This window comes from Adiantum capillus-veneris, chromosome 17 (genome assembly GCF_014529385.1).
Source record: "Adiantum capillus-veneris isolate H3 chromosome 17, ASM1452938v2, whole genome shotgun sequence".
NCBI classification, from domain to species: Eukaryota; Viridiplantae; Streptophyta; class Polypodiopsida; order Polypodiales; family Pteridaceae; genus Adiantum; species Adiantum capillus-veneris.
In genome coordinates this window covers 51,180,373-51,324,551 of record NC_140947.1, presented here as the reverse complement: position 1 = coordinate 51,324,551, position 144,179 = coordinate 51,180,373, and the positions used below count along the sequence as shown (strand labels likewise).

The window sequence follows — 144,179 nt, the reverse complement described above, 5'->3', positions numbered from 1 at the left end:
TCCCTCACCTGCATTCATCACTGGGTAATTCAAGTTAGGTCTCCCTGGCTCCCCAGGGGGCCAAGGACAATTATACATCCCATGTCCGGACTCACCGCAATTCCAACATTGCAAGACTCTCCTAGGTCGTGAATCTTGCTCTTCAGACTTCTTTGCTTGTCCCTTTGGACCTACAGCTTGTGCAAGGTGAATTGACAGGCTGCTTAAAGATTCATTTAACTTCTCAATCACTTCCGCCGCTACCTCAGGAAGCTCCCTAGATGTTGATGCTTGTGACTTACCTTTGGGTCTAAGACCTTCTATTGGAACCTCCCCCCTTAAGCACTTGAGTTTCCTATATTTCTCAGCAGCCCTAGTTTCAGCTACATCAAAGGTAGCAGGTGCACCTGCCTCAATTTTTACCTTAAGGTTAGGAAAGAGTTTGGCTATGAACCTCTCCTTCTTAAGGAACTCTGCACTATCACCAGGGTTAGCAACATTTCTCAACCATACAGCCCAAAGACGTAGAAACTCTTGCTTGTACAAGTAGTAGTCATCTAAGTCTTTTTGCTTATGAGAAACAATGTCTTGCCATAGTTTTTGAGTGTTTTGGGGATCAAAGAAGTATTTCTTGAAACGATTCAAAAATTCTGTGTAATTCCCCTTAACTTCCTCAAGCAAAGAGTCAAACCAAGTGCTAGCATCTTTCCTAAGGACCACCTCAAACATTTCTATACGTTCTTGATCAGTTACTATCCTCTTGATACGACAAGACATCTTGAAATTCGCCAAAAATAATTCTGCATCCTCTCCAGGCTCTCCAAAGAAAAGAGGATATCCAGACATTTGGCGTTGGCTCTCCATTGAATTGATTCCAAAGTGACACACGTTTTTGTTTTTTTCAATAATATTTTCTAAATTGCAATCTATTCTACAACAAAATAAAAATATTCACATCAAATGACCTATGATAATCAATAAGAGGTAGGATGACAGGGTTTGGTGACGCGAGAATTTCTCCTACTCTTTGGGCACCAAACATGAACACCATACGCTGTTGAAAATGGATTTTTCTACTAATTGCAATGTTTACTCTAATGTGTGGAGTGAAATGGAAGGGGAAAACCTCTATTCCTGGGCCATTATCCATGGTCTATGCATGCCTTAATTCTTAAAATAAAACAAAAATATAGACGTCCAGACTAAGGTCGTACCTAATGACAGGCAAAATAAAGCGTTTATTTCAGCCAACCTATGAGGGCCCAAAATTCTACGAATTACTCGTTGAAATTGTAACTTAGTACAAACAATTATGTGCACCTTTTGCCTTGCAATGGGAATAAAAGGATCATACAAATTCTCGTGATTCATGCAAGCTACTTGATTATGCTAAAGGTTGAGCCTACACAAAACATACACAAGACCTCCTCAGTGGGGGCACCAAAATTGAGGCGGTCCAGGGTGGGCAACAAGAGAGGCGACCTCTAAACACCCCTCAAGACTCCCGTGCTCCTCGATTGGGGCCGGGGCAACCACAAGCACAACACAACAACAAACCCACAGCCAAACCCAAACAAGATAGGGGCACCACCTAGTTATGGTATGCGAACTAGGACGCAAGAGAGATTTTGTCACAACCAAGAAGATACACCACAAAAAACACACACAAGCAACCTCACACCAAGACACAGGATGGACTAGAGAGAGCTAGAGCAAAGGGAAGAGAGAGAGGAATGGATCTTGCATGATACCTTATTTGTGACTTGCAAATGGAGATGGTTCGTTATGTTGCTATTGTAGAGCTTGTACAAAAACTCACTCAATGCTTAGTGAATGCTAAACATTGCCAACACACACACACACTATCTTAGGGTGTGGGAGACCTCTCACCACAATACCCTCTTACAATGGACACAAAATTGGCAATGAAAACACACTAAAACACTTTCTAAAGCAAGATCAAACGATAGAACTCAAAATACACAAGTCACCTTGAATTCACTAAACCGTATCGCTCAAGTACAAGGACGAAGATTTGAACGTTGAAGCACGCCTTTGATGCACCAAACCTCAATTTATTGATGATGGAGGAACATATACAATAGTGGTTTTGAGATTTTGAACTCACGCTCTCTCACTTGCAATGTGTAGCTTGAAAGCTTCTCTCACACCAAGAGTGAAGCTCACAAAGTGGTTGCTACACCTAAGTCTCTCCTCACGCATAGAGTGTTGGGGTGTTATGTGAGATATTGGAAGTTGTTTTACAAGAAGGAGAGGGGCCTATTTATAGGTTGGAGACCCTTCATTAATATTATTAGAAATCCTAATTTTCAAGCTAACAAATCAAGGTTATGATTTTTTTTTAATATCAAAACTTTGCGGGCCTTCTTTGTCTGCTTCAGTCATGGATGTGGGCTCAAAAGAGAGAATTATTGATGGTAAATAAGGTGAAAGTAGAGTTTTAAGGAAGGGGAGAGAGAGAGAGAGAGAGAGAGAGAGAGAGAGAGAGAGAGAGAGAGTTACTATGCACATGTCTTGAGGTGAGGTGTCTTTTGTTGTTAGGTCAATGGTTATTTTGTGTTAGTATGTTAGTGGTTAGTGTTAGTAATCACTAGAAAGTTAATGATGAATTTACAATGGGTAGAATGAGGTGGATGGTTGAAGTAAGATGGTTGAATGAAGTGAGGAAATCCTTGTGATGGTGAAGCTTGAAGAAGTTTTTGACTTAGTTGTGTAGGTTCTCAAAATGACTATCGATCTTCTTCTTCATCTTCTCTTCTTTACGCCACCGCCGCCAAGGTTGATTATCGCGATGAAAATGGTAATTCCATTGATGAGATCTCTTGATTTTCAGCGGTTAAGCATGGTACACATGCTGAATTTATGTATATATATAAGGGGTAAGATGGAATTGTACTTTGGAGATAATAGAGAGAGGCATAGAGATGGTGTATGTACATGGAGAGCTCATATGAGAGCTATGGGAGTAAGTGGGGAGATTAATGGTGAAGAAGGTGAGGCAAACCATTGAAGGTGCAGGTTTGAGTGAGGGATTGAGAGGAATGTGTGTGTGTGTGTGTGTGTGTAGAAGTGCGGAAAGAGGTGAGAGAAGACTATGGGCTACTTGTGAGAAAAGTGGGCAGACTGGGGTCCACTCAAAAAATCATAGCTCACCGGTGGTTGCTCCAAAAATTACCAAAATTTTTGAGGTGATTATTCAGATTTTTTTCCACATTTTCTCTTTTGACCACCGCTCCAAATTCGGAGTGGAGATGGGTGCCAAAATTCTCACCAAAAAGCCTGTTTTTTATGCCTGCAAAAGTCTTTTAGTGGCCCCGTCCTTTGTTGAATTTGTACAATGCATCCAAGAGTGAGCCCCTCCTTTGTCATATCATAATATAAAGCATCCAATTTTCCCTTTACACATGCATGGAGGAGGATTATTGGTGAATAAAGAAATATATACATGGTGGGACTAGTGTATGGACTATTCATGAATTTTAGATCAATGAGCACATGGTGTTAGAATAATGAGAAAAAAATAAAATTAAAAAATGTGAAGAAATTATGGATATGGAAAGATATGAGAATCATATGATATGGTTCCTCTTTGTATTATTTTGGGTGAAAGAGGAAAAGGCATGTAAGTAAATAATATAATAAATGTGACTAAGAGAGTAGAAATCAATTTTTGTTTTCACGAGAGTGGGGGTGAAAATGTGGGAGTGATTTGTATAAAAGAAAAATATGAGGTTAGAGTATGTACACATTGGCAAAAAATATGTTTATGGTGTAAGAGGATGAAAGAAGGCATACACAGGTTTAATAAAACACACACCTAAGTATAAATATATAAATAAAATAAAATAATAATTATAAAAACCCTTAAATTTAGGCCATATATACAATGCAATATTTACACACAAATGGGCCATAATATATTTTATTTTTTGATTTTATTTATTTATTTTTGGCGCAACTAGCCCAATGACTAGCTAGCTTAGGGTTTTAAGAAGATATGGGAAAAGCCCCCTAACTCACACACGCGTATGTACAATGAAAAGGTAAGAATAGCCATAGTATTTAGGTGATTTTGGTAGGGTGAGGTAGCTCACTATGACAATTTTGAATAGCCGAAAAATGGCTATCACTAGTACTTGGAGACTTATGACCCAAGGAAATCCAGAAGTTGTCAAGTTTGATGCATTATGCACATTGCTTGGAAGAATCACTTTCCAGAAAAAACAGGACTAGATAGCATGCAGTTGAACAGGCTTTTATTGCTTCTCAAAGAAAGGGTGGTAACAACAATGCAGCCACTTCTCATGGTTCTACTGCGAGTGGCAAAACTTATGTTCCCAATGCTTCTACTGGCAACACTTCGTATGGCAATTCTGGTGATAAGGGCAAAAAGAAGATGCGTTTCCATTATTGTAAAGCTAATGATCACTTGATCAAGTAGTGGCCTAAGTTGAAGGCAAAAGAGGCTAAGAAGAAAGAGGGTGGTTCCACTGCAAATGCTGGTTCCACTACAAATGCAGCCATTGTTGAGTCTTCTGTAAAAGGAGACTGTAATGCTGATGTTGATGCAGAATGGGCTTTTAGTGCAGAGTGCACTTACAATCTTGTTGTCCATGATGCATGCTTGTCAGTGTTGTAGATTCACATGTGTGGTATTTCGACAGTGGTGCTACAAAGCACATTACCTCACATCGTGAATTGTTCACCTCTCTCGAGTCTGTCCCTCATGGGAATTCCGTCACTTGTACCAACAATGCCTCTTATCCAGTTTAGGGACTTGGAAAGATTGTGCTTACTGCTGCTAATGGCACTTCTTTCACACTTGTTGATGCACTTTATGTACCTGGGATCAAGAAGAATCTTTTGTCTGTATTTGTACTTGCTAGACTTGGACTTGTAGTCAAATTTGTGGATGACAGTTGTACAGTTCATGATCTCAGTTTTGGTGATGAAATTGTTGCATCTGGGCTTTTGCAAATGCAGTTGCAGATTCAAGGGCTATTTCATATGCAAAACTTTGGCATGCACGTTTTGGTCATTTGAATTTTGCCAATTTGCTGCATTTATAAAAATCTGATATGGTTGCTTCTTTGCCGCCTCTTGAAGCACCTGCCAAACATGTTTGTGAAGGCTGTATTTTGGGTAAGATATAGCATTCGAAGTTTCCAAAGGATGGTTCAGTTAGGGCCACATGCAGGTTGCAGCTTGTGCATAGTGATGTTTGTGGGCCCATGCAAACTCCGTCCTTGGGCAATTACCTGTACTATACTTCGTGACTTTCATTGATGATTACTCCAGGCATGCATGGGTATTTTCGCTTAAAGCAAAGTCCAAAGTTTTTATGTGCTTCAAACAATTTTTGGCTATGGTTGAAAATGTATCAAAATGTACTATGGGCACCCTCCGTTCCGATCGAGGGGGGGAGTATATGTCTCATGAATTTAATGCATTTCTGGCTAGTCGTGGGATAAAACACCAATGTATTTTGGCTTGAGGCCATCATGTGTGCCACTTATGTACAAAACAAATGTCCTATGAAAGCTTTGCAGTCTATTACTCCATATGAAGCATGGCATGATAGAAAGCCTTCTATTGAGCACATGCGTGTTTTTGGTTGTTTGACATATGCTTTCATGCCACAAACACAACGCAAAAAATTGGATGATAAGGTTGTCACATGTATTTTTGTTGGTTATAGTGCTGAAAGAAAAGGTTACAGGTTGTATCATCCACAAACAAAGCGTATACTGGTTTCACGGGATGTAGTGTTTGTGGAAGATTCTGTTTAGTCGTTGTTGTCATGTACTAGAGATAGTAATGTAAGCTCACAGGACATTTATGACACTTTTTTGCCTCTTTTCAGTGGTGGTGGAAATACGAATGTGAATTCCAATGAGGCAACTGTACAGCCTATGGGGGTTTCCAAAAATGTTACAGATCAACCTATTACTGATGCAGATGTACATGATGTACTTGATGAGGAAAGGGCTGAAAATGAGCAGGCTAGAGGTATGCCAAAATGGTTGGTGCACACTCTGCGTGACAGTAAATTGGATGCACCTTTGCCTAGTCGTACTCGTTCAGGCTCTTGCCATGCATCTTATGCATCAGATTGTTATGCTTTGGCTGTGTCTAGCTTACATGATGTTGAGGAGCCTCTGTCTTTTGATGAAGCACAGAATTCCGAAAATTGGATAGTTGCCATGCAATCAGAATATGATGCACTTATAGAAAATGACACATGGAATTTATGTGATTTGCTTCCTGGCAAAAAGGCCATTGGTACGAAGTGGGTTTACAAGTTGAAACGCAAGTGGGATGGTGAGATCGATCGCCATAAGGCTCGACTTGTTGCAAAGGGTTATGCACAGCAAAAAGACATAGATTATGAAGAGACTTTTGCTCCCACTTGTCGTATGACTATTGTGCATTTTCTATGTGCATTGGCAGCTCATTTTGGTTGGGATGTACATCAATCAGACATTGTTACTGCTTTCTTGAATGGTGACATATTTGAGGAAGTTTATGTAACGTAGCCTCGCGGTTTTGTCAAGAAAGGACAAGAGGACAAAGTGTGCAAATGTAACAAGGCTTTGTATGGGTTGAAGCAATCTTCTCGTGCTTGGTATGAGAAAGCTGACACTCATTTGGTCAAACAAGGCTTTCGTAACAGTCCAATAGAAAGCACATTGTATGTAAAGCGTGAGGGTGATGTACTTCTCATTGTGGTTCTTTACGTAGATGATTTGCTGATCATTGGACCAAATGAGAGACATATTGTAGAATTTAAGATTGATTTGAATGCTACTTTCAAGATGAAAGAATTGGGGTTGTTGCATCATTATTTGGGCATACAATTTAAGCACTGTGATGGTGGTATTGCCTTGTGTCAGAGAAGTTACATAGAGATGTTGCTATGTAAGTTTGGACTTGAGGATTGCAAACCTATTGCCACTCCCATGGAAACAGGTTTGAAGTTGAGTCTACATGATGCTGGAAATCCTGCTGATGTCACTCTTTACCAAACTGTTGTTGTCTCCCTCATTTATGTATGCAACACGAGGCCGGATATTCAGTTTGCAGTCTCACAGGTCAACAGATTTATGCATAGCCTAGGGTCTAAGCCTTGGCAGGCTGTCAAGAGGATTTCCGCTACCTTAGTGGCACTTTACATCTTGGCTTGTTTTATCCCAAGGGGGGATCATTGCCACCAAACTTACATGCTTTTTCGGACTCAGATTGGGCTGGTTGCTTTGACACGCGAGTGTCCACAAGTGGTTTTTGTTTCATGCTTGGCAGTTCATGTATATCATGGTTGAGCAAGAAGCAACCTAATGTGGCCACTTTGAGTTGTGAGGCTGAGTACAGGGCAGTCTTCACAGCTACGGTTGATTGTGTATGGCTCAGACGCCTTATGGCTGATTTGGGTGTTGGACAGGACACTGCCAACACTATCTACATTGATAGTCAGAGTGCATTGGCAGTTGCGAGGAACACAATTTTTCATGCTCGCACAAAGCACATTGAGGTGCATTACCACTATGTCAGGGAGAGGCTCTCAGTAGGAGAGATCAGCTTGGCTTATGTGCCAACACAGGACAACCTTGCAGATCTTTTCACAAAGGCATTGTCTCATGAGAATCTTGAAGATTTCCACAAAGCTTTGGGGCTTACTCCCCTTTGTAAACTGATCATGTCCTCAGGGCATGGCACTTCCCTTTACTCATGTGCCAGCTCTCATTCACCGCATCACTCCAGGGGGGATTTGCTACCATATACATGTGGTAGTGATGTGTGTGAACACACTAGGACCACCGGGGCATTTTTTCCCTCTTTAGGAGGTTTTTTCCCCCGAGCATTGTATACACGCCCATCACTCTAGGGCTATCTATCTTTCCATTGCACACTAAGTAACACACTTTTTATTGTGTGCCTTGAGCTTCGTTCGTCTTCTTCAAGCTATGTGCATTTCTCTGCAACCCTAATTCCAACACTTGTGTGGCTATAGTCAGGCAGTCACACGTTTCACAGGTTTTTTGCAAATTTACGGAATGCGTTTTGAGCTAGTTTTCTCTCTACTTGCGTATATGGGTATGCACTTTACGCTCGGTTGAGCAGTTTATCTCAATTTATGCTTGCAGAGTTTGCAGATTGTGGAGTTGGTTTTATGCGTATGTGAGCATCACTTTGATGCGTTTGATCATGCTTTTGATGATTGTGTAGTGGTCGAGTTACCTCCCACTTTGTTGCCAGTTTGACATGGTTTATGGTTGAGATTGTACTTGAGGTTTTTCTCAGTTTACAAGGGAGATTTTTGCCAGATTTCTTGCCATGCTTTGGTTCTTAGACATTCACATATGGTTGTAGATTTGTGTGACAATGTAGAGTCCACTACGATGACTTTTGAGAGACGACAGTCTCGTTCATGCCGATACTTGCGTTGTTGGCATTGCAGTCACAGAGGGCTCATTAGGCGCCGTTGTTTCAGACGTATGAGGTAGCAATCAAGATGTATGCGCAGTGTAGACATGGCTTTGACACAGGTTGACAGTTCCAGTGGGTCTATGCTAGTGACGACGATGTCACGCTTGCCTCCAGTGTACCTCTTGCAGATTTGTCTATGGATAGCACACTTTCTCTACAATGGTTACTAGATAGTGATGTTTCTTTCCACGTCACACCATGTCATGAGTGGTTTAGCACATCTTTTAGTGGGAGATTTGGTTGTGTGCACTCGGCCGATGGTTCGGCATTTGACATAGAGGGTGCATGAGATGTTTGTTTGTCTTTGCTCAGTGGTGCATCATACACGCTACGACATGTGTGCTATGTTCCTCAACTAAGATAGAGCTTGATCTTAGTGAGATAGTTGGCAGCTTTTGGTTGTTAGATACCATTTAGAGAGCAGTCTTTCCAGAAGCATTGTGATTCACAAGTGATTGCCAAAGGAGCCCGTAGCGGTCTGGTATATCCTATGCATGTGTCCGAGGTACGAGATGACGTAGTCTTGTTTTTGTTGTTGGCATGCTTTGAGCGAGAGACGAGATGTGTCTCTTTTTTCAGTGATCTCCATCATGATCAAGAGACAGAGTATTTAGCTATTGATAGCCGTTTTTTGGCTTTCCATAATTGCCATAGTAAGCTATCTCACCCTACCAAACCACTCAAGCACTGTATCTATCCCTACCATTTCACTGTACATAGGCGTGTGTGAGTTAGGGGGCTTTTCCCATATCTTCTTAAAATCCTCAATTAGCTAGTCACTTGGCTAGTTGAGCCAAAAAAATAAAAAAATAAAAGTATATTATGGCCTCTTTGTGTGTAAATATTTCATTGTATATATGGCATAAATATAGGGATTTTTTATAATTATTTTGGTATTTTATTTAAATATTAGGTGTGTGTTTTATTAAACCTATGTACACCTTCTTTCATCCTCTTACACCATAAGTATATTCTTTGCCAATATGTACATACTCTAACCTCATATTTTTCCTTTATACAAATCACTCCCACATTTTCACCCTCACCCTCGTGGAAAAAAATTTGATTTCTACTCATTGGTTACGTTTATTATATTATTTACTTGCATACCTTTTCCTCTTTCACCCAAAATAATTCAAAGAGGGACCATATCATATGATTCCAATATCTTTCCATATCCATAACTCCTCCATATTTTTATTATTATTTTTACTCATTATTCCAACACCATGTGCTCATTGAGCTAAAGTCCATGAACAGTCCATACACTAGTCCCACCATGTATATATTTCTTTATTCACCAATAATCCTCCTCCATGCATGGGTCAAGGGCAACTTGGATGCTTTGTATTATAATATGACAAACGAGGGGCTCACTCTTGGATGCATTGTACGAATTCAACAAAGGAGGGGGCCACTAAAAGACTTTTGCAGGCATAAAAACAGGCTTTTTGGTGAGAATTTTGGCACCTATCTCCACTCCGAATTTGGAGCGGTGGTCAAAAGAGAAAATATAGCCCACGCTCTGAACAATCATCTCAAATTTTTTCATGATTTTTGGAGCTACCAGCGGTGAGCTATGGTTTTTTGAGTGGACCCCAGTCTGCCCACTTTTCTCACAAGTAGCCCATAGTTTTCTCTCACCTCTTTCCACACTTCTACACACACACACACACACACATTCCTCTCAATCCCTCACTCAAACCTGCACCTTCAATGGTTTCCCTCACCTTCTTCACCATTAACCTCCCCTCTTACTCCCATAGCTCTCATATGCGCTCTCCATGTACATACACCATCTCTATGCCTCTCTCTATTATCTCCAAAGTACAATTCCATCTTACTCCTTATATATATACATACATTCAGCATGTGCACCATGCTTAACCTCTGCAAATCAAGAGATCTCATCAACGGAATTGAGAGATCTCATGCTTAACCTCTGCAAATCAAGAGATCTCATCAACGGAATTACCATTTTCATCACGATAATCAACCTTGGCGGCGGTGGCGTAAAGAAGGGAAGACGAAGAAGAAGATCGATAGTCATTTTGAGAACCTACACAAGTAAGTCCAAAACTTCTTCAAGCTTCACCATCACAAGGATTTTCTCACTTCATTCAACCATCTTACTTCAACCATCCACCCCATTCTACCCATTGTAAATATATCATTAACTTTCTAGTGATTACTAACACTAACCACTAACATACTAACACAAAATAGCATTGACCTAACCATAAAAGACACCTCACCTCAAGACATGTACAAAGTAACTCTCTCTCTCTCTCTCTCTCTCTCTCTCTCTCTCCTTACTTAAAACTTTACTTTCACCTTATCTACCATCAATAATGCTCTCTTTTGAGCCCACACCCATAACTTAAGTAGACAAAGAAGGCCCGCAATGTTTTGATATTCAAAAAAATCATAATCCTTATTTGTTAGCTTGTAAATTAGGATTTCCAATAATCTTAAATGGGGGGTCTCCAACCTATAAATAGGCCCCTCTCCTTCTTGTAAAACAACCTCCAACATCTCACATAGCACCCCAACACTCTATGCGTGAGGAGAGACTTAGGTGTAGCAACCACTTGTGAGCTTCACTCTTGGTGTGAGAGAAGTCTTCAAGCTACACATTGCAAGTGAGAGAGCGTGAGTTCCACAAATCTCAAAACCACTATTGTATATGCTCCTTCATCATCAATAAATTGAGGTTCGGTGCATCAAAGGCGTGATTCGACGTTCAAATCTTCGTCCTTCCATTTGTGCAATACGGTTTGGTGAATTCAAGGCGACTTGTGTATTTTGAGTTTTTATCGGTTGATCTTGATTTTAGAAAGTGTTTTAGTGTGTTTTTCATTGCCAGTTTTTTGTCCATTGTAAGAGGGTATTGTGGTGAGAGGTCTCCCACACCCTAAGACAGTGTGTGTGTGTTTTGACAATGTTTAGCAATCACTAAGCATTGAGTGAGTTTTGTACAAGTTCTACGATAGCATCATAACGAACCATCTCCATTTGTAAGTCACAAATAAGGTATTACGCAAGATCCTTTCCTCTCTCTCTTCCCTTTGCTCTAGTTCTCTCTGGTCCATTTCATGTGTGTCTTGGTGTGAGGTTGCTTGTGTGTGTTGTGTGGTGCATCTTCTTGGTTGTGCCAAAATCTCTCTTGCGTCCTAGTTCGCATACCATAACTAGGTGGTGCCCCTATCTTGTTTGGGTTTGGCTGTGGGTTTGCTGTTTTGTTGTGCTTGTGGTTGCCCCAGCCCCAATTGAGCAGCACGGGAGCCTTGAGAGGTGTTTAGAGGTCGCCTCTCTTGTTGCCCCCCCCGGACCTCAATTTTGGTGCCCCCACGGAGGAGCGATTGTGTGCTTATTGTTGTTGTATTGCATGAATGCTTGAATTTCAGCATAATCAAGTAGATTATATGAGTCATGAAAACATGTATGACCGAGTTTAATTTCAAGGAAACAAAAATTGATCTAGAATATGGTTCGGATTATGCATAACATAAGAAAGGAAAAAAACATTTTCACATAAGAATCTAGAATTCATGCTGAAAGACCTTTCAAAATTTTGAGTAGTTAGTTGATGATTGTTTGGAACTAATCTTTGTGCGGTTCTAGCATTGAGAGACTATGACACGCTATACCTTTGATGATATCCCAATCTTCTTTGGAAATCCAGAAGAAGATGTGGATGATTTTCTTGCTGATTTTAGAATGGTTTGTCATATCCTTGGTAAAAGGGATGACATTGAAAAAGGGGATTTTCTATTGCTATGCCTTAGAGGCAACGCTGAGCAATGGTTTTGGAGTATGTCTTCTCAGATTGAAGATGGATATACCCAAATTTCCAAATCTTTGAAGGCCAGATTCTCTAAAGTTCCAACAACGGAGAAAGCATGGGCTTCACTACGGAGACTTCAACAACATGGTGAAGACTACTATGCTTATGAGGATTTTTTTTCTCGTCAATGGGGAGGATGTGGGTTTGGTTCTACATTTCCAGATTATGTAAAAATGGATCATTTTATTTCGGGTTTGTCTCCTTTCCTAAAGACTAAGGTTACTTGTAGTGGACCCTCCACCTTTGAAGAAGTGGTCACTATTGCCCGAAGGAAGTTTCACAAGTATTTCTACATCAAAAATGGTTTCCATCATGCTCGAAGAACCAACCATCATGAAAGTGTTTCTATCAAGGAGTCATCTCCTTTGCCATACTTGTCTCCTTCTACTCCGACAAATGTTGAAGAAGTTACTTACATGCCAACTGATTATTCAAGTGCTAAAGTGTGTGGCCAAGATTCAAATGTGGAATCTCTTTCTTCTACCTTTATCACAAGCATGCAAAAATCGACACAAGATATCTCAAATGGCATTGATGATTCACTAATGGATACATCCAACCTTTTGGTAGAGATCAATTTCTAGTCCGAGTAGACGAAGCTTTTGTGCAACATGACTCTATGGAGAATGAAGGCCTTGAAGGTAACCTTGATCTTATGGAATGTTCTGAGAGTGTATCTTGTCTAAAAGAAGAGAGTGAAGAAGAAGATGAAATCATAGGTGGAGAGATCATAGACCACATTGATCATAAAGAGATGATTGTGTACATGGAATGCCAACTCCAAAACAAAGTAGAAGAGTGTGAGTTGAATCCATGTGAGGATAATCTTGAAGAAGTGTTTGAGGATGTTGAAAAGCATTGGTATGACCCATGTATGTTAAGCATGGAGGAACCTATCATGCAAGAAGCCAAATGTTTCACAAAATCAAACAATATTCCATCAACCTTTGAGGTGGTACAATGTGAGGAGTTACAACCTTGCCAAAGGGGGGGCTTAGAAGGGGATGAAGAACATGGGAGAGTAGTACAAAATAAAATCATAAAAGGAAACTATCAGAAGGGTATCATTCTCTCCAATGGTGTTTTAGTGGGTGGCTCTTCATTCATGGGACAATCTCTTAGCAAGAAAATCCAAGCTTTTGAAGCCCCAATCATCTTCACATTGGGTTTCACCTCTTCAAGGTCAACTTCTCCTCTCTTCACATATACCTTTCATCGGGGACACCATACCTTCTTAAGCGGAAGAGGACATGAATACTTGGTGATAAACGGATGTTTCCAAATCTTCTTCACTTGGTTCTTTGGTGTATGGAGGTCGCACATTGTGATGCTTCTAGTCTTCATCATAGATGAAAAACTTGTTGATTGCTACATGTGGATATTTCATCAATCAGTACCAAAATCTATTCTCTTCCAATGTGTTGGAAGCAATAGAAACCTTCGTCTATTATCTACTTATGTGGTAAACTATTTGCAATATCTTCCAATAGCTGCTGGAAGCATGGATCAAGCTTTCGTAAATCATGAAGGTCATATAATTTTTTACTTGTTGATGAGCCTACCCAGGTTGAATGAATTTTATGAGCTACAGTTCAGGAATTTTCTCATACAAGCTCTTGAAGATCGTAGCAGATACATCAACTTTATACAGGAGGAAGAGCAACCAATCTTTTATATCACATTCATAGTGATAGATGCAATGATGGACAACAGTAAAATCTACAAGTTTCTTCAATCAAAATGAGTAAGTGATTCCATACCATACATCTCGCTTTGGGAAAAATATTTCAAGATCTTTCATCCTGGGGGGTGCTTATGGAAACTTTCTCAATGGAGGAGGTTTACTCAGTCACTTCATTACATCCTTCTATTGGCTCTGAGAACCTTTCATATCACACAAGGTCTTTTAATCATACAACAAAGGTTCTTCAAAGATGAGAGCAGACAAAGACAGACGTTACACAATCTACATGTTGTATGATCGGATAAATGGTACATGAATGTACCATTATCTAAGGGGGGGGCTAATGATAGCCATTTTTTGGCTTTCCATAATTGCCATAGTAAGCTACCTCACCCTACCAAAACCACTCAAACACTGTATCTACCCCTACCATTTCACTGTACATAGACGTGTGTGAGTTAGGGGGCTTTTCCCATATCTTCTTAAAATCCTCAATTAGCTAGTCACTTGGCTAGTTGAGCCAAAAAAATAAAAAAATAAAAAAATAAAAGTATATTATAGCCTCTTTGTGTGTAAATATTTCATTGTATATATGGCCTAAATATAGGGATTTTTTATAATTATTTTGGTATTTTATTTAAATATTAGGTGTGTGTTTTATTAAACCTATGTACACCTTCTTTCATCCTCTTACACCATAAGTATATTCTTTGCCAATATGTACATACTCTAACCTCATATTTTTCCTTTATACAAATCACTCCCACATTTTCACCCTCACCCTCGTGGAAAAAAAAATTGATTTCTACTCATTGGTTACGTTTATTATATTATTTACTTGCATACCTTTTTCTCTTTCATCCAAAATAATTCAAAGAGGGACCATATCATATGATTCCAATATCTTTCCATATCCATAACTCCTCCATATTTTTATTATTATTTTTACTCATTATTCCAACACCATGTGCTCATTGAATAGTCCATACACTAGTGTCACCATGTATATATTTCTTTATTCACCAATAATCCTCCTCCATGCATGGGTCAAGGGCAACTTGGATGCTTTGTATTATAATATGACAAAGGAGGGGCTCACTCTTGGATGCATTGTACAAATTCAACAAAGGAGGGGGCCACTAAAAGACTTTTGCAGACATAAAAACAGGCTTTTTGGTGAGAATTTTGGCACTATCTCCATTCCAAATTTGGAGCAATGGTCAAAAGAGAAAATGTAGCCCACGTTCTGAATAATCACCTCAAATTGTTTCATGATTTTTGGAGCTACCAGCGGTGAGCTATGGTTTTTTGAGTGGACCCCAGTCTGCCCACTTTTCTCACAAGTAGCCCATAGTCTTCTCTCACCTCTTTCCACACTTCTACACACACACACACACACACACATTCCTCTCAATCCCTCACTCAAACCTGCACCTTCAATGGTTTCCCTCACCTTCTTCACCATTAACCTCCCCTCTTACTCCCATAGCTCTCATATGCGCTCTCCATGTACATACACCATTTCTATGCATCTCTCTATTATCTCCAAAGTACAATTCCATCTTACTCCTTATATATATACATACATTCAGCATGTGCACCATGCTTAACCTCTGCAAATCAAGAGATCTCATCAACGGAATTACCATTTTCATCACAATAATCAACCTTGGCGGCGGTGGCGTAAAGAAGGGAAGACGAAGAAGAAGATCGATAGTCATTTTGAGAACCTGCACAAGTAAGTCCAAAACTTCTTCAAGCTTCACCATCACAAGGATTTTCTCACTTCATTCAACCATCTTACTTCAACCATCCAACCCATTCTACCCATTGTAAATATATCATTAACTTTCTAGTGATTACTAACACTAACCACTAACATACTAACACAAAATAGCATTGACCTAACCATAAAAGACACCTCACCTCAAAGCATGCACAAAGTAACTCTCTCTCTCTCTCTCTCTCTCTCTCTCTCTCTCTCTCTCTCTCTCTCTTTACTTAAAACTTTACTTTCACCCTATCTACCATCAATAATGCTCTCTTTTGAGCCCACACCCATGACTCAAGTAGACAAAGAAGGCCCGCAATGTTTTGATATTCAAAAAAATCATAATCCTTATTTGTTAGCTTGTAAATTAGGATTTCCAATAATCTTAATGAGGGGTCTCCAACCTATAAATAGGCCCCTCTCCTTCTTGTAAAACAACCTCCAACATCTCACATAGCACCCCAACACTCTATGCGTGAGGAGAGACTTAGGTGTAGCAACCACTTGTGAGCTTCACTCTTGGTGTGAGAGAAGCCTTCAAGCTACACATTGCAAGTGAGAGAGCGTGAGTTCCACAAATCTCAAAACCACTATTGTATATGCTCCTTCATCATCAATAAATTGAGGTTTGGTGTATCAAAGGCGTGATTCGACGTTCAAATCTTCGTCCTTCCATTTGTGCAATACGGTTTGGTGAATTCAAGGTGACTTGTGTATTTTGAGTTTTTATCGGTTGATCTTGATTTTAGAAAGTGTTTTAGTGTGTTTTTCATTGCCAGTTTTTTGTCCATTGTAAGAGGGTATTGTGGTGAGAGGTCTCCCACACCCTAAGACAGTGTGTGTGTGTTTTGGCAATGTTTAGCAATCACTAAGCATTGAGTGAGTTTTGTACAAGTTCTACGATAGCATCATAACGAACCATCTCCATTTGCAAGTCACAAATAAGGTATTACGCAAGATCCTTTCCTCTCTCTCTTCCCTTTGCTCTAGTTCTCTCTGGTCCATTTCATGTGTGTCTTGGTGTGAGGTTGCTTGTGTGTGTTGTGTGGTGCATCTTCTTGGTTGTGCCAAAATCTCTCTTGCGTCCTAGTTCGCATACCATAACTAGGTGGTGCCCCTATCTTGTTTGGGTTTGGCTGTGGGTTTGCTGTTTTATTGTGCTTGTGGTTGCCCCAGCCCCAATTGAGCAACATGGGAGCCTTGAGTGGTGTTTAGAGGTCGCCTCTCTTGTTGCCCGCCCCGGACCGCCTCACTATGCAGGATGTGCCAATAGACTCTGTTGAGATCAAGATAGAGCAACAGTGCTCTAGTGAGACACAACATGTGTTGTCAGACTTTGTGCATGCAGAGGTAGAGTAGGTTTGCTCCCTAGAGACACAGACAAAGCTGAAAAATATGGAGTTCTTTGATATGCTCATGTTAGAGGCTGCTGAGTTGGTACCAGGACACACTGTTTTTCAGTTTTTCCTATGGGTGACAGGGACATAGGTTTCCCAGTGTCAGCGTTGACACATCCATACGCGATGGGCAGTCTTGATGATGTAGTGACTGCAGATAGCGCAGGGGAGGCGAGTACAGCCAGGTTGGCATAAATTTCATCAACGTTCGGGCATCTAATGTTCGACTTGTTAGTGTCCATGCCGGATCTAGCAGCTATAGTGGGAGCATTTGCAGCAGGGATAGCCAGTCGTATGGTGACTGACACTAGCATGATGCTTCGTGGGGTTTTGCAGACCATACAAAGTAGTCTTTGGGATTTACATGCAGGCTCTAGCGTGGGTACGCACACTTGCCTACCACAAGAGCTGATACGACTTTGTGTAGATCAACAGAGTGAGCCAATGGGCATAGGTTGAGAGACTCTCTCACCTAGTTTCTTCTACAATAGTAGTTTAGCTAGTAGGCCTCACTTATCAGCGCATCACCTTTAATTAGTAGATTGTTGGGGTAAAGACGCTTCACCTTTTTCTCGGGTCAGACCCGGTGTTTGGCCGCCCGCCCACCATGTGTACATGCCCTTATTCATTATACATATATGAATAAGGAGCATCTCACTCACTACTTCTTGAGGCAGCTCCACCCACACCATCTTGTGCTCTTCCCCCTTCCCGCACGCAACACACTCACACAAACCCTCGCAATGGGCTCAAATAGATGGAATTATTTGGCTGTGAAATATCGAAGGAGCTCATTCGAGAAATAGTTGATGCCTTGATATCAAAGTGGGTTAGTAGACATTGGGTACAAATACATCAACATCGATGATTGTTGGTCGTCACATCAAAATGAACAGGGCAATTTGGTCCCTGATGAAGTACCATTCCCCTCAACATTTCAATCGTTGGTTATGTGCATGGAAAGGGATTAAAACTAGGAATATACTCAAATACTCGGATTCTTACATGTGAAACAAGACCTAGTGCTTTATGTCATGAAGTAGCAGAGATGCTGACACATTTGCATCCGAGGGTATTGATTATTTGAAGTATGACAAACTACTTCAATTTAGGCATAAAGCTTGAAGTCAAATATCCTCCCATGTAGGATGCTCTTAACAAAACATGGAGATTAACCTTAAAAAAACTTAATATCGAGATTGTTGATCTAATTGAGGCCTCAACTAGCTAGTGCTTTTTGTGATCGCTGCATTTTTTATGAAAGTCATCAGAGCAAGCCGCAGCCTAAGGCACGAGAACATTTGTGTGCAGAGGAGAGGGCTGTTACATGGGGCAGAGCCTAGGTGTATTGAGTCGGCAAATCAGAGGACAAGTCACAAGGTGATTTGCAGACACACGAAGGGAGATAGTGTTGTTGTCCTTGTGTGTAGAGGAGAGGGCTGTTGCGTGGGGTAGACCCAGGTGGAGGCCCAACAACACCGACATCCAACACCTGCCACACATGAACCAAAAAGATCCAACTGCCTGCACTACACCACGAATGCCATGAACAATTGTGAGTGTGGAGCCCTTTTTTAGATTTTTGTAGGACCTTCTCGCGAACTTGCAACATTCCCTAGCAAAGCAGGCCCTCAGCAACTTGGAAACTTCCTGGGCCAGTGGTCACCCAAGCCTCCCACATGATGACCGCCAACCATCTGCGAATTGCTCCAACCTTGGCACACAACTGTCTCAAAGGGAGAAGATTGCCATGCAACAAACCACATAATGCAAATTTTTTGTTACTAAATGCACTTTCTTATCAAATGTCGATGTTCAAATATGCAATAAATTCTCAAAGTGAATATTCAAGCACTTTTTAGTGTCTTCTGGCAGCCATGTATCCAAAGAACCTGCAATTTCAGATGAGGTGCTGATGAAGTTAAAAATAGGCGCAATTGAAAAGCAAAAAATGGGATTGATTTCATTAGCCATATTGCGCTAAAAGTTTTAATGCATTTTGAAGATTGACACAAAGGTAGAAGCTAGCATCAGCTATTCCCACAAAGTGTACTTAGCAGAGTTCACCATGTTTCTCACCCAGAAGAGTGAGAAGCGGGAAACATTTGCTCCCTAAAAGCAAGATTACAAACAAGGAAAAACCCAAAAGGAAGCATTCACATTCAGCCTTCCCTAGGCTTTTTGTCACTGATAACAATAGAAAACTCAAAGACTTGCAAAAGGAGCTTGCCATTGGTGGTAGACATGATAGAAAATGAGAACGCCATAGTCAGCACAATTGCAAAAGTCATAGAAGAGATGCTGATGTAGATTGCAATACAATGATCTACACAATGATGGATATTGTGGTAGACATGATTGACATAAGAGAAGGTATGAAAGACGAAGAGAGCATGAGAAATATAAAAGGAAATGATGATTGAAACACTCACAAAGAGCACGATGATTTTAGGGATAGATATGATGTATATGTTGGCAGTGATGATGATTGATGAATGCAAAGACGGAAGCAAGAGGGATTCATAGGAATGTAGCTAATGCATGCTTTTCGGCATACAGAAGGGTGACTATGAGTTGAAACGTTAAGAGTACTTTGTCCCTCAATTTGAAGGTCTTAACAGAGCCAATATTGGTTGCTCTGATGTAGGAGTGACGATGGCAAGTTTTGATGTGGTGCTCCCTATGCAGGCGAAGATGCCTAGAGAGAGAGAGAGAGAGAGAGAGAGAGAGAGAGAGAGAGAGAGAGAGAGAGAGAGAGAGAGAGAGAGAGAAGAGTTTTGGAGACAATTCTCACGGTTACAGAGGGCAAAAGATGGGAACTCACAAATAGTGACAAACAAGAAAGGTTTGCTGGAAGCATGGCAATGACGTACATAGAGAAGTGAGAGCGATCGAGATGCAACCACGACTCTGGCTAGACAACATTGCAAGGTTGCTTATCTGCATCCAATTCCCCATGCCTATGCATTTGCTTGGTCCAGCACATAAAGCCTATGGGATAGGGCACGACTTTCGTTTCTTATACTTTTTGGAGAGACCACAGTGCCAACTCTCCACCATACTTTTGTATGGCATTTTTGCATGGCATGCACTGTATAATTAGCATTTTCACTCTGTGATGCTTCATTGCAAGATAAAATATTTAACTATTCACATTGTTTATGTAGCTTGACACAAACATTGTCCTCCGGCTTGGACAATTGGGTGGTCGGTAGTGCAATTTAATTTTTATAGTCTATTAATGCTTTCTATATTTCTTGAGTTTGTCAATGCTTCCTTAAGTTTAGTTTAGCTACAACAAAAGCCGATGCGATAGCATCACAACCAACCAAGCAAGTAACCAACTACACTCCAAAATCTATCAGCACATGTTCGTCAAAGACTAGTGCGTTGGTCTCACTGCTCAAACACTTGTAGAGAAAGCCGTGAAATTGAACCATTTTATAGACAACTATAAAGGTAACCAATTTACATATATGCAATTCTTTTTTAAAAATTCGTCAAAGCACTTTGTATTTCAGTGCTAGATGTTTGATGTCAACCTGTGTATGTCCTGTTATGTTCTATAGCAACAAAACTAGTTCTATTAGCTTCTATTGAGGTACAACCAACCTTAGTTTAGCGATGTTTGGAGACTTCTGGGAGTTTTGGAAAAGTTAAAGAGAAATTTGAGCTTTAGTAATTGGCGTTAAATTTTAGCGCCATTTCTCTTCCCCCCCCCCCCCCCCCCCCCAAAACTCACAATTGTGAGTGAATTATATTACTCAACCCAAAAAATTCAATGTCTTGTCATGCTCGTGTTGAGCCACGACATCATCCAGAGACCATAATTACATCGACAGCGATCCCAACCAACTCGCCTTCTTATCCTTGATACAAAAGGTCCATTATCATGTTCTTCTGAGATCTTTTAATTACCGATAGCCAAGATTTTCCCCCATTCTAGGCATACCCTCTGCTGACATCAAGGCACAAGTAGTCCTAGACCAATCCTTCGAGTGTTGCTTGCCCCCGAGCGTCCAAATTAGCACTTTTCTTTTTTGTATAATTTCTGTGAAGCTTGCCACCTCAGGACCTCCTTCAAACACACGGCGGTTTCTTGTCTGCCATACATTATGCAAGAAGAAGTACTTGACGATTTGAGTGCTGATGAGGATGGCAGGACCACTTGAATTCTTCCTTCCAAGGAATAGATCAATCTTGTAAAAACCAATTTTCCATGTTCTTTGGACCCATTTACATATTTTCCCTATGAGGCCTTTGATAGTTGGGCAATCCATGAAGAGGTGGGCCAGATCTTTACTAGCCAACCTGCACCCCAAGCATCGATCTGACCCAATCCCTCTTTCATGAATCTTCACCCCCGTCGGTAGAGCACCCCAAATTACCTTCCATAAAAATACCTTCATGTGTTGCGGAACCTTTGGCTTCCAAATGTTCTCCATTACTTGCTCCCACCTTTCCTCCGACCATTGTTTGTTCCATATCTTGTTGAGGGGGCTAGACCAATTCTTCTTTTGCATCATTGTATGGTAAATGTCTTTCGTATGGGGTTTCCCTAAGAGATTGCTTCCGGGCCATTTCTAGGCGTTCCAGTCAAACTCCAAATCATAGATAGGCATCACTATATTGTCAAGCTCTTTTGTCACTTTGTGGACCAGCAAGACCTCCAAGCTATTCAGTTGGAACTGGGTAGCCAGGAGATCAATGGTTTTCCAACTCTTGTTGTCACTGTTCCAGAAGTGCCCCAGTCGATTCAGACCCTGATTCAGACCCTTATTATTCAGCTTCCTGGCTGTCTTGATCCAATAGAGAATTTGTGGCGGATCTACAACTTTGGAAAGCCAGGGGGACCAATGCAAAATGGAGTTCTTGAAGTATCTGGTTTTTTCCCCCCACTTTAAGACTCCTGCTGCTCTATTGCATTTTCTTACCAATTCTCCTGAGCTACCCTCCAATCTTAGGGTAGTCCACATCGGGGCTAACAGTTTGTCATGAACATCCACCCCTCTCCACTTTCCACCTTTCGAACCAAGTTGAGCTTCTTCTATCATATCTTTGATCATGATAGCCCAAACTTGATCCTGTATAGCCAAGGAAACAACAAATTTGGAGCAGCAAGCTTCTGTTCTGCATGGGCCACAGGGTTCAGAATTCCCAGGCCTCCTTGATTCCCTGGCCCAGCACAACTGATTCCCAACAGGCCCATTGCCATGGCCTAGAGGATTTCATGTTGTTTTTCCATAAAAACCTTTTCACTAGTTTTAAGAACTCTTTCCAGTGACACTTAGCCATCTTGAGAAGCGGGCTAGTGAAGGCAATATAAGGAAGCATAAAGGCATTTATCACTTTTATCCGACTTGGGAATGGGAGAAGAGCATACTCCCACCTACTCATTTTTGTTTTGATTTTTTCTAGCATCCACTCAAATCTTTGCTTGTGAGTTACGTCTACCCCCAAGGGGGCTCCCAGATGGCTGAAGATATACCCTTTTGTGACAATTCCCCCGACCAGTCAGAAGGGTCAAATGATTCATTTTCCGATAGGGAGATCAGCCTTGACTTCTCTATATTACACTGGGACCCCGAAACTACTGAGATCAGCCTTGACTTCTCTATATTACACTGGGACCCCGAAACTACTGAGAATATTTGTACAATCTCCAAAGTTTTCCTTATCACTTGGGGGCACGCCTTCAAGAAGAGGAGAGAATCATCTGCAAAAAGTTTTGCTAGGAGTTGGTTGTTTCTTGGCAACTCCAGGCCGTGCAACTCCCCTTATTTCGCACTAGCTTCGAGCTTCGTGATTGAAGGATGTGATCCTATGGCGAATAGCAGGGGGGCCAGAGGGCATCCCTGCTTAGACCTTTTGACCTCAAAAGAGCCCACAATTCTATCGTTTAATAGGAGCTCTTACTGGCTCCCAGCTCCCAGTACACTTACCAATCGACGTAAGCGCGGCCCAAAGCCCAAAGCTTCCATGACGGCTTCTATATATGTCCATGTTATTCTGTCATAAGCCTTATCCAGGTCCCCAACTGTAGCAATACACACTCTTGCTTTGTGAGAGTTGCGTACTTGATGCCCACCATTGCTGCCAAGATGTTATCGAGGATGGACCTTCCTTTAATGAACCCATGCCGATGGGAGAGATGATCTTGGTTAGTAAGGGGGACTAGTATGAGGGCTACATCTTTAGCAATAATTTTGTAGGCCACCGACATCATCCTTATAGGGCGCCAGTGTTTCAATTGAGAACAACAGATCTGTTTGGGGATGGGTTTGATAAGCCCTCTCTTTACACTTATCCAACGACCCTTCGACAATGGCTTTATTGGCCAACCTTGTCATTGGGACCTTGAGATCATCCCAAAATTCTCTAAATAATTCCACCGTCATCCCATCCCAACCAGGGGACTTTTCCTTGCCAAGGACTTGCAATGCTAGTGAACATTCGTCCTCGGAAAATGCCCTTTCCAAGAAATTAGCTTCCGAGTGGGGAATCTTCTTCTTGACACTCTGAAGTAAGGACCCTCTGGCTTCTTCCACTTCTTGGGACTGGATCTCTGGCCGTCCAATGATTTGACTAAGATAGCTCAGCATCAGACCAGCCATCTCATCCTGGTTATGAACTGCTGTCCCTTTCTCATCATCATCGAGAGCGGAAATGGCCTCGGCTCCTCTTGATTTTTAAAGCCCTAAAGAAATGCGCTTGATTAGAGGCTTGAGGTTGAAGGGCAATCTCCCTGGAGAGAAGCCTTACCTTTCTAATATCTTCTAACTGCTCATCAGCAAGGTTAGATTTGGCTTCGAGCCATCGTTTGTGCTCATCCTTAGTAGCAAGCCCCTAGGATTTTCTAGAGGTAAGCAACTGTACCTCCACAATAAGCTGCTGTAGGTGTGCCTCCCTAAATTTCTTGATTCGGGGGCTCGAGGTTTTGATTGCTTTCTGAATGCTCCGAGCAAAGAGGTCCCACGCCTTGTGTTTATTGAGGTCGACATCTTTTTTGAGCTTACCTAGTGCTTTCTTGGTTAGATTCCTGAAAAGAGGGTCTTTGAATAGGTGTGCCTCTGTTACTAACAATTTTTTCCCACCTCTTGGGGTCTGCTCCTCCCCTGTATTCTTCTTAAAATGTATGTGCAGAGGTATGTGATCCGAAAGGCTTTTTGTTAGGACTACCTTCATCTCCATCAATGACGGTATCCAATCAGCTTGGTGTGAGCAATAGCATCTGTCCAGTCTGGAGGCTGTGCGGGCATACTGGAGGCTTGTGTAGGTGAACCCAAGCGTGCTGTTCCATGGGCCGATTTCTCATAAGTCGATCATCGCCCATTTTTCACACAGACTTTGCCATTTAGACCTTTTCGAGCCAGCCAGCATACTGGAGGATCCTGTTCTATCCATGCTCTTTTCTACCATATTGAAGTCGCCAACCAACAACCACTCACCTTCAATAGGAGTATCTCTAAGATGCATCCATAGTTTAGCTCTGTCTTTTGCATTGCAAGGGCTGTACAAATTCACAATGGTGAAGGGATGCCCTTCCCATCTGATTCTAATCCCCTGGATTCTGTCAGATGGGTGGTTTAGAACCAGCTTCGGCTCCAATTCTCTGTCCACAATGTTGAGGACGCCACTGAAACCATTACTTCCTTCTCCATAGAATATTAGTTTCTTTCCTAGCGCTTGCTTTCTCTATGGGCATTTAAGTGGTGTTCTTGGATGGCCCAACAGTTGACTGCCTTCTCCTTTCTTATTTTCTCAAGAACAGGGTACTCTTCTTACGGGTTTTCAACCCCTTTACGTTCTAGGATTGGATAGTGAGAGATTCCATCATTAATGAGTGGTTCATTCAGAAAGAGGAACGAATTCTTCAGCATCCCAATCATTCTCCCTCCCCCTCTCCTTGGTATCCGGAGAATCCGAGGGTTCGAATTCTGGGGATTTCTTTGCCTGAAGTGCTGCAAAAGGATTGTGCAGTGGGAGAGTGAAACCCCCTCCTTTTATGATGGATGTAAAAATGCAAGACTCTAGTGCTCCAAAAAGATTGTGTAGTGGGAGAGTGAACCCCCCTCCTTTCATGATGGATGTCTCTGGAGGAATCGATTCCCATACAACAAATTTAGCGCCATTTCTCTTAAGTAAGGCCCTCCACAACCTTCGGTTATTCCCCGGTAAGATTTATACCAACTGTACGATTCCGTCGAAAGCAGACTTTTACACAAATAAAGGTAATCTTTTAAGAGCGAGGTATTGGTGAAAGAGAGAGAAAGCTGCAATGCCAGTTCCTAGTCATCCCATCCTGCGTGCGGCTATGGCTTTGCCAACGTTCTTGCTTGGGACCTTGAGGAGCTTCAGCCAGTAATTTCTGCACTCATCACATTCGGGGTGTGTGTGTGAGAGAGAGAGAGAGAGAGAGAGAGAGAGAGAGAGAGAGCGAGCTTTAACATCTAGCTTTATCAAATTACCTGAGTGCTGAGCGCTCAGGAGGGCAGCCCATTTAGTAAGGACCACATCTGATGTGGTGGTTCATGAGCATTTCAATGAACGAGTGCACCCAGCTCCTCTACAAGTAAGGAGAAATTGGTTGGTAATGGCGCCATCAGCTTATTTTGACTCTGTGTGTGGAAGCTTGCATCTGCACTTTGCTAGTGGTACCAGGGAACTATTTGGAATCTTGATCCCTGATAGTGTTTCCATTGTGGTGCTTCCCATCAACATTTCCTTTCTCCCTTTCTAGCAAGTTTTTGGGCATAGGTCATAAACCACTCAGTGAATTTATGGAGCTGACTAATAAACATGTCTATGAGTTTTTGGGGCTAACTCATGAACCGTATCCTTGGAATTGCGGCTAAGCATTTAGTTTACAAACTCGGTGTCGATGGACCATAGATTGGAATCATTCTTGCCATCTGAATTTGCAATTTGAGATGCTTTTCTCCAAAAGCCACCACAAGGAAGTAGTTGTGTATGGCAATTGTTTTGAGATGTTGAAGGGAGGGCCTCCTTGGCCTCTGTTTGGGAGAGTCTTGGAAGAGATTGTCTTCTTTTGGCCCCCATTAAGAGGTCCCTTTGGGTTGGTTTTATTGAAGCCTCAACATCAACAATGGCGCGTTACCAACTCTCAGCTTTGGATAGTGTATTGAATGACACTCAGTTAGCGGCCTCGGCATTCTTAAAGTCCTCAAGGAAGTTGCACCTCCATTGGCTTAAGGATTTGAAAGCCAAAGGGAAATTGAAGTACATAGAAAAGGACAAAGGCAAAGGCGCCCATCGACAAAGGTGGCCGGACATTAACTAATGGCTATGGAAGTGGATTGGCTAGTACTTAATTAGCTGTCTCAGCACAGTTGGAGTCCTCAAGGGAGATGAAGATGCTTTGTTTGGCTCGGAAATGTGAGGCAAATGCAAGAGCTCACAAGAGGACAAAGGCAAAGGCAAGCTTGACAGAGATAGCAATGACAGTGATTTTGTGAAGGACTCGACAAAGTCTGTTGGTGTGGTAGAGACTACATTGGCAAGGGCTCAAGCCTTCTAGTCAGGTGGCCATTGCTGCAACTTGCATCAGCTAGCAAGACTCTGAACATAGTTGCCCGGATGGGAAATCGGAACGGGGAACGTGGAGCGGCAACATGCATGAAATGCCATTCCCTGTTTCAGATACTCACGTCTGAAACACGGAATGGGGATCCGGAACGGGAAATTAGGATGGGAACAGGGAACGGGGACGTGAAAATGGCCATTCTCTGTAACTAAGAGTGAGAGGCTTGTGAGCTGCAAAGAGGGGCAACTAGTGCTCCCTACAAATGATTTGGACCCATGTGTTGGAGTTTAGGTTACTACTGTTTGAACCCATGGGTCGGAGTTCAAGGCACATGCGTCTGGCAAGGAACCAAAGCAACGTATACAAAACACTACGGATGTGCCTCACATTGTTGCTGGCCAGATTATGGACATGATGTGTTTCAAAAGCTCATTGTCTAGGAAACTTTGGATGTGATGTGTTCATTGTTCACGAATGGGATTCTTGGGCGTAGTGCGGTCTGCAATTCAATATTTAGAGAGGCAATCGGTGCTCAAGATGGCATTCTTCTAAGGAATAGGTTGGTAGTTGCAAATTCGAGGTGTATCCGATAGAAGACGTACTACTTGGGTGACCATGGTAGCTTCTTCATCGACTTGGTCTTCCTACATATGTCCACTATGAGTTGCAAAGATGGTGTTCGAGTTATGACACCTCAAGTGAATGGTCCAATGTGATCCCAATATTTATTTTGGCTTTTTTAAGGTATTTATTTTACTTATTTGTCAAAGTTTTACTGAGGGGGGTACTTAAGGCCCCCAGGCTAGTATATGAGCACCACCTAGCCCCCATTGTATTATCAACTAATTCATTGCCCATTTGGTTGGTTCAACAGAGTCTTCTCTCTCTCTCTCTCTCTCTCTCTCTCTCTTTTTCTCGTATTCTCTCCCTCATTGTACGCTTTGGCATCGTTGACTTTGACAACACCTCTCAGATTATGGGTACATACCAAGACTAGGGATCTGAGGCCGCTAAGAGTGAAGAAGGAATCTGCAAGTCCAATCCACCAGTGCATCAAGCACACCTCTCTACATACAATTGCAAGGCTCAGGATGGACAATCATCTCCACCAATGGCAACCACGTGTGCATAGCTGCATCCGTGTCTGCCAGGCTTTGGAAGCTTGTGTTAGCCTGTATAGCTAGAGCTCCACTGGTTGTACACCATGTCATGTTGGCATGTCATCAATAGCAGGCTATAGGAAAAGAATGGGAAGGAGCCCGATTGAACCTCCATTTGGACTGGGTTGAGCAAACATACGCTAAAACAATGCTCAAAATGCCAGAAGCGAGTATACATGTGTTGCGGGTGTGAGTACCACGACGTGTCACAAAGATGAACAATGTTAACCTTGTTTGCCACACCATCGTCCAAAGATTGGATAGGTCCTCTTAAGCTCTGCCGAGAGAGTAGGAGGAGGAGAACCAAGTTTGTAAATGCATGAACAAGTGCAATAGCCGCCTCACCAGACTTCGAATCCGAATTTGACTTCTTCAGGAAATTCTGCAGAATATGTATGTGTTCTGTACACTTACGACATCTCCTCCTTTTTGGATCTCTCACTAGTACTAGAAGACTAGAAGTATCATTCTTTTGTGAGTAGAAAACCCGCTTCTGTATCCAATTATGTTGTTTGTGCAAAAGATGGCAACCCGCTTAGGTTATAAAGAACAGGCCATGAGGTAGTCGCAATACCTCCCAAGTCCGAACCAGTACCATTAGTTCGGCTGTTCTATTTAAGCATGGGTAACACAATGTCTCTTCCTTTCTGATCAAGAGTCCAGGATCACCATCTAGGGGATATGTAGAAAACCTGGACTAGATGACAAGCTGTTGTCGAGTCTATAACACTTTACTACTCCTGGCCAAGAGATCCACCATGTGACACCAAGAGATCATGTAAGGCTTGATAGACAGAACTAATCACCTTCCAAAGAAAAAGGTACATCAACACATCCACTCGAGAATATCATGCAGATACAATGCAAGTTGTAGCCACCATGTCCTCATCGGTGTACGGAAACATAGACTCTACTGTCCATTTCCGACAAACAAGTTGATGTCAGGTTTAACAAGAGAATATCCACCGTAGATAGATGCAAACCAGGCTTCAAGGCTACAAGCAACCTCTTGTTGAAAGGGATCTTCAAGCTCCTCAGCAAGGGTAGGTACAATTGCACTTGAATCACCTTTTGGCCTTCAAAATGTAGCCCATATCTCGTCCAACTCCATGCTGAAAACCAGAAACACTCGGTCGTCTATTGGCTGAAAAACGTACACACCAGAATTCTTCGCAACAAATTTGTAGCACACACATACCAATCCCCTCTTGAAGTGAAAGCGTAGTCTCCGTGACAAAAACGCAGCCACAAGTCGCCCTGGTGTTGGCTGAAAATGAAACCTCAATCAACTAATCCTGTGCTCTGGATCCACCAGATAAACTAATGCCCTGCTATGGACCTATTGCTTGGACTGAATGTCCTATAGTGCTTCGGCTGCCCCAGAGGTGTAGATTGTGCTAGTTGACTTGGTCTTGTGCTTTTTGCCTGGTTGCTCTAACTGGCTACTACTGGGCTTCTTGAAGGATTTGCTTGAAGGGTCCTTGTCTCAGCAGTGCTCCCAAGGTAATCTGCTCTAGATTGAGGCCTTAGCAGTTTATTTATAGGGCATGGGCTTTACAAAAGCAGTGTACATGAAAAGCTTCAAGTCTAAAAGCATCTGGGTCCGGAAAGCTGGCCCTGGTTGCTCTAACTGGCTACTACTGGGCTTCTTGAAGGATTTGCTTGAAGGGTCCTTGTCTCAGCAGTGCTCCCAAGGTAATCTGCTCTAGACTGAGGCCTTAGCAGTTTATTTATAGGGCATGGGCTTTACAAAAGCAGTGTACATGAAAAGCTTCAAGTCTAAAAGCATCTGGGTCCGGAAAGCTGGCCAGCGCAAATCATGGAATTTTGAAATCAGTACGGCAGCCACTTTAGTAGCGCAAATCGTGGAGGTCCGTCCAATTGCCACATCATCAGTCTTTTACGCCAGTCTTTATAGCCTTATGGGCCCCATCATCGGACAGTACCCCATAAGTTGGTACAACTTATGAAATTGGGTGTCCTTTCCTCTCGGATTGGTTCTGCAAGTTGTCACAATTTCTTTTGCAACTTTTAGCGGGGCTTTGACCGCTTTCTGTCCGGAGTCTGTCCTTTAGGTCATGCCACGTCATCACTTTGTGACAGACCTCCGCTTGAAAGAAATTGCCTCGATTGTGCCTGCAAAACCAACATAAACCACCAATAGTTTAGTAGACACTGACTCTTAAGTACCTGGCACTCGACAACACATATCCAGTACTTGCATGAAGACACCAATCACTGAACATTCACATGACATTCACATCACTATCCCCGTCAAGATCTTTGATGAGAATCATGATCATCGTATTATATTTAGCAATCACATCCTGATCACACTGATCTCTAGTGGATGTCAGGATTGACTAAATCTTGTTACTATCATATCCACATCACCCCTTGGGTGAATCAAGACCAAAATGCTGTAGTCATTTTGTCTTTCAATCATGCACGCAAACATCACAGACTCAAAATCATTTAAGGAATTCCTATCACAAAGTACTTCATTTCTTAAAGTCATACAACATAATACTGTCAGCTTATCAATACCCCTGAAATTTGTAAAGAAATCAGTGACTTTAATCCATTTGGGTAATCTGTGACAAAGGAGCAGAGTAACTCCCCTCTTGTGCAGTCCGCACCACACCAAATTCAACCGGCTGATCATCGATAACTCTTGGAATAGTCGAAGCTAGACCAAAAGCCTCAAGGTAAATTTCCAAAATATGAGGAGTATCTGCTAGGTCCTCCTCCTTCCATTTCGCATCCAATGCCGGATAGCTCTTAAACTTGACTATACACTGGCGTATCACTTTACCTTTCACTTTCCTTTCCTTGTGAGCAAGTATCTGTTCTGGACGAGAATCTCCTCGGTTTCTTCCACTTCAGGTTGCTCCTCACGCTCCGTGTCCATTGGCACCTCACCTTTGAAAGTTTTCAACAGACTCACATAAAATGCATTATGAATCTTCCAAGTATCAGGTAACTTCACTCTGAAGAATACACCTTTTATCTTTTCTTGAATGTGGAAAGGGCCATAATATCTTATACTCAACTTTGGGAGAAGTCGCTCCTTACCCTTTCGTTTCGGTAGGCATGCCTTCTCGAACTGTAGAAGCACCTAATCATCTTCCTTCAATTGCAAGTCACGTCGATGCTTATCCGCTGTCTTCTTATGCCTTGCTTAAGACTTCTCAAGAGCCTTACACACCTTTGTAAAAGCAGTCTGCAGATCTCGAACATACTGATCTTCTTCAAGGTGCTTAGAATAGGTGGAACCTTCTTAGGAGGAGTATTAAGTGGTGGCTCTAGTATCTCCCAGGAGCAGTTCAGGGAGTGAGGGCTGTTTTGTGGCTGTGCCCCTTGAACCTAAGGTAAATGTACTTTCTCAACAGTGCATTCCACGGTGTTGGCCGCCTGGTAGGCTGGCATGAGGCGGGACCCCTGTTCCTTGGGCTCTTGGGGTCAGAATCTCGAGTGTTTTACATTTTCCCTATAAAATGTGGATATGTCACTTTTGTGACTTTATACATTTTGTTAGGTTTTTGTCCCAATTTTTTGAGTCGTGGGGTTTTTTGTAGGGAGGTAGGGCATTTTTATTATGTCCCTGTATATGCAGCCCCACCGAGCGCCAGAGAGCACTTGGTTTTTGGACGGCCCGTCTACCAACAACGAGAGATGATAGAGATTAGAGATTAGAGATTAGAGACTAGTTCCTTGGAGAGACTATAGCCTGGCTCTGCTCATATGAGATCTAGGCATATTCTTTCAAGATCTGCTAAACCAAATGCATGCCCCCTTCCCCCCCCCCCAAAAAAAAAAGAAAAAAAAAAGAAAAAAGAATAAAATAAAATAAAATAAAATTGATGTATACCATACTACACTATACAAGATGGAGCTAGCTAGATTGTAAATCATGCTTGTACACCCCATCTATATGTAGTCTTGCATTACAAGCCCCTAGCAGTAGAGCTTCACCCTCCATCCATCATCATATTCATCACCCGCAATACCACCCCCTAGTCATTGTATACTCAAGATTGAGTCGTAGCATTAGCTTATTAGTTAGTTATAGTGTAAGGTGCAGCGGAAGTGAATGTTGAACTTTGCTCAAGATGAGTGCTCCGAACTGTGCTCAAGGGTTCCTTTTACTTACGGAAGGGAGAGCCTTCCCGTTCCTTTAGTGAGAGAGTGCAAATGATCACAAACAAAGTGAATGACACTGTGAATGAAGGTGCTGAGACTGAGAGATAGAGGGAGAAGAATACGACACCAGAATGTTGTCAAACCCTCCTCCAAAGGCCCCACTCTCTATGGCGAGAGCGGTCTACTATTGATTGCACAAATCTCTACAATGCAATGGACTTGCCGATGATGTCGACGACGACGAGACGGGCTGAACTGAAAACACTAGGGGCTGAAATGTGCAAATCTTGTATCTGCTGAATTCTGACTTTATGTCGCTGACGACGACGATGATGACGATGCGACGACGATGCGCTGAAAACGCAGATGTTGAAATCTTCGAATAACGGGCTGAATCTGCAAACTCTTGCTGATCTAACCGTGCTGTGAGGATCTGCTACGGAAAGGTGAGATCTGCGAGGTTTAGGGGCTACGGGACGGATGCTAACTGCTGAAAATGCAAAATGCTGATGCACATGGATGTTTTTTCGCGGGGAATCTACAAAACGCTAGGTGATTTGCAAGTTGCAAAAATGCTAGGGTTGTTGCTGCAAAACCGCTAGGCTGATCTGCAAGTTGCAAAACGCTGGGGCTGATCTGCAAATGCTGAAAACATCAGGTTGTTCTTGATGGCTGAAAACGCTAGGTTGTTCCGTCGGGGGCCTTGCTGAGAAGGTGCACTGCCAGACACTTGGTACCTGCTGTCTCTTCTGCCAGAAAGTGCTAGCGCTAGCGTTTCTTATATACTGACGTGGCCAAATTGCTCTACCCAGTTTCCCAACAAAGTCACTTATTAATAATATGTGAAAAATGGCTAAAATAGGAAAAATAGGTTTTGTGCACTGTAAAATGCTCCTGGTGGAATCTGATGGTAATGTTGATGATCATGCTGTGTGCAACCAGAGGATATGCATCTACTCTAAGTGCGTTGACATGCTCAGTTTGCGAACAGACTCACAAAGGTGCCATAACACTTCCTAAGCTAACTGAACCCTTGTCATGAAGTAGCTTGTCTACATGCACATAGGGTTAGATGTGCACGTGACATCCCCTCCTTTTTAAAGTGAGGTACTGGTACCGATCTGCATGGCTTTCTTGTAGGCTGCCAACAATTCGGGATAATCTTTGAAAAACTCTTCATCAACCCACTCTGCCTCGTGGGTTCCTCGATCCTTGAACTTCAAAAAGTACTGTCTCACTTGCTTCTTTGAACCATGGCGAAACCGATGCAACAACACTTGCTCCGGCTCCATGACTTCAGCTTCATTGATAATCTCCGGTTCTTCTTCTTCTGAAATGTCCTTTGGAGGCGTTCCCTGAAAGTTGAAACACTTTTAACCAAGAAACATGGAAAACATTGTGCATTGACCACGAGTTAGGCAATTGCAATTTCATCGAAACCTCATTTATCTTTTTGATGACAAGAAATGGACCATACATTCTGAAAGACAACTTTGGACACTTCTTTCCAACTTGCTTAAGATGTTGCTTCATGATTCTTAAATACACCCAATCCCCTTCCTTGATCAGAACATCCTGACGATGCTTGTTGGCCTGTCGTGAGTAAGACTTTTGAGCCTTGCTCAACCGAAGTCTTTCACTCTTAGAAATCTCATCCAACGACTGACTTTCAACATTGGCATCAGGCATTTGACTGACAGAGCGAGTCAACAGTAACTGGAATGGACGGCCAAAAGCTACCTCATACGGAGTTCGACCAATGGTAGAGGAAAAAGAGTCATTCAAAATAGCCTGAACCAATGGGAGATAGAGCTCCCAATGAGACCGCTGATCATGCACATATGACTTTAAAACATCAAAAGCCAATTGATTGTAAATCTTTGTTTGACCATCTGACTGTGGATAAAAAGCCGATGAAAAATTTAGCTTAGTGCCAAAATTTTCAAAGAGTGCGCGCCAAAAATTGGACGTGAACTTAACATCCCTATCTAAAACAATTGTTTTTGGCAAACCACAGAGGGGGTACCAAGGCTTGATGAACAACTATGCTACATCTTGTGCGGTGATTGTGGCCTTACAAGGAATCAACATGCAAAACTTGCTGAAACGATCAACAATTGTCAAACATTGAGTATTCCTTGAATGCAAACTAGGTGGAAGTTTAGTCACAAAATCTATGGAAATATCTTGAAAAGGTCCATCGGGAATAGGCAACGGCAGCAAGAGGCCTTGCTGCTTACCTCGAGGAGCTTTTACCTTTTGATAAATAGTGCATTGTGTGACATAACGAAACACATCTTTTCGCATTTTAGGCCAATAAAAGAATCTTTCTATTTTTTCCTTAGTGGTGTTCATTCCCCTGTGTCACCCGTGAGAGAGTCATGTGCATCATGCAATATGGTTGTCTTGAGAGAGGGCAACACACATAGACATTGACGAAAATACAACAAATCATCATGAATGAGATAGTTGCTTGGCCCTTGGGAAGCAAGAGCCTGCAACCATTGCTTACGAAACTCGGAATCCGCATATTGGTTCTTCATGCTGTCGAAAGACAAATGCTGAAGAGAAACTGTGGATCTTGACTCAAGAGCCAGGATCTGTCCTTTGCGACTTAACGCATCTGCAACAGGGTTAGCTTTTCCAGGCACATACTCAATCAAACCTCCAAGTTGCTCAAAAAATTGTGACCACCGTGCTTGGCGATCACTCCAATGTGCACTAGGCATAGACTAGAGCCACTTGAGGGCTTGGTGATCGGTGCGAACTATGAACTCTCTATCATACAAAAAATGCTTCCAATGCTTAAGAGAGTGAATGACAGACAAAAGTTCTTTATCATAAACTGAATAGTTCTTTTCTGTACTATTGAGCTTTTGACTAAGGAAAGCTATTGGACGACCATGCTGCTGAAGCACAGTGCCTATGGCAACATTGCTCATATCGGTCCATACCTCAAAGAGGTGATTCCAAGAGGCAAGGATAAGACACGGCGCTTCTGTCAACCTTGAGAGCTGTGAAAGCCTCAATGGCTGCCTCGGGCAAATCCACGCGCTGACGGCGATTCTTTACCCCTTTCAAAACCTCTGTCATAGGTGTGGCAATGCGTGCAAAATTCTCTATGTGTGAACTATATGCTTGAGATAAACCAAGAAAAGAATGCACATCATATGCAGTTTTGGGAAAATCCCAATTACGTACCTGTTTCACCTTCGTGGGGTCTAGTTTGATGCCTTCTGCAGAAATGATATAACCTAGATAAGTAATTCAGTGAGAAAAAACTCAGATTTCTTAGCTGCAATGTACAGCTGACACTCATCCAAACGGGTTAATACCCTTTCTACATCCTTTTCATGTTGTTCCCACGATGCAGAAAAAATGAGAATATCATCAAGAAAGATGAATACACATATACCAACCATATCGCCACAACGGCCTACCATGAGACGGTTAAATGTACCTAGAGCACCTGTCAATCCAAAAGGCATAACAACATACTGCCATTGCTCTCGCTCCGTGCGAAAGGCGGTCTTGTAGATGTTGCCTTTGAATACCCTTACTTGATGGTATCCACTTTTAAGATCGACCTTACTGAAAACCTTTGCCCCAATGAGCCTATCAAGGATATACTCAATGCGAGGCATCAGAAACTTGTTCTTGACAGTCATCTTGTTCAATGCCCTGTAATCAACACACAAATGAAACGAACCATATTTCTTGCGGACAAATAAAATAGGAGCAACAAAAGGACTTACACTAGGACGTATGAATCCTCTAGCCACCAACTTCGTGAGTTGTCGCTCTTAACTCTTGTTCCCGTGTCTTGTTCAAACGATAGGGAGCCTTATTGACAGGCTGTGCTCCCTCCGTAAGCTCGATGTGATGGTCCTCCGGCCGCTCAGGTGGGAGACGGGGTGGAAGATCATCCTGCAAAAAGAGATGCTTAAACCTGGTAAACAAAGCTGAATATCTGTCTGGAGTCCGAATGCTCTGGGTAATTGGAGAGGCATAGATGAATGCCGCTTGTGCTTCTCGTCGTATATCACGCTTTGCTTGTACATGAGAGATGATAGGCAAAGAATGCAGACCCTCCTCACCACGAATGATAATGGGAGAGTCACTTTTGGTATTTAAAGTGAGAATATTTTCCTCTCAATCAATGAGAGGGTTATGCTCACGAAACCATCTAATGTCCAAAAGCATATCATCTTGAGAGAGGAAACACGACAAGTTTCCTACGGAAGGCAGCTTGTTGAACTGTAAACATCACATCATGGCACTTGTGTGATGAGAGAGTCCATACCAGGAGCGAAGCCCGACACCTCGAGAGGAGACATCGGACTAACCTGTAGGTGGGCTGTTGCTACAAGAAAGGCACTAATCACATCATGCATACTGCCTGCATCAAAAATAATATGACAAAACGCTGACCCTTCACATGACCATAACACTTAAAGAGAGACTCCTCAATGTGTGTGTCAGAGACATTTGAAGATTCAGATTTAGAGTGCTTGTGGTAGCTGCGGGTGCCTTAAGTTCTTTAGGTGGGGCTGTTTTAGGACAAGCTGCTTAAATGTGACCCTTGACGTGACATTGATAATAACGACCTTCCTTAGCATAAATGATTTGTTCTATTGCTGTTATGTATCCTCCTATAATTCCTTTTGCGGCTTTTTAATCAGGGGTTAGCTTAGGTTTAGCATGTGTTTTAGCTTTACCCTTAGATTCATTGTTAGAGTTCTTTTCCGAAGGATTAGAGGAAGATTGGCTAGAAAAGTTATTGTTCTTACCATTCTTACCGTTCTTACCATTCTGAGGGTTCTGAGAAGTTTGAGTGGTACTTGGAGAAGTCTTGTTTTCCTTAGGCTTTCCCTTATTGTGCTTCATCTCTTGTGCGAGAGCAATCGCTACCGCCTTGTTGAGATCGATTGGATCGAGTACCTTGACATCAAATTTGATATACTCGTCCAATCCATAAAAGAATGCCTCCTTGCGCTCACCATCCGATTTGTGTAATTGGGTGCCGAGTTGCAAAACACGATTAGAGAAAGACATAACGGGCATACCATTTTGCTTGAGACCGCACCAATCGTCCTTCAATCGTGCTAGGTACTTGGGTGGCATAAACTGCGCCTTGAGCTTGTCTTGGAAGTCGGCCCAATTGAAGGAAAGGGGCGCGTCTTCGTCGGCTGCCTCTAGGTGCGCGGCCAACTGTGCCTCTTGCCATACATGGTACCAATTAATGGCATCACCGGCAAGGTACATGGCTGCCGTTAAAACCTTACTATTTCTTGTCTTCTTAGTTGTCGCAAAGTAAGCATTAAATTGATGCAACCAAGAATGAATAATAGTAGCATCCATCTTACCGTCATACTTACTGAACGTTAACTTCTCGGTGACGGGGTTGTTGGAGTCCGAATCTCGGTTTGCGCCACTTGATGAACCACCAACATCTTTGGCCGGCTCGGGTTTCGAGGTGAGTACCTGTAGAACCAACTCTTGCATACGGTGGTCTCTCTGCGCTTCACACTCTAACTCCAAGGCCGCTCGTCTGTCTTCGGCCGCTACGCATTGGGCTTCGCGTGCTTGCTCACGCTCAAGCTCAATAGTTGCCTTTCTGTCTTTGGCCGCCAAGTGCGCTTGCTCACGCTCACGCTCCAAGGCAACCCTTTTCTCTTCGGCCGCCAAGCGCGCTTGCTTACGCTCACGCTCAAAGGCAACCCTTTTCTCTTTGGCCGCCAAGCGCGCTTGCTCGCGCTCCCGCTCCAAGTCGGCCTTTCTTTCTTTGTGCTTGCAATCGAATCTGCTTTTCTTCCTTCGCGCTCGCGATCCAAGATTGCCTTTCTTTCCTCGGCCGCGAAGCGGGCGTGTTCACGCTCGCGATCCAAGGATGCTTGTCTTTCTTCGCATTCACGATCCAAGGATGCCTTTCTTTCTTCACACTCGCGCTCCAAGGTAGCGCGTTGCGCTTCTTGTTGTAACATCATGTCCATCATCGTCTTGACCAAAGCCTCTATAGGATTTGGTGCAATCCTTGGCGTAGATGGGGAAGGGGGAGGGTCGGAGAAACCTCCCGGTGGTGAAAATTCTTCTTCGCCACTTCCATGCTCATCACCTCCATGCGAAGTATCCATTCCGCTTCGGGTGGTGACCATACACTGAAGTCTTGGGTTCTTAAGTTTACGAGGAACTTGGGTTCTTGTGGTTCTTGGGTTCTTGAGGGTCTTGAGTCCTTGGCGGCCTTGCGCTCACACCAAGGTTGCTTTTTTCCACCTCACGTCGATTGGCCGGCCGCTAAGTGCACGGTCCGCTCTCAATGAGTGAAAAGAGAAACAAGGGGAGGCTGGACAAGCGCTTCTTTCTTGGATTTCCTGTCACTCTTAAAAAACACGATTAGTAATGGACACGCCCAAGTGGACTTGGGTTATGTGCGACCGCGACAAGCAAAAAAATAAAATAAATTCTTGTGGTTCTTTCCTTGAGTGATACAGAACACTGCCAAGGCTCTGATACCAATGTAAGGTGCTGCGGAAGTGAATGTTGAACTTTGCCCAAGATGAGTGCTCCGAACTGTGCTCAAGGGTTCCTTTTACTTACGGAAGGGAGAGCCTTCCGTTCCTTTAGTGAGAGAGTGCAAATGATCACAAACAAAGTGAATGACACTGTGAATGAAGGTGGCGAGACTGAGAGATAGAGAGAGAAGAATACGACACTAGAATGTTGTCAAACCCTCCTCCAAAGGCCCCACTTTCTATGGCGAGAGCGGTCTACTATTGATTGCACAAATCTCTACAATGCAATGGACTTGCCGACGATGTCGACGACGATGAGGACGGCGACGAGACGGGGGCTGAAAACTGAAAACGCTAGGGACTGAAATCTGCAAATCTTGTATGTGCTGAAGTCTGACTCTACGTCGGTGACGACGGCAATGATGACGACGCGACGACAATGCGTTGAAAACGCAGATGCTGAAATCTGCGTATAGCGGGCTGAATCTGCAAACGCTTGCTGATCTGACCGTGGGCGAGGATCTGCTACGGAAAGGTGAGATCTTTGGGGGCTGCGGTACGGATGCTAACCGCTGAAAATGCAAAACGTTGATGCACATGGATGTTCTGTCGCGGGGAATCTGCAAAATTCTAGGTGATCTACAAGTTGCAAAAACACTAGGGCTGTTGCTGCAAAACACTAGACAATCTGTTGTGAATCTGCAAAATGCTAGGTGATCTGCAAGTTGCAAAAACACTAGGGTTGTTGCTGCAAAAACGCTAGACAATCTGGTGTGAATCTGCAAAACGCTAGGCTAATCTGCAAGTTGCAAAACGCTGGGGATCTGCAAATGCTGAAAACGCCAGGTTGTTCTTGATGGCTGAAAACGCTAGGTTGTTCCGCCGGGGGTCTTGCTGAGAAGGTGCACTGTCAGACACTTGGTACCTGTAGCCTTATTAATAATAAGTGAAAAATGGCTAAAATAGGGAAAATAGGTTCTGTGCACTGTAAGATGCTCCTGATGGAATCTAATGGTAATGCTGATGATCATGCTGTGTGCAACCAGAGGATATGCATCTACTCTAAGTGCCTGAACATGCACGGCCTGCAAACAGACTCACAAAGGTGCCAGAACACTTCCTAAGCTATATGAACCCTTGTCATGAAGTAGCTTGTCCACATGTACATAGGGTTAGATGTGGATGTGACATATAGTCTTTCATTTTTATATTTTTAGTCAAGCTTTCCCTTTTTTGGAATAACAGGGTATATAGTCTTTCATTTTTACATTTTTAGTCAAGCTTTTCCTTTTTTAGAATAACAGGGTATATACGACAAATCTACAGTAATTTGTTTCATAGGCCGACCTCGGACATTAATAAAACCTCTCTCTCTCTCTCTCTCTCTCTCTCTCTCTTTGGAACTCCAAAGACATTAGACAATGATCTTGCGAGAGAGGATATCTCATCAGCCAGACACATATAGGCAAAGGTTGATCATGGATTTTTTTTGTCTACACGACAGAGTACAGGGTTCAAAGTGTTTGCTGATACTACAAGAGCTTCATCGGCAGTAGGAGATATATACCATTAGATGCCTTCATCATCAAGACATGTCACTTTGGAGCAGTGGCCCTCAGCCTAATGAGACGTCCATGACGTTAGAAGGAGACCTAGCCATTCTCATTTCTACCGGATTAGGACTATTCTTGAGCATAGTATCTCAGCCACACAAAGGTATGTCTCCTGATGAGGGCTACATCGCATTGATAGAGTGTACTACAGCTTCATGTTTGAATATTTGGACTAGGGATGTATTTCCTAGATAGATAGTTATTAGGTCCATGATTTAATTTTGTTTCTTTCATTTCTCTAAGAGTAGAGGCAAAATCATCATTGTACCTAATGTTTTGGTCTCAGAGGCCATATTGTCAAAGTTGACAATGCGGAAGCGTAGAGACCAAGGAGAGAGAGAGAGAGAGAGAGAGAGAGAGAGAGAGAGAGAGAGAGAGAGTCTCCTGAACCAATCAACCTTGGCAATGAATAACTGAATGTGTATACAATGGAGGCAAGGGGTTGCTTATATAGCAACCTCAGTAAATTGCCCTACCCAAGACTTTGACAAATAAGTAAAATAAATACCTAAAAGCCAAACTAAATAATGGGATCACATTGGGCAGTTCACTTGAGATGCCAAAACTCTAACGCCCTCTCTACAGCTCATAGTGGATATCAATAGTTAGACCAAGTCGATGAAGAAGCTACCATGGACACCCCAACACCGGACGGGATACTAGATACACCTCGGTGTTGCTCTCCTCAACTTTGAACCTGAAAGTATTGCCATCTTGAGCATCGGTTGCCGTTGTAGAAACTTTGAACTGTAGACCGCACTATGTCTAATAATCCCCATTCGTGAATCGTGAACACATCACGTTCAAACTATAAAACTCCAACTGTTGGAACACATCCTGTTCATAATCTGACCAACAACAATGGATTGGTGCACTCATTCATAGTGTTTTAGACGTCTGATTGGTTCCTTGCCAGATGCACATGCATTGAACTCCGACCTACGGGTCCAAACACCAATAACTTGAACTCCAACACAAGGGTCCAAATGAATTATAGGGAGCATTGCTTGCCCCTCTCTGCCACTCACAAGCCTGTCTCTGGCTGAAGCTAGTGGTGACACCTGTCATTTGACTAGAAATCTGATGTCAAGGCCACTGTGGCCACTGCCACGAGTGCCATGTCTATCTCCTCTGTCAAATCTTTATCATCGTAATCTCTGTCCAGCTTGCCTTTGTCGTTGTCTATTTGTGAGTTCTTGCTTTTGCCTTTGGCTTCAAACTCTCGAGCCAAACAAAGCGCCGAGTCACATTCATAATAATTGTGGTTGTACCTCGTGGATACCAAGGCAGCTAACTGAGTACTAGTACTGCCATCCTTGTCCAACTGACCTTTGCCGTTGTCCTCTAGCGAACTCCTCCGTTTGCTTCCGACTTCGCAATCTTGAGCCAAACAATCTGTTGGGTTCCTTGAGAACTGTGCCGATGTATAGGCCGCTAACTGGATGGTTGATGATCCGTTATCCATAGCTTTTGGTTGGGTTTGGTCGATGTTGTCGGGCCTCGAGCAAGGGAGGGACATAGTGAAGTTGCAAGATCTGGTAATCGGGTATCGTAATTCACGCTTTACTTGCACATGAGAATTGAGAGGCAAAGAATGCAGACCCTCCTCAACACGAATGAGGATGGGGGAGTCAGTCTTGGCATTTAATGTGAGTGTTGGCCTCCCAATCAATGAGAGGGTTATGCTCACGAAACCATCTAATGCCCAAAAGCATATCACATCCTGAAAGAGGAGTCACGAGAAATTTCCTACGGAAAGCAGCTTGTTGAATTGTAAACAACACATCAAGGCACTCTTTCGTGATGAGAGAGTCCATACCGGGAGCGAAGCCAGAGACCTCGAGAGGAGATTTCTGACTAACCTTTTGGCGGGCTCTCTCAACAAGAGAGGCACTAATCACATCATGCATACTGCCTGGATCAAACAATATGATAAAACACTGACCCTTTACATGACCATAACACTTCATGCGAGACTCATCAATGTGTGTGTCAGAGACATGAGAAGATTCAGCTTGGTTCATTAAAGTGCTCGTGGTTGCTGTGGGTGCCTTAGGTTCTTTAGGTGGGGCTGTATTAGGACAAGCCTTCTTAATGTGACCCTTGACGTGAAATTGATAACATCTACCTTCCTTAGCATAAATCACTTGTTCTTTAGCCGTTATGTATCTTCCTATAATTCCTCGTGCGGCTTTTTCATCCGGGGTTAGCTTAGGTTTTGCAGGTGCTTTAGCTTTACCCTTAGATTCATTTTGAAAGTTGAATTAGAGGAAGATGGGCTAGAAGAGTTACCATTCTTACCATTCTGCGAGTTCTGAGAAGTCTGAGAGGTTCCTTGAGAAGTCTTGTTCTCCTTAGGCTTTTCCTTATTGTGCTTCATCTCCTGTGCGAGAGCAATCGTTACCGCCTTGTTGAGATCGATCGGATCAAGTACCTCCACATCAAACTTGATATACTCGTCCAATCCATAAAGAAATGCCTCTTTGCGCTCCGCATCCGATTTGCGTAATTGAGTGCCGAGCTGCAAAGCACGATTAGAGAAAGATATAACCGGCATACCATTTTGCTTGAGAGCGCGCCAATTGTCCTTCAATCGTGCGAGGTATTGGGGTGGTATAAACCGCGCCTTGAGCTTGTCTTGGAAGTCGGCCCAATTGAAAGAAAGGGGCACGTCTTTGTCGGCTTCCTCTAGGTGTGCGGCTAACTGTGCCTGCCAATTAATGGCATCACTGGCAAGGTACATGGCTGCTGTCAAAACCTTGCTATTGCTTGTCTTCTTAGTTCTCGCAAAATAAGCATTAAATTGATGCAACCAAGAATGAATAACAGTAGAATCCGTCTTACCATCATACTTACTGAAAGTCAACTTCTCTGTGACTGGGTTGTTGGAGTCCGTATCTCGTTTTGTGCCACTTAATGAACCACCAAGATCTTTGGTTAGCTCGGTGAGAGATAGAGAGAGAAGAATATGACACCAGGAAGTTGCCAAACCCTCCTCCGAAGGCCCTTCTCTCGGTGGCGAGAGAAGTCTATGCTATTGATTGCAGAATTCTGGTACAAGATGCTGCTACAATTTGTGGGCTATGATACAATGGGGATCTAGGCTTGGTGATGACGACGATGATCTGCTATCTGCTGGTTGTGCTTGACTGTTGTAACATTTAATGGCCTAGTAACTTGTGTATAGCGGAAAATAGCATGAACATAGTGAGCATTTCATTAGAATAGATTCCTAATGAGATTAACAAGAGTGCTTGGGTGAGAGAGCAACAAAAAGCATAACACCTAGTTAGATAGCATGAACAATACTTCAAAAGAGAGAGAAATTAAGCAATTGACAACAGTTGAGGACCGGATTTGCATGGAGCCGGTCCCCCCTCCAAAAGGCTTTGTATTATGGTTTCTCCCATCAAGAGAGACATTTTACAATACAATTCTTTGTGTTCCTTCAATATAGCTAGTGCAATGAAGATGGAAACTTCATGCACTAAGCAAAACTTCCCTCACGGTCTCAGACCCAAGACCTCCCACACCTTCGAAGATGGTGAGAGCTAGCGGGGTATGAGAGTAGATTGAGAGAAAGAAGGAGTATTCTTACGAGAAAGATGTACATCTCCTCACATAATCACTCATATTAGCATAGCTTCGCTTAGTAATTAGCATGGTAGAGGAGATGAGCATGCATTGAAGCTTGGCTCTTGGTTGGATTTGCATCACAAAGCCAAGAGTTGTTGGTGTAGGCATCCCTTCTCACAAGCTTGGAGTAGGTGGTAAGCTTTCCATTAAAGGTTGAGAAGGAGAGAGAGTCTTCTTTACTTCACATGAGCGAGTGTGAGTGTGTAGGTGATAATGCCTTTGAAAAATCAGCCCCCTCTCTCTCTTGGTCGACTCCTCTTGCTAGCATCCTATTGGACCTCCCCAGGCTTAGCCAATGGTAATTAAGCAGCATAAGTGATAGCCTTCTGACATGTGTCCCCCTTTCCCCTTTTGTGAGAGCTTTAGGTAATTATTTAATTCAACTAAACTCTCATTGGACCCCTTTGCCTCCTGGCCAATAGGAATCAGGCAAGCCATAGGGCTGTTGAATGCTCATTGGTCCCCTTGGGATACTGTCCAATAGTCTTCTAGAGAGCTTAATTCTTATTGGTTCTTTTATCAAGTGTTTTTAAATTAATTAAACTAGATTTACTCTAGCCTAATTCTCATTGGTCCACCTCCAAGGCCATCCAATAGGAATTGGGTACACCTTGTGGGCATCTGGGCTAGGGAGCTGACATGTATCCCTCATTCCCTTTGTGTAAAGGGAGCTTGTGTGTGTGTGTGTGTGTGTGTGTGTGTGTGAGTTTCTCTCTCATCCCCTACTTGCAAGGCTCGCCCCCTCCTATGTAGGGATTGCTAAAGACTTTTGGGACACACACAAAGCATCCAATTCCCCCAATGTTTGACCTTTGAATTTTGGAACCTTAGCATTTTGGAAGTCTTAATGGGCTAAACCTTAGGGTCTTTTAAGCCCATTGTTGCACATGGCTCTTTTACAAATGGCCCCCCCTTTAGATCCCTATTTTCCCTCCTGTGGATCCCTACTGTGGCCGGTCTACTAGCTTAACCAATATTCTAGCTTTTTCTCTCCTGACACTTCCCCATATTAAATGATCAATTTAACATGAGAAAATCATTTAGGAGAATTAGATATTGATTATTATGACAATTGCTGAAAACGCTGTTTCCTTGCTGTCAGAAACACTGGATTGGTTGTCCCAAAAACGTTGAATTGGCTGTCTTTACTGCTGAAGAAACGGCTGGTTTGCTATTGCTTTTACTGCTGAGGAAAACGCTGGGTTACATCATTTCATCTCTCTCTCTCTCTCTCTCTCTCTCTCTCTCTCTCTCTCTCTCTCTCTCTCTCTCTCTTTGTGGCTCGGGAGTGCACATGGATAGACATGGGGACTGCACATGAGCTAGTATGCGAGATATTTGACAGGCATGGGGATTGCACATGGACTGGCCATCCTGATGGTCTACAGAGATTTTGAGCAGTGAATGGGTTCACTTGTTTTCCTCACAGACATGGGGCTAGCACGGTGGACTATGTTATGGCTCAGCCCAGTTCTATACCATATGTTCAGGATTTTACAGTCGGCCCCAAGCCTGTTGGGGTAGTAGTAGATATCACCCTCCTCACATGTATAGTTTCGTTCCAGTTTAGTACCAGCGCGGTTGGCCCAGGCTTCTACACATGCTCGATACACTTTACATTGGAGACTGACTCTATCTATATTTACAAAGGCATGGCCATAGAGGAGCTGGGATGTCCATTAGAGGAGCTTACCCAAATATTGATAGAGACTTTACATGATACAGCAGCCGAAGCATACCCACACACCCAACCCGGGCACAAACGACGGTCCGGGCCGGGATGCCCATTAGAGGAGGTTACCCAGATATTGATAGAGACTTTACATGATGCAACAATAGAGGCATACCTACACACCCAACCGCGGGCACAAACGGCGGTGTGGGAGTATGCCCCATGACAATTGGTATGATGAGGAGTGTAGAGAGACGAGAGCCACACTTCAGAGAGAGGTGCTTCTAGGAGCCATTACTCATACACAGTCAGAGATAGCCTTCCGGCGCCTAGTGCAACGGCAGAAGAGGACTTATCTTGCTCGGTTAGAGGAGGAGTTGTACAAGCTATTCCTGAGCCATGACTTAGACGAGGCATAGATTTTTTTATGAGCATCACCCCCTCCCCCCCGCGGCTATCACATCAACCGAGATTTGGGGCGCATATGCAGCATCTCTTTACATAGTTCTAGGGTAGCAGTCTCTACCCGACCCTTCGGAGCCATGCCCATAGACATGCACTTTCTTTACCGCTGAGATGGTAAAGAAAGCCATTGATAGGATGAGGACCAAGAGAGCATATGATCATGATGGATTGATGGCAGAGCACTTTATACCTGTTAGCGATATTCTTGTAGAGCTTCTTGCAGTAATGTTCAACCAAGCCATGTGTGAGGGTTTTTCGGATACTTGGGAGCATGTCTACTATTGTGTCTATCCTCAAGGCAAGAGATCCCGTGATATTGGGGAATTATCGTACTATTATGATTGGGCTCGCTATTGAGGTTGTATGCACCCATTCTTGAGTAGCAATTGAATAGATGGGCAGAGAGAGTAGGCATTTGGGCATCAGGCCAGGCAGATTTCAGGAGGGGTTTTTCTACTGTTGATCATATATTGACACTCAGAGCTGTTATTGAGGAAAGCATATCACATGGTAGGAGGTTTACAACACCTTTGTGGATGTTCGCAAAGTGTTTGATACGGTTCCCAGAGCTCGATTGATGCAAACACTACAGGAGACGGGAGTATCCACAAAGTTGATCTGGCAAGTCATGGCTTTATATAGGACAATTGTGGGGTAGGGTCGTATTCCCTTGGTGAACCTTGGCAAGAACAAAGTCATGGTGCTCAACACCACAACACAATGGGTTAAGCAATTTGCCCGACCTTCTCATATGGTCATCAGACAGGTGAGTATATAGACGCATACACTTACCTGGGATTGGTCTTCAATGGTCCAAAGTTCTCCTTGAGGAGAGTAGTAGAGACCAGATTGGCGAGAGCATATGCAGCTTTGGGAAGGATGGAGAGGATGTTTTCGCAGATTCAATTTCAGGAACCTCAAACAAAGCTCTGGCTATTTGACACATTGGTTACTTCAGCTATGCTTTATGGGGTGCAGACATGGGGACCATCAGTATACCATCATAGCCGAGCTAGCAATACTGATGGATGGAGATGTATGGAGAGGCCTCTGGTCTCTATGATTTCTTGGATCATTAGGGCCAAGGCCTCTATACTGCAGGAGATTATTTGTGTAGAGCTTGCTGCTCCCCCGTTGGTCATAGAGGCACTTACTAGATCTGTCCCTTTAATACACAATATCTGGGATCTCCCCAAAGATAGATATGCTCACCTAGCTTTGGAGTGTTCTCGACAACTTGTCTCACAGGGAGACACATCTTGTCGATATGCACAGATGACATCATGGTTTCAGCTACATGGATTTAGTATGGACTGACCGTCCCCTTTCCAGTTCTTGTTGGATGCACCCTCCTTGTCCCTCACATGAACGAGATTACCCGCCTCATTAGACAGGATTTGATTTAGTTGGACACTAGGAAGACATGGATAGAGCCGACACGAGAGCTTGGCACAAAGGTGGCTTTCTACAGAGCATCTTTGCGATCTCACAGAGGATGGATATGTGATCAGACCTACCTTTATGAACACTCATTTATCCCATGGGATACGATGTGCTATTGGTCAGATGTGCACATCATCGCATTAGCTAGACATTGAAACGAGCAAATTTAGGAGAGTACCAACAGAGGCCAGGATTTGCGAGTTGTGTCATATAGAGCGAGAGATAGAGTTACATCACATATGTCATATGAGATACGAGATTGCTTTCATTGTCTATTCAGAGAGGGCTTTGGACCATTGACTAGTCGTGAGATATCAGGATCGGAGATGGCTCGAGTTATTTTTGCTAGAGCTGTGCAAACATAGGGTGAGTCTCAGACAATGGGAGACATTTTACAGAGGGAGATCACCGACTTCTTTAGAGCAGAGACTCGGCAGTTAGATGAGCAAGATTCACAGTAGACTGTGGAGTCCACCTTTACCAGAGGTATCTTGCCATTGTGTAAGGTGTAGCGGAAGTGAATGTTGCTTTTGCTCAAGATGAGTGCTCCGAACTGTGCTCAAGGGTTCCTTTTACTTACGGAAGGGAGAGCCTTCCGTTCCTTTAGTGAGAGAGTGCAATGATCACAAACAAAGTGAATGCTACTATAAAAGAAGGTGCTGAGAGAGAGAGAGAGAGAGAGAGAGAGAGAGAGAGAGAGAGAGAGAGAGAGAGAGAGAGAGAGAGAGAGAGAGAGAGAGAGAGAGAGAGAGAGAGAGAGAATACGACACCAAACGGTTCTCAAACCCTCCTGCAAGGACCCCCCTCCCTATGGCGAGAGAGGTCTATGCTATTGATTGCACAAATCTGGTACATTGGTCTAGATGCAATGGACTTGCTGACAATGTTGAGGACAATGATGATGGCGAGGAGGACGGGCTGAAAACTGAAATAGTGATGAATTGGGGCTGATATGATGCCGGAAACTGCAAAACGCTAGGCTAGGTCTGCAACTGAAAAACGCAAGGTGGGATCTGCTGTTGATGAAAAACGCTATGCTCTATGTGCTGCTGAAAATGCTAGTGAGAAGAAATCCCAAAAACGCTGTCAGTTTCTGTTGGCTAGAAACACTAGGCCCCCTGCCGGTCTTGCTGAGAAGGTGCACTGCAAGTTGTTGGAACTTCTTCTGCCTCTTCTGCCAGAATGTGCTAGCGCTAGGTTTCTTTTATAGCAGCTTAGCAAATTGCGTTACTCAGTTTTCCAACAAAAAATCACTTATTAAATAATAAGTGAAAAAAGGATAAATTGGAAAAATGGGTTCTATGCACTGCAAAATGCTCATGATGGGTACTGAATGTCTTGATGATAATCATGTTGTGTCCAACCAGAGGATATGCAACTACTCTAAGTGCCTGGACATGCACGGCCTGCGCACAGGCTCACAACGGTGCCAGAACAATTCCTAAGCTAACCTGAACCCTAGACCTGAAGTAGCTTGTCCACATGCACATAGGGTTAGATGTGCACGTTACATCCCCTCCTTTTCAAAGTGAGGTACTGGTACCGAGTTGCATGGCTTCCTTGTAGTCTGCTAACAACTCTAGGTATTCTCTAAAAAACTCTTCGCCCGCCCACTCGGATGCGTGGGTCGTGCGATACTTGAATTTCATGAAGGACTGCAATGCTTGCTTCTTTGGGCCGTGCCGAAAGCGACACAGAGTGATCTGTTGTGGCTTCAATGCTCCAACTTTGGCTATGGACGTAGGTCCACCTTCAAGAATCTTCGAGGAGGAAAATTCCTGAAACCATTTTCAACATAAAATCATAAACATACCCATTCCATGTAGAGTACTTGGAAAAAGACTATGCTTCCTAAAAGACTGTGCATGCAATGCAGATGAACAAAGTGATGGAGTGCCAAACCGTTCACCAAACACACGCAAAGAGTGAGATCGAATCTTGACCTTTCGACCTAAACCTATCAACTGTGGCAAATCACAACGGAAATGCCGATGCTTGATGGTCAATCTTTCTTGTGCTCTTTCTAAGACTGTGCCATGCCAAGGAAGAGACATGTAAAAGCGATTGACAAAATGGACAATCGATAAACAATCTGAATTCCTTGAATGAAAACTTTTTTCCTTTTTTCGAGTGATCCGCATACATCCGTGCTCATCCATGAGTGAATCATGTACATCGTACAATACGGCATGTCTATGAAAAGGGAACACATAAAGCCGGTGACAAAAATACAAGAAACCGTCATGAATGAAAAACTCGAACAATGTGTACTGACTAATCATGCGAACACAAAATACTTCCTGAGTGATTTCTTTGGACCTCGACTTGAGAGCCAAGATCGGTTCTGCGTGATTGATCGTATCTGCAATGAGGTTAGCTTCACTAGAAAAATCATCATCTAAACCATCATCCTTGTGAACAATCACATCTCTATCATGCAAAAAATGCGTGTCATGCTTCGGAAAAGGAATGATTGAGAGAGTCTCCTTTTCTTGTTCTTTTTGGTGTCCTGTTTCATGTGTCTTTTCATGTTCTTTGTGATGCCACAAATCATGCTTCTCTAGAATGAGACTATCCTCGTCCAAAACATGAGAGTGAGAGACTAATGACATAGATAGATTCTTAGTGTCACATTGAAGAATCACGAGAGGTGCTCCTTCAACTGCGATACTGAGAGTGTTTTCTTTCCAACAAACTTGTGGATTATGATCTTTAAACCACTTAATGCCAAAAATCAAATCGTATCCTAAGAGAGGAGAAATCACAAACTTTCGACGAAAACGGACATTTTGAACGGACACGGTCACATCAAGACATTCACGCGTAAATGAAGAGTGTATGCCAGGAGCAAAACCAGAGGCCGCAATGGGATCAATGGGTCGAGCTTCTAGACGTGCGCTCTTCAGGAGAGAGTCGCTAATCACATCATGCATACTACCAAAATCAAAGAAGACCACAATGCGTTGACCCTGCACATAACGATAACAATGCATGAGAGATGCATCGGCACGATCGTGAGAAACTTGGGACACATTAGTGTGCTCTTTGATTGCATTAATAGAAGATCTAAATTCTGTGGGTTTCTTTTTGGGTTCTTTAGGTGCATTCTTAGGACAATCTCGTCTTATGTGACCCTTAGTGTGACATTGATAACATCAACCTTCCTTAGAATAAATGACTTGTTCTTTTGCCATTACGTATCCTCCTATAATTCCTTGTGCAGCTTTTTCATTTGGGGTGAGCTTAGGTTTAGCAGGTGTGTTAGCTTTACCCTTAGATTCATTTTGAGAGTTCTTATTCGAAGGATTAGAGGAAGATTGGCTAGAAGAGTTACCATTCTTACAATTCTTACCGTTCTGTGGGTTCTGAGGAGTCTAAGAGGTACTGTGAGAAGACTTGTTCTCCTAAGGTTTTGCTTTTTTGTGCTTCATCTCCTGTGCGAGAGCAATGGCTACCGCCTTGTTGAGATCTACGGGGTCGAAGACTTCGACATCGAACTTGATATACTCGTTCAACCCGAAAATAAAAGTCTCTTTGCGCTTCGCATCCGATTTGCGTAATTGGGTGCCAAGCTGCAAAACACGGTTAGGAAAGGACATGACTGGGGTACCATTTTGCTTGAGATTGCGCCAATCTTCCTTTAACCGTGCTAGGTACTGAGGTGGCAAGAACCACGCCTTGAGCTTGTCTTGGAAGTCACAAGACGGGCACCACGTGCCAATAGAAAAAAATAGACTGAACAGACTTTTAGCACTTCAATAACAACTAAATTGAGAGAGAGACGACACGCGACACGGAGTGGTGGAATTCCATCCCAGAGAGTATTGGCCCCAAACCTTGGGCGCCCCTTTCGGTATTTCTTTATATTGCATCAACACAGTACATGCCGGTACTCCAGACTTTTCTCCTTCTCCATGAAGCATGCCAGAAAACGAGCCCATGGCCTCATATTTAAAGGCCCTAGGCCCCAAAAGCAGTTTACATGAAAAGCCTTCAAATTCAAAAGCTTATGGTCCAAAAGCAATGCCAAAAAGCTGTTAGCGTAAATCATGGAATTCCGTACAACTTCCACGTCAGTAGTCAGCGCAAAACTCGGAAATCCGTACAGTCTGCCATGTCATCATGTCAACGCAATTTCCGGGTTCTTTCCGTACAGCTGCTATGCAAGTCTTTCAGTGTGTGTTGGTCCTACTTTATTTTCACCCTTTATGTCACTTGGGCCTCATCGGACGGGGTCCCATAAGTTGGTAGGACTTCTTCTTTTGTTGCTTGTTCTTCTTAGGGTTAGGCCCCTCGGCCGTGATTAGAAGGTTGGCTCTGCTCTTTACTGACTTGACACGTCAGCAGTTTGTGACATCCCCGCTTCTTGAAAGAGAGTAATTGTCCGCGATTACAACATATCTGCAAAACAACTCAAGTTAACTTAAAATTTTTTTCCAAGGGTCATTCCGAGGGACAATCTGTTTGCTATTTTTTTTTGTTAAGAAGTTGACTTCTCCTCTCGGCGCTTTTGATCAAGGAGTTGGCTTCTCCTTTCGTCCAATTCGGAACTCTTGATATGCTGGCTTAATAAAATTAGCCATCACACCGAGACCGCACTGATCTTTCACGGGTGTCTTGATGCACTAAAATTACATACCCAAGCAATCTCATCCAGTTAGGAATATTCAGTAGTTGGCACATCACAATGCAACACAAATGCTTACATATGCATTGTTACAAGACACAACAAACAGCGCCGCTGAGCACTCCCTCGATTCAAAAACGGTTTGCGGTATGAAGCTACTCAACGACTACCTCGTCACTCTCCCCGCAAATAACCTAAAAAGGTTCGGTCCATGAGCTCAGAGCATTGTACAACCAAACGCTCCCCAGATCGTAGTCTGTGTCGCTTGGAGGTTCAAGCATACAACCAAACGCTCCCCAAGCATCGGCCTGCGTCGTTCGGAGGTTTTCTAGCATACAACGGAACGCTCCCCAGAGATCGGCCTGCGTCGTTCCGAGGTTTTAAACATACAACGAAACGCTCCCCAGGCATCGGCCTGCGTCGTTCCGAGGTTCAAACAATACCAAAACAGTATTTCTCACTTCTCCACCTAGGAGTAAAATCACCAACCATTGACCAATATTTAAAACCAGAGTTAAACAATTCAAAAATCGGTACCAAGACAGGTTTAAACAGATAGCATCCATTTCAAACAAATCTTAACCAATACTTTCTCAAACAATGTTCAAAAGTATGTAACTAGAAAACAACTAGAGAGGTCATTCAGGGCTTTGTTCGGACAACCGAACTTTGAGGACAACTGGCTTGCCCTTCTGCATCACGGTGATGGTTCAGTTCCGAACCTGGAGAGTTGCATCATTCTTGTCGTGCCAAGGCATGCCCAATAGAACGTCGCAATTGCCCAACTTCATAATGTGGAAATCGGCTTTTCCATGATAATCTTGTATAGTCACTGGAAGAGCACCAATGAGTTGTTCCACTTTTTGAGTTTGCCCCGTGGCTAGCTCAGCTTCAATTTCTCCACCCTCTGCATCATAATCAAAGTGCATCTGCTTCAAGAATTCTGGATGGATGAAGTTCTCCATAGCTCTGGGGTCAAAGAAAATAAGGGCTTTCAAGCCGTTGACTTTTCCATAAGCTCTGCATAATTCATTAAAACTCTCGAGGTGTATACCATAAATATCGGTACTAGTCCAATAGCAGGTCTAGCCCTCTTGGCCGGAGGTAGCCCTGGGTTTCTGTTGACCGTCGGCGGGGGCGTCGGCTCCGCTGGTCTGTCAGTGCGTTGGGGACAACCAAAATAGTTATGTCTTGTTTGAAAGCATCCAAAACATTGGCCTTCTTGTAGTAAGGTATCTCGTTGTTGAGGTGTCAAACGAGGCCTTTGCGGTTGGCTTTCACGAGACTCTCGAGAATTTGTTCTTTGTTGGCGAGAGTTGTGGTTAGTGGCCGGAGGTTCTTCTGTGGTAAACTCTAGCTTTCCCTTCATCAGAGTTTGTAGCCAACCGCGGCTGCATGGTAGAGACTTGCTTGAAAAGACATTATATCTGCAACGGTGATGGTAGTTCAATGGTGTAGCGCTCGTACTGGTCCTCCAAGGAAATGAACTTAAAGAAGGATACCGGAAGGTACACGTCAAGAAACCTTTGGTTATAGTCGTCCATGGTTTCGGTGGCAAGCATTTTCAAGTTGCCCCACTCTGCCAAAATCCGGACTTCAAACCTAGAAGTCATGTAATTGCGTGCAAAAACTGTCTTGAAAGCTTGCCAAGTCCTTGGAGCATGCGGTTGTGTCACGATTGAACTCCTCCATTGCATATGTAAGGTGTAGCGGAATGAACGTTTGAACTTTGCTCAAGATGAGTGCTCCGAACTGTGCTCAAGGTTCCTTTTGTTCTTATGGAAGGGAGAGCCTTCCGTTCTTAATGAGAGAGTGCAATGATCACAAACAAAGTGAATGGACACTGTGCGTGCAAGTGTATGAGACTGAGAGATAGAGAGAGAAGAGAATACGACACCAGAGACGTTGTAAAACCCTTCTCCGAATGCCTCACTCTCGTCGGCGAGAGTGGTCTACTATTGACTGCACAAACTGGTACAAAATGAATGCATGTGATTGATGCAAGTCTAGGCTAGATCGATGACGACGACGGGGATGACGAGACCGATCTAAGGGCTGAAATGTGCTACTCTTTATCTGTTGTCCAAACGCTCAAGGCTGAAATCTGTTGCAAATCAAAATGCTGAATTGGGGCTGATTTCTGTTGATCCTTGTCGCTGAAAATCTGCTGCTATGAGGGCTGAAAACTGTGGGTCTTTAGGGCTGAAAACTGATGGTTTAGGGCTGAAAACTGCAGGTCTTCATCTGTTGAAAATCGCCATGCACAAAGGCTGCAAATTTGGAAACGCTAGGCTCTTGAAAAATGCAAGGGCTGAGGACTTCTTGGCGATGAGTGCTTGCTTCAAAAAGGCTAGTTCTGGGATCTTTTGGCGATGTTGGTTTGGATAAAAAACGCTAGAAGCTGGGGTTGATGGAAAACGCTAGGCCAGGGGAAGTCTTGCTTGGAGGGATTCGCCACCAAGGTTCTTGCTGAGAAGTTGCCTGTTGAGCTTGTGCTCCTGCTGCCTCTTCTGCCAAATAGTGCTAGTCTAGGTTTGCTTATATACAAACTTACTCAATTTGCCCTACCTACTTTCCAACAAAAGTCACTTAAAATAATAAGTGGAAAATGTCAAAAATAGGAAAAATAGGTCAAATACACTGGAAAATTCCCCTCTTGAGATTCTTGAGGGTTCTTGAGGTTCTTCTTTTGCTTGCAATGTGTGTTAGAGAAGGATCTTCTCTTCGCCCGAGTTCTGCTCTTTTTCGCGGGTGCACCCCTTGGCGGCCTTGCGCTCACACCAAGGTTGCTTTTTTTCACCTCACGTCGATTGGTTGGCCGCTAAGTGCACGGTCCGCTCTCAATGAGTGAAAAGAGGCACAAGGGGAGGTTGGACAAGTCCTTCTTTCTTGGGTTTCCTGTCACTCTTCAAAAACACGATTAGGAATCGACACGCCCAAGCTAACTTGGGTTTGTGCGACCTCAACAAGCAAAAAAAAAATAAAATTCTTGTGACTCTTGTGGTTCTTTCCTTGAGTGATACAGAACAGTGCCAAAGCTCTGATACCAATGTAAGGTGCAGCGGAATGAATGTTTGAACTTTGCTCAAGATGAGTGCTCCGAATTGTGCTCAAGGTTCCTTTTGTTCTTATGGAAGGGAGAGCCTTCCGTTCTTAATGAGAGAGTGCAATGGTCACAAACAAAGTGAATGGACACTGTGCGTGCAAGTGTATGAGACTGAGAGATAGAGAGAGAAGAGAATACGACACCAGAGACGTTGTAAAACCCTCCTCCAAAGGCCTCACTCTCGTCGGCAAGAGTGGTCTACTGTTGATTGCACAAACTGGTACAAATTGAATGCATGTGACTGATGCAAATCTAGGCTAGATCGACGACGACGACGACGACGACGACGGGGATCACGAGACCGATCTAAGGGCTGAAATCTGCTACTCTTTATCTGCTGTCCAAAAACGCTCAAGGCTGAAATCTGCTGCAAATCAAAACGCTGAATTGGGGCTGATTTCTGCCGATCCTTGTCGCTGAAAATCTGCTGCTATGAGGGCTGAAAACTGTGGGTCGTTAGGGCTGAAAACTGATGGCTTAGGGCTGAAAATTGCAGGTCTTCATCTGTTGAAAATCGCCATGCACAAAGGCTGCAAATCTGGAAACGCTAGGCTCTTGAAAAACGCTAGGGCTGAGGACTTCTTGGCGATGAGTGCTTGCTTCAAAACGCTAGTTCTGGGATCTTCTGGCGATGCTGGTTTGGATCAAAAACGCTAGAAGCTGTGGTTGATGGAAAACGCTAGGCTAGGGGAAGTCTTGCTTGGAGGGATTCGCCACCAAGGTTCTTACTGAGAAGTTGCCTGTTGAGCTTGTGCTCCTGCTGCCTCTTCTGCCAAATAGTGCTAGTCTAGGTTTGCTTATATACAAACTTACTCAATTTGCCCTACCTACTTTCCAACAAAAGTCACTTAAAATAATAAGTGAAAAATGTCAAAAATAGGAAAAATAGGTCAAATACACTGGAAAATTCCCCTCTTGAGATTCTTGAGGGTTCTTGAGGTTCTTCTTTTGCTTGCAATGTGTGTTAGAGAAGGATCTTCTCTTCGCCCGAGTTCTGCTCTTTTTCGCGGGTGCACCCCTTGGCGGCCTTGCGCTCACACCAAGGTTGCTTTTTTTCACCTCACGTCGATTGGTTGGCCGCTAAGTGCACGGTCCGCTCTCAATGAGTGAAAAGAGGCACAAGGGGAGGTTGGACAAGTCCTTCTTTCTTGGGTTTCCTGTCACTCTTCAAAAACACGATTAGGAATCGACACGCCCAAGCTAACTTGGGTTTGTGCAACCTCAACAAGCAAAAAAAAAATAAAATTCTTGTGACTCTTGTGGTTCTTTCCTTGAGTGATACAGAACAGTGCCAAAGCTCTGATACCAATGTAAGGTGCAGCGGAATGAATGTTTGAACTTTGCTCAAGATGAGTGCTCCGAATTGTGCTCAAGGTTCCTTTTGTTCTTATGGAAGGGAGAGCCTTCCGTTCTTAATGAGAGAGTGCAATGGTCACAAACAAAGTGAATGGACACTGTGCGTGCAAGTGTATGAGACTGAGAGATAGAGAGAGAAGAGAATACGACACCAGAGACGTTGTAAAACCCTCCTCCAAAGGCCTCACTCTCGTCGGCAAGAGTGGTCTACTGTTGATTGCACAAACTGGTACAAATTGAATGCATGTGACTGATGCAAATCTAGGCTAGATCGACGACGACGACGACGACGACGACGGGGATCACGAGACCGATCTAAGGGCTGAAATCTGCTACTCTTTATCTGCTGTCCAAAAACGCTCAAGGCTGAAATCTGCTGCAAATCAAAACGCTGAATTGGGGCTGATTTCTGCCGATCCTTGTCGCTGAAAATCTGCTGCTATGAGGGCTGAAAACTGTGGGTCGTTAGGGCTGAAAACTGATGGCTTAGGGCTGAAAATTGCAGGTCTTCATCTGTTGAAAATCGCCATGCACAAAGGCTGCAAATCTGGAAACGCTAGGCTCTTGAAAAACGCTAGGGCTGAGGACTTCTTGGCGATGAGTGCTTGCTTCAAAACGCTAGTTCTGGGATCTTCTGGCGATGCTGGTTTGGATCAAAAACGCTAGAAGCTGTGGTTGATGGAAAACGCTAGGCTAGGGGAAGTCTTGCTTGGAGGGATTCGCCACCAAGGTTCTTACTGAGAAGTTGCCTGTTGAGCTTGTGCTCCTGCTGCCTCTTCTGCCAAATAGTGCTAGTCTAGGTTTGCTTATATACAAACTTACTCAATTTGCCCTACCTACTTTCCAACAAAAGTCACTTAAAATAATAAGTGAAAAATGTCAAAAATAGGAAAAATAGGTCAAATACACTGGAAAATTCTTGAAGGATTCTGATGGGAATGCTTATGATCATGCTGTGTGCAAGCAACGAGATGATATGCATCTACAGTAAGTGTCTGGGCATGCACGGTCTGCGAACAGACTCACAAAAGTGCCAGATCACTTCCTATTCTAGATTGACTTGACGGAATTGAACCCTGGTCATGTTGTAGCTTGTCCACGGACACATAGGGTTGGATGTGTCACGTAACAACATACTTTAAGCAATCCTGCTGCTCGAGAAGTCTTTGATTTTTTTGTTTAGTTCCCCAAAGCATAGATATTGTCGAATTGCTGTGGGAATTGCAATGCTTTCTTTCGATCTTTCACCCCGGAAAAAGTGAAAAATTTGACTGTCGTGCTGCCATCCTTGAAATCTTTGGGTTGATTAGGCGCATATCCCGGGTATGGATAATAAGGGTATCCATATGGGCTCCAACCGTTGTAGCCTGGTGGTGGTGGTGGTGGAGGTGGGGGCAATGGCGGTGGCTAAGGCGGTTGCACTGGATAAGGTCAAATGGTTGCACCATATCTCCCGATCGGAACAGACTGCTTGGAAGGTTGCCGGTTGGAAGCTCTCGTACTTTTTGGTGCCGAAGGAGAGGGTAACATGTAATTCAAAAATTGTTGAAAACTTTGCAGCATCAAAAGATTCTGCGGAGGATGCCGAGAAAGAATATCGTGAAGCTCGTTGACAAGAAACTACAAATATTCTGCTGAATCCATGAACGCTATGTCTTGGGTTCTTTATGGCTTATGCCTTGTAAGACATGAGCGGTGAAGACGAGAGCGCGTCCGATGCGCGATGAAGTAAGGGTGGGAGTGGCTAGTAACTCCGGGGTCGGAGCACGGGGCTAAAAATTCTAATGAACATTGGAAGTGCGATCTTGCTCTGTCTCCTCTTTGGTAGGACGGGTATGCTTTCAGAAAAGCACACACCTGATGCTCTGATACCACTGTCACAAGACAGGCACCACATGCCAATAGAAAAGAACAGACTGAACAGACTTTTAGCACTTCAATAACAACTGAACTGAGAGAGAGAGAGAGACGACATGTGACACGAAGTGGCGGAATTCCACCCTAGAGAGTATTGGTCCCAAAACTTGGCGCCCCTTTTGGTATTTCTTTATATTGCATCAAGACAGTACAAGCCGGTACTCCAGACTCTGCACCTTCTCCATGAAGCATGCCAGAGAATGAGCCCATGGCCTCATATTTGAAGGCCCTAGGCCCCAAAAGGAGTTTACATGAAAAGCCTTCAAACCCAAAAGCTTCTGGTCCAAAAGCAATGCCAAAAAGCTACCAGCATAAATCATGGAATTCCGTACAACTTCCACGTGAACAGTCAACGCAAAACGCGGAAATCCGTACAGTCTGCCATGTCATCATGTCAGCGTAATTTTCGGGTTTTTTCCGTACAGCTGCTACGCAAGTCTTTCAGTGTGTGTGTGGGTCCTGCTTTATTTTTATCCTTTATGTCACTTGGGCCCCATCAGATGGGGTCCCATAAGTTGGTAGGACTTCTTCTTCTGTTGCTTGTTCTTCTTAGGGTTAGGCCCCTCGGCCGTGATCTAAAGGTTGGCTCTGCTCTTTACTGACTTGACATGTTAGTAGTTTGTGACATGGGTACTGAATGTCATGCTGATGATCATGCTGTGTGCAACTAGAGGATATGCAACTACTTTAAGTGCCTGGACATGCACGGCCTTCGCACAGGCTCACAACGGTGCGAGAACACTTCCTAAGCTGACCTGAACCCTAGACCTGAAGTAGCTTGTCCACATGCACATAGGGTTAGATGTGCATGTGACACATTGAGCTTGGGAGCGGCTGACACCCATGTCTACGATGGCCACCACGACATCAACGGAGGCTCCATCAGAGGATCAGGACTGTTCTAGCAGGACATGGGAGAGGCGTCCAGCACGACTATTTATAGAGGCGGACATCGACGATGCTCTTCAGCGACCGATGCAGTACATCCTCGGACAGCGTCCGATGCTGGTCATCCTCGGACACTGATGTTCATTTTAGCGCGCGTGCGTGTGCACACACACACACACACACACACACACACACACATTTTGTAATTGCTGAAATATGTGCTTTTGTATCTCTCTTGGAAAAGCATTGGTAGATAGCTCTCCAGTTCATGATGCAGGATGGATCGTTTAATACCTGAGCTTAACTTGGTTTTTCAGATCAGAAAAAGGTTGAAATGGAACTGTGAAAAGAGGCTTCTATGCCAGAGAATTTAAAACTGTTTTGCTCCTGTGTGAGGTGAGCCAAGGCCCTTCCTTTGTGAACTTATATGGTCTAGTTTGTTTCTTTATCAGCTCTACGTTGTATACTCAAGTTGAAGTTCAGCTCTATTGCTCTGGTAGATGGGGTTACATAAGTCCTGGTGAATTGAGCACCAAAGACTTCAGAACTTGACCGCAAGCTCTGAGCATACTCTACAATGAAAGCTCTGGGCAAAAAGACTACAAAGAAAGTGGCTTCTCCACAGCCACAGCGAAGGAGAAAAGGTAGTCTTGTCACTTTTTAACATAGCTGTTTACAGATTCTGCTTGTGCTTTGCAGTGAGGTTGCACCGAGTATCTAAAAAAAAGGAAGCCTCCTCTAGCTGACATATACAGGAAAATGATTTGTTGAATTTGTGTTGTTCTAGTGTCAGCACATTGGCATCCTCCAATCATCTACTATCCGAGGCAAACCCGCTTTTGCCAGACCAAGGAAGAGTTCCATGAAGAGTATGGCCTCAGTCTGGAGGGTGCAGACCCAAGGTACCTGGGTGATATTCATGAAGACCAGTGGCTTTCAGTGTTTACTCAAAAGCATCTAAACAACGAGAAGATCCATCTAAAGTTGGTCCGGCCAGAATTTCGTGAGGATTGTGCTTTGTTGTATCACAAAGTTTACCAGACAATCCCGCCAAACTATGAAATTACAATCAAATTTGCTCGTGGCTTTGCATTTGAGAGGTGCACGCTGGCTCGAAGTCCAACTAAGATGGCGAAATACAAGGTTGCATGGGCTGTATTTGCTGAATCTGTCATCAGCAACGTGACCATGCGAAAAAAATTATCCACAAAGATGGCCTTGTGGAAAGCAAAGAATGGTGTTAGCACGATCTTGCCACCATCTCTGCCAAGGCAAGACAGCTTTGAGGCATCTCCAGGAGGCCGGCCTTCATCATCAGAACATCCTTCTAGCCAGCATGACGTGGATCATCTGATGCAAACTGCTTGTTCTGAGCATGTTGAAATAGCATCAGATGTTTTAACTGTGGCAAAAGGAAAGTTAAGACAAAAGCAAAAGCTGGTTTTTGACTGCGTAGCTGCTTTGGATGAGGCAAAGACAAGAAGGGATAAAGCAAAAGGTGTTTGTAGTGCTGCAGATGCATTGAAAGAAAAGATCAATAGGGCAAAGGAAGAGTTGCAGGGTGTGGAAGGTGAAAGCAATGAGGCTTTGGTATGGAGACTCAAAGCTGAGATTATGGGGTGTAAAGTAGCATTAGATTTATTAGGTCCAGATGTAAGCATATCCACCTTGGACAAAGATGTGCGGGAATTGGAGGTTCATAACATACCCAGACACTGAACTGTTCAATCAGCCTCATCATGCTTTAATACTAAAGCTATGCTATATTGGTATTTGCTTTTTACTTACTGTGCATTTCAATTGGATTGCAGGAGCTTCATAAATGCTTATTGAAGGAATTGGAGGATGCCAATGCACAAGCTTGCTTTGTGAAGGAGCTGATGAAAGTAGTGGAGAAAAGACAAGTTCCATCTCTGGCTATTGCACCCCCTGCAGCTTGTGTTGGTGATAAGGGGACTCTGGTGATTGGAAACGTGTGTGTGGCTTGTGGGCTCTCATTTGAAAAAAATGAAGTAGTGGGTGTCTATATGCTTCCGTGCAGACATCCCTACCATCCCATTTGTTTTGCAGTGATGTGTTGCATGAGGAAAGACTGCATGCAAAGTGGGTGCAACCAAAACATCCCTAGTGTTGCAAAAAAAATGGTCCTGAAGCCAGCTCCGATGCTTTTAGAGCAAAACTTACTGGAAGGTATGTGTGTTTATTGATTGGGCCTTTTTTCTTGGAGTGAATTACTCAAGAGGTTGGACTTAGTTGTTTGGCTTCTTGGATTAGTTTTTATGGTGAATGAAGTTCTTTTGAGAAGCTCAGTCCACTATTACTGTTATGTAGAGTTCTGTTCGAGTTCATAAAGAAGTTCTGTACGTTCGAGGTTTTTTGAGAGGGCTAGTTACAAAAAGTTCACACACAACAGAACTGCAAAGTGTCATTTTGTACTAAGGCAGTGAAACTACACCAAACTCTACCAAACTTCATGAGCAGGTTCCACAATTCAGACCGTTAGTCACATGGAACCAGGGGACGGGATGCTTTTTGGCGGGGACGGAACGGGGGACATGAGACGCAACAAGGGGACGGGACGACAGAGGGGTCCCTCACATGGGATGCGCCCTGGGACACGGGTCCCCGGTGACACAAGCGGGGGGGACCCGGGCAGGGGACGCGCAGGTTTAAATTTTGCCAGAGGATAGTGTCTCATATAAGCCGATGTTGCCCACTAGACTCTACTTATCCACTTTACTTGTACATCATTACTTTTTGCCCTTTGAGTATGATGATCGATCACAATTCCACCACGTCAACGTGCACGGTGCGCGTGCGCCGCGTCCTTACCACATGTCATATTTTGATATTATGACTACAAAACCCACTTTTCTACTCATAGTGTTGTCTAATATACGCTTTTTTAACACGTCTCCTGGCCTGTCCCCCGTCCCATGTTTTGCCACATTCCCGTCCCCCGGACCCGTCACGTCCCTCGTACCCGTCCCTGTCCCTATGTGACTATGGGTTCCATAGACCTTGGGGATAACAATATAGGCAGTTGCTGAACGTGATACTCAAATGAAAGTGTTTTAGTTCGGTGATACTAATTAGCACTATGACTTATTTGCGGCTATCGAGACCAAATAAATTCTATATGTCCTCACCTCGAAGTCGAAAATTAGTGGGCTAATTCTTAGCAGAGGGATGTACCATGTGGGTGTGTAGAGTGATGCTGCCACTAATTTTAGTGCTGCTGGCCATCAGCTACCATTCTAGGGTGGCAAATTACATTTATAAGGTAGTTCAAAGGTGGCCTTCGGTACACATGCTTAAGAGGTTTTTCCATGGTATGTACGGGTTTATTCTGCCCTGTAATGTATGAGAACGAAGAATTGGGGGGCTTTTAAGCAAAGCAAGATGTTGCAAGCATCTCAAAGGAATTTTTGTGTCATTATATACAATCTAGCTTATAGATTGCTACCAAATGGTTATGAGCTGCAAAATTAGCACGTGTTATGTAGCTCACTCACTAGCGGTTTCTGGCCATTGTACATAGTTCTTATTATGTTGTATTTTCCGCTTATGTTTTGTCGACCTTATGTGGTAACACTACAAGACTAGTTTTGCAGGTGAAGAAGTCTCTGAAGTCAGGCCCACTCAATCTACGTGGCTGCCACATGAGAGGTAAATACACGAAGAATGAAGTTGTCGGTGCTGTAACTTGAATTTTGAAGATGAAGATGAGTTGCCAAAGGCATTTTTGTGGTATTAAACGTCACCCGGACACTATAGAAGAGCTGAGGGGTTTCTGCACTGCAGATGCCAACCAGAAAGAGATCATGTTTGATATTGAGAGACTAGACACCTTTCCACACCTGGCCCATGGTAATTTCGTATCTGCAATTGATACAGAGTCGAATTCCTCAAATGAGGTTTTAGACACATCCCAAAGTAAACTGAAAAAAAGAAAGGCTACCCATCATTTAATGATGGGTTTAGAAAGGTGCTAATATGCAAGTTGCTTTGTTTCTTGATGTAATAGCCACTGCCCTACTACATCTTCCTTCAAAAACCATCAACTACACATATTTGTCTCTTTGCAAGAAGGCAGCAATTGAGACTGCTACATAGAAGAAAATAACAACTTCATTACTTCTATCGGTGAAAATAGGGTTAATTAAGAAAACAAAGGAGGATTGTATTGGATATGTGCCTATTATCTAAGGAATTTAGATTTTCAAGCATCTACTCTATAACAGCATTCCTTGACTAACCATTTTACTTATCAATACTGTTGACTCTAATTGCATTCCATGCAACATAGTTCCAGCAATTTGAATTTTGTATCTTCCATTTTTTTGATTGTTTTCCTCAGTTGTATACTGATAATCTACCTTGATTGTGATTGAAAATGGTAATCCTTCTTCCAAAATAAGATTGATGTGACTATGAATAATGGGGTGTGTCCGTCTCATCAACAAATAATCGGACGTAATGAGATAAATTGTCCGTTTCTAAGAGATTTAGTTAAAGCCCAATATTGACAAAGTTTTTTGCTTACTCTAAAATGTTGATCAGCTTTTGACGAGAGCTGCTTCTCGACTGAAGAAAATAGACTTTGTACTCTTTTCATATCATACAATAATTAGACGCTCATAAAGAAACTGTTTCATTCCTTTCTTTGTTATGATGATTTAAACTTAATTTCATTCACTCAATAGTAAGGAGTGTTTCATTCAATTTATTTTCTCACTCAATTCACACGTTATTTACTTGCTTATTTTTTTCCAAAGGATAACAGGTTTTAGTTTGCAAGTTTGAAAGCACGGTACTTGAGTTCGTAAATAGAGATTACGCCGTACGGTTGCCACATAAGCTTGTCATCAATGAGGTTTAAGTCTCTTGAATTTGCACATGATTGCTCCTTAAAAGAAGTAATGGTGCAAGAATCTTGAGCTTGGTGGAAATCAATCCTTTCTATTTTGATTTTGATTTATCCAATCCTTTCTCCATCAAACCAATAAGGTGTTTCCATCAATAAGGTGTACATATGATCTACAAGATGGCAGATCTTCATATACTTTCAATAGTCCATAGAAAACCATAGAGATGCTTGAAGCTAGAAAATTCTTTCTACTGATTCACTTATCATATCCATCGCTAATGAGCTTTGACTCTGGATTGCTAGTGGTTCATTTGGCCAATTTTAAACCTATTTATAGGTGTCATACACATAGGACACATCCATTCTCAACCTTTTCATCAATATCCCTAGCTTGCAGTATGTGCCAACAGAATGTGCAATCTCCTTTGGGTAAGAAAAGTCTATGCCAAAGATGAAATTTTTTATTCAGGTGCTTACTATGCGTAGATTTTAGTCAATCACCACATACAGGAATTTTTTTTTAGCCTTTGATTGAATTGCATGCAAGAATAAAAAAAACATTTTAAAATGAGTGTGAAAACTTTTGACGATGAGAAGTGTAAGCTCAGACATGTAGATTACATCTCTGTACTTGCACAAAATCCATACTCGTATGGTCCAAGCCAGAATTCCACGAACAATAAAGCTCCTCTCACTTGGAGCTTTTGACATATCAAGCATATCTATACCTTTTCATAAGTCTTCGACATTGTCGGTATGTGGAGAGCCAATCACATATTGATGTCCTTAACTTTGCATTTTCTTAGAATTATGAGAGTCAAAATTAGTTGCTCCCAATTAGAAAAAAAATGGTGGCAAATTATAATTTATTGAAATGACTGACCAAGTAAACCATTTGCTTGATTGCATGGAGAATGGGTTTATACTATTCAAGCCAACATCCATCTTAATGTTTTGTGGCTCTTCCTCAAACTCTAGCCATTTCAAATTGATATGCTTGAGTGTAGGATAATTGATGAAATTTGCATCATCATATCAGTACTCATGTTCTTTGCAACCAAGTCCACAAGTTTTGCTAAGTTTAAAAGCAAGCGAAAATTGTTGTAACATTTAGGGACGGATCTTTCCATTCTTAGTTTTAAAGCAAGAGCAGTTGCATTTTATACACGTTTTCTCGCGCTCATATGAGCCCCTGCACAAGATAGGATCATCAGTACACGTGTGTATTGTATTTTAGTTGAGTCCAAGCTTGGCCATCATCTTTTTTACTTTAACTCTTGATGTGGGAAGCACATTGCTCAAGCATATAATTTTTTTGGAGAGTAACCTTCAATCAATCAAGCACACACCACTCTTATTTCTCAATTTTAAATATAATCCTATGTTATTTCTAAAAAATACCACACATGATCCTTTGTACTTATAATCATCACGTTCGAAAACAAACTTCGTACAATTGTGAAAAAAAGTGCCCACGCAAAATAGCAGTGGAGGTTTCTCTAAAAATGAGTCACTTGGAAAATAATGAACAAGTTGCATGTAATAATCCATAGACACATTTTTAAAAATTTCATGTAAAATAACATTCTTTTCTAGAAATGTGCCTTTCATGTAGCTTCACATTTTTTTATGCTACACATGTAATTCTACCAACCTAGTACTTAAAGTAACAAGATGTCATATTTATGCAAGCTACTTCCCTAAATTGTGTTAAAATCCTCAAAACTTTGTATATTGAAGTCTCTTTTTCATTTCATGAGAGATTATCCTTACTATTGATTCTAACTTTGTATATTGAAGTCTCTTTTTCATTTCATGAGAGATTATCCTTACTATTGATTCTAACTTTGTATATTGAAGTCTCTTTTTCATTTCATGAGAGATTATCCTTACTATTGATTCTAACTTTGGAATTTTGAACTCAGATTAGTTGTATGTAGATAGATAATGCACATAGAATTGCAAAATATGAATCACATTTTCATGGGTAATTTTGAAGAATGATGGTTTCGAAAAACATTATACCACTAATTTTGAAGAATGATGGTTTCGAAAAAAAATATAACACTAATTTTTTTAAATTGTTACCATATACATGTGGTACTGATGTGTGTGAACACACCTAGGATTGTCAGACATTTTTTCCCTCACTAGGAGTTTTTTCCCCTATACATTGCTATCTTAACTTTCCATTGCACACTAAGTAATACACTCTCTGTTGTGTGCCTTGAGCTTCCTTTGTCTTCTCCAAGTTGTGTGTGTTTCCCTGCAACACTAATTCCAACAATTGGTATCAATTTAGGTTGCGTTCTCTCGGGCTTAGTCTCATCGCTAGCAACTCCAGCATACGTCTGCTCACTTTCTCCGTTTTTTTTGAGCTTTAGTGAGCGTCAAAGGGCAAAAATTACTTTCGAATTTCTTCTAGAGCTTAGTCTACTTAGATTTTCGATTCAGGCTCATTTTGGCCTGTGTTTTCATTATAGGCAGTGCTGCACAGGCAATTTTGTCATTTTGTACAAATTTTTTGTCAGTGTTTTTTTTTGCATAATAGTCCCTTACAATCTTCTACACGTTTTTCTATATAGCACGTATTGGTCCCACTTTGTTTTTCCTCTTTTCGGGTAGTTTTCACATCAGGTGTAGGCATTCGCCATGGCTGACAACAACACAAATGTGTTCAAGATGTTTGCTGCTGAGGATAGATTGGATGGAGACAATTATCCTATGGAATTACATGATGCAACATGTCCTTGTGTCAAAGGGCATTTGGAATATTGTGCAGGGCATTGATGTACGTCCTAGTTCTGAGGATGTAGGCGATGTTTAGGATGTGGCAGGTTTTGGTGGCAGGGTTGCTACTGCCAGAGCTGTTTGGCCTACGACTGAGCAAGCTCGTTGTTGGGATGTAAGAGATGCACAGGATCATGCATTGATTGTGTTGCTTGTGAAGCGCACTATTAATCCTCACATTCGTTCAAAAAAATCTGCAAAACAGGCTTGGGATAGTCTTATGCAAGTTGCAATGAGGCTAAAATTGCATTGCTGCGTAAAGAGATGGAGTGGAAGATTATGCATGAGGAAGATGAGATGGACACTTTTCTTGCTGCTGTCAAGGATATTAATGAGCAACTTATTTCTGCAGGCGAAGTCATTTCTAAGAGTGCCCTTGTGCAGACTGTTCTCGATGCTTTGCTAGATTCTTATCAAACTTTTGCTAGTACTTGGAGACTTATGACCCAAGGAAATCCAGAAGTTGTCTAGTTTGATGCATTATGCACATTGCTATTGCAAGAATTACTTTCCAAAAAAAAAGGGCTAAACAACATGCAATTGAACATGCCTTTATTGCTGCTCAACAAAAGGTAGTAACAGCAATGTAGCCACTTCTCATGGTTCTTTTGTGAGTGGTAAATCACCTGATCCTAATCTTCTGTTGGAAGAAATTCGTATGGGAATTTTGGTGAAAAGGACAAAAAGAAGATGCATTGACATTATTGTAAAGCTGATGATCACTTGACTAACTAGTGTCCTAAGTTGAAGGCAAAAGAGACCGATTCCACTACAAATGCACCTATTGTTGAGTCTTCTGTGAAAGGAGATTGTGATGTTGATGTTGATGCAAAATGGACTTTTAGTGCAAAGTACACTTATGATCCTTCTGTCCATGATGCATGGTTGCTACAGATTCTCATGTGTGGTTGACAATGGTGTTACAAAGCACATTAACTTTCATCATGACTTCTTTACCTCTCTCAAGGATGTCCCTCATGGGACTTCAGTCACTTGTGCCAACAATGCCTCTTATTGGGTCAAGGGAGTTGAAAAGATGTGTTGACTGCTGCGAATGGCATTTCTTTCACAGTTGTTGATGCACTTTATGTACTTGGGATCAAGAAAAAACTTTTGTCTATGTCTGCACTTGCTAGACTTTGGTCTTGTTGTGAGATTTGTGGATGACAGATGTACATTTCACGATCTCAATTTTTGTGATGAGATTGTTACATTAGGCATTTTATGTTGTGGGGCTGTATAAGCTCACGTTGTATGACAAGTAGGCAGAAATTTTCAAATGCAATTGTGGATTCTAAGGCCATTTTAGATGCAAAACTTTGGGCATCTAAATTTTGCCAATTTGCTGCTTTTTCAGAAATCTGATATGGTTGCTTCTTTGCTGCCCGTTGAAGCACCTATTATTAAGCATGTGTGTGAAGGTTGTATAAGATGCAACGTTCAAATTTTCCAAAGGATGGTTGAATTAGGGCTACATGCAGGTTGCAGCTTGTGCATAGTGACGTTTGTGGATCCATGCAAACTCCGTACTTGGACAATTACCTTTACTTCATGACTTGCATTGATGATTACTCCAAGCATGCATGGGTGTATCCCCTTAAGGAGAAGTCTGAAGTGTTTATGTGCTTCAAGCAATTTCTGGCTATGGGGCTAAATATTTCTCTAAATGTACTATGGGCACCCTCCGTTCCGATCAAGGGGGGGAGTATATGTCTTATGAATTTAATGCATTGCTGCTAGTTGTGGGATAAAACACCAATGTACAGTGCCATATACATCTCAGTAAAATGTTTTTACTGAAAGAAACACGTCACTTACAGAGATGGCAAGATGTATGGTCAAGCTTTGTCACATTCATTTTGGCTTGAGGGCATCATGTGTGCCACTTATGTACTCTACAAATGTCCTACAAAAGCTTTGCAGTCTATGACTCCATATGAAGCATGGCATGATAGAAAGCCATCTATTGATCACATGCGCATTTTTGGGTGTTTGGGTTATGCTTTAGTGCCACAAACGCAACGCACAAAATTGGATGATAAGGTTGTCAAGTGCATTTTGTAAGTTATAGTGCTGAAAGAAAAGGTTACAAGTTGTACCATCTGCAAACAAAGAGTATCTTGGTTTCACGGGATGTTGTGTTTGTGGAAGATTCTATTCAGCCCTTGCTGTCATGTAGTACTAGACACAATAATGTAAGCTCACATGACATTTATGATAGTTTATTGCTTGTTTTTAATGGTGGAAGTTCGAGTGTAAATTCTAATCAGGGAAATGTACAACCTATGAGGGTTTCTGAAAAAGCTACATATCAGTGATGCCGATGTACATGATGCACTTGATGAGGAAAGGGTTGAAAATGAGCAGGCTAGAGGTATGCCAAAATGGATGATGCATACTTTGCGTGATAGTAAATTGGTGCACCTTTGTCTAGTTGTATAGGTTAATACATTATCCATCAGATGTATGCATACTTGATTATGAGAAGAGGGCATACATACCGTTTACAAAACCCAGAGTTATTTAGCCATTACCCATCAAATGAGCACTTATAGACCAGTACCTTATGGTTTTAGCATACATTTTTTTTTCAAAACTCAGATTTCTTTAGCCATTAACCATCAGATGAGCAGGTACAGATTAGTACATTATGGTTTAGTCAAGCAAAGAATCGAACAGGTTGTCATGTATTTTATACCATATTGGATAAGAGGCAAAATTACCTTGTCAAAGCACAAGAGATCTTCATTTCCAATTCTTAGTTGAGACAGTATAGATTATGTTTTGGAATATATGTCATTAGTTCCTCATTGCTACTTATCAAGCATTTGCGTTACAAAAACTATCTATCAGGTCAAAGTTCGTCAGATTAGGTGACTGATTTCCGTTCGGACCATACCAGACATATATGACAACAGCCCCAAAATTCTATTCTTATTTATTGATTCTTGTGTAATTTACAGATTTGCAAAGGTTTCCTTAACACCGTACACTATGCTCCTTTCCTATGCAGATTAGAATGCTACAAATGCATCAAAATGTATTCATTGTGTATGCGTATCCAATATGAAAATTCTTTTATGCTTTCTCAATCAATATCTGCTACCCAAATACACAAAAACCTAGTTTTCACTTCAATAATCAATTAGTATCAAGATAGTGTTCATCTTTCCTCATGTGTGTGTTTAACCGAGTGCCATACTCAGTAGATCAGAGCGTAGATCTACCTACGAGGTCGTCATCGTCCTGTGTTGTTGTGGGAGCTTAATGCGTCAAGGAATCCCCTCCGCGCGTATGCGTGCCTTCTTTGGTTGGGCCTAGACCCCAAAGCTTCCTTGTGCTCTACTGAATGTGTGTGCGCGATTGCCAGGGTGCAAGATTGATGCAAGTTCTGTGTATCCCTGTGTGTTTTTATACGCGCCATCGAACGTGATTTTCTTTCCCTCACGCTCACTGAGGTTAAATTATAGTGAGTCCATGTGCCCTCCTTAATTTTGGTCCAGCTCGGAGACTTTCCCCCTATTCTTAGAAACATTCAAGTCTATTTTTATAGAGATTCTACTTTAGGCATTATTCTTCTCAGCTCCAGCATATGAGCTCATTGACTGCTATCATGCGTCCAGAGTGTATCACATTTAGAACCCATTGTCACCAAGACATTGATTATACTTATGGTACAAGGATAAAAATGTTCATTATTGTCAAAACCTCTCCTGGATACATCCATATGCAGCACCATCTTCGCAAGTATGGCATAAAACTTTTCTCAAAAACTAAAAAACTTGCTAGTGGTGTTCTTTCTTATTTATCCACTGCTGCCTTTGCCTGACGGGGTATGTACTTGTTCGATCGATTTCTGCATAAGTAAAAAGCAATAAGCCCATTAATTGGTTCCAGTGTCCTCCTGTAATGTGTGTGTGTGTGTGTGTGTGTGAGAGAGAGAGAGAGAGAGAGAGAGAGAGAGAGAGAGAGAGAGAGAGAGAGAGAGAGAGAGAGAGAGAGAGAGAGAAAGAGAGAGAGAGAGAGCCAATCCCATGTGTATGTCTATTTCTGTTTGAAAGAGAGAGAGTATGCCATTGATTGGCCTTGGCACTTGATAGACAATGCTCTCCCCCTCCCCTCCTTAAACTCGATCATGAATACAACCCACCACTTACTTCATGTATAACTTCTTAAATGTTGCCACCACAACATGCCTCATGTAGTCTCCTCTATCAATACCCCTGGTTGCCAATAGCTGATCCACCACGAGCCCCACACCCTTATACAACCTCAATCCTCTGCTCGCCAGGATGCCAAGACTTTGGATCCAATACATGTCTCACTCGCCACAAGCGCTTGTTGAGCCACCTACTTTTCTATTGCTACTTGTCCACCACCCTTGATCCCGACGAACTCCGTTTTTGCCTAGTTGCGGCCCTCCACACACACACACACACACACACACACACACACACACACACACACACACACACACACACACACACACACACACACACACACACACACACACACACACACACACACACACACACACACACACACACACACACACACACACACAGAGAGAGAGAGAGAGAGAGAGAGAGAGAGAGAGAGAGAGAGAGAGAGAGAGAGGGAGTCCCACATCCGTCTCCACACTTTCTTCATCTTTTTCTGGCCAGTCAATGTATGCTACAATGTTGAGAGCTCCAATGTGATCATCCAGGCTTTTTAGCTTTCACAAGTTTTACATCTCAAACTCCTGACATAGGTAAGAAAAAAGGGGTTCTGCAAAGGGGACAGGTGGCATTGCCTGCTGCAACAGTGCTCATTGCAATGGTCGTGCACAAGGCGGGTCTTCCATTCAGTGTTTGGGAAAAATGTGTCTTAGCTTAATATCATGCTGTTTTCAATTTCAAAAATGCCGATTGAGGGCAAGGGGAAAAGGAGAAACTCTGCCCCAAAATAGAGAAAGTTAGTGTAAAAACCTGCAAAATAAACCTAATTTTCTAAATTTTCTCTTGGAAAATTAAAAGAAAGCAATTTTGTACGTTTGAAAAAATGATTTTTCAAAACACTAATGTGATTTCATTGGAGGATATTCATTGTCAGTCGAGGGTATTGGCCATGGTCTTGAAGTTAGCAATCCTTTGCTCATTTGGATGCTCCTTGGTGTTGCATACCTGATGTGGGCCTTTTACCTCCCGCTAGAAATGATGACACTTGTCTCTTATTGTAGGGCTGCCTCCATGCATGCGCCTCCATTGTAGGACTGCCTCCATGTCATTTTACTTACATTTAGAGCATGGTCATTTTGGAATGGCTAAATAGCCTTCCACCTTTGTTTTCAAGTCAAGAAAATTGATGGCTTTTCGAAGATAAATGCTTGATTTGATTGAGTGATGAGACAGATCTTGAGCAAGTTCCTGCTAACCGAAAGGGCCTCAAAAGTCAACCATGTGAAAGGCTATGCCCGTTTCGAGGCTCTTAACTACCACGATTAGATAGGTAGGGAGAGAAGAGCCGGCTCCTGACCGAGCAGAAAGTAGGCTTGCTGGTACACGTGACGAGGCTCTTCGCCTCTCACATGCTTCATTTTAATACTACAAACTAGACATGCACCTTGATATATATATATATATATATATATATATATATATATATATATATATATATATATATATATATATATATATATATATATATATATATATATATATATATATATAGAGAGAGAGAGAGAGAGAGAGAGAGAGAGAGAGAGAGAGAGAGAGGGGGGGGGGGGGGGGGGGGGGGGGGGGAGAGGGGAGAGAGGTTTTTCTTCCTACTGACGTGGTTTGAGACCCGGTAATCTTGAGATCGACTAATCTTGACTCTTAGCTATTAAGTTTAGGCAAAGCTTATCCAATCCAAACATTGTTGGCAACAAGTCGTCGTTGCATAGCAAGCTAGAAGAGAGAGAGAGAGAGAGAGAGAGAGAGAGAGAGAGAGAGAGAGAGAGAGAGGAGAAGAAGAAGATCATCACAAGAGACCTAAAAATATTATCCTATGAGCGTTGATTCTTGAACTCAAGGGCTTGCATGCTCACATACTTATACAAGGAGAGGGGGAGACAGTGACCTCAAAGGTTAACAAGAGAGCACACAGAGAGAGAGAGAGAGAGAGAGAGAGAGAGAGAGAGAGAGAGAGAGAGAGAGAGAGAGAGAGAGATCATCCTTAAAGGTCAGATTGACCTATGGGACTGAGTACAAGATGTAACATGCTTGAAGACTATGGATATAAGGGTGGCCACTGACAAGTTGAATCCACGAGGTGGCTAGGAGAGAAAGGTATGTAGCCCATGGTATGGGCTAAAATGTGGGTAAAGAAAGTTTGATGTGATCGAAAGTTGAGCACTCATGTAGGGTATGATGATCGCACTCTCAAATTGTTAAGGGATATAATTTGCGTACAAAAAGAGACTCTCCTCCATGTAGTGCCTCAATGCTCTATCTCACATTTAAGGGCGTGGGAGCTAAGCCAAATGGCTGCTATGGTATGAAATATGGGTAAGGGAAAGCATGTGAATGGTTGAATACAGCCTGATCTCTCAAAGAATAACATGCATGTGTGTATGTGTGCGCGCGCTCGCGTATGTGTGTGTATTTTGCAACACGCTCTTTCTTTTAGCATGATGCCCAAAACTCTTGCAAAGAGAAATGATTGAGTGAACTTTTCTACTTTCATTGCCCTGAAATTTTAAGGTGCCAATGGTTCCCAAATGTAGACAAAAAAATAATATGCGCCTTATATTACTAACATGCTTATGGACAATTGCAAGAGACCTCAACATCCATGCGATGGGTCTTGGTAGATGCAAGTGTACATGCTAGCTAGATTCAGTGCAATCCAACCTGTAAATCTTGAAATTTATTCGCATATAGATACAAAGTTGCTATAGCCATGCAATCAAACCTAGGTCACACACCCATCATGAATATTGCCTTTGAGAAGCAAACTTCACACTACTCCCCAAATCAGTTGTGCATACCAATGGCAAAGTTTCTTTTACTACTATGTGGTGTAATGTTGGCATGTTGGGTCATGGCTGGTACATGCATCCTAAGTGCCAACAAATAGCAGTTGATGACTTAGTTGACTGTGATGCCCCAAATTCAAGACCAAAACTACTTGAGAGAAGCATGAGAGAGTTGTTATCATGACGAATGCCTTGATTGGTAAGGATGGTGAGAGGGGATGCTAATGCATCTAAATAATTCATCGTTCAATGCAAATACTATATCCAAAGAAGGATACCAGCTCTCTATTAGTCTATTTAGAGGGCCACTACCACTCACCAGGGTCCCATATCAATTGTGTGAGGGGGACATCTCTAGCCTAATCGCAAATTCGATGTGTCCTTAGAGAGAAACATAGGATATTAAGATAAGACATCATGCGAAGGGATCCCATTACATAATTCATTCCCAAGAGACCTCAAATTGACCTGATAATTCTTGAACTCAGCGCGCGCGCGTGCACACACACACATGGATAGAGAGAAAGGGGGGGGGGGGGGGGGGGTGCGGGTGGAAGGGAGGGACAAACTTGCCATGATTAGGAGGAGTATGTTGGAGCTTGGCATGACCAACTAGAAGGAGATTTATCCTTGGTCAATCCACAAGAATGTGGAGAGTAACTACACTTTATTAGCTATTAGCTGTTGGATCTTACACTCGAAAAGGTAGACATAGTGTATATCCAAAATATAAATTTGTGCTTGGTTGATGTGAATGTGGAGGGCGCTTAGACTTTGTGTGTTGTCATAAATTGTTATCTAAAAAGTAGTTATAGTGGTGGTTGATGCATGTGTATTAAAGAATCATAGGCATTTGCCCACCCTGTGAAGGGAAGGAGAACAGTGGTTGCTACAATTGATGCACATGTAGCCTTGGCAACGCGCGGGTCACTCACTAGTTTAATTTATGGTGAAAAGTGTGTGTGTGTGTGTGTGTGTTTTGCCCCCCCCCTCCCATCCCAAAGAAAAAAAAAACACCCACCTGCCCACCCAAAACAAAAAAATAAGGTGAAGAGGTACGAAGGCTTGCTAAGTTAAGGGGAGATGAGGGAGAGTAAGTTTAAATATGTATTTACTGTCACATGCAATTTTTATTGAGTTTTAATATAAAATTGTATTATCTATTATACATATATAATCACAAACAATTTGTATATTACGAAGGCTCCACTTAAATAATGTGAAAGGTGAACATTGCACATCAACATTTTAAAACAAAATAAAATGAGAAATAAATAAAATAAAATCAATAAAATCAAAAATTAAAACAAAAATATTTATCGTTTTTTATAAGAAAACATAAATTTAATAAACATAAAAATAATAAAATAAATTAATGAAATATTTATGAAGTTCTTAAATCAAAAGACCTTTCATCAAGACTTTACATAATGGGATCAAACTCCTATGAATACACTTTTTAATCCAAAAAGTTGAATGCAAGTTTAGAAAATATCATTTAAAAGACCATGATTCTTTTCATTCACAAGACTTTTAAGCCTCCTTGGGGACACTCATTAAGCAATGAAATTGAACGACCTTCACCCATAGTGCACTAAGGCCTTTAGCAGGCCAAAAAGGGAGATGCAATGCATAAGGGAAAAAACCTTATGTTGAGGGAGAAAAGTGCTTCAAAAATCATAGTTTTTTTCACACACATTGTCACAAATACCATGGTCACAAACCCGCCCTTTGGAAGTGATGCAATGAATGAGCGGAAAAATAAACTCAAGGAAATGCAAAGCTCTATGTACTGTGACAAATCCACAAAGAGAATTAAGCAAAAATCTTGGTATAAAGATTGACCACCCAATCATAGAAGGCAAGAGAGTGAACCATGCACCACACTTGTGCATATGAGATGACGTTTAAACACCTCAAATCTTGCTTATATAGTGGTGGCCTACCTATCTAGACTAGCTCAAAGATCCACAAGCAGTACAATGATGCATGGCAAGTTTCCAACTTGTTTCCATACATATATCAATAGATTTACAATAAATCCATGCAATAATGCTTGTCGAAAGGGCATGGGCTATAGTGTTGTGTACTATTTTTGCTACTAAGTAAAATTCCTAAATTTTCATACTATCTCCAAAAATTCTCATGTTGGTAGAGTAATGAACTTGTTGGACTACATAAGTAGTCCTTAGTAAAGGGTAGATTTTTGGGTGCAAATCTGGACCATTCAAAAAAGCTTGCCAATTAATGCTACATGGCAAGTTAATGATAATAAAATTTATTTTAAATTACTTTTTTAAAGCACTTGTGAGAGGGTGTTGACATTTGTGTACCTCTGTTTAAAGAGGGGCATTATTTCTATGTTTTTGTAATATATTGTAAATTAAATAGCTAATTGTTGTCACACTCTTTTTTCAAAAAATGTAATCTTTTATTGTGATACTACATGTTTTCAAATACTAGTGTCACTTTCTATTCTTTCCTCTCACAAAGACGCCTTCATTATGAAACTCTTCTCAATAGCCTTATGTAGGCCATAGCGAATTTTCACCTTATTCTTGATATGATCGTGCACAATCATATCATATACATAGAATATTAGACTATGAATCCTGGAACATTTTTGGCTTGCCCAAAGGGCATTGTAACTAAAATGGGGATTTCATTTTTGGCCCTTGTTTTTGGCCTGGTAAAGGCCTTAGTACCTAAGAGGTGAAGGTCGTTCAAATTTCATTGTGAGACAAGTTTCCCTAATGGCCTTAAAAGTCCTATGAAAGAAATAAATGAAAGCATTTTAAAATGTTATTTTCCAAAGGTACATGCACTTTTTTGGCATGCTTGAAAAAAGCTTTAAAGAATAAAGAATAAATCAATATATCCATAGGAGCTTGATTCTATGATGAGAGTCTTTTTGCCAATTGGTGAGTGAGTCTTTTCGAGCAATGAAAAAACCAAGCAAGTCTAAGCTTCATTTAATAGTATGGAAATTCACTTTCCCTCCTACCTTATTTCAAAGAAATTATTAGTTTTTATCAAAGTGGTTGGTGGTGAGAGAGTTGTCCTTTTATATATTTGCTGTTTGCTTTATTTTGATTGGGTAAAAATACATGGGGTGTGTCCCCCCCCCCTCAACCCCCTCCCTCCAAACATAAGACAATATAAGTGCTCCCGTGTTCAATATGCTAATAATCTCCAAGTGTTGAAAATTGGGTTGAAGAAAATACACTTAATGCATTAAAAGAGATAATGTGGCCTTTTTGTTTAACTAAGAATATTACATTTAAAAATTTTATTATTTCTTATATCGTTAGACCTATGTTTTTATGAAAACAATAAAAATATTTATTTATTTTTGGTTTACATAAGGCCTCAGTAAATGGTTGCATTTTGGGAGCAACTATGAACCATTGGATAAAGTTTCTAACTAGTGTCACATGGCAATAGGATTTCTCTTTTACTGTTCTTGTAGACCCTTTTTAGAGGGCGTTATTTTTCTCAATTTGTTACCATGCTTCCAAGTATTTTTTTAGTAATTATTTTTTATGCTTTTGAAATATGTTGTAATCTAAATAGTTTATTGTTATGCTTGTTTTAAAACCTATAATATTATTAAAAAATGTTTTAAAATCTCTGTGTGTGTGTGTGTGTGTGTGTGTGTGTTGGAGGTCTATAAGCCCTGCCTTGTGTGTGCCATACTCGATTGCACATCTCTCCGATGCTGGCTTCGATGTGCAAGCAATCCTTGTTTGAGAATGGCCTATGCATGCTCACACACTCAAATGTTTATAGGTGAAAGGGTGAGGGGAAGGTGGGTAAGTTCTGGGGTTTTTTGCTTCAAGGGCCTACATTTACTAACTAAAATGTTGAGCACATTCAATGCGTTTGAATTGTTTGTATGCCTTGGAAAATCCAAAAAGAAGCTTCAAATATTCCATTGTTGTTGGAGAGTTTGATGTGATGATATAAGTGAGTCGAAGCCAAAGAGTTTGTTTCTACCACAACTTTTTCATTGCTACATGCATGAACTTTTAGTTTGCATGTTGTAGACAACCACGATTGTTTTGATGCATCCCTTATGGGATCATCTTGTCTACCATTGGGAAGCTACATGTGAGCTTGTATTGGCACTTTGAAACTCAAAGGCGTGGTTAATTTATATTGGATGACATATCCTTAATACACTTGCTCATACAGTGTGTGGTGTGCTTTGCTTCCTTGCAAGGCTTTGTCATCTTCAAGCAAAAAACGAGTTTTGGCAATTGCTTCTATGGACTCGACTCTGTGCATCTTTTTTTCACAATACAATTTAGCTTCAAAGTCCCCTCTCTCTATGAGTATAATGCGATTTTAAGCCAATCTTTTGCACTATTACTTTGGGCCTTTTTTAATGCTAATCATACATGCAATAGGGATAGTGTTGGCAATATTAGTAGTTGTAAATGTGCTTTCCACAACTATTCTTGATTTGGAAAATTGGGGAAATTATCTAGGGAATCCTCCACCCATTTTATGTTGTTGTTTGTTTTTGGTACATTAGGATTGGGTATTTTTTCCCAATGGACTATTCTATTGATGTTGCTTGATGACATGGCATTCTTTCCCCCAAAATTCAAGATCTTATTCTCTGTCAATTTCTATCCCTCTTTAGGATCTGGTTACTCATTGTCATAAATGAGTATCTCACCAACAATAAAGTAAAACTCTCGATCGGATGAGTGAAAAAAGCAATTTTCCTTCTTACCTTCAATTAAAAGCCAATGTGTATGATAAAAAGATTCACCCAAACATTTGAGAGTGTATGAATGCACCTAGGGAGCAAGCATAAAGGACCTGTATTGGTTTGAGAGATGTTCAAATACCCTATTGCTTCTCAAGCATTATCAATCACACACTCATCTCCCTCTTTAATTCATGTTGAGCTTCAACATCTTCACATGCATACGGTCTGTTATCAATATTTCCATAAAGTCCCGTACAAACTTACTTTGCTTTGATCATGATTTCTTTTCTTGGCTTCTCTTTGTCTCTCCAAGCTGATGATATAAACATAGTGATAACAGAACTAAGTAGCAACATCTCTTGAAATCCACTTCAAAAAAGGTTGATGCAAGTGACATAGCTTTTCAACTAATTGTTCTCAACATGCAACAAGTCACCATCATATCATTGGTTAGCTTCATGGTCTTACTTAGGATGGGAGAACCACAAAAATCCTCTTTGATTTAGGTTCCTCTGCCACCATTAGCCCAACCACTTTGCAACAATTGGGACACATCTCATCTATGGCATGGTTTTAGCTCTCTTCTTGATGTGTCCTTGTCCAAAAAGCTAAGGCTTTGTGGTTAGACTTCTTGATCATTAGCTTCGGTCTCATTTTGGTCTTCTTTTTAACGTTCCTTGTCTAAGAAGTGAAGGTCTTGTGGATAAAAAGTATGATCACCTATTGCTTTTGCATTTGCACTTGCACTCTTGTATTCCAATGAATACTTGAAGACAATGCCATTTTGGCATTCATTAACACATGTATATGCCTAGATACACTATGTGCATGAAGTGTTTATTATGAAATTTAGCAATGGGCATTAGTTTGCCAAAGACATATATTAGGTTGGGTGGAATGTGTGAAGATTCTATCTAATGCAAATAAAAGTGAGCCAAATAGGCCCAGTAAGAAAGAAATGCAAAAATGGATGTTCTATGCATAGATAGTTCTCTCCATTAGACCAGTCATGAGTCACACTTGTAGGACAACCCTTCATGAGAACCACTATAACTTTCACACCAATGCTCAAAATTGTGCAAGTAAGGACTAAACAAAGATGTAGTTTTATGATCTAAGATTTATGTCTAGTTGATAATGTCTATAATTCTTTCCAAAGCATCTTTTATTGATATTCGTTCTTACCACGACCTTAGAAGGCAATAAGGAAGCTATTCTTATTGCATGACTCACCATGTAAGTTTATGTCATTCTATGAGAAGCATGAGCATCTTTGTAGCTGTTTTTATGTAATTGGGGATGCTTCTCGAAATGAAGAAGCAACCATGAATTATAACTTGAAACATAGCTCTTCATTGGTGATAGGACTCTTCATGAGTCTATAGTATTGATTAAAAAAAGTCCATCTTAATAGTATTTTTAGAGCAAGCCACTATGTTGGCATGATAGAAGGGACACCATAGTGGCAAGATGATTACAATAACTATATTTAACATGCAAGATACACATAAAATTAAATCTGGGCTTGTGGGGGGGATGGTCTTTTTAATAATTCTTTTCAAACAAGAAAAATTACTTTCCAAAAAGGGAAAGTGCTATTAAAAAGGCACATATGCCTCATAATATTCTCTCCACGAGAATGATTTCAACAAATCAAAGATGAAAAATAGTAAAAAAGAACTTATTGAAAAGGGTGTTCTATCAATATATAACCGTGCCCATTAGAGATGATGCCAATTTCACCTACATGATAGCTCTTAACAAAACCGACCATAGTCTTTAGCAATTGTCAAAATTGTGCAACTAAGGACACAAAAAAAGCTCTCATGCAAATCTATGATATTATTTGTATGCTTATATGTAATTCTCTATGTATGGATTATGATGCTTCTACATGATGAAGAGTAAACCATAAAGAACATGGAAACATGGCTCTTCTTCTATGAGAATACTTTTCATGAGTCTATGATTCTTTCAAAGAAGTCTATTGTGCTGTTGACAATTTTAAGTCCAATGTTCATTTCATGGGTGGATTAAGTGTTGTTCAAGTTTGTTGTATCATTGAAACTAATAACTATCCATTGGCCATAAATTTTGTGTGCAATTTGGAGCCTTATTTTTAAATTTCAAATATGCAAAACATTACTATTGACATTGACAAAAATGCCACCTTCTTGTCAAGGTGAGATACGGTGATAACCATTAGTTTTAGTAAGCTACACATAATACAAAAGCCCTATAGGGAGGGAGCATTGGCCACCATGTGAGTCTATTTATAAATTCTAAGACTGTTACAACAACATAGAAAGAGTTTATAAATAGAGATAATAGTAAAGATTTATTTGTGAGCATCTAATAACCACCGTTAGATTCTAAGTCGATCCAACGATCTTATTTTCTTCTTGTCCACCATACGATAAATATATCTTAATGTATCATAAGTAAACACGATTACGTACCTCTCCAATAAGAAAGCAATTGCCCTTAGTTGCAATGTTATTAACCTACAAGTCATCACATCTCAAAAGTAGTGGTCAAACTTAATGTATCATAAATAAACACCATTACACGTGCCTTTAATTGTAATGTTATTAATCTTCAAGTCATAACATGTCAAAGTAGTAGTTAAACTTACGCATGAGAAACATAATATATCAAAATAGAATCTCAAACATAAACAATATAATTTTCTTATGCCTTTGTCACCTACATACTGCATATTTTTGTGTTTTATACTACTAGAAGAAGCAGTATGTGTCATAAATGTCATGATCATAAGCCATATCCAAATCCATATCAATATAATCCAAATCCATTCCATCATATATCTAAGTTAACAAAATTACACCAATAGCAGTGGTGGCCATCAATTGTAGTATGATTTTGTAATTGGTGTTGCTTGACTTGGAGAATCGACACCAAAAGGGCTTGTTGCCTAAATTGGCATTTTTGCACTGAGGTTGTGCTGTCTAAACTGACAAATATGTATTAATGCTACCTAAACCAACAAATTTGCACATGGGTTGTGGTGCCTAAATCGGCAAATTTGCATCTAAGGTATGTTGTTTAAATCGGTAAATTTGCATCTAAGGTATGTTGTTTAAATTGGTAAATTGGCGCAAGTGCTGCAAGAACCAACAAAATTTGCACAAAAAAGGAGCAAGTAATTTTTAAACAATACACAAGGCCCTCCCTTGTCGAGCCCCTGCCTTGGTGCAATCCGAACCATCCCTTAGAGAGCCAGTTTGTTTTGTCTAATTTTTGTTGAGACCATTGCAATGTGTGAACGAGGCGTTAGGGGACAATCACAATCCAAACCAAAAAGAACAGGCAGAGTAGATAGCTAACGTGGAGGAAGCCTGGCCCCGTCCTCTGGGTTTAAACAGCTAGGCCACTTGTCACAATTTGCTGCGCAGGATGATGAGTTTGGAGCTGCACCAGCTCCATGGCTCCCATACGCCACTTCCCTTCTCCTTCTCTCGGCGTCACCTTCACCCTCAACTTCGTCTTCGCTCATCGGCTTTCTTCTCAGCAGGTACGCACGCACCCGAGCCGCTCCTTTGCACTTGAACACACACACACACACACACACACACACACACACACACACACAAATGCATGCACACTGATTGCTCTGGTGCATACGTGCGCGTGCGCGCACACACACACACACACACACACACACACACACACACACACACACAAAGAGGCTTGATTTTCACTTCTTTGCTTGCTTCCACGCATGTAGTTGCATCCATGCACACGTACATGCTTGAATACGGCTCAGAGCTGCTGGTTTTTGATCATGGATGTACTTTGAGATTCTGCTACGGTCATAGCTCATCACGCTGATCATTATGGTTTTTTTCTGTGTTTTCCTAAACAACATAACATCCTTCTTCAGTCAATCTATGGGTGGCCTATATGTGTATACACAAGTTGCCGGAAATGTGAACGAATGTTTGTGGCCATCAAAGCATATGGTGTGCTGCAGAATTGGAGCAGAAAGATAGAAAGAAAGAGTATATTAGCGTCTCTAAAACGTGGCCTTTGAGACCATACCAATACATACAATGAAAAAAAATCTCTCATTTAACTGAAACAGAAAAGTAAGCCTAAAACTAAAGGCTGAAATGAGCTAGCTATCTGAAAATTACATCCAGAGTCCAAACATACAAGGTATCACTGAAATATCCTCTCTCTGAAGTTTCTCTCTCATGGACAATAATTGTCAATAAAAAACCAGAGAAATTTTCCTATTGAAAACATTTTGAGGGCACATTCCCCAAGATAAATCAAACTACATCAGAAGGGGTAATCCAAGTATGCCTATATGCAACCTATTGAAAACAAGGCCAATTCATGTTGTCCGGCCTCTCATATTTCCTAACATTTACAATTTTAATGAGATACAAGAGGTGGAAGACCCTCCTCGTTTTAACCCTTTGCGCTATATAAAATCGACCATAGGTTCATATATAACAGATATGGAAAAGACCCTAAAAGATATACAATGAGGTCATGGGGAAAAATCCCAAAACAAACCACAGGATACATCTAGGGATAAAGGTACTCTAATTAGAAAGTGAAAAGTAGCTATCTAGCTTGTAATAAGCCTACACAAATCTGCCCAAAGCACTGCCCACCTCAGGCGATATACCGAAAACCACAATGTCCAGTATGTATTTGAGTGATATAAAGCATTTTTTGTAAAAACCTCTTGTAGGAGCTCACAAAAGTGAAAGGACCGTGAAATTGTCACAAACGGGAGCGCATCAGAACATCAAATATACTTTGATAAATAGAATTTATCGCTTAATACTTAAGCCAATTGATATCGGGAGAAAGAACATAGTACTAGGGACCAGAAGATGGGCTGGTCCCCCCCCCCCGTAAAGAGTATCTTTATTAATGGGGAGAAGTCTTTATACAAGCACTTGAACTGAGCGTACTACCACATCCGTTCTAGATCAGACTCAATGGTACTTGGAAGCTTCGGCTTCCTATTCTTAGGGTAAAACCCTATTTCTAGGAACCTCCATTCCTTACTCAAAATCCTTGAGAACCAAGGTTCTCACCTCTGGAACTCACCTTCCAGACTCGGGGGATGGCATCCCTACAACTCTTTTCTGACGCTATTTCAAGAGTTCCCTTCTGTAGAAACCTTAGCATCAACTTTGCTATCCTGGACGCAAAGTCCTTCCTTGGGAATCTCAACTCTTTGGTCCCAACTTGAGAGTCTACCACCTCCAGATCTATGGCATAGTTACCTGGAACGCGGAACGGGAACGGCAACGGGATCCCCGCGGAACGGGGGAACGGCTAGGGGTCCGGAACGGGAACGTTGCGGAACGGGAGGTATAAAAAACACCCAAATAGTGCAATTTTTAGCTCCTTGTGTTTAAATACAAGGAGTATTAGAGTGCTTTGACTCTAATACTCACAAAAAACTCGTTTTGAAGACCATTCAACCTTGCTATGACTAGATGATGAGAGAGAGAGAGAGAGAGAGAGAGAGAGAGAGAGAGAGAGAGAGAGAGAGATGGAGAGGGAGAGATTTGAGAGAGTGGGAGGGAGAGGAAGAGAGCTTGAAGGCTTGAAGCCTTGAGCCTTGAGAGAGTGAGTCTTGAGAGGGAGAGATCTTGAGAGTGAGAGGGAGAGAGCTTGAGCCCTGAGGATTAGCTTGTGAAGAGAAAGGGGGAGGGGGGTGCATTTTATGAGTCCTTGAGGCCTTGCACACTTTCAAAAGAAGCCCAAACATTTACTTCAATTTTTTCAATTTTTGCCAAATTTGTTTGTAGCTGTTGGCCATTCCAGGGGCATTCCGGAACGGTCCGGGGGCGTTTTGGAACGTTCCGGAACGGCCGTTCCGGTTTGCATTGGCCACCCGGAACGTCAGACATTCCGGGACGTTCCGGAACGTTCGGGAAGGGAACTGCCCCCCGGAACGCCGGAACGGGGGCGTTCCCCGGTAACTATGAGATTCTATGGATCTAATCCCAAACTCGGGGTGCAAAACCCTTGGACTGATCTGGCTCTGTTTCCACAGAGCACTTTTCTCTTGCAGAGGCTCATGCCTTCCTCTACTCCTATTTCCTCGTGAAGAGGAAGTGCACCTGCAAACAAACACTCATAGATCGAAACATGAAAAGCATCACCTGCGAAGACTTGAAAATGGAGTGCAACTCGATTCTCGGAAAACAACTCCCTAGAAGAGATCTTTATGTAGAGAACCCTTTTTGCCAATCTTTATGTAGAGAACCCTTTCTGCCAATCCTACACACAGAAGAGGTGTGTTCTTGGGTTCCTTCTTGTAAATCAGCCCTGTCTACTACGCTTCTGGGCTGTAAACAGAGAAAACAGCAGCTTGTCACGCTGGAAACAATATCCGAAGGTACTTCTTCACGATGAAACTCGTCTACTTGGTCCTGGCGACATCCAGAGCACTTGGGACAGCCGTAGAGGTTGTTGGCGTCATCATCTGAGCGGCTGAAATCTGCAGCAGCATGCAGATGTCTTGGGTGCCAGGTTTCCCCCTGCAAATCTGCAACTGCAGGGCTGAGGGCTGGGGCCTAGCTCTTCTTGCTCCAACTGATCCCAGAGTGGGAGAGAGGGGTGCCTTTTTATTGCTACTGGCAGCCGGCAACAATAGTGGAGCTTTTTCCGGCTTTGTAGGAATAGTGGAAGGTGAGGGGCGCCTAGAGAGAGAGGGGGAGGGATTCTGCTTTCTTTCTCACGCCAGCAAAAGGGAGAGGTCGCCTACTGCTAGAAAAAGCAAGGAAGAGGGGGGACCCCACTATTCTTGATATCTTTATTAGAGGCTGCCCACTTATTATGTGGGTGGCTAGATACTTTTGAAATGGTTTGAACCTGCCAAATTGTACACAAAAACTTAAAAGCTGAAAGCCATGCTTACAGACTCACAACCCAAGCGTCCCTAGATGCAATCTCATGCACAGGTGCAATGTTAACATAGACTCTTTTACGGGAAAGCATGTGCTTTCTCGAAAAGCAACTCGCTTTTTCAGAAAGAAACTGCATTTCCTCAAAGCTTACTCTGAATATCTCTAGACTAGGGATTATTCCCTTTTTGATGCTCTCGTTATCAAGGATACCCATCACCTAGTCCTTTCTCACCGAACCTAAGGAACAACTTTATTGCGATGCTCAATGTCACCCATCCCATGACGCATCAGAGATGTCCATTTTTACAGGCTTGGGCACTTCAAGCGAGAAATCAATAGCAACACACGAACAAAATCTGCAAATAACTGAACTTGGAGAGAGAGAGAGAGAGAGAGAGAGAGAGAGAGAGAGAGAGAGAGAGAGAGAGAGAGAGAGAGAGAGAGAGAGAGATATGAAATGAAATGAAATGTTATATTAACGTCTTCAAAAGGCCAGAATGACCTATGAGACCAAACTGATACAAAAGTGGTGAATCTGTTACAATGTCTGGGTACCTTGGGAGCCCGCGTTTTGCGGCAGAATTTGCGGAAGCTAAAAGCTGCGGCAGTTTTTGCTTTTCCGCTACACATATTGGAGAGAGAGAGAGAGAGAGAGAGAGAGAGAGAGAGAGAGAGAGAGAGAGAGAGAGAGAGCTCTTCTGCTTTATTGTTAAAAGCTATTTATTTTCAGCTTTTGGAGCTTCCTTTACTTTACAAGCAAGAGAGAGAAAGAGCCTTTGCTTTATGTTTAGGCTTTTGATTTTCAGCTTTTGGGGCTCTGCTTTTGGCATCCCTTGTACTCTTTAAATAAGCAGGCAGGGCCTCATAACTCAGAGCATCTGGACACAGAGTCAGAGTGTGAGCGCCTGCCCGCACTCTTGTACTTTGAACATAGATTAATATAAAAAGAAATACAGAAAGGGGCGCCAGTCTTTGGGGCCAATATCTTTAGGCACGGAACTCCGCCAGGCCAGTGTCGAATCAATTATGAACTGTGAACTGTTTTGAAGTGTTTATTTGTGTTGTCGTGGTAGATTCTCGACTTGGAGTGTCCAAGTCTGTTAGATCATGCCAAGGAAGAGACATGGAATGTGAATTCCTTGAATGCAAACATTTCATCTCTTCATGAGTAATCTGCATACATCCGTGCTCATTCATGTGTAAATCATGTTCAACGTACAATATGGCATGCCTGTGGAAAGGGAATACATAAAGACGGTGATTAAAATACAGGAAACCGTCACGAATGAAACACTCGAACAATGCGTGCTGACTAATCATGTGCACACATAATACTTCCTGTGGGGGTTCTTGGGACCTCGACTCGAGAGCCAAGATCGGTTCTTCGTGATTGATTGAATCTACAATGAGGTTAGCTTCACTAGACAAAGTAGCCACTAAACCATCATCTTTGTGAACAATCACATCTTTATCCTGCAAATCATCATGCATGTCAATAATCAGAGCTTTATCCTACAAATCATCATGCTTGTGAATAATCACATCATTATCATGCAAATCATGTGTGTCGTGCTTTGGAGAAGAAAAGAGTCTCCTTCTCCCGATTCTTTTCAATCTGCGCCTTCACATTAAAAAAAAGTAGAACCAACTGTTGCATACGTTGGTCTCTCTGCACTTCACGCTCTAACCGCTCGCGATCCAATTCTGCTTTTCTTTCTTCAGCCGCTAAGCGTGCTTGCTCGTGCTCACGCTCTATGGCTGCCATTCTTTCTTTGTGGTCACGATCAAATTTTGTCTTTCTTTCTGCTATTCTTGCTTCGCACTCACGCTCCAAGGCAACACGTCGCGCTTCTTGTTGTAACTTCATATCTATTATCATCTTGACCAAAGCCTCCATAGGATTTGGTGCAATCCTTGGCGTAGATGGGGAAGGGGGAGGGTCGGGAAAACCTCCTGGTGGGGAAAATTCTTCTTCGCCACTTCCATGCTCATCACCTCCATGCGAAGTATCCATTCCGCTTTGGGTGATGACCATACACTGAAGTCTTGGGTTCTTAAGTTCACAAGGAACTTGGGTTCTTGGATTCTTTGTTCGCTTGCAATCTATGTTAGAGAAGGATCTTCTCTTACCCGAGCTCTTCTCTTTCCCGCGGGTGCACCCCTTGGCGGCCTTATGCTCACACCAAACTTGCTTTTTTCCACCTCACGTCGATTGGCCGGCCGCTAAGTGCACGGTCTGCTCTCAATGAGTAAAAAGAGAAACAAGGGGAGGCTCAACAAGCCCTTCTTTCTTGGGTTTCCTGTCACTCTTCAAAACACGATTAGGAATCGACACGCCCAAGTGGACTTGGGTTACGTGCGACCGCAACAAGCAAAAAAAATTATGTGGTTCTTTCCTTGAGTGATACAGAACACTGCCAAAGCTCTAATACCAATGTAAGGTGCAGCGGAAGTGAATGTTGAACTTTGCTCAAGATGAGTGCTCCGAATTGAGCTCAAGGTTTCCTTTTACTGACGGAAGGGAGAGCCTTCCGTTCCTTTAGTGAGAGAGTGCAATGAACACAAACAAAGTGGTTAACACTGTGAATGAAGGTGCTGAGACTGAGAGATAGAGAGAGAGAAGAATACGACACCAGAAAAGTTGTCAAACCCTCCTCCAAAGGCCCCACTCTCTATGGCGAGAGTGGTCTACTCTTGATTGCACAAATCTCTACAATGCAATAGACTTGCTGACAATGTCGACGACGATGAGGATGACAATCAGATGGGCTAAAATCTGAAAACGCTAAGAGTTGAAATCTGCAAATCTTATATCTGTTGAATTGACTCTATGTCGGTGACGACGGCGATGATGACGACGCGACGACGATGCACTGAAAATGCAGATGCTCAAATCTGCGAATAGCGGGCTGAATCTGCAAACGTAGGCTAATCTGACCGTGCGGCGAGGATATGCTCTGCGGGAAGGTGAGACCTGCAAGGTTTAGGGGCTGCGGTGCGGAGTCGTAATGCTGAGATCTGAAAACGCTGATGCAAAGGCTGAATCTGTCGCTGAATCTGTCGCCAAGAAACTGCAAAACGCTAGGTGATCTGCAATTGCAAAAACGGTAGGCCTGTTGCTATGGTTCTGCTAACGGCAAGGCTGATTTGTGATCTACTGCAAAAACGCTTGGGGTTCTGCTGTCGCCAGGCTGATCTGCAAGTGGCAAAACACTGGGGCTGATCTGCACTTGGTGAAAATGCCAGGCTGATTCTGATGGCTGAAAACGCTAGGTGTTCCGCCGGGAAGTCTTGCTAAGAAGGTGCTCTCTTGGACACTTGGTCCCTGCTAGGCTGCTGCCTCTTCTACCAAAAAGTGCTAGCGCTAGGTTTCTTATATATTATCTTGCGAGAATTGCCCTACCCAGTTTCCCAACAAAGTCACTTATTAATAATAAGTGAAAAATGGCTTAAATAGGAAAAATAGGTCTGTGCATTGTAAAAATGCTCCTGATGGAATCTGATGGTATTGTTGATGATCATGCTATGTGCAACTAGAGGATATGCATCTACTCTAAGTGTTTGGACATGCACGGTCTGCAAACAGACTCACAAAAGTGCCAGAACACTTCCTAAGCTAGGCTAATTGAACCCCTGTCATGAAGTAGCTTGTCCACGTACACATAGGGTTGAATCTGCACGTGACACGTATGCAGGGCATCGTGGGATTGATGCGACAGTGAAAGCGGTAGAGACATTCTTTTATTGGCCTACTTTGAGGAGAGATGTGGATGCCTTTGTGCCAGCATGAGTGATTTGCCAAAAGGTCAAATTTGACAGGCAAAAGGCACCAGGGTTATTACAACCACTGCTGATTCCGGATAAGCCATGGGAAAGCATTGCTATGGATTTTATCTTTGATCTTTCAAGAATGCCGACAGGGAATGATGGTATATGGACAATAATCTGCAGGTTCAGTAAAGAGGCCCACTTCATTCCTATCGGGAAGAAGATAAAGTCTGATCAGATAGCACGGTTGTTCATGTACAATGTGTTTAAGTACCATGGTATGCCACAATCAATTGTTAGTGATTGTGATCCTCTCATGACAAGTTTGTTTTGGAGAGGATTGTTTGAGAACATGGGCACTTCGCCAAGTTCTCGTCTTCATTTCATCCACAAATTCATGGACAATCAGAAGAGACTATGCTACTTCCCTCCAAGTACATCAGTCTACTCCTCACCTAAAGGACAGTCCCCTTTCTCCATATTGAATAATGACATATGGAAGTTCTCTAGGGATGGGGGCATCGTTCTCTTAGGAGACTTTAATGCCAGAACGGCCAACTCTCAAGCAATATTCTATGATACTTCTAAGGAAATGCTCAAAGAAGTGGATTTATCACAGAGGGGGCTTACTAGAAACTCACAGGATAAAGAACACACTGAATATGGGAGACATCTCATGGAGATGGCAACTATACATGGTTTGGCCATACTTAATGGTCTAGAGAATTTCCCTTTATCTGGGGGATTCACATGCTTCCCGCACAGGCATGGGGCCAGTACAGTGGATTATGTCATGACTTCACCAAGCTTTATTTCTAGCATCAAGGACTTTAACGTGGGACCCAGACCGGTTGGGATTGCAGTGGATCATGCTCTCTTGACCTTATCAATCTCCTTCCAATACAATGTCTCTCAAGTACAAAGAAAGAAGACACACACAAGATATACTTTCACGCCAGAAACTGATTCAGTCTATGTGGAAAAGATCTATAATAGGATGTGGGCAGCCGAGCCAGTATATACTGTAGAGGAGATTACTTCTCAGTTAACAGAGATACTACATGGAGCAGCACAAGAGGCATACCCACATACTCCACCTGATCAGAAGAGAGGATCTGGGAACATGCCTCAAAACAGTTGGTATGACGAGGAATGCAGAGAGACGAGAACCCAGGTCCAGAAAGAGCTTACACTTGGGATCATCACATATAAGCAGTCTCGGATTGCTCTTCGGCGTATAGTACGTTGCAAGAAAAGGGCATTTTTAGCCAAACTGGAGAAGGATTTATATCAGCTCTTCTTGAGTCAGGACTCACATGAGGCTTGGAGCTTATTTCACGAGCACTCACCGCCTCCGACGATTACTTCTCCTGAGATCTGGGGTCAATATGTAACATCATTATATATGGTATCTGGACAGCCTCCATTACCAGAACCGCTAGAGCCATGCCCTGCTACTAGTACTTTCTTTACTTCGGAAATGGTGAAAAAAGCCATTGATAAGATGAAGACAAGAAGAGCATATGATCATGATGGTTTAGTAGCAGAACATCTGATCCATGCCAGGGATCTACTTTCAAAAGTCCTTGCTCGTTTGTTTAATCGGGTCATGTGTGAAGGATTACCTGAATCTTGGAAATTATCTACTATCGTACCTATTTTCAAGTCAAGAGATCCTATGATACCCAGGAACTACCGTACCATTATGGTAGGTCACACATTGACCCGACTGTACGCATCCATTCTTGAACAAAAATTGAGTAGATAGGCAGAGAATGAGGGCATAAGGGCTACAGGACAAGCTGGATTCAGGAGGGGTTATTCCACTTTAGATCATATCCTTACGCTCAAAGCCATTATTGAGGAAGGAAGAGCAAGCGGGAGAAGGATGTATTGTTGCTTTGTGGATTTTCGGAAAGCTTTTGATACAGTACCAAGGGCCAGATTGATGAGCAGGATGCAAGAGTTAGGGGTCCCCAAAGAGAATATTTGGGGGATCATGGCCTTATACGGGTCAGTAACTGGTTGTGTACGTACTCCAGAAGGGGATTCCGACATTGTTCATTCCACCGTTGGAGTAAAGGAGGGATGCCCACTATCCCCTACTTTATTTGGTATGTACATAGATGAGGTATCAGATTACATTGATAGAGAGGATGACAGAGGTGCTCAACTTGCAGGGTCATGGATCCCTTTGTTGTATGCAGATGATATTGTATTGATAGCAGAATCACCAGATGGAATGCAGAGGCAACTAGATGCATTACATAAAGTCGCGGAGGACAGTGGACTGTCGGTAAACTTGGGTAAAACCAAAGTTATGGTGTTTAACACCACACCGCAGTGGGTTAGGAGATCGGCACCTACATTTGCATATGGCCAGGATACAGTAGAGTACACAGATGCATACACATACCTTGGTGTGGTATTTGCAGGACCGAAGTTTATTCTTAAGAAAGCAGCGGATGCTAGATTATCCAGAGCCTCTGCGGCCTTTGGAGGGTTGGAGAGGATGTGTTCACAAGTGCAGTTTCAGGAACCACGAACAAAACTTTGGCTCTTTGATACTGTGGTGGCTTCGGCTATGCTTTATGGGGTCCAGATTTGGGGACCATCTGTGGATCAGGATAATTGGAAGTCAATGGAGAGACCTTTGGTATCTATGATTTCCCGAATGATTAGAGCCAAGGCCTCCGTACCACACGCGATTACCCGAGCGGAACTAGCGGCCCCTCCGATAGAAATTGAATCTCTTACCAGATCAGTGTCCTTTATACATGGTTTGTGGGATACAAATAGTTGCCGATATACTAGACTGGCCCTCGAATCCTCTCGACAATTAGCAATGAAAGGGGATACATCATGCTGGTATGCGCAACTGTCCTCGTGGTTTCAGAGACACGGGTTCAGTATGGAAAGATTACCCCCCTTCCCTATACTCTCTTGAGGCTCCATCACTGGCAATTACACGAACGGAGATTAATAAAATCATCCGTCAGTATCTTATATAGTTGGACACTAAGAGGACATGGGTAGACCCTACACAAGAATTGGGCACGAAGATGGCCGACTACAAAGAAAACTTGTTCTTCTCTTGTAGAGCTTGGGAGCAGGGTCTTTTGACCTTGATCTTGCCATATTAGCTGCAATCTGAGTATTGATGTGTGTACTTTTCTGGTGGATGTTTGTTCCCGATTCGCTTTGAGGGTGGGGTGATACTCTCTCGGGACGTGATCCAGACAGGAAGATCAACAGCAAGTTTCACTCTCAGTTCTCGGAGTCTTATCTCTTGCTCTGGGCGTGATGCAAGGGCACTTTCAACTCTGTTTTGAGAGGTTTCTCCCCCTTGTCTTTGTGTCCTAGTTTTCTATCATCGTGAGGCCCAAATTAGAGATTTAAACGGATATTTCTTTGCCCGCAAACTACTATGAGGATCTTGTTTTGCCCAAGAAGGCTACCATCCACTAAGTCATGTGATTGAAGCTCTTTACAGAAGTTTCCGGTGGTGGTTCTCTTCAGTTACTTTGGCATGATTTATAGATGAATTTGCATCTTCTATGATGGATAAAGCTTCCAGATTCTTCTGCTGCTATTGCCATTTTGTTCATATTTTTTTCATTATAGGTGTGTTTGGAAGGTTACGAGTGCATGATCATCACCACTACTGTCTTCTACTTTGGTTAAGGCTTTTATTTTCTCCTGTTGCAGATTTAATCCAGAGAAGAGCACTTTTTAGTAGAATTTTAATTGCTAGCATGGTGGAATCTGCTTCCTTATCTGCTCTAGATGCACCTGTCAAAGGTATCTTTAGATTCTTATAGTGTAGCATTTGTGTGATTTGTAAATTGTTTCCACGATAACTATTTTTATCAGCTTTTGAAATGGTAGAGCTTTGGTATGCTCATGCAAGATGCTTATGATTGTGATAAGGGATGGAAAAACTTCCTTACAAGCCAGAAGGTTACAATTACTGGGACTGGAGAAATCATAAAGTGCATTACGTGGTGCAGGGAGAAGGGCCTCCTATTGTACTAGTCCATGGTTTTGGAGCATCTGCATTTCATTGGAGGTAATTATCTTCTGCCTCTAGTTATTCAGCGATTTGGGTAGTTTCCGATTGCAACCATGAATTGGGTGGGCCCTAGATACCTTGGCCTTGGTTTTCCAAGAGAGTATCACACACACAAAGAAGAAAGAATATTCATTGAAATATGATTATCTCTTTAGTTTGCACAGTAAGGTAGGTATTATTCAGATTGCAGATTCTAGTGGAGGCTTCAACGGTGGCTGTGAGTTGTTTTCTTTGTTTTTCTTGTCAGTAGTTTCATAAAATGCTCTCAGATTCTTAGCTGCGAAGGTAGAGGTATCATAACAATGCTAACAATGCATTTTAAGCATTTTCTTATGAGCTATAACCACATTTAATTCAACTTGTCGTTCTGCCAAAGTATTGGGCAGGCAGCCAATTCACCAACAAAAGGATTGTTCTGTGAGTATTACTAGTTCTAGGTCAGACCTCTGGAAATTTTTGTATATAAACTATTTGTAGTGTCTTCAGTGTACTGACAAAGAATATGAAAATATCTAAGAATATTGGTTCCATCAAGACGATGGTCTGAAACATTTGATTAAGAGAAACTATTGAAAATATCCATTGATCATTAAGTCAACTTGGTATTCAGTACTTGATTTGAATGAGTTGTGGTGTAATATGAAACAGGTACAACATTCCTGAACTTGCCAAAAAATTCAGCGTCTATGCTGTCGATCTCTTAGGTTTTGGATGGAGCGAGAAGGCATTGATTGATTACGATGCCAATCTTTGGAAAGATCAGGTGGCAGATTTTATCAAAGATATTGTCCGTAGCAAGGCCGTGTTAGTAGGCAACAGGTGATTTTCAACACTTAAGGCCAGTCCTTCCTGAGCCACTTCTTTGTGTCTATTTTTATCTTATCAGAACTGATGGTGTCTAAGCATATCCTCCGATAATCTGGGAGATTGTGAGATGTCACAGGAATATGAGGCGTTCTTTTCATCTTTGAAGCAAAATTTTCTCTCTCTCTCTCTCTCTCTCTCTCTCTTTAAAAGTGGGGCTTGTGACCCTTTGCATCACATAAAAATTGACCATAACTCCATATACAAGAAATATGGGAAAAACCTTGAAAGGCATACATTGAGATCATGGACCTCTCTCTCTCTCTCTCTCTCAACTCCTCGTCGGCTAGATCTTTAAGGTCTCTTGGGATAGTTTCCTACGACATTAAACTCTCTTCTTATTCTTCTTCTTCTCTTTGCACAACCCTTCCGGCCTGCGCGCTTGCGCTCCCCCTCCTGCATCCAATCTACTATTCTCCCGCCGGCTGCTTTCCAGGCCACAGCAGTAGGGCGGCTGTTCTAAGGGGGTAGAGGGAACCCACTTAGGGGGACACTTCATGACAGCCTCCCCTTACTCCAGATAGCAGCAGAAGGAGAAGATGGAGAAGAAGAAGACTTTCACCACAGCCTTAACACAGTCTATACCATCAGCCAAGCCATCGGCATGGGAGTCATATCTCCTGCAAGAGTTGAAGAAACTTCAAGCAGAAATGGCAGCCATGAAGAAGGAAATTATCAAGAAGGATGAACAGATAAGTGAGTTGCAAACACAAATGCTGACCATGAAGACACAAATATAATAAGCAAGAGAGGCCCCCATGAAAGAGACATTACAAAAAGAAATGACAAATCATGTGTTAAAGGCAAATTTATCAAACTCAGCACATTTTGCTAAAGAGGTCATGTGAGTAATCAATGAAATGGAAAGGGTCGAGGGCATACAGAATCAAGTTAGAATAGGTGGGCTTCCCTTAGGTTGGGATAGGGAAAACATTGCCCCAGATGTTGAAGATGATTATGTATTAGAAACAGATGTTCTTTAAGCACAGCTGAGCAAAGTCTTACCTTTCGGGGCCTGAGGGGAACCCACTTTCATCATAGTCAAAGACACACAATAGGCAAAGGTCTCATATTGGGGCAAATCTGAGAAAATAGCAGTCATGAAGCAAACAAGGTCCCTCCAAGGGACAAATGTATGGATAGCTGATGAACTAAGCCCACTGCAGCTTAAGAATAGGCTAGCAGAGTTGGCCAAAGTCAAAGAAGCAAAGAAAAATGGCAAATGGGCAGTATATAGAGCTGGGAAAGCAGTCATCGGAAAATTCCACACCCCACTCCTGAAATGGGTGAATCCACATCCTACTTAGATTTATAACTATTTCATCCCCATATAATGAATCCCATCGTAAACTCTCAGAGTCTCGAAGAACATACTATCACCCCCTTATTTTTTATTTTGATTTGCCTTTTATCGACACCCGAAGTGGAATGCAATGAAATATCTTTGTCCCAAAGGTCAATTTCGGCCTTCCGTGGACGTTAATAGATCTTTTTCTTTCTTTCTTTCTTTCTCTCTCTGTCTCTCTCTCTATGGAGCATTGGCTAGGGTCATGGATTACTGTGACCAAAGATGTCTGGGTTGTATCTTTTAGAGAGACGCAAATTCAGAGACACTCTCCTCAAAGGTGGACACCCCACTAAGTGATGTTCTACACAGAGAAAGATCATGGATTTCTTTACAGCCCCCGCTTAGCAATAGCACGATAGAGAGGAGACACTACCTGCTAGAAAAGGGACATCACTTGATAGAGCTGTCCAGCTAGCACAAGCCAAATGCCCCAAGCTAGGAGGATCCTCACACCACTGGAGATGCATACATAGGATGATCAGGATCATCATCGATCGACATCGAGCATGGCCTATTAGGCTTCTCAACATGGAGGGTATTGACACCCTACGACAGAGACCAATGCTTGATCTCTTAAGATGAGCTGTTGTACACCTCGAGCCTCTAGCCCTATTCGCCCACTTCTTCCGTGTATTGATGTACTGATGTATATGATAGTCTCTAGCACTCATCTCCCCTACCTTGTTGACCATGTTTATTGTGTTACCCCTCCCACCTACCCATCGATGTATGGTAGACCTAGATGTTAGATTTTGTGTTCATTTTCTATTTTCATAATTTCCTAGACAGAGTATCAGATTCCATTGGGATGTAACTTTTGGTCTCATAGGTCATTTTGCTGTTTTGAAGACGCTTAATATAACAGTTCATTTTATTTCATCTCTCTCTCTCTCTCTCTCTCTCTCTCTCTCTCACTTTTTTTTTTGTAAATCAATTTGATTTAGCTATCTGTGGGAAATCTCAAAGAGAGGAAAACCCACCAAAAAGATGTACAAGGAAAGGAACACAATAGTGTTCGGAGGTATAGAATAGCTAAAAACATTCATAAGAAAGCTGATGTATCTCTGCTGTGATATCACCAACTTCCAAGGCAAACCTCAAAGATTGCCGAAGGGAAATCTTGAAGAAAGGTAGTGGATCCGTATGAATGCGATGGAACATATAGCCATTACGATGCTGCCACAGGCTCCAGTATGCCCAAAACCTGACCCACATGAAGAAGGCTACAAAGCACTGCAACGCCGGCGAGAAGATACCGAAAATCCAAAACCGCTTATGGAAGACCGTCATGGGAAAACGTAGCCGCATACACGCAGAAACCCGACGAAGGAATTCTCGAGTGACACAGCAATCCCACAAGAGGTGACAAACATCCACATTGGCAGATAAGCAACGGACACATGATGAAGAACGGATACGGCGCATCCTAAGAAAGGTACCCACTGGGAGCACACCAAGTAAACACCGCCAAAGAAACAAACGCTCTTTCAACGGCGAACGACTTTCCCATAGTGCAGATATAATCCTGCGCCACCAAATATCTGATTTATGCATGTGCCAAATAGCGTTGCAATGATCAGCAATCCAAGGACGAGGCAGCAGAAGAGCATATGCCCGGCCAACAGAAATATCTCGAAATGGCATTTCCCCAAGCTTCCAGTCAGATATGCGATCACCATCAGCCAAAGGTGAAACCGGCAAGAAACCTGACAACATTTGCTGTAATTCTCTCCAAATCTGGCGATAGTGCATGCCCAATCCAAAGCGGTGAGCGGCAAATGGAAACTCGAAAGTGAAACCATCTGCATCCACCACATCCTCAACCACTCGAATGCCACGGCAGGAGAGGAAATACGTCTGGCGAGGCGAGCGGTCAACCAAAGTAAGAGAAAAAGCCCGACTCCAATGAAGACTCTCTGCACGAAGCGAGTTTCCTTCCCTCCGAGCATTCCAGGAAAGATAAATCGTAACCTGTTTCCATGCAGAAAGCAAGGTGGAAGAAAGAGGGCATCCAGGAATACGAGCATCCATCTTACCAAATACTGCCTCCCACATGGATGATTGCCAGTGACCAAATGAAGATGTAACCACATGCTGAGTCAAGTGTGCAAACATAAGAGTCCAAGACTGAGATTGTTGCACAAGTGTAGGCAAAAGCATAGCCTTCCTAGCAATGACATGCCTACGCAGGTCCAATATATTCAAACCACCAAAGCGCTTTGGTGTACATAGTTTTGCCATCGATATCAAGCGCAACCCTTTTTTGTGAGCACGCGTTCGCCACAAATGAGACAAAATGGCCGACATGAGAGAGTCAAGACAATGACGGGGCCAATGCAACAATGGAAAAAAGAACTGAACATATGTCACAAGGATACTCTGAACAATTCGTAGGCGAACATGTAGCGGCTAGGTATAAAGATTCCAGTAATGCAGTTTAACATTCAGGCGATTCATAACCCAATCCACTTTCTTCGTGTGAGTAACATTCCATCCAATTGGATAACCCAAATGCCTAGTGATTACATTTGGAAGAACAATCTCTCCTGGCCACAACAGAGCATGCCAAACACAAGAACGAAGCAGCAGAAGCTTTGATTTACGGAAATTGACTTTTAGACCAGCCGCAAGCGCAAACAATTCCAAAGCGTTCATAATCTCTTGAACATCATTTTGTTGATTGCGGGGCATAAATAGCGAGTCATCTGCATAGGCCTGCCCAATAAAAGTATGACCCGAAGGTAGCTGCAAACCATGAAGACGCTGCGCAGAGGTCAAGTGATCAAGATACATCAACAAAGGATGAGAAGCAATTGCATACAGCAAAGCACTAATAGGGCAACCTTGCCTAACCGAACAACCAAGCGGCCACGATTCTGTCAATTCCCCGTCCAGGATGCCCGAAGACGTACTACAATCATACAAGAAATAAACCACATTTGCCAACTTAGGACCAAATCCTAGACATCTCATTGTGGCAGCAATGAAGTCCCAATGCACAGTGTCAAAGGCCTTTTCAATATCAACTTGCATGACGAGCACATCTTGCTGCGTATACTTAGCATATTCCATGCCAATCATAAGATTGGCCAAATTGTCCATGATTTGACGATGAGGAATGAAACCATACTGAGCCTGATGAAGCCCTGTAAACAAATGGTCCTTGATGCGATGGATCAACATTTTAGCCAAAATCTTGTATATCACCAGCATCAAAGTTATGGGCCGCCAATGAGAGAACTGCTCGCAAAGCACTTGCTTGGGCAACAACTTAAGTAAGCCCTCTTTCCATGAAATTGGCAGATCCTGTTTTTCCCGTGCCACATTTATCATGAAGATCAGGGGTTGTTTAAGGTCATCCCAAAACGAGAGGAAAAATTCCACAGTAAGTCTGTCCCAACCAGGAGATCTCCACTGGCCCAATGCAAGCAAGGCACCATGCAATTCGGCGACAGAGAAAGGATCTTCAAGGCATTGTGCCTCCTGCGAAGACAGGATCGGACGAACATAAGAAAGCAACAATTCACGCACTCGACAAGCTGCCGAAGAAGGCTGAGATGGGGCAGCAAACACCGTACGGTAATGTGAAACCATAACCTCAGCCAATTTTCGCTTCGAAGAAGTCCAAGCACCCGAGGGAAGCATAACACATTTAATCGATTGCGAGACTCTCGAATGATGCAACTGCTTAAAAAATTTCTTCGAAGCACAACCTTTATCCATAAAGGCCTGTTGTCGGGCACGCGTTTGCCACTTAGCAAGCTTCCTCTTATCATTTTGCTGAATACACACTTGAGCTTCACATAACTCCGTCATCTCAGAGCCAGACAATGGGCGAAAATCAGCCAGCTGATGTAATCGTTGACTAACCTGTTTCGCATCACCGACAGTCTCCTGAATACGCTGCATATGCTGCCTACCATAGTCAGAAATCACAGTTTGTACTCTCATGACAAAACGATACCAAGCAGCATCCAAATCAATATGCATTTGAGCCAACAGCGGGGGAATAATATCGGCAACCATGTGACGAAAAGCTTCATGAGTAAGATAGGCATTATTAACATGCAACAAACGTTTTCCTGTGAAGAGGCCGATCACAAAAAGACTGTCCAAAAGACAACGATAGCAAAAGAGGATAATGATCCGATAACTGCGTGCATCGCTTTATTCCATGCATCAATCAGCGTGCGATTGTCATTGCATGGAAGTTGCTTAAACGATGCATTCTTGTTAGCATTAATAGAAGGAACGTAATTACGAGCAGAAAGTGGCGTGCGAATCTTCAATGCTTTTTTCTGCACCACCCATGTATTGACATCAGCAGGGCCAACTTTTTTGCCTTTAACAGCAGTCCCAGTCCCAAGATCAGTAACTTGTTGTACCTTGCCCTTCCCTTTATCCACAGTCGAAGCCACTTTAGCAGTAGAAACTCCACTTTGCTTGGCATCACTTGTGGGTTTGCCAGTAGGGAGAGAGGTGGACAAAGGAACAGCAGAGGGAGGGGGTTGCAAGACCGGCTCTGGACATTCGGATTGCATATGACCAAATTTGCCGCATCGAAAACAAGAATTCGCAAATTTTCCCCATTTAAGTTTAAAAGGGCGCTTGCCCACCCATGGATCACCTGAGTCAACCATAATACCATCAGGGGTAATCTTATCCGTGTCCCAAAGAATACAAAACCTGTTGGTATTCGCATCCAATTTTGGAGGACAGATAACCTTCCCGAGCTGCGCAGCCAACAACGGCAGGAGATGTCTCCACGTGCGAGGGAAATCAACAATTTCCACCCACACCGGGCATTTGTGACGAATAAGGCTCTGGTAGTCTTTAGTGAGTGCCCATGGGAGAACATGTGTCATCTGTGTATTAAAAAAGAGGGGAGACATCTCAAGCAAAAGATTTCGAGCTTCTATATCTGCGAGCAAAGCTTCATAAAATCCACGCGCCCCAAAGTAGACACCACGGACAGCTTGACGCTTAAGGAGAAAATCGACCCATTGGCCGACATCTTGCGCAGTAGGCATTTTCCCCGGGAAAAACAGAATAACTGCATCATAGCGTACTGCGCAACTGGGTCCATAAGATCCTAAACCGGAATGCGCACCTCAAGAGCAGGGGCCTGACCATTCCATGTCTGTCGAGCCTCCTCAAAGTCCTCATACAAGCATGCCTTTATCTTAGAAGCTGCCTCCGACGTGGAATCCATCGTTTTCCGACGCTTAAAGACGCACAGTGAGTCAAACATAAATTAAAAGAAAACCCCTTTTGCAAACAAAACCTATTGGCGAGAAACTTTTGGAGTCTACTGTTGAGAAAACCTTGCAAATAAGATACTAACCACAGCTATGTACATGCTTCACCGAAAGCAACAACCAAAACCCACAACAATGTACATTTCCTGAATTCTGCCAAAAGAAATGGAGCTTGACTGAGACACTACCCTGTATACAAACTGCTTTGTCAGTCTTGCATAACAATACCCCAGTTGGCGGGTCAAGTCCAAGAAGGACAATAAGAAGAGTCTCTCTCGATTGGGACTGCTCGCTGCTGCTGCACGCTCCCCCCTCCTTGTGCCATCGTTGCCCCTCACCCCCCCTCTCTCTCTCGCCCTCGCGCTGCCCCCAGCCCCCCCCACGCTACTCCCCCTCGCCCTCGCGCTGCCTCCCCCTGCCCCCTCTCGCCCTCGCGCTGTTTCCCTCACCCAGCCCAGCCCGCCACCACTGCCCCCTGCTGCCCGCGGCCCTCACCCCTAGCTGCCCCCTAGCCCGCCCGCCCCCCCCCCCCCCCCCCCCCCCCCCCCCATTCCTTGGCTGTTTTCTTCCTCCTGCGCCCCCCCCCCGGCCGCACCCCCCCCGCCCGCAGCCTTTGTACCCTCGCTCGCCTCTTTATCCTTCCCTCCATCCCCCCCCCCCCGTTCCTCATTGTCCCTGAAGGTTTTCTGCACCCTGCTTTGCAACATTTTTTCTTCGGACAAGTGTTCGAAGTACTCGGTTGCAGTTTTTCTTCACCGTCTGCTTCTTCGACTCAGTAGTAGACACAGATGGAGGCTCCAGCTCCGCCACAGAGGGACTCGCCTGAAGCCCCCTCGCCCGACCCCGCTGAGCCCACCATTCGACTTGCTCTTTCGCCGACAGAGCAAGCGAGCCTTGCCGCAGAGGTAGGGCGCTTCCAGGCGACTTCTGTCATCTGCAAGGTTCTCGGCACCCGTCCTAGCAGAGGAGAGCTGCGAGACCTTCTCCAGGCCCGCCTTCTCGCTGAGGTGGGCAAGATTTTGGATGTCCAGATCCTCGGACGGGGGTACTACCAGATCGAGTTCGAGACTTTCGAGATGGCCTCCAAGGTCATAGCTATGAGTCCGCTGGCCATCCGAGCATCACGCGCCCACTTTTGACAGTGGCGACATGGTTTCGACCCGACTTCGGATGTGCTAGTAGAGGAGGCAGACATCCCCATCTCAGTCTGCTTTCCTGGTTTACGGAGGGAGTACCTTCCACTTCTCTCCAGGATTGGCTCCGCCATCGGGATTGTCCTGGAGACACCTCGTACGGCAGCTTCAGTAGCTGCCAAGGCGGCTGGCATCCCTTCAGTTCGAGTTTTGGTCAGAGACACCCACACGCTCCCGAAGGTCATCCTTCTGCCTCGGGTGAGTGGGGGTTGGTTTAGACAGAGTGTGGAGTACTCGGGTCTCCTGAACCAATGCTTCATTTGCAGACAGATGGGCCACCTAGTGAAGGCCTGTCCACGGAGGAGGCCTCGACCTGCACCTCAGCCTCAGCCCCAGCCTGCCAAGGCTGGGCCGTAGCCACAGCCAACGGCACAGCGTAGAGATTCTGAGCCACCCTCCGAGCCTGGGGCTCCAGCGGAGGAGGGGTGGCAGCAGGTCCGTGGCCGTCGACACCAGGGGCCACAGCGACAGCCTGGCACTCAAAGTGGCCCTCAGGTGCCTACTCAGCAGCAGTGGGTTCCCACGGGGAACCGCTTTGGTCCTCTTGAGCAGGAGGAGCCCCCTATGCCAGCCTCCACTTCCGCTTCACCCTCGCCAGCCACCCCACCTCCAGATTTCCCCTCTTCCTCCTCATCCCCTCCCCTGCCCTCTGCTCCTGCCCACTCCCCACCTCGCCCCCCTGTCTCTATCGCCCCACCCCGCTTCTCTTCTCCTCCGCCCCCCTCTGCTCCTTCTCCCCCTCCTCCTGCTTCAGTACCACTGTCGACTCAGGAGACTGGTCCCTCGCCGGCGGCTAGGAGATCTCTTGGCAGCGCCTTTGCCACGAGTCGCCTAGCGAGAGAGGGTCAGCCATTCTTGCGGCCCCCTCTGTAGATTCAGACATCTTCCCTTGCAGCTATCCCTTGTGGTCTGACGAGCATTGACCTCCGACGTCGCTGGGATTTCTTCGACTACGGATTCACTCGCTTTCTCGGCGATTCCGCAGCAGACCACGAGGCAGCTTGCTTCAGGGTCCACGCTCTGTTCCTCGCCGCTAGGGGGACGGAGGCCTTGGACTCAGCAGTTGGTTTCTCCTTTCCCCTCTGTGGTAGGACCGAGACAGAGTGGTCCCTCGACTCAGTGGTGGGATGGTTGCATACACAGATTCTCGAGTTCTCTCACCACATGGGAGAACTTAAGAGTTACAGATTTGCTGCAGACTTTGTGGCCAGAGGCCAAGTTTGCGGTGACATCCCCAGACTCAGCAGGATGTAGGCACATTGTGGTGTACTTTTTTGCTGATACGCAGTGTTTGCCTTGCTATGTATACATTCATGAGGACTCCTGGTCAGAGGAGGTTGCTTTACGCACGGCTCGCTCTGCTTGGGCTTGGGCCAGGCACTCACTACAGGCTCGCCTATCTAGAGGACGCTCGGATGCGGATTACTCCCCATCCAAGCTTGCCTCGAAGATAGCCTGTCTTGCTGCTGCGGCAACATCTATTCTCTCTCGCTCCCCATGAGGATCGTCTCGTGGAACGTGCAGGGATTAGGTGGGCCCTAGTTTCAGCGACAGCGGGGCCGATTGCGTCAGGAGCTTCAGCGTTGCCTTGTGGGAGGAGAGATTGATCTCCTTATGCTTCAGGAGCACCATTTGTCTGAGAGCCGCATTCGGCGATGTGGTCAGATTTTGCGTGGATGTTATGATACGTTTTGGTCAGCTGCTTTTGGACCTGGAGGCATCCAGGGTAGGGTATGTATGACTATTGCGGACTCATTGCAGCAGGCCATTGTGGGCAGAGGGATTATTGTGCCAGGCAGGGCTCAATGGAATACTTTGCAGGTTCAGGGTGGCGTTGTGGGCTTCCTAAACATCTATGCGCCCAATGTGGCGAGTGCTCGTGTAGAGTTTTGGTCACAGATTGTTGAGTCTTTGCCACAGATTGACCATTGGTGTGTAGGAGGGGACTTCAACATGTTGGAGGACCCTTCTGACAGGATCGGAGGCAGCCATGCTATTGTGCATGGAGTCGAGTTAGCAGCTTGGGAGAGGTTGTGTATGACTCTGAGGGTCTCGGATACATGGCAGCATTCTGGCTTTGTGAGGCCTCCAGAGAGTCTTGCCTTCTCTAGATCGGACCGCAGAGTGGGAGGAGTGAATCTATCGCTGATAGATCGCTTCTACACTAGTGACCACTTCAGTGACTTGGGGGGATCAGTGGGCATCTTGGCAAGGACATCCTTCTCGGAGCATGCACCAGTGATCCTCACAGTGGCAGATAGGCAGAGGAGTGGGAGCACGATGCTTCGCATCCCAGAGCGGGTCTTGTTGGACTCAGCACTCAGAGAGAGGGTAGAGGCTCTCTGGACAGAGGGCATGGACAGCCAGGCTCTACCTGCAGACAAAGTGGCCTTAGGCCTAGCTCAGCTTAGCCACTTTTTTCTCCAGGAGTCTCTGGCTCGACGGGCTGCAGCGAGAGAGGAGCAGCAGCGTCTCAGACGAGGCATTGCTTCACTACAGAGGATGCAGGAGCAGCATCCAGACAGTCCCTGGTTGGAGGAGCAGTTACAGCAGGCTCGACAGGAGCTTGCTTGCACAGAGGAGAGGCGCCATGTGTTTGCCTTTCATCGACAGGCATCTCAGTGGACTCAGGTGGGTGACAGAGTGATAGGTGCCTTTTTTGAGGCAGTGGGACCTTGGCACTCGCATGCCAAGGTCAATCAGCTGAGGAGACCCGATGGGTTAGTTGTTTGTGAGCCTGAGGATATGCGTGCAGTGGCTACTGACTTTTACCGTGAGCTATTGTCGGCTGAGTCCCAGTCAGAGCGACAGGATGCATGCAGGGAGCAGGTTTGGGCGCAGATGCCTTGTCTTGTGACTGAGGAGATGCGCCAGAGGCTAGAGATACCTCTTCAGCTTGAGGAGCTGCACACGGCTCTTAGGGCCCTCCCGCGTGGTAGCTGTCCAGGTGAGGATGGGCTGACTCCTAGCTTTTTCTTGGAGTACTCGGACTTGCTTGGCCCAGATCTGTGTAGTGCCTTTCAGTACATTCTACACACAGGAGTGATGCCGGATAGCATGAGTGAGGGCCTGATTTACCTCATCCCAAAGGAGGGTGGCTCCTTGGATGAGATTCGACAGTGGTGCCCCATCACCATCCTCAACTCAGCCTACAAAATTCTTGCCAAGGCTCTGAGTTTGAGGATTCAGCCACTTTTGGGGAGCCTTATACATGGGACTCTGGCAGGTTTTGTCAAGGAACGCAGTATCCTTGACAACATCTTCACTTTCTGGGAGGCTTCTGCCTTGGCACATCTCTGTGGGGAGGACCTTGTGATTCTTCTTCTCGATTTTGAGAAGGCATACGACAGAGTTGACTGGGACTTTCTAGAGGGCACGCTTCGCAGGATGCGCTTCTCAGATGCTTGGATCAGAGGGGTGTCAGCTTTGTACAGACAGGCTCACAGTCAGGTGCTTTTGGCAGGAGGTGGAGGTGAGCGCTTATTGCTCAGACGATCGGTCAGACAGGGTTGTCCTCTTGCCCCCTTTCTCTTTCTGTTCTATGCGGAGGCGATGAGCAGATTTTTGGTGTCAGAGCAGGTTGGTTTGAGGGGCTTAGCACTCCCTATACGGGGAGATGAGCTTCTGGACGCTGAGTTTGCGGACGACTCAACCTTGTACTTAGAGGGCCACGTGGCCAATTTACATAGATGTGGGTAGGCTTTGGAGACCTTCTGCTGTGCATTGGGCGCATTGATGAACTGGAGAAAGACCGTGGCTTTCTCGGTTGGCAGAGCTCCTGTGTCAGATTGGATGCCAGGAGAGGGTTTCAGGTGGATTCCTCCAAGGATTGCAGTTCGGTACTTGGGTTGTCAGGTTGGTTTGGATTTGTCCCCCGAGCAGCAGATTGCTCCTCTTCTCCTGTCCATCAGGAGAAAGCTGTTACATTGGAGCTCAGCACGACTTTCGCTGGCTGGTAGAGTAGTAGTTGCCAACCAGGTGTTGTTGGCGACTATGTGGTACATCACTTCTTGCTGGATGTTCTCGAGTTCTTGTATCAGCCAGGTAGAGAGGCTGATCAGGAACTTCCTTTGGTCAGGTCGCGACACTCAGATTGCCCGAGCCAAGGTGGGTTGGTCGGTCATCACACTTCCTTGTTCTCGGGGAGGGCTTGGGATCATTGATCCAGCACAGCAGAGCAGAGCCCTTCTTGGGAAGTTCGTCGTCAGAGGACTTCTTCCAGGCGAGGAGCCCTGGAAGGAGTTCTTGCTGCAGAGGCTTCGTGCCAAGGTGCCTCAGTCAGGAGGCCCTTGGCAACCTTCGACCCGATGGATCTTTACAGAGTTGCGCCGAGTTGGTTTGAGCAGGAGACTGGAGGACCGATTCGCTGTGAGTTTGCTTCGTTCTTGGGAGCTCTTACGGCGTGGCCTAGAGCAGAGACAGCCGATGTGCACGGAGGAGCGCCTACGGCAGCCCCTCGTGATCCCCATGGTTAGCACTCAGAGAGGCCACTTGGTTGGGAGTAGGCCTCATGTTTCTTGGGGTCTCATGGCAGCAGGTCCAGCGCGCTCTCTAGGTGACTGACTAGAGTACACAGTTTTGTCAGAGGAGGTGCATGCTGTCCAGCTACAGGGCATGAGAGGGCTTCAGAGCATGTGTCAGGACATCTCAGAGTCAGTTCCAGCTGAGTGGCTCACGCCTCTCGAGCCAGTAGCACCCCGGTGGATGGGAGCCTTCACACGACTGGAGGTTCTCATTTCAGTCAGGGCTTGCTCGGAGACTGTCCCAGCCCTGTTCTTCGAGCCTCAAGGTGGGGGACGATTACAGCGAGTTGCAGTAGAGGCTCCGCAGGTAGCAGAGTGCTGTTTCCAAAGGATCCGAGTTGTGGGCATCTGTGGGAGGACTTGCGTCATAGACCCTGACCCAGCAGCTCGAGACAGGACACTGGAGGCTATGGGCTTGGGAGTGCTGTCCATTGGCACAAGTACAGTGGGATCCTGGTGAGTGGCTATGGAGGGACCCCTTCTCTTCTGCAGACCGCCCAGGAGTCCCTTTCTTTCAGTACACTGTTCGGCTTGGACGTCATATACTTGCAGCACAGAGAGAGGCCCGTCCCGCTGCAGCACGTCATTGGCAGGAGGAGGGCCTCACAGGCGAGGTCTTGGCAGCTTTTTGGCAGAGGCTGTGGGACTCCAGACAGCCGAGGCGCGTCACTTTGTTCCAGTGGTTGGTTGCACACAGAGCCACAGCAGTAGGGAGCTGGCTTGTGCATAGTGGTCTCCCGGCCGCATGTACAGCCTGTGACCAGTTGGTGGAGAGTCAGCGTCACTGTCTTTGGGACTGTCCCTCGGCCCAGCAGGTGTGGCTACGAGTTCTTCGGCTGATGCCTGCTCTCTCCACGGCTCGACAGGTCACAGTACACTTGGGGGGCAGCGGCTTGGTCCACCCTCACGGGCCCGGCACTTCTGTTTGAGCTATCTTCCACCAGCAAGATGATAGTGATACAGGGGGGGCGACCTACACTCCAGCCTGCTATAGATCTTACTCCACAGGAGTGGTGCAGTGAGAGAGAGGAGTGTTGGGAGCTCATCAGCGGCCTAGCTCTCTGGTTCATCTGGCGGGCCCGCTGTTTCCGCATCTTTGAGGCTCGCCCTGTGCCACCAGCAGAGACTATTCGTGACTTTTGGCTAGAGCTGATCCATACTCTCAGAGGACAGCTTGAGGGACTACAGGGCAGCTCCGACGGCATGCGGGAGCGCCGCGAGGCTTTCCTTCGACTCTGGCGCCCTAGGCCTTTCTACACCATGGTCCAGGGGGTGCTCAGATGGCACTACTATCTACCTGTGTGGCTCTTCCCTCCTCCCATCTCTTGATTTAGCCCCATTGTTTATATGCTGTTTTTTCATTGGGAGAGTCTCCCCACCATGCTTGTTGTAGCCCTCTCCTGCAGAGGTGGATGTAGCCCTATGGGCAGTTTTCATGAACTAATAGAAGGATCTTTTTCTCGGAAAAAAAAAATACCCGAGTTGGCGTGCAAAGCCTTCTGCAACTGTCACCAACAATCTTGCTGTGCAACACTACACCTGTCAACAGCGACGAACAGGAGGCCGCGCTGCGTCCTGCTGCTGCTGTGCGCAGGGAATTTATGCAGCAGGAGCTTCACGCGCTGTCTCACAGCAGTCCGCCTTTAGAGTCTGCCCACACACACAGCCTCGCGCGCAGACAGTGACCCACCCTTGCTGGCAGGCACAGCAGCGTGCAGGAAATACTCGCAGACTCTCTCTCTCTCTCTCTCTCTCTCTCTCTCTCTCTCACACACACACACACACACACACACACACTTTTTTTTTGTTGTAAATCTGCTTTGATTAATTTACAACTGGGAAACCTCAAAGCACGGAAAACCCACGAAAAAGATCAAGTACAAAGGGAGGAACACAGAAGTGTTCTGTGATATGAAAGTGCTAAAAGCAAACATAGAAGAGTTGCAAGATTTACATGGATAAGTCCTCATTGTCAAAGGCAAAATGTAACGATTGCCTTAGCGAAATCTTGAATGAGGGAAAAGGATCCGCCTCATACCGATGAAACATGTGCAAATTGCGTTGGCGCCACAAAGACCATAGCAACTAGAATCTGACCCATGTGAAGAAGATCGCAAATCGTTGAAGGGAAGGCGAAAGAATGCCAAAAACCCAGAATCGTTTGTGGAAAACTGCTGAGGGAACGAAGGTGCATACAAGCAGAGACGCGGTCCAAGAAAGCCCTGGTGAAGCGACAATCCCAAAGCAAGTGCTTGACAGTCTCATCAGCAGCCGAGCAACTGACGCAACGAGAAGAGCTGATGTGACGCGCCGCAAGGAGGGTGCCGGTGCCAACCAGAAGAACTCCCAGCAAACAACACCAAAGAAAGAGACGCTCCTTAAGAGGCAAGTGGGACTTCCAAATTGCAGTAAGAGCCTTTCTCCACCATTGATCAGATTTGTGTAAAGACCAAAGTGTATTACAGTGAGGCCAACCAAGAGTCATGCATAAGGGAAGTATAGATAATGCAGGCGGAAATCGCATCAAAAGGAACATCCCATAAATTCCAATCCTGCATACGACATCCACTGGCCAACAGTGGAATGGGGAGGAAAAGCCTGTCTCAGAGGAAGCAAAGCATGAAAGTGTTGGAGAGGTCCCATGAACCACTGCATCTCTATAAGAGTGCACCACCTTATTCCATGCATCTGCAAGAGTGCGGTTATCATTACAAGGAAGAGGTTTTTGCCCTGCAGATTTCACTTCAGGAGGCACTAATTGCGAGAAGAAAGTTGCGAGCGTATTTTAACAATCTTCTTGGGGGTGGCCCAAGGAGATCCGTCCCCCGAATCCACATTTTTTCCCTTATTCTTGGTGTCATGGGCAGATACAGACTTTCCTTTACTAGGAAGATTTGAGGAGGCAGCAAGTTTGACCTTGCCTTTATCCAAAGGTGGAGCATCAGGCAACGTAGAAGCCGCAATAGTGGTGGATCTAGGATTAGGGGCTTCTTTCTCATTAGAAACCACAAGCTGAGGGACAACTGAAGGAGGAGGTTGCAAAATAGGCTCAGGACATTCAAATTGCATATGTCCAAATTTTCCACAGCGAAAACATCAATTTGCAAATTTCTTCCATTTGAGCTTAAAAAAGCGTTTTCTAATGAGCGGGTCTCCCGAGTTGACAGTGATACCTTCAGGGGTGGGAACATCTGTATCCCAAAGCACACAAAAGCGATTTGTATTGGCATCAAGCTTGGGAGGACAAATCACTTTTCCCAAGTGAGAGGCGAGCATAGGAAGAAAGTGTCGCTAGGTGCGTGGGAAGTCAAGGATTTCCACCCATACAGGGCACTTATGACGGATGAGGCTTTGATAGTCCTTGGTAAGAGCCCATGGCAATACATGTGTCATCTGAGTACCAAAAAACAAAGGAGATAACTCAAACAACATATTACGGGCATCAATGTCTGCCAACAAAACTTCATAGAATCCCCTGGCACCAAAGTAAATGCCTCGGACTGCCTGGCGCTTAAGAAGGAAGTCTACCCACTGACCCACATCCTGCGCAGTGAGCATCTTGCCCGGAAAGAAAAAAATAATTGCATTTAAAGCGTATTGCGCCATTGGGTCCATGAGAGCTTGAACAAGAATGAGCACTTCGGTACTGGGTTCGTGCCCCTCCCAAGAATTCCGTGCGCCTACAAAGTCCTCTAATAAACAGGCTCAAATTTCACCCATTTCCGAAGACTCAGGTGCCATCTGTTTCCTACGTTGGTAGGAACTGATAAAAGGCGTATTTGAATCTGACATGCAATGAGAACCTCGCGATTATATACTCGCACTAACTCTCTCTCTCTCTCTCTCACACACACACACACACACACACACTTTTTTTTTTGTTGTAAATCTGCTTTGATTAATTTACAAGTGGGAAACCTCAAAGCGAGGAAAACCCACGAAAAGAAAGGGATACAAAAGACGGAGCACTATGAGGCTCCGAAGGCTAGAAACAGTCAAAGTAAATCCTGTAGGCATCAAGAGTGATGTCTCCAGCGTCATAGGCAAAATGCAGCGCTTGACCAAGAGATAATTTGAAATAGGGAAAGGGGTCAACAAAAGTGCCTTGGAACCTTAAGGAGTTCCTATGATGCCAGATGGCCCACATAGTCAAAAATCTAACCCAGGTGAAGAAGACCGCAAAGTGAGATTGTGGTGATTGAAGCACCCCAAAAAGCCAAAATCGTCTGTGAAAAGAGCCGGTAGGAAAACGTACTCGAAGAGCAGTCCACACTTGCCGAATGAAGGCTCTGGAGTGACGACAACACCATAGTAAGTGTGGCACGGTCTCCTCAGCTTCAAGGCATCTGGGGCAGCGGGAAGGCGCAATATGCCGAGTATGCAACACACTGCCAACAGGTAGAGCTCCCACCAAGCACTGTCACAAGAAAACACGTTCCTTCAAAGGAAAATGACTTTGCCAAATGCGAGACAATGTGTGTTGCCACCACAAGGATGACTCGGAAAGCGACCACAGCTGATTACCCCGATGCGCAATCCATACATCAGACTGAAGGATGGCATAGACACTGGCAGCTGAGATGCAGTCCAATTTGGTAGTAGCCAGATTCCAATCAGAGAAGCGAGAGTCCACATCCAGAGCAGGAATAGGTGAATGAGCAGCAAGCATCCTTTGAATCTCCCGCGAGAGAGGAGAATAGTGAAGGCCCAACCGAAAGCAGGAGACGGCATCAGCGAAAGAAAGAACATAACCCAAGTCATCAACCACCTGATGCACCGGCCGTTGAACCAAAGTCGAAGCAAAAACCGTGCTCCAATGCAGACTCTCCAGGCGAAGAGAGTTACCCCCAGAGGATTGTCGACCATCCCAAGCCAAATGCGAAGTGACAACCTTCCAATCAACAATTATAGAAGAAGTGAATGGACATCCAGGAATGTGTCCTTCAAGCCTCCCAAAAACAACATCCCGATAAGTCGCTTTCCAACGACCAAAAGAAGGGGTGACAAGGTGCGCAACACAAATGTGTGACCATGAGAGCCCAGGGTTGCTGCTGCTCCACCAAAACTGGCAACAACATAGCTTTCCGAGCCAGAAGATGACGTCTCAAGTCCAAAATATTCAACCCTCCTAGCCGCTTGGGAGAACACAGCTTGTCCATAGATAGAAGCCGAAGGCCCCTCTTGCTAGACGAGGTTCACCAAAAATGCTCTAAAATATTGGACATGAGGGATTGCAAGTGCAACCGAGGCCAGGATAACAAAGGCAAGTAAAACTGCACATAAGCCACAAGGATGCATTGGACAATCCTGAGACGCACTTGAAGTGGCCACGTGGACAATTTCCAATAATTCAACTTGGAATGCAGATGTTAGATCACCCAAACCAGTTTTTACATAGCCGATACATTCCAACCCAGTGGATAACCCAAATGGCGAACCAAAACATGTGGAGGAATAATCTCCCCAGGCCACAATATCTTATGCCAATCACACTCTTTCAGAGGCAATAGCTTAGATTTGCAAAAGTTAACTTTGAGACCTGCTGCCAATCCAAACAAGTGAAGAGTATGCATAATCTGTTGTACATCATCATAGTTATTACGAGGCATGAACAAAGAGTCATCTGCATAAGCCTGACCAACAAACTGTCGACCACAAGGTAAAGTCAGGCCATGTAGCCTACTAGTGGAGGTCAAGGAATCCAAATACATAAACAAGGGATGAGTAGCGATCGCATAAAGCAAAGCACTCAGAGGGCAGCCCTGCCTTACCGACCGTCCCAAAGTCCAAGATTCTGTGAGAAAACCATTCAGCAAGCCTGCAGAAGTACTGTATGCATACAAGAAAAGCACGACACGGGATAGCTTAGGCCCAAAGCCCAAACGTCTCATGGTATCCGCAATGTAATCCCAAAGAATAGTATCAAAGGCCTTTTCAATGTCAACCTGCATGATTAAAACATCCTGTCGAGTATATTTTGCATACTCCATACCAATGATGAAATTCACGAGATTATCAGTAATTTGACGTCGCGGAATGAAGCCGTATTGAGATTGATGCAAGCCTTCATGCAGAAAGCACTTGAGAGTGGCTAGCAAACATTTTTGCCATTAACTTATATACCACAGGCATAAGCGTAATAGGCCGCCAATGTGAGAATTCTTCACACAATGCATGCTTTAGTATCAGCTTGAGCAAACCTTCTTTCCAAGAGGAGGGCAATTCCTGTTGTTCCCAGGCTGTATTCATCATGAACAATAGAGGCACCTTCAAATAATCCCAGAAAGACAAGAAAAATTCCATAGAGAGACCATCCCAACTAGGAGCTCTCCATCGACCCAAATCAAGCAAGCTGGCATACAATTCCGACTCAGTGAAAACTGCTTCCAAATCTTGAGCCTGCCGCATCGAAAGAATGGAAGTAACATGCGATAGAAACATGTGACGTGCTTGGCGAGCTTCTCTCGTGGGAGAAGAAGGGGCCTCAAAAATCTTGCCATAATGAGAGTGTAGGGCTAGTGCTAGCTCTTGGAAAGTGGAGGTCCACTCCCCTGACGGTAATTTAACTCTCCGTATAGCTTGAGACTGCCTCGAGTGATGCAAATGCTGAAAGAATTGTTTAAAAGCACATCCTTTATCTGCAAAAGCCTGTTGACGGGCTCAAGTCTACCATTTGGCCAATTTCCTCTCATCATTGTGCCTTAATATAGCGTGGGCAGAAAACAACTCAGTCATTTGAGCGTCAATAAGAGAAGTATGATTAGCCAAGTGCATTAATCGGCTACAAGCATCCTTTGCCTGGTTAACCTGTTCCCTTAATTGTGACAAATAATCCCTACCATAATCCTGTATAACTGATTGAACACGCATAACAAAACGGAACCAAGCTATGTCCATGTCAGCATATATTTGGGAGAGCAAAGGCGGGATGATATTCACAATCATAATGCGAAAAGGCTCATGCTTGAGATAAGGATTATTGATATGCAAAAGTCTCTTCTTGGGTAGGCGATTATTTACATCAAAAGAGCCAAAACGAAGTTTCAAGCATATGGGAAAATGATCCGAGAGACACACAGCATATTCAATCCTCACCTCGCATACAAAGTCATCACACTGTTGCATGTGAAAAAGATACCAGCGATCCAGCCGAGCGCGATACATAGATTGAGCATTGTGCTGAAAAGTGAATCCTGGATCAGTTGGATGCAAAAAGGGCCACAAATCAAGCCCATTACAGGTCGACATAAATTGGTCCCATGATTGTCGTTCCATATGAAGCATGTGAGAATGGCCAATAGTATTATCCGCAAGGTTTGGTGCATTATTAAAATCCCCGCAGAGAAAGGCATTGGAACGCCAACAATAAGAAGAGATAGCACTCCACAACCGTGCCCTATCTGCAGAAGCTGTGTATGCATATAATCCTCCAAATTCGAAAACTTCCCCATTAACAATACATTGGATGACCATCCATCTCCTAGCCGGGTCATTAAAAACCAAGGTCGGGAAGAGTTCACGTCGAACAAGCATAAGCACTCCAGAATGGCCAGCTGATCTTGCATAAGCTATCCAGTAGCCCGCAAAGTAAGAAGTCTGTCTTGCAAATTGATGCTGGTTATGCTCTTGAAGAACCACAATGTCTGCTTTACATGTATGTACATAGTGCCAGGTAAGCCGCCACTTGTCGTGATTACATAACCCACGTACATTATAGGAGATGCAATTCAAAGAACTATGCATTCTATATGGTATATGCAGTGGACGAAGAAACAAGAAAAGAAAGGGTGGAGAAAACTCAAGTACTAGTGCCCATCGACACATCCTCCCCAACTGTAGGTGCCTAAGAAGGTGGGTCAAGACGTGGACCTGGATAGTTGAAAGTAAATGCACCTTGCGATGGAGAAGCTTCTCGAGTAACAACTTCCTTGTAAGAGCGAACCACCTTGTCCTAGGCTTCAATCAAAGAAGTGTTGTCATTACAAGGAAGTTTTTTCTGAGCAACATTCTTCAAAGGAGACACATAATTACGAGAAGATGCCGGAACACGAGCTGCAACAGCTTTGGCGGGTTTCTTGGGCACTAGCCAAGTTTGAGAGTTCGAAACGTGTTCTTTTCCTTTGTCTTTAATATTCAGAGAAGCAGAAAGTGCAGATAACTGTACTTGTTTCCCCTTGCCTTTAATCGCCCCAGCTGTGGGGGAGGAGGGTGAAACTCCTTTAGTTTGAACCTCAGTAGAAGATTTCGGAGGCGAGTGAGATTGAGGAGCAGGGACGGTTGAAGGAGGTGGTTGCAGATTTGGTTCCGGACATTCGGACTGCATATGACCAAATTTACCACATCAGAAGCAGGAATTTGCAAACTTGCCCCATTTAAGCTTAAATGGGCGCTTTCCAACCACTGTATCCCCGGAATCGATCGAAATACCTGTTGAAGTGGGGATATCCGTGTCCCACAGAATACAAAAACGGTTTGTGTTTGCGTCCGGCTTAGGAGGGCAAATGACTTTACCCAGTTGAGCAGCCAACAAAGGAAGAAAATGACGCCAAGTGCGAGAAAAGTCGACCACCTCAACCCAGACGGGACACTTGTGATGAATGAGACTCTGATAGTCCTTGGTAAGAGCCCAGGGCAGCACATGAGTCATCTGTGTATTGAAGAAAAGAGGAGACATTTCCAGTAGAGCATCCCGAGCATCCATGTCAGCCAGCAAGACTTCGTAGAACCCTGGCACGCCAAAGTAAACCCCTCAGACTGCTTGCCGTTTGAGTAGAAAATCAACCCATTGGCCTACATCCTGAGCCGTAGGCATTCTAACCGGGAAAAAAAGAATCACCGCGTTAAGTGCATATTGAGCAACAGGATCCATAAGCTCCTGTATAGGGATGCGCAGTTCCATGACAGGAGCGGATCCTTCCCAGGCTTGACGTGCATCCTCGAAGTCCTCATGCAAACATTCTTTAATAAGACTCAAAGCATCCATCTCCGAAGTTTCCATGGCTTTCCGACGCTTATATATACACTGATCAGTTGAATCCATGTGAAGCTCTCTCTCACACACACACACACAAACACACTCTTTTTTTGGGAGGTTTTGATATATGATTGTTGTAGACACAGATAGACACACACTCCGGCTAGCTGTATAGAAACACTCACACCTCTCTCTCTCACACAAGACGACGGAAGGATCGCGTGCAGGCGAAATCAAACTTCAACCCCCGGCGCGCTGTGAAGGGCCTGCACAGGGTAGATGTTGTGCAGAACAGAATCGTGCGACAGACGAGTGGCCGAAGGATTCACCACACACCCAAATCCTCCACGAGCGCACACACACGCACACGACATAGACACCCACACACGCAGGCTGGCTGAATAGCTGTTGGTCTCTCTCACACTCGCTACGCACACCCCCCACACACACACACTCACACCCACACACACAGAAAGGGGATCAAAAGCTGTACAAGAATTGTTGAGGGCTCACAACGCTGGGGGCATTTGCAGCATTTCTTCCTCTGCTACACAAGTTGACAGAAGTTAGCCTGCGCAGGAGGAGGTTGCCGAGCTGAGTGCTAACTGACACACACACACACACACACACACACACACACACACACACACACACACACACACACACAAAGTGGGGCTTGTGACCCTTTGCATTACATACAAATCGACCATAGATCCATATACAAGAAACATGGGAAAAACCTTGAAATATGTACAATGAGATCATGGGGGAAAATCCCACACAAACCATAGGACTCTGATCAGGAAGTGGTTATGAAGCTTTGTGGCTGTAAGAGACCTACACAAATCTGCCAAAAGCTCCACCAAAGCACCATATTTGCATCAAATATCTCGAAACTAATGCCAAAGAGAAGGCTCCATCTAAACTCACATGAGGCTCTTCAAGAAAATAGGACAAGTGAACGCTTGCTGCTTCTACTTCACTCGCCATCGCAAGCATCCCCCCCTCGTACCCTACTCTCTCACCATTCCCACCCTCGCATACGCTGCCCCCCTACCATTCTATTGCCCTGCTCCCCGCAGTCCCCCCGCCCCCTCATCTCGCGCCCTCTTGCCCCGCATCTTCTTTGCTGTCTGGTGGTTCTGTTTAGCTGTCTTGGAGTTCGTCCACGCCACTGGGAGAACGCCTTCCCCGACTTCTTCGTAGTAGCAGACACAGATGGAGGCTCTCCACCCCAGAGGGACTCTCAAGAAGCCCCCTCGCCCGACCTTGCAGAGCCCACCATTTGTGTCTAATCAGGAAGTAGGACTCTAATCAGGAAGTGGTTATGAAGCTCTTTGGCTCAAAGAGACCTACACATATCTGCCAAAAGCTCCACCAAAGCACCACATTTGCATCAAATATCTCGAAACTGATGCCAAAGACAAGGCTCCATCTAAACTCACATGAAGCTCTTCAAGAAAGTAGGACAAGTGAACGCTCGCTGCTTTTGCTTCACCTGCCATTGCCAGCATCCCCCCCTTGTGCCCTACTCTCTCGCCCCAGCTCGCCCCTCCCCCCTCATGACCTGCTCGCCATTCCCACCCTCGCGCACGCTGCCCCCCTACCATTCTGTTGTCCTGCTCCCGCAGCCCCCCGCCCCCTCATCTCGTGCCCTCTTGCCTCGCATTCTCTTTGCTGTTTGGTGGTTCTGTTTAGCTGTCTTGGAGTCCGTCCACGCCATCGGGAGAACGCCTTCCCCGACTTCTTCACAGTAGCAGACACAGATGGAGGCTCATGTTCCATCTGGTGGTTCTGTTTAGCTGTCTTGGAGTCCGTCCACGCCACCGGGAGAATGCCTTCCCCGACTTCTTCGTAGTAGCAGACACAGATGAAGGCTCATGCTCCACCCCATAGGGACTCTCAAGAAGCCCCCTCGCCCGACCTTGCAGAGCCCACCATCCGACTTGCTCTCTTGCCGTACAGAGCAAGCGAGCCTCGCAACAGAGATGGAGTGCTTCTAGGCAACCTCCGTCATCTGCAAGATCATCGGCACCCGACCTAGCAGAGAGGAGGTGCGAGATCTCCTCTAGGCCCGCCTTCTCGCAAAGGTGGGCACGATCCTCGACGTTTAGCTCCTCGGACGTGGCTATTATCAGATAGAGTTTGAGACCTCTGAGATGGCGTCCAAGGTCATTGCGATGAGCCCCTTGGCTAGGAGAGTACCTCCCGCTCCTGTCCAGGATTAGCTCAGAGATTGAAACTGTCATGGAGACATCTCGCATGGTAGCTTTTATAGCTGCCAAGGCAGCTGGCATACCTATAGTACGCGTTCTGGTCAGAGACACCCACACTCTTCCAAAGGTCACCCTATTGCCTCGATGAGTGGTGGTTGGCTCTGCCAGAGTGTGGAGTATTCGGGCCTCCCGAATCAGTGCTTCATTTGTCGGCAGATGGGCCATTTCGCGAAGGCCTGTCCCGGCCTTCACCACAGACCCAAACCTAGTCTCCTAAGGCTGGCCAACCTCAGCAGACAGAGTCAGAGGGTGCTCAGACAGGTTCTTCCTCCGAGCCTGGAGCCCAGACAGAGGAGGGCTGGCAGCAGGTCCGTGGTCGACGTCCCATGGACCAGTTCCACCTTCCACCTCAGCCTCACCACTGACAACCCCTCCTCCCCCCGAGCCTTCCACCGCCCCTTCCCCCCAGCCTCCATTCTCTTCTCCATTGCCCCCCATTAACCCTCGTGGATCCCCCCTCCCCTCCCTCTCCACCCACTAGCCCCCCTGCTTCCCCGTCCCCTCCCGCTCCTGCCCCACAGCAAGCCCATGAGGCAGAACTTCCCTCAGTTGCTAGAAGATCTCTTGGCAGTGCCTTTGCCAAGAGTCGCCTGGCGAGAGAGGGGCAGCTTTCCTTGCGGACCCCCATTCTGGTGCGGACGTCTCCCTTTGCAGCAGTCCCTGGTGGATTGACGAACTTCGACATCCGTTGTAGCATCGGTTCTTTCTTGCACCCCATGAGGATTGTCTCATGGAATGTGCAAGGATTAGGTGGACCCCAGTTTCAACCATTTGGGTCGATTGCTGAAGGAGCTTCAACAATGCCTTGTGGGCAGTGAGATTGATCTTCTTATGGTGCAAGAGCATCATCTTTGTGAGAGCCGCATTAGACGATGTGGTGAGCTTTTGCATGGTCAATATGAGACATTTTGGTAAGCTGCATCTGGACATGGTGGTATCCAGGGTGGGGTATGTATGACTATTGCGGACTCTTGGCAGCAATCCATTGTGGGCAGAGGTATTATTGTGCATGGCAGGGCTCAATGGATTACTATGTAGGTTCAAGGTTCCCTCATGGGCTTCTTGAACATCTATGCACCCAATGTGGCAAGTGCACGTGCAGAGTTTTGGTCTCACATTGTAGAGTCTTTGCCGCACGCAGAGCAATGGTGTATTGGAGGTGACTTCAACATGCTGGAGGACCCCTATGATAGGATTGGAGGTAGCCATGCTACTGTGCACGGTGTTGAGTTGGCAGCTTGGGAGAGTCTATGTATGACCTTGAGGGTTTCGGATGTTTGGCAATAGTCAAACTTTGTGAGACCCCCAAATTGCTTGGCCTTTTCTCGCTCGGACCTTAGAGTAGGAGTGAATCTATCTCGGATAGATCGCTTCTACGTCAGTGACCACTTCTGTGACATGGGTGGATGTGGTGGCATTCTGCCAGGGACATCTTTTTCCGACCATGCACCAGTGATTCTCACTGTGACAAAGAGACAGAGGAGGGGGAGCACGATGCTTCGCATCCCTAAGAGGGTCTTGTTGGACTCTGAGCTTAGAGAGCGAGTGGTGGTGCTTTGAACAAAGGGTTTGGACACGCAGGACTCCCCTTACGACAGAGTGGCCTTTGGACTTGCTCAGCTTAGTCGCTTCTTCCTCCAGGAGTCTATGGTTCGCTTAGCTGCAGCAAGGGAGGAGGAGAAGCGTCTCCGACAGGGCGTGGTATCCTTGCAGAGGATACAGGAGCATCACCTAGACAATCCTTGGTTGGAGGAGTAGTTGCAGCAGGCTCGCCAGAAGATGGCTAGCATAGAGAGAGACGCCATGAGTTTGTTTTCCATCGAGAGGCATCTCAGTGGACCCAGCTGGGTGACAGAGTGACTGGGGCCTTCTTTGAGTGGGTCCTCACCATGCGCACACCAGTGTCAGCCAGTTGAGCAGACCCGACGGGTCAATTGCTTCAGAGCCTGAGGACATGCGTGCAGTTGCTAGTGACTGCTACCGTGACTTGTTGTCAGTCGCAGAGAGCAGGTTTGGGCACAGGTGCCCAGTCTTGTGACTGAGAAGATGTGTTAGAGACTGGAGATGCCCGTACATCTAGAGGAGCACCATGAGGCCCTCAGAGTACACTTCTGAGACCGGCCCGTGGGGCGGTAGGATTTGGCTTTCACCCGAAATGCTTTACTTTACTTTAGACACACACACAGAGAGAGAGAGAGAGAGAGAGAGAGAGAGAGAGAGAGAGAGAGAGAGAGAGAGAGAGAGAGAGAGAGAGAGAGAGAGAGAGAGAGAGTACTTTGCAAGAGGAACCTGCGACGGGAATTAACACTTAAGTACACATACGGCTCAGAAGCTACAATGCTCCGAGCAGACGCCGACAACCAGTAGGCCCCAAAATTGGCGCGCCTTTCGGTACTTCTTTGTTCTTTGAGAGGTAAGTTACAAAGATGAGTCCTGGGAATTCTTTACCTGTATCTAGCTAGATACCACCTGTTTTGGCCAAATTTCGGTAGCATAACAGCCCCAAAACTTGCACGAAACCTATTTCCCTGCTGGAACTCACTTCCATTGGCAAAAACCCTCTGACTTCTGCCCAAAAACAGTAAATTCAGCTCGCTGTATTTACTGGTTTTTGCCCTGTTTTCAGCCCTAAACAGCCCCCTAACAGTCCTCTATTAGTGGGGCACTGTTCCCAATGGTTCTGGCATCCGTATGGCTGAAAAACAGTCAAAATACAGCGCATAACCAGCACTGAAATTGCACCTGTACGGTGATGTTATCACCCTCACCGGTGCCTGCTTTTGGAGTAGCAGTTAGCTACTCCTGTTCCTGCTCAAGGAGGCTCTTGCCTCAGCACAAAAGCATGAAACCACACAGCTGTACATGAGTCAAATGAAGAGCCCTCTTGTGGGGCATCACATAACTGCACGTAGGGGGGAGAGAGAGCAGTGTGTAGTGTGCAGGTCATCACTCCTAGCACCACACTGTACATAGAGAGCAAAGCAAGCACTCCATAGCTCTTAACTTGTGAATAGGAAGCTACCAAAAGAGCCTCCCAGCCATAAATTCAGCGCTACCTCTTCTTGCATGAGGAAAGTGCATTAAAATGCGCCACTTGGCACGATTACAAGCATTTTCCCGTTTCGGGGTTGCCGCCTAAAAATCTCCCGATTGGTTGCCCAGTTGACTTTGCGGCAGAGTTCTAAAATGTCCCCTTGTCATTCCGAAGGTAATGACGCGAACACATTTCATGGCCCAAAATAGCAGTTCCCTAAATTTTAGGAGATGCTTCCGTTGGGTTCCCACTGGTCTTCTGACCATCTATCCTCATTGGGACCGCATCCAAAAATGCAATGTGGCCCAATTGTCGGATACTTTCCTTTGGTGATCCCACCTTGGCTTTGTGCCTTAATTGAGTTCACTTCCTAGTATCTTGCTAAGTGCGACGGGGGGACCTACGTGATCTTGAATTGAGCCTAGACATCCTCTTACTATACAAATTCCAGTGCCGACCAACTTCCCGTCTGCGGGTGAAACTACTGTTCACATTGGCCATACAATGTCCGACCATTTGCAACTTCAAAAAGAGGATCTAAAAAATAAAACAAAAATCATTGAAAAGAAACCAACAACTAAGGTTAGCAGTTGCCACGTCCTCGTGACATAGTTAACAGTTGCCACGTCCTCGTGACAACTTCCCTGAGGTAGTTGTCCAGGGGAGGATGGTTTGATGCTTGTTTCTTGGAGTACTGGGACTTACTTGGCTCAGATCTCTACAGCGCTTTTCAGTACATGTTGCACATAGGAGAGATGCGTGACAACATGAGTGAGGGCTTGATTTACCTCATTCCCAAGGAGGGGGGTTCATTGGATGAGATTCGATCGTTGCGACCCATCACCATCTTCAACTCAGCCTACAAAATTCTAGCCAAGGCTCTGAGCACTGCTAGAGAGCATTATACATGGGACCCACAGGTTTTGTCAAGGAGCGCAGTATCCTTGACAACATTTTCACTTTTTGGGAGGCTTCTACCCTTGCGCGCCTGCAAGGCGAGGATTTGGTGATTCGTCTTTTCAATTTTGAAAAGGCTTATGACAGAGTTGACTACTCTATGCAGGATGTGGCTTCTCAAATGCTTGGATCAAAGGTGTGTCAGCTCTCTACAGACGTGCACACAGTCATATGCTTTTGGCAAGAGGTAGAGGGGACCGGTTCATGCTCACACGCTCGGCCAGACAGGGTTGCCCTCTAGCCCCCTTCCTCTTTCTATTCTATGCTAAGGCGAGAAGAAGATTCTTGGCTTCAGAGCAGGTTGGTTTGCGTGGTTTAAAGCTCCCTATTCGGGGAGACGAGCTGTTGGATGCTGGGTTTGCCAACGACTCAGCTCTGTACTTGGAGGGCGAGGAGGCCATCCTACATAGGCGTGAGCAAGCTCTAGAGGTGTTCTGTGGTGTTTTGTTGTGCATCAGGCGCACTGATCAACTGGAGGCAGAGAGTGGCTTTCTGGATTGGCAGTGCTCCTACGCTTGATTGGTCGCCAGGTTAGGGCTTTAGATGGATTCCCCTAGGGACTGCAGTTTGTTGCTTGGGTTGTCAGGTTGGTCTAGATTTGTCTTCTGAGAAGCAGAAGGCTCCCCTCCTCGTGTCCATTAGGAGGAAGTTGCTGCAATGGAGTTCGGCACGGCTTTCCTTGGCAGGCAAAGTTGTAGTGCCCAACCAGGTGCTGCTGGCCACTATGTGGTACATCACATCTTGCTGGATCTTTTCGAGCTCCTGTATCAGCCAACTGGAGAGGCTGATCAGGAACTTTCTTTGGTCAGTGCGCGACACTCAGTTCGCGCGGGCCAAAGTAGCCTGGCATGTCATCACCTTACCATGTTCTCAGGGAGGGTTGGGGATCATTGACTCAATATGGCAGAGCAGAGCCCTTCTTGGGAAGTTTGTGGTCAGAGGACTGCTTCCAGGGGGGGAGCCTTAGAAGGAGGTGTTGCTTCACCGACTTTGCGCTCGTGTGCCTCATACAGGAGGCCCTTGGAGCCCTTCCATCAGGTGGATCTTCACGAGATGCATAGAGCTAGTTTGAGCAGGAGGTTAGAGGACCATTTTTCTTCGAGCCTGCTTAGGTCATGGGAGCAGTTGAGGAGTGGCCTAGAGCAGCATCAACCCACTTGCACAGAGGAGCGCTTGCGACAGCCCCTTGTTTGGAACCCCTTGGTTAGCATGCAGAGAGGCCACTTGGTTGGCAGTAGGCCTCATGTTTCCTGGGGTCCCATGGCAGAGGGTCTAGCCCGCACTCTTGGTGACTGGCTTCAGTTTTTAGGTCTGTCTGAGGAGGCTCAGAGCATCCAGCTACGAGGCATGCGCGGGGTGCAGAGCATGTGTCAGGACATTACAGAGGCTATATCCGAGGAGTAGCTCACACCTTTAGAGTCAGCAGCTCCGAGATGGATGGGGGCCTTCACGCGACTGGAGGTCCTCATTGCAGTTCGGGCTTGCTGGGAGTCTGTACCACACTTGTTTTTTGAGGTTCATGGAGAGGGTCGCCTTCACAGAGTCCCTTCAAAGGCTTCACAGGTTGCAGAGTGTTGCTCTAAGAGGATACGAGTTGTGGGCATCAGGGGAGGAGCTGTCTTAGTTCTTGACCCTGCAGCTCTTGAGACAGGCCACTAGCGGCTTTGGGCTTGGGAGAGTCGCCCTCTGGCACGAGTGCAGTGGGACCCTAGAGAGTGGTTCTGGAGAGACCCTTTCTCTTCAGTTGAGCACCCTGGGACCTCATTCTTTCAGTACACAATCTGACTGGGGCACCACATACTGGCAACACGGAGGGAGGTTTGTCTTGCGTGCGGTTTGGATGTGATGGCTAATTTTACTACGCCGGAATATCAAGAGTTCCGACCTGGACGAAAGGAGAAGCCAACTCCTTGATCAAAAGAGCCAAAAGGAAAAGACAACTCCTTAACAAAAGAGCAAATGATTGCCCCTCTGATTGTCCCTCAGAAGTTTTTGAGCTAACTTGAGTTGTTTTGTAGATATGCTGTAATCGCGGACGATTACTCTCTTTGAAGAAGGGGGGATGTCACAAACTGCGTATCGACCCACTGAAGAATGGAGCAACTGTACAGATCTCCACAATCTGCGCTGGTCTGATGACGTGGCAATTGTACGAAAAAACCGGATTTTGCATTAACATGATGACGTGGAAAACTATACGGATTTTCGTGTTTACGCTGACTCTTGATGTGGGAGTTGTACGGATTTTCGTGATTTACGTTGGCAGCTTTTGGGCATCGCTTTTGGAGTCTAGACAAGATGCTTTTGAGTTTGAAGGCTTTTCATGTAAATTGCTTTTGGACCTAGGGCCTTTAAAAATGAAGCCATGGCTCAATCTTTGGCATGCTTCTGGACGAAAATGCAGAGGATGGAGTACTGGTTTGTACTTTGATGATGCAATATAAAGAAATACCAAAAGGGGCGCCAAGGTTTGGGGGCCAATACTCTCTTGGGTGGAATTCCGCCACTCCGTGTCGCGTGTCGTCTCTCTTTCTTTCAGTTCAGTTGTTATTGAAGTGCCAAAACTTTGTTCAATCTGTTCTTTTCTATTGGCATGTGGTACCGTCTTGTGACAAAAGCTTCCTGAGATTGGCCCGTCATGCCATTATAGTCTCCTAAAAGAATGACATCTCCATCCCTAGAGAACTCCCATATGTCCTCATCCAATATCATGTAGGGTGACTTCCCCTTGGACGATGCATAATGAGATGTGCTAGGGACAAAATAGCATATTGCAATGTAGAGTGGCCTCCTTGTCTCTGCTCTCACTCTGACCCACATATATTTGGCTTGCTCATCTCTCCGAACAATAAGAATGAGGGGCTGAAGCTCCTCCCTGAATAGGATTGCCACACCTTTTGACCCACGTCCTCTATGCGTTGATCTCACATCCTGTCTACAAGTAGTCTCCCAATGGTATCCCGTCACTCTAGGTAATGTGCCACTAGGAGTCTGATGCGTCTCCGAGCAAAAAATAATGTCTCTTCTCTCGAAGCTATCCTCAAATGCGTCTACATCTCACTTAATTGATCCATCACAATTCCATGCTTCCATTTTAAGGTTAGTCCCATGGGTCTCGCACCGTCATGTGGTGCGTCTTTCCAAAACCACTACTCTCCCTCCCGTGTAGAGAGCAATTTTTCCTTTCTCCCTTGCTGCCTTGATCTCTGGCATCAACTCTTGCATGTGTGCTACTTGTGTTAGAGTGAGGTGATCACCCAAAAATATCCGAGTTTGCTTGAGTGTTGGTCTCTCCTTCAGGAATTTCTTCCTAGCTTCCAACATAGGGAAGCGTATAATGAGTGCTCTTTCCTTGGAACTTCCTTTCTCATCACTTCCCTTCTTTCCCACTCTCCAAGCACGTATGTGCGTGGGTTCAGAAATGCCCATGTGCTTCAAGAGTTCTTTCACTTCTTCTACTTTTCCAGTGTCTTTGAGACCTGTAACACGCACATGAAGGGCTGTAGTCTTCCTCTTTTGCTCCTCCTCAATTGTTATATTGATGATGGCGGATGTCGGTGTGGATTCATGCTTCTCATCTTTTCCTTCTTTGCGTCCTCGATCCACTTTTCAGCTTTATAAACCTTCTCTTGTGTTTTGAATAGGTGCTCCGCCCATGAAGAGGTTGTTCGTGCCTTCTGCTCTTCCTCTTCACGTAGAGTTTTTACCTGCTCCATGCTTTCGAGATCCTTTATCATTGAGGGTTGATTTTCTCCCTCCTTTGCGGGGGTATTTTTACAAGCTGCGAGTTCTCCTTTAAGTGTTTTGAACAATACATCCTTTTCATTCATGCGTTCTTCCATTTTTTATTTCTAGGATTCAAAAGTAGCAAGTGCATCCTCTAATCATTTTTGCAGGTCTTGCTGGAGCTCCACGTGGTGATGAGCTGGCTGGTTGAGCAAGGGGCTGAACTGCTGTCCCATGCCAGAGCTGGTGCGAAGTGTGAGAGAGAGCTGCTGGAGTTCCACGCGATGGGCTGGTTGGAGCACCTCACGCAATGGGCTGGAGAGAGAGAGAGAGAGAGAGAGAGAGAGAGAGAGAGAGAGAGAGAGAGAGAGAGAGAGAGAGAGAGAGAGAGAGAGAGAGAGAGAGAGAGAGAGAGAGAGAAATGAAATGAAATGTTATATTAACGTCTTCAAAAGGCCAGAATGACCTATGAGACCAGACTAATACAAAAGTGGTGAATCTGTTACAATGTCTGGGTACCTTAGTACTAAAGTACTAAGTGTGAAAAGTGTGAAAGTGTGAAAATAAATGTGAAAAACTAAATACAAAGTATTAAATAAACTTCTTAGGAGCATTCTGGGTGTCTGGCTAGAATGCTTCTAATCCTTTGTTGTAGTCTCCTCCGGTGAAGTGTGCTTCTGCATCTTGGTCGTGGCCGTCTCGATTTCCTAAGCTCAATCGCTCTGTCAATTAGGGTGCCTTTGGTATGAATGTGGGTACTCCTTTGTGCTGGCTGCTGGCCTCTTGCTTCTCCTTCCACTCCTGCTTCTCTCGATCCGAAGAAATCTGTGATCTGCCTCTGAGGCTGTAGTGCTCTTTGTCTTCTCATTAGATTATCCCTGTGCCGATGTAGTTCCAGTAGGTACAAGCCTAAGCATCTTTGATCTTGGTATTGCATGATTCTATCTAGAGGTCCAAAGCCTTCTTTAAAGAGGCAATGAAAACGCCCACGTATCTCATAGTATACTGTGCAGTGGCATATATAGTGTAATTCTGTCTCCGGCTCCATTCCACATAACTTGCAAATTCTGCTCTCAGGTGGGATTCCCCTAAATCTGCCAAATTCAATTTCCAACTGGTGTGAGGATGTACGAATCTGACCAAAGCACATCTCAAACCATGAGGCAGGTGGGTATCCATGTAACTCGGGCGAATCACAAATCCATCTTCAGGTAGTTGTAGGAAGTTTTCTTTGTAGTCGGCCATCTTTGTGCCCAATTCTTGTGTAGGGTCTACCCATGTCCTCTTAGTATCCAACTGTATAAGATCCTGTCGGATGATTTTATCAATCTCCGTTCGTGTAATTGCCAATGATGGAGCCTCAAGAGAGTATTGGAAGGGGGGTAATCTTTCCATACTGAACCCGTGTCTCTGAAATCACGAGGACAGTTGCGCATACCAGCATCATGTATCCCCTTTCATTGCTAATTGTCGAGGGATTCGAGGGCCAGTCTAAATTATTTGTATCCCACAAACCATGTATAAAGGACACTGATCTGGTAAGAGCTTCAATTTCTATCGGAGGGGCCGCTAGTTCCGCTCGGGTAATCGCGTGTGGTATGGAGGCCTTGGCTCTAATCATTCGGGAAATCATAGATACCAAAGGTCTCTCCATTGACTTCCAATTATCCTGATCCACAGATGGTCCCCAAATCTGGACCCCATAAAGCATAGCCGAAGCCACCAGAGTATCAAAGAGCCAAAGTTTTGTTCGTGGTTCCTGAAACTGCACTTGTGAACACATCCTCTCCAACCCTCCAAAGGCCGCAGAGGCTCTGGATAATCTAGCATCCGCTGCTTTCTTAAGAATAAACTTCGGTCCTGCAAATACCACACCAAGGTATGTGTATGCATCTGTGTACTCTACTGTATCCTGGCCATATGCAAATGTAGGTGCCGATCTCCTAACCCACTGCGGTGTGGTGTTAAACACCATAACTTTGGTTTTACCCAAGTTTACCGACAGTCCACTATCCTCCGCGAATTTATGTAATGCATCTAGCTGCCTCTGCATTCCATCTGGTGATTCTGCTATCAATACAATATCATTTGCATACAACAACAAAGGGATCCATGACCTTGCAAGTTGAGCACCTCTGTCACCCTCTCTATCAATGTAATCTGATACCTCATCTATGTACATACCAAATAAAGTAGGGGACAGTGGGCATCCCTGCTTTACTCCAACGGTGGAATGAACAATGTCGGAATCCCCTTCTGGAGTACGTACATAACCAGTTATTGACCCGTATAAGGCCATGATCCCCCAGATAATCTCTTTGGGGACCCCTAACTCTTGCATCCTACGCATCAATCTGGCCCTTGGTACTGTATCAAAAGCTTTCCGAAAATCCACAAAGCAACAATACATCCTTCTCCCGTTTGCTCTTCCTTCCTCAATAATGGCTCTGAGCGTAAGAATATGATCTATAGTGGAATAACCCCTTCTGAATCCAGCTTCTCCTGTTGCCCTTATGCCTTCATTCTCTGCCCATCTACTCAATTTTTGTTCAAGACTGGATGCGTACAGTCGGGCAAAGTGTGACCTACCATAATGGTACGGTAGTTCCTGGGTATCATAGGATCCCCTGACTTGAAAATAGGTACGATAGTAGATAATTTCCAAGATTCAGGTAATCCTTCACACATGACCCGATTAAACAGACGAGCAAGGACTTCTGAAAGTAGATCCCTGGCATGGATCAGATGTTCTGCTACTAAACCATCATGATCATATGCTCTTCTTGTCTTCATCTTATCAATGGCTTTTTCCACCATTTCCGTAGTAAAGAAAGTACTAGTAGCAGGGCATGGCTCTAGCGGATCTGGTAATGGAGGCTGTCGAGATACCATATATAATGATGTTACATATTGACCCCAGATCTCAGGAGAAGTAATCGTCGGAGGCGGTGAGTGCTCGTGAAATAAGCGCCAGGCCTCATGTGAGTCCTGACTCAAGAAGAGCTGATATAAATCCTTCTCTAGTTTGGCTAAAAATGCCCTTTTCTTGCGACGTACTATACGCCGAAGAGCAATCCGAGACTGCTTATATGTGATGATCCCAAGTGTAAGCTCTTTCTGGACCTGGGTTCTCGTCTCTCTGCATTCCTTGTCATACCAACTGTTTTGAGGCATGTTCCCAGATCCTCTCTTCTGATCAGGTGGAGTATGTGGGTATGCCTCTTGTGCTGCTCCATGTAGTATCTCTGTTAACTGAGAAGTAATCTCCTCTACAGTATATACTGGCTCGGCTGCCTACATCCTATTATAGATCTTTTCCACATAGACTGAATCAGTTTCTGGCGTGAAAGTATATCTTGTGTGTGTCTTCTTTCTTTGTACTTGAGAGACATTGTATTGGAAGGAGATTGATAAGGTCAAGAGAGCATGATCCACTGCAATCCCAACCGGTCTGGGTCCCACGTTAAAGTCCTTGATACTAGAAATAAAGCTTGGTGAAGTCATGACATAATCCACTGTACTGGCCCCATGCTTGTGCGGGAAGCATGTGAATCCCCCGGATAACGGGAAATTCTCTAGACCATTAAGTATGGCCAAACCATGTATAGTTGCCATCTCCATGAGATGTCTCCCATATTCAGTGTGTTCTTTATCCTGTGAGTTTCTAGTAAGCCCCCTCTGTGATAAATCCACTTCTCTGAGCATTTCCTCAGAAGTATCATAGAATACTTTTATGAGAGAGAGAGAGAGAGAGAGAGAGAGAGAGAGAGAGTATATCAACATCTCTAAAGGGCAATGTGCCCTATGATTCCCTAAGGATTGTCGATGTAAGGAATACATCCATACTCCAAAATATAGATGTGGGGTCGTTTGACTATGTACATTTCTTTTAGGTAATCAATATGATTACATATTATGGAGAGAGAGAGAGAGAGAGAGAGAGAGAGAGAGAGAGAGAGAGAGAGAGAGAGAGAGAGAGAGAGAGAGAGAGAGAGAGAGAGAGAGAGAGAGAGAGAGAGGTTTATTGCAGTGTTGGGGGATTCACTGTTTTGAACACTGCTGCAAATTACCCTGAGCTTGTATCTGGAGTTGCCCTTTTGAATGCTTCAGGTCAGTTTGAAAATTCTGAAAGCAAAAAGGAGGTTATAGAAGAAACACCAGTCAGAAGGCTCATTTGGAATCCATTAAGAGATTGGGCTCGCAAGTTAGCTATCAGTTTTGCGTTTTGGCAAGCCAAGCAACCGGCTCGCATTCGATCTGTCCTCAATAATGTAATCGTCACCTGTTATGGCTGAATATATTTATATTAATATTTTCTTTTACTCATTGCACCTTTCCATTTTCCTGACAGGTTTATATTGACAAGACAAATGTGGATGATTATCTTGTGGATTCTATTGTCCACCCGACTAACGACGCCAATGCAGGAGAGGTTTATTACAGGTGACATTCTTTTTGTTTACAAGCTTAACAGGAGTCCCTGGTTTGTTCTCTGGACTTTAGAGATCCTACGATGTGAAGTATGAACAATAGATGGTGATTGCATGTATTGTTTTCTCTTATCAGGATTCTGTTTAAGCATTTAGTGGGATTTATGTGATATTACCAGCCTTAAATCATAATTTCTGTTTAGGTACAGATTATCGTTATTGAGGGAACATCCTGAGCTTGAACCTGTAAAGGATATGTAATGGCTTGCCCAAGAGACCTCACTAATTGCAGGAAAAAATAGCAGGGTTTTTGATATTTGCCTCAAATTTTTTGAGATGGGAGATCAAGAACCATTCTGGTGAAGAGAAGAGAGAAGAGAAGTTTTAATGCTTTTAATGCCGTAGGAACAATTCCGAGAGACCTCAAAAGATCTATCCCAACTCAAGATCTGTTATTTGAAAGGGAACTAGGATAACCAATGTACCACACTCGGGTGTAAGAAAGGTTTTTCCAACCTCCTCCAAGCGCTGTAGAATTGCCTGGGAGCTAGTTTGATTTAACATCCTAATGGAGTTTACTAAGCACTTCCCACAAGAAAAAGACAAAAATGTGTGTGAAATCTCCTTCTCAGTAATGACAATAAAGGTGTTGGGAAGATGGAAAATATTGGGTGTTTTGGAATAGTTGAGGAGCATGACAAAACGCTCCGACATAATGCCATATTTTGAGCTTCAGTGTGAGCTTGTCCTCAGTTTCTTGGGGGGAGGTTCCACAATTTGATGCACAATGGTTATTCCTGTTGAGAAAGATCTACATTATCGAGTGCAAGTTGGCACAATCAGTGCATAATGCATTAAACTTGATAGAGAGTGCTCGCTACTGCTGCTCGCCCCCCCCCCCCCCCCCCGCTGCGCCATCGCTACCCGCCCCCCCGCGTCGTGCTGCCTCCCGTCCCCCGCCTGCCCTTGCGCGCTTCTGCCCAGCCCAGCCCGCCCGCCTGCGCGCATCAGCCCTCACCTCGCGCTGCCCCCCGCTGCCCCCTTCTTGCGCCCCCATCCCCCCCCCCGTCTTCGTCATTCCAGAAGGTTCCTGCACTTGGCTCGGCATCACTGTTTCTTCGGACAGTACTCGGCGTGCTCGGTTGTAGTTTCTCTTCACCGTCCGTTTCTTTGCCACAGCAGTAGACACAGATGGAGGCTCCAGCTCCGCCACAGAAGGACTCATCCGAAGCCCCCTCGCCCGACCCCGCTGAGCCCACCATTCGACTTGCTCTATCGCCGACAGAGCAAGCGAGCCTTGCCGCTGAGGTTGAGCGTTTGCAGGCGACTTCGGTCATCTGCAAAATTCTCGGCACCTGTCCTAGCAGAGGAGAGCTGCGAGACCTTCTCCAGGCCCGCCTTCTCGGAGAGGTGGGCAAGATCTTGGATGTCCAGATTCTCGGACGGGGGTACTACCAGATCGAGTTCGAGACCTCCGAGATGGCTTCCAAGGTCATAGCTATGAGTCCACTGGCCATCCGAGCATCACGCGCCCACTTTCGACAGTGGCGACATGGTTTTGACCCAACTTCGGATGTGCTAGTAGAGGAGGCAGACATCCTCATCTCAGTCTGCTTTCCGAGTTTACGGAGGGAGTACCTACCACTTCTCTCCAGGATCGGCTCTGCCATCGGGACTGTCCTGGAGACACCTCGTACAGCAGCATCAGTAGCTGCCAAGGCGGCTGGCATCCCCTCAGTTCGAGTTTTGGTCAGAGATACCCACACGCTCCCGAAGGTCATCCTTCTACCTCGGGTGAGTAGGGGTTGATTTAGACAGAGTGTGGAGTACCTGGGTCTCCCGAACCAGTGCTTCATTTTCAGACAGATAGGCCACCTAGCGAAGGCCTGTCCACGGAGGAGGCCACGACCTCCACCTCAGCCTCAGCCCCAGCCTGCCAAGGCAGTGCTGTAGCCACAGCCAGCGGCACAACGCATAGATTCAGAGTCACCCTCCGAGCCTAGGGCTCCAGCGGAGGAGGGGTGGCAGCAGGCCCGTGGCCGCCGACGCCAGGGGCCACAGCGATAGCCTGGCACTCAGAGTGGCCCTCAGGTGCCTACTCAGTAGCAGTGGGTTCCCACGGGGAACCGCTTTGGTCCTCTTGAGCAGGAGGAGCCCCCTACTCCAGCCTCCACCTCCGCTTCACCCTCGCCAACCGCCCCCCCTTCAGAGTTCCCCTTCCCCTCCTCTTCCTCCTCCCCGCCCTCTGCTCCCGTCCACTCCCCACCTCGCCCCTCTACCTCTGTCGCCCCACCCCGCTTTTCCTCCCCTCCGCGCCCCCCCCCCCCCCCCCCCCCCCCCAGCTCCTTCTCCCCCCCCTCCTGCTCCAGTTCCACAGTCGACTCAGGAGACTGGTCCCTCGCCGGCGGCTAGGAGATCTCTTGGCAGCGCCTTTGCCACGAGTCGCCTAGCGAGAGAGGGTCAGCCCTTCTTGCGGCCCTCTCTGCAGATTCAGACATCTTCCCTTGCAGCTATCCCTCGTGGTCTGACGAGCATTGACCTCCGACGCCGCTGGGATTTCTTCGACTACAGGTTCATTCGCTTTCTCGGAGATTCCGCAGCAAACCACGAGGCAGCCTGCTTCAGGGTCCATGCTTTGTTCCTCGCCGCTAGGGGGACAGAGGCCTTGGACTCAGCAGTTGGTTTCTCCTTCCTCCTCTGTGGTAGGACCGAGACAGAGTGGTCCCTCGACTCAGTGGTGGGATGGTTGCATACATAGGTTCTCGAGTTCTCTCACCACATGGGAGAACTTGGAGTTACAGATTTGCTGCAGACTTTGTGGCCACTGGCCAAGTTTGCAGTGACACCCCCAGACTCAGCAGGATGTAGGCACATTGTGGTGTACTTTTTTGTTGATACGCAGTGTTTGCCTTGCTATGTATACATTCATGAGGACTCCTGGACAGAGGAGGTTGCTTTACGCACGGCTCGCTCTGCTTGGGCTTGGATTAGACACTCACTACAGTCTCGCCTATCTAGAGGACACTCTGATGCGGATTACTCCCCATCCAAGCCAGCCTCGAAGATAGCCCGTCTTGCTGCTACGGGCAGCATCTGTTCTCTCTCGCTCCCCATGAGGATCGTCTCATGGAACGTGCATGGACTAGGTGGGCCCCAGTTTCAGCGACAGCGGGGCCGATTGTGTCAGGAGCTTCAGTGTTGCCTTGTGGGAGGAGAGATTGATCTCCTTATGCTTCAAGAGCACCATCTGTCTGAGAACCGCATTCGGCGATGTGGTCAGATTTTGCGTGGACGATATGGTACCTTTTGGTCAGCTGCTTTTGGACCTGAAGGCATCCAGGGTGGGGTATGTATGACTATTGCGGACTCATTGCAGCAGGCCAGTGTGGGCAGAGGGATTATTGTGCTAGGCAGGGCTCAATGGATTACTATGCAGGTTCAGGGTGGCCTTGTGGGCTTCCTGAACATCTATGCGCCCAATCTGGCGAATGCTCGTGCAGAGTTTTGGTCACAAATTGTTGAGTCTTTGCCACAGGCTGACCATTGGTGTGTAGGAGGGGACTTCAACATGTTGGAGGACCCTTCTGACAGGATTGGAGGCAGCCATGCTACTGTGCATGGAGTCGAGTTAGCAGCTTGAGGGAGGTTGTGTATGACTTTGAGGGTCTCGGATACAGGGCTTTGTGAGGCCTCCAGAGAGTCTTGCCTTCTCTAGGTCGGACCGCAGAGTGAAAGGAGTGAATCTATCGCGGATAGATCGCTTCTACACTAGTGACCACTTCACTGACTTGGGGGGATCAGTGGGCATCCTGGCATGGACATCCTTCTCGGACCATGCACCAGTGATCCTCACAGAGGCAGACAAGCAGAGGAGTGGGAGCACGATGCTCCGCATCCCAGAGCGGGTCTTGTTGGACTCAGCACTCAGAGAGAGGGTAGAGGCTCTCTGGACAGAGGGCATGGACAGCCAGGCTCTACCTGCAGACAGAGTGGCCTTAGGCCTAGCTCAGCTTAGCCACTTTTTTCTCCAGGAGGCTCTGGCTGAACGGGCTGCAGCGAGAGAGGAGGAGCAACGTCTCAGACGAGGCATTGCTTCATTATAGAGGATGCAAGAGCAGCATCCAGACAGTCCATGGTTGGAGGAGCAGTTACAGCAGGCTCGCCAGGAGCTTGCTTGCACAGAGGAGAGGCATCATAAGTTTGCCTTTCACCGACAGGCATCTCAGTGGACCCAGGTGGGTGACAGAGTGATAGGTGCTTTTTTTGAGACAGTGGGACCTCGGCACTCGCATGCCAAGGTCAATTAGTTGAGGAGACCCGATGGGTCAGTTGTTTGTGAGCCTGAGGATATGCGTGCAGTTGCTACTGACTTTTACCGTGAGCTACTGTCGGCTGAGCCTCAGTCAGAGCGGCAGGATGCATGCAGGGAGCAGGTTTGGGCACAGATGCCTTGTCTTGTGACTGAGGAGATGCGCCAGAGGCTAGAGATGCCTCTTCAGCTTGAGGAGCTGCACACGGCTCTTAGGACCCTCCCTCGTGGTAGCTGTCCAGGTGAGGATGGACTGACTCCCAGCTTCTTCTTGGAGTACTGGGACCTGCTTAGCCCAGATCTTTGTAGTGCCTTTCAGTACATTCTGCACTCAGGAGTGATGCCGGATAGCATCAGTGAGGGCCTGATTTACCTCATTCCAAAGGAGGGTGGCTCCTTGGATGAGATTCGACAGTGGCGCCCCATCACCATCCTCAACTCAGCCTACAAAATTCTTGCCAAGGCTCTGAGTTTGAGGATTCAGCCACTTTTGGGAGAGCCTTATACATGGGACTTAGACAGGTTTTGTCAAGGAACGCAGTATCCTTGACAACATCTTCACTTTCTAGGAGGCTTCTGTCCTGGCACGGCTCCGTGGGGAGGACCTTGTGATTCTTCTTCTTGATTTTGAGAAGGCATACGACAGAGTTGACTGGGACTTTCTAGAGGGCAGTCTACGCAGGATGGGCTTCTCAGATGCTTGGATCAAAGGGGTATCAGCTTTGTACAGACAGGCTCACAGTCAGGTGCTTTTGGCAGGAGGTAGAGGTGAGCGTTTCATGCTCACACGATCGGTCAGACACGGTTGTCCTCTTGCTCCCTTTCTCTTTCTGTTCTATGCGGAGGCGATGAGCAGATTTTTGGTGTCACAGCACGTTGGTCTGAGGGGCTTAGCACTCCCTATACGGGGAGATGAGCTTCTGGATGCTGAGTTTGTCGACGACTCAGCCTTGAGGGCCAGGAGGCCAATCTACACAGATGTGAGTAGGCTTTGGAGACCTTCTGCTGTGCATCGGGCGCACTTATCAACTGGAGAAAGACAGTGGCATTCTCGGTTGGCAGTGCTCCTGTGTCAGATTGGATGCCAGGAGAGGGTTTCAGGTGGATTCTTCCAGGGACTATAGTTCGGTACTTGGGTTGTCAGGTTGGTTTGGACTTGTCCCCCGAGCAGCAGATTGCTCCTCTTCTCCTGTCCATCAGGAGAAAGCTGTTACATTGGAGCTCAGCACGACTTTCGTTGGCGGGTAGAGTAGTAGTTGCCAACCAGGTGTTGTTGGCGACTATGTGGTACATCACTTCTTGCTGGATCTTCTCGAGTTCTTGTATCAGCCAGGTAGAGAGGCTGATCAGGAACTTCCTTTGGTCAGGTCGTGACACTCAGATTACCGGAGCCAAGGTGGCTTGGTCGGTCATCACACTTCCTTGTTCTCAAGGAGGGCTTGGGATCATTGATCCAGCACAGCAGAGCAGAGCCCTTCTTGGGAAGTTCATCGTCAGAGGACTTCTTCCAGGAGAGGAGCCCTGGAAGGAGTTCTTGCTGCAGAGGCTTCATGCCAGGGTGCCTCAGTCAGGAGGCCCTTGGCAACCTTCGACCAGATGGATCTTTACAGAGTTGCGCCGAGTTGGTTTGAGCAGGAGACTGGAGGACCACTTCGCTGTGAGTTTGCTTCGATCTTGGGAGCTCCTACTGCGTGGCCTAGAGCAGAGACAGCCGACGTGCACGGAGGAGCGCCTACGGCAGCCCCTCGTGATCCCCATGGTTAGCACTCAGAGAGGCCACTTGGTTGGGAGTAGGCCTCATGTTTCTTGGGGTCTCATGGCAGCAGGTCCAGCGCGCTCTCTAGGTGACTGGCTAGAGTTCACAGGTTTGTCAGAGGAGGTGCACGGTGTCCAGTTTTATAGGGCATGAGAGGGGTGCAGAGCATGTGTCAGGGCATCTCAGAGTCAGTTCCAGCTGAGTGGTTCACGCCTTACGAGCCAGTAGCACCCCGGTGGATGAGAGCCTTCACACGACTGGAGGTTCTCATTTCAGTCAGGGCCTGCTCACAGATTGTCCCAGCCCTTTTCTTCGAGCTTCAGGGTGGGGGACGATTACAGTGAGTTGCAGTAGAGGCCCCGCAGGTAGCAGAGTGCTGTTTCTAGAGGATCCGAGTGGTGGGCATCTGTGGGAGGACTTGCGTCATTGACCCTGACCCAGCAGCTCTTGAGACTGGACACTGGAGGCTATGGGCTTGGGAGTGTTGTCCACTGGCACGAGTACAGTGGGATCCTGGTGAGTGGCTATGGAGGGACCCCTTCTCTTCTGCAGACCGCCCAGGAGTCCCCTTCTTTCAGTACATTGTTCGGCTTGGACGTCATATACTTGCAGCACAGAGAGAGGCCCGCCCCGCTGAAGCACGTCATTGGCAGGAGGAGGGCCTCACAGTCGAATTCTTGGCAGCCTTTTGGCAGAGGCTGTGGGACTCTAGACAGCTGAGGCGCGTCACTTTGTTTCAGTGGCTGGTTGCACACAAAGCCACAGCAGTAGGGAGCTGGCTTGTACATAGTGGTCTCTCGGCCGCATGTGCAGCCTGTGAGACCAGTTGGTGGAGAGTCAGCGGCATTGTCTTTGGGACTGTCCCTCGGCCCAACAGGTGTGGCTACGAGTTCTTCGGCTGATGCCTGCCCTCTCCTCGGCTCGACAATACACTTGGGGGGCGGCGGCTTGGTCCACCCTCACGGGCCCGGCACTTCAGTTTGAGCTATCTTCCACCAGCAGGATGATAGTGATGCAGGGGGGGTGACCTACACTCCAGCCTGCTACAGAGCTTACTCCACAGGAGTGGTGCAGTGAGAGAGAGGAGTGTTGGGAGCTCATCAGTGGCCTGACACTTTGGTTCATCTGGCGGGCCCGCTGTTTCCGCATCTTTGAGGCTCGCCCTGTGCCACCAGCAGAGACTGTTCGTGACTTTTGGCTAGAGATGATCCATACTCTCAGAGGACAGCTTGAGGGACTACAGGGCAGCTCCGACCGCATGCGGGAGCGCCGCGAGGCTTTCCTTTGACTCTGGCACCCTGGGCCTTTCTACACCATAGTCCAGGGGGTGCTCAGATGGCACTACTGTCCACCTGTGTGGCTCTTCCCTCCTCCCATCTCTTGATTTAGCCTCATTGTATATATGCTGTTTTTTTCTTTGGGAGAGTCTCCCCATCATACTTGTTGTAGCCCTCTCTTGCAGAGGTGGTTGTAGCCCTATGGGCAGTTTTCATTAACTAATAGAAGGATCTTTTTCTCGGAAAAAAAAAAAAGATCTACATTATCATGCTGGTTATAGGACCTATTTTAGTAGTTTGTGATCTACACCTGATCGAGAATACCCGAGTCTAAGAAATTAAAGCTGAATCAGATCCGTCAAAAGCGATACAAAACTGGAACCAACGATGAACTAAATGTCTGTCATATTTTGTCGACTGAATGGACTCATCTGAGAAATATACAACAAGTTTAAAGCTAGAGAGTAACAATTGCTTGTCTAGTGTAAATGCATAGCCCTAATATACACGATGTGGAAAAGCTCTCTCAATGAAGTATGTCTCTCATGCGAAGATGTATCTGGCTGTGCCCGAGAGAAATCAAATTTTCTGTAGTGTTATCTTCTTAGAAAATGTCACTTCCAGAAATCAGAAATACCAAGGGGACCACGGAAGGACTGATAGATGATAAGTACAGTCTGGAAATGCATAGATTTAGTCTCATATTATAGAGCAAGATGTGTTGAGGCTTATGCCCTTCCAGGAGCAGCTGATCTCTTACTTAATGAAGAGAGGTTAGATTTTCACTTTACATAAAACAGTGGCGCGCTTGAGTGAGATATAAAACTAAAGCACCATATAGAGATTCAATTTAAGTCAAACAGAGGAGGGCTCAATTGAGAACTACCAATGTGGAAACAAACAGGAAGTATGCCTCTAATTCACTAAACAAGAGGTGTCCATCACAGTCAATTGTTGTGCTCGCATTCTACTCTTTTGAACCTACTTCTGTAATATATCCCAGTCTTCCAACTTAACCACAACCCCAGGACTACAACATTAGCAAATGCTGGCTGTGGTTTTGTGATAATGGGTTTTCTCTCTTCTGATGCTCACTGAATCCATTTAGAGTGTCATATTTTGAAGAACTTGGTAGTGCCAATAACCATGTTTAGTTATATTGCAGGCTTATGGCTGGCTACCTTTTTCAGCCATCAGACATTACATTGGACAAGCTGCTTGCCAAGCTGTCATGTCCACTGTTGCTGTTGTGGGGAGACTTGGATCCTTGGATGGGATCATCAAAGGTAGAGAAAATTAAAAGCTTATATGGTCCGACATCCGTTGTGAGATTACAGGCGGGGCATTGTCCTCATGATGAAGCACCCGGGATGGTTAATGAAGCTTTGATCAAATGGGTTTCTTCCATACAGTGATTCCGGATAAAGGCATTGGCCGTTTAATTGTAATTATAAAGTAATTGTGTACACAAGGACATTGTCCACACATTGATTTACCATAATCCTGTAAAAGCCTGTGAAGTTACTAAAGGTTCCTGGCGACAAATCCACTGCATTGCAAAGAATTGAAGGAAGACTCCTAACCTTATTAAGTATAACATTCTGTCAAATGCCAACAGGATTGAATGACTACAAAGATCAGATTCCATTTCAAGTAGAGAAACATAACAAATGAATTTCAACTATAATCAGTTGCTTACATTGAAACGTGTGTCTCCATTTTCTTATCCAAGTCATTATGAACTTTGTCGAAAGGGTCTGCAACTGCCCTAACTCATGGGGGATCCTAGCAGAAAAATCCTACCGCATGCTGACCTTAACCTCAAGAAATGAGGGAGCATAGGGTCCACATCCTTCAATCGAGACTATAGTATTAGTGATCTAGCTCTCAATGCTCCTGATTTCGGGAAAAGCCTACACATTTTCCTTCAGATATGGTTATGCTAAACAAGTGTGCCCTTTCAGGCATGACATAGATGCTCAAACTGACAATGAAGAAAGTGAAAGTTTGGGGTTGAGACCACAATAACGATATAGGTTGATGCTTTACACAACAATGCATGGGAATTTACCTATGTAGGCAATGATCTCGGAAATGTAGATAACTTATATCTTCTTAGAAAACTCTTAGCTAGGAAAAGCATGTCTTTGTTGGCTATCCATGGGCTGTGATGTGTAGCCATAGTTTAGTATGAAGGTAAGTGACAACTTTAACATTAATTTGGTATTAGAAGGGACACTTTAGTCTCTTTTCTTGCTTTTAAAAAAAAAAGATATGAAGATTTTTAGAAAAGATACCGGGAAAATATGCTAGCTAAAGTATCTATAAAATTTCATAATACCTTTTTTTTAAACATAAACTTTTATGGAATCACACTCATGAAAGCCAATTGCACCAAACAACAATGGATGTTTCTCTAAAATACGTCACTCAACCATAGGAAAAAAATGAACAAAAATACATGCAATAATCCATGTTAGCTACTCATGTTTGCGCTTCACCTTTTTGCAAGTTTCATGCAAAAGAATTTTTTTTTTTTTTACTACAATTAAATAGGGGAAGCTGTGGGGGATTTACATGTAGTTTTTGTGAATTCAATCCTTATCAAGGTAAAATATGTTTGGCGTGGACTTTTACGTACTTGTGCTATGTATGTATCATTTCTATCAATTTATTACTTAAGATATTAGTATTTAATGTTCAACTAAGCTACATCTGGTAAATTATAACTACGGATGAAATTCTCATTTTTAAATTCTTGAATCATAGAGATTAGCCCTCAAAATTGAGTCTATCATTGAACTTTCTTATTTGTACTTTTTATATAGATACAAATACTTCATTTGGATACATTTGGAAAAACTTTGAGCACTCTTTCATGGGCCTTTTGTTGGTTTTGCAATAAATTTTACAGTGAAAATATTTAAAATGAGCTTGATATGCAAGATGAAAGGGGGTTTGAAACCTTGAAAAATGCTTGGTTGATGGGTTTTGACCTATAGATATAATATAAACCTCATATTTTGCACAAGAACCTTATCAATTGCCAAAAATTGGCTTGTAGCACATATTTTGCCATAAGAACTAAGTTGCACGATTTAAGTACTTGTTAAAATATGTGTATTTACATTCACAAATCATCAAACCTATGCAAAATCTATAATTGCAAAGTAGTTATAAACAATTCACAAATCTATAGTAAATTGTTACAAAAATTACACCTTAAAACTTATCACAAAAATCTTAATTTTACAAAAAAAAAGCATACAACAAAATTGGTCTACAATGTTCACTTCATAACCTACTTAGATAATGAACATGGCGTATAAATATTATGTTTAGCTTCACTAAATAATAACGACAAGTTAGTGGAAGAACATGACACTTTTAGTGTCTCAAGATGTTTGAGTGTCCAATTACAAAACTAGTGTTAATAAGTCTCTTAGTAATGAAGAGCTCTCAATTATGTGGTGTAAGAGTGTCGGGCCAACACATAATGCAGTATGTTAGTATGTAAATGCTCTCAAAAGAGCTATCTAGCTATGCCGTTGAGTATAACTGACCCATGTGGTATTTACTATACATTATATAACTACAAATTTTTTGAAACTCTCTCCATGCCAAGATTTTCATGGTCATACTTCCAAACTTTCTTTGCTTATGCTTCAAAAAAGGCCTTGACAAAAGCAATGCTTGTACTAAATTCCCAAGCTAGCAAGATATCTCTTACCCTTAATTGCTCAATAGTATCATTCTCCATGATCGGTGTTTTTCCATTGAAGCTATCACATTTAGAAGGTGCAAAGTAGCATATGGCATTATAAAGAGGGCAACAATCCTCTATCTGTTGGGTGTGGGCTTTGTTGCACCTCAGGTGTGAACAACAACTCCACCTAGGATGGGGATGTATTAAGCCATGTGAATTAGATGATGTGTATGTGTGATGTGGAAAGAGTCTAGTAGGTAGATAGATAAATATCTTATAGAGGATATGACACTAAGATGCTCTCTCTTTTGATCTACTTAAGAGCAACCCCTATACACTCCTAGTAATTAGTCAAGCTATTTTTGCATCAACACTTTGCTGTGTGTTGAGCCTTAATTAAGATCTCCCTTAATCCCTATTAATCATGCTTATGCCATGGCTGATTCACTAACTGATGCTTTCTAATCTCAACTGGTATCCAAGCCTATCTCGGCTAATTTAAGTAGGTCCTAGAAATAATTTTTATTTCTCTATTATCACATTGGCACTTCTCTTAGCCGATGCAATTCTCATGCATTGCATAATAGCCTTGGCACTAACCACTTCTCTAATTTTCCTCTTTGAAATCAACTAATCATGGGACGTGTACTGTTGGGTTCCTCTACCCACACTAATGTAATCAAGAAGAGTGATTTGTGATCCATATGCACTTTCACAAGTTTATAGAGTGCTTAGATCCCCTTTTGGCTCATAATTATGTCAATTTTCTTGTTTATGTGTGCAATTTTTCTTAATTATCTCTCAAAATAAAAATCTTCATTTAATTCTTTTACATGTGTACGCAAAAAATCAACCTATAACGTGTTAGCCAAAGTTCAATTTGTGTGCATGAACGCCTGTGTTGGGAGCCACCCATAACTAAAAACAAGGTTCCTTTCCTTCTGGATAAGAGGGCGCCTTTCCATTTTAAAAGGGCCCAAGATTTACAAAAGGGCCCATTCTCCCAATGGCCTTTTTAAATGGTCCATGGAGGAGCACTCTAAGCTAGCTTGATGCTCTTTGAGACATTTGGTTGTGTGACCAGGCAGCTTCGACTCTTCAAAGGCTAGGATGCTACTTTTTGGATGTCACATAACCAAAGTTGTGGCCTCCCACTACAACGATCAACTAGACTGATAGCAATGTTGGCCATCGACAGATTGGCTCCATCATTTAACCACAGACTCTGTGAGCGGGATAAGCTTTCCTTGAAGCTTTTGCAGGCCTACTTGGGGAGCCTTCCCACTCCTTCACCCCTCTTAAACCATAGGCTCTCTCTCCTATTGTTGAGAGGCACTACCCACTGTCCCCAACTCTCCATTAGATACTTATTATCCTTGTGCACCATTAATCTTTGCAATGTAAACAATTATCTATTTGTGAGGACGTATTGCTTGTTCCCAAGATGAGAGGATTAGACAGTGCCATCTGTAAGATGGCAAGACCTTCCTCTTTGGAAACTCTATTGTGCACCTCCTATGAAATGTGTATGTTGCCTATCACGGCATCGACCACTTGTGATGTGCCACCATTTCCTTCGAAAACAAGTAAAACATGAAGCAAAGACCCATGGTAACAACAACCAAGAACAAAAGGCAAAGAATGAACAATTTCACTATGGTAACGAATTGAAGATTATAGCAAACATAAGGACGATTTGAAGATGTGTTGAAGAATAGCCACACAAACATAAAGTCCATGTCTGAGTAAGCACTCAGTTTGTGACCTAACGTCATTGTGTAGGTGAGGATTGTCTGTCCCTCTAGCTACTTGTGTTCAAGGGGAGAATTGTATGTCCCTCCATCTACTTGTGTTCAATGAGGGAATTGTGTGTTTATACCCTTTGTGTTACTGAAGACTTGTCTACCTCACCCTTTGTGTGTTTTGAGAGGAGAATATATCATGTGAGCGCTATATGCAACAAAACCCATAAGGGGAGGGTTGTTGGGTGTGGGATTTATTGCACCTCATGTGTCAACAACCACTCCACTTAGGATTGTGATGTGTCAAGCTATATAAATAAAAGCCATGTGGATTAGATGATGTGTATAAGTAATGTGGAAAGAGGTTAGATAGTTTATGAGGTCTATAGATAAGCACCTTATAGAGGATATGACACCTAGATGCTTTCTTTTTTGCTCTACTTATGAGCGCTTTGTGTACAGTCTTGCATGAGCAATTGATCAAGCTATTTTTTATCAACACTCTCTTGTGTATCAGCCTTAATAATCTCTTACTAATCATGCTTTTTCTATGAAGGTTATGAAGGGGATCGGGGAGCACCACAGACGGAGAGTGAGAGAGAGAGAAGGAGACACACACACAATGTGGGTGGGGAGACTGTGAAGTGGCAGCTCCCCCTATACAATATACTCACTATAAGTATAGGGTAACAATGGGCGGGCGCCCATGACCTGGGCGACCGGTCAAGGCACATAGGCCTTAACCCCAACAACCTCCCACTTAAAAGCCAATGTGCCTTTAAGCAAGATCTACTAGTGTACAACTAATAGAAGGTGAGAGATTCTCTCAACCTATGCCCACTGACTCTCGATGAGCTAGTGCATCCGGCTCTACTGATAGACAAACATCCCGCTGCGGAAGCCACACAGAGCTAGCTCCAAGCTCTGCAAATAGTCTATAAGAGCTCATGCACTCCTGCAAGTATCGGTCCAATACCTGCAAACCTCCCCTATGCTCTATGCTGAGATCAGTCATCGAACGACTGATCAACCCTACTGCAAATGCTCCCACTGCAGCTGCTATGTCGGGCCTCGAGATCAACATCTCGTACATAAGGACATCGAACGTTGATGCAACCCTAGCAACCTCTGCCACCTCCAACTCAGAACTCAACTCATGGTAATCCTGTCCCCTATCATAGAGACCATGGCACTCTGACTCCGAGCTCTGGAGTGACTCCTCGTGCCCACCACATATCACATGTGTACCAAGAGTATCCATCTGTCCTGAATCTGCATCAAGCTCTGGCATAAGCATATCAAGAAATGACTCCACAATAGCTGACATCTCAGCATCCATGTGAGTCATCTCTGTCATCACCTCTAATGACTCATCCTGCTGTGACTCACTAGAGCTATCCTGCTCTACCTGTGCAT

The 144,179-nt window shown here is 44.4% G+C and overlaps 2 protein-coding genes and 1 pseudogene across 12 annotated transcripts; all 3 read left to right on the top strand.

Moving 5' to 3' along the window:
- Positions 1-25,391: 25,391 nt before the first annotated feature.
- On the top strand, positions 25,392-63,494 carry LOC147437235 (uncharacterized). 10 transcript variants are annotated; one of them, XM_086486827.1, is made up of 7 exons: positions 25,392-25,544; positions 59,583-59,661; positions 59,766-59,909; positions 60,053-60,855; positions 61,077-61,455; positions 62,880-62,934; positions 63,070-63,494. In XM_086486827.1, the coding sequence occupies exons 3-7, from the start codon at positions 59,843-59,845 to the stop codon at positions 63,095-63,097; spliced, it is 1,332 nt and encodes a 443-aa protein (XP_086342953.1). In that variant the 5' UTR covers positions 25,392-25,544; positions 59,583-59,661; positions 59,766-59,842; the 3' UTR covers positions 63,098-63,494. The 10 variants fall into 10 exon arrangements, with proteins under 10 accessions (XP_086342953.1, XP_086342944.1, XP_086342948.1 ...); XM_086486818.1 differs by having other exon boundaries at positions 60,053-60,960; XM_086486822.1 differs by having other exon boundaries at positions 59,749-59,909; positions 60,053-60,960.
- Positions 63,495-81,995: 18,501 nt separating this feature from the next.
- LOC147437233 (alpha/beta-Hydrolases superfamily protein) lies at positions 81,996-138,982 on the top strand. 2 transcript variants are annotated; one of them, XM_086486816.1, is made up of 7 exons: positions 82,000-82,180; positions 93,027-93,119; positions 93,249-93,387; positions 94,039-94,209; positions 129,574-129,814; positions 129,895-129,986; positions 138,481-138,982. In XM_086486816.1, the coding sequence occupies exons 1-7, from the start codon at positions 82,063-82,065 to the stop codon at positions 138,728-138,730; spliced, it is 1,104 nt and encodes a 367-aa protein (XP_086342942.1). In that variant the 5' UTR covers positions 82,000-82,062; the 3' UTR covers positions 138,731-138,982. The 2 variants fall into 2 exon arrangements, with proteins under 2 accessions (XP_086342943.1, XP_086342942.1); XM_086486817.1 differs by lacking the exon at positions 94,039-94,209 and having other exon boundaries at positions 81,996-82,180.
- On the top strand, positions 94,794-95,561 carry LOC147437234 (uncharacterized; annotated as a pseudogene).
- Positions 138,983-144,179: the final 5,197 nt, after the last annotated feature.

Bases quoted from the DNA above. Each gene is read 5' to 3' on its own strand.
- LOC147437235 (XM_086486818.1), top strand. From the start codon at position 59,843: ATGAAAGCTCTGGGCAAAAAGACTACAAAGAAAGTGGCTTCTCCACAG. The intron at 60,961-61,076 runs GTTCATAACATA...ATTGGATTGCAG, and splicing joins AAGATGTGCGGGAATTGGAG to GAGCTTCATAAATGCTTATT. The intron at 61,456-62,879 runs GTATGTGTGTTT...CTAGTTTTGCAG, and splicing joins AGAGCAAAACTTACTGGAAG to GTGAAGAAGTCTCTGAAGTC.
- LOC147437233 (XM_086486816.1), top strand. From the start codon at position 82,063: ATGATGAGTTTGGAGCTGCACCAGCTCCATGGCTCCCATACGCCACTT. The intron at 82,181-93,026 runs GTACGCACGCAC...CTCCTGTTGCAG, and splicing joins ATCGGCTTTCTTCTCAGCAG to ATTTAATCCAGAGAAGAGCA. The intron at 129,815-129,894 runs GTAATCGTCACC...TTTTCCTGACAG, and splicing joins TTCGATCTGTCCTCAATAAT to GTTTATATTGACAAGACAAA.